The sequence below is a fragment of the Triturus cristatus genome, chromosome 4_2 (assembly GCF_964204655.1).
Source record: "Triturus cristatus chromosome 4_2, aTriCri1.1, whole genome shotgun sequence".
NCBI classification, from domain to species: Eukaryota; Metazoa; Chordata; class Amphibia; order Caudata; family Salamandridae; genus Triturus; species Triturus cristatus.
The window spans coordinates 191,591,727-191,735,905 of record NC_140586.1 but is presented as its reverse complement, the minus strand read 5'-3'; the positions used below and the strand labels follow the sequence as shown (position 1 = coordinate 191,735,905).

At 43.2% G+C, this 144,179-nt stretch overlaps 2 protein-coding genes across 4 annotated transcripts; one reads left to right on the top strand and one right to left on the bottom strand.

Moving 5' to 3' along the window:
• Nucleotides 1–44,045: 44,045 nt before the first annotated feature.
• Nucleotides 44,046–130,221, bottom strand: FOXRED2 (FAD dependent oxidoreductase domain containing 2). 2 transcript variants are annotated; one of them, XM_085601109.1, is made up of 10 exons: nucleotides 130,116–130,221; nucleotides 69,328–69,390; nucleotides 66,108–66,634; nucleotides 65,740–65,991; nucleotides 55,901–56,149; nucleotides 54,677–54,843; nucleotides 50,846–51,011; nucleotides 48,816–49,063; nucleotides 47,448–47,618; nucleotides 44,046–46,029 (listed from the first exon to the last, which is right to left on the bottom strand). In XM_085601109.1, the coding sequence occupies exons 3-10, from the start codon at nucleotides 66,611–66,613 to the stop codon at nucleotides 45,773–45,775; spliced, it is 2,016 nt and encodes a 671-aa protein (XP_085457235.1). In that variant the 5' UTR covers nucleotides 66,614–66,634; nucleotides 69,328–69,390; nucleotides 130,116–130,221; the 3' UTR covers nucleotides 44,046–45,772. The 2 variants fall into 2 exon arrangements, with proteins under 2 accessions (XP_085457235.1, XP_085457236.1); XM_085601110.1 differs by having other exon boundaries at nucleotides 66,108–66,631.
• Nucleotides 85,283–104,325, top strand: LOC146833353 (uncharacterized). Of its 2 annotated transcripts, XM_085601107.1 has the most exons (6): nucleotides 85,283–85,360; nucleotides 85,583–86,332; nucleotides 91,166–91,225; nucleotides 100,515–100,952; nucleotides 103,177–103,392; nucleotides 103,969–104,325. In XM_085601107.1, exons 4-6 carry the CDS (start codon nucleotides 100,515–100,517, stop codon nucleotides 104,224–104,226), a joined length of 912 nt encoding a protein of 303 aa, XP_085457233.1. In that variant the 5' UTR covers nucleotides 85,283–85,360; nucleotides 85,583–86,332; nucleotides 91,166–91,225; the 3' UTR covers nucleotides 104,227–104,325. The 2 variants fall into 2 exon arrangements, with proteins under 2 accessions (XP_085457233.1, XP_085457234.1); XM_085601108.1 differs by lacking the exons at nucleotides 85,283–85,360; nucleotides 85,583–86,332 and adding an exon at nucleotides 88,895–89,048.
• Nucleotides 130,222–144,179: the final 13,958 nt, after the last annotated feature.

The window sequence follows — 144,179 nt, the reverse complement described above, 5'->3', positions numbered from 1 at the left end:
CACCTAAATTTAAGGAGTGGAGTAACGATATGTTATTTTGTCAGGAGCAAACGTACACATATGCAGAACTCCTCCCTATCGCTTCACGCCCTCGGGATATCTGGGACCCCCTAAAGGTGTATCTTCTAGAACACCCTGCTGATGCCATACACACTACACACAAAGCTTGCAATTGAACACAATATTTGGCTATTGCATGCCTCTGTATGATATGTATATATTTTGCAACAAAAATATGTATTAAGCTTGCTCAGATATGTTTCCTGATGCCACCTGTAGAGTCGCTACATACGAAAAATGTTCAGCTGTACCTCTTGATGCTCATGTTGCTCCGGACAATGGAATGCATTTACTTGTTATCTAAGTCTTGATGCAGCGCAAGGGGCAACATTTACATATTCTCCCTATGTCACAGATTCGTAATCACAACAACTTATCCATACACTCATTCATTGGTGGGGCCCATAACACCAACACGCACTCGTCTCATTCGAATCCGTACATAGGAGAAAAAGCGCTGGACATGTGGGTACCTTATTACCTATCAGGATCAATTTTCTTTACATTATATACATTTTATACATATGCACCTACAGAATCCTAACCTTAACATCAAGGCACTCCACCACTTGGTCGATGGACCAATTAGTTGGACTGGTTGATAGTGAATTAGAAGCAGCTAAATCACAATTAAAGCCTAGGAAACATTTAATTATTTTCTGTAATCAATTAAAGAACCACCAACTCATTTCCTATTAATTCAATTTTGTTTATCTAATAATAATTTCTCTACATTAGCATTTATGCACTACAGTTCATAATATAAATTCAGTTTTATTTTCAAAGAGAAATCAGACATTTAGTAAAAAAGCATGAATTTAGAAAGCTCAGTTAATTAATTACCAATTAGCAAGTGTTGACGACTTTCTGAGCAAACAGAGAGTTAGCCGCATTCTCTGGTACAATCTCCAGGATAGGCTGTCCGACCCACAGCAAAGATCAAACCGTCAGACAAAATAACTTCCCGAAAAACCAAAGAAACCCAAGGCAAACCATGGAAATCGTCACCAGCTCAATGCAGACCCAACGCCATGAAAGATCAACCCGATGACCACCTCCCTTTGGTGGATGAGGGCTTTATATACCCTTTTTCCCTATTACTTCATTCTAACATACAACAATTTACGGGTAGAGAAATGTTCTGATTGGACAGTTCGGGGTTATCTGTAAGTTTTCTAAAGTTTCCCAGGGTAAACAGGTTCTCCATGAGACTTGGCATAGGAAGGCGCAAATTGTATAATATTCCTTTTGCTCCCAGGCGAAAGTTATGAATGTAACATTTAGAGGAAGAGAAGACATTTCTCCACAGGTTCTGTATTGTCCCTTCATCTATTCTCACACTGTCGTCAGTTGGCAGGCAAACACATTCATATCCTTGACAAGGAACACGGTGTCACAGATCTGGGGTCATTTGGAGAGCTCCATAGCCATCCGATTCTGCGCAGAAACCATTGCGCTCACATGGTGGTGTTTTCGGTAGAGACTCCATCTTGGGTACTGGGGCCTAGTAGGCCCGAATGCCAACTTAAGCAAAAACAGACATAACAGTAATTAAAATATAGAAATGGAGATTCTAATGTTTAAACCCACACTAATCCCAATATATATAAGTATTTCCCTAGCTGTAGCAACATTTAAAGCGATAATACTCTCCATTTTGTAGTCTTGGAAGCACAATCACAAAGCAACATAAATCATGCAATTTTCTATTTCACCACTATCTAAGGTTAGTTTGCGTACCATAATGAATTAATTAATTATTCTGCCATGCAATTAGCATTTTAGTCCCACGTGTATCTCGTGTTTCTCAAGGTGTAAAAGTTGATTAGTAAAATTTCACTGCAAACCAGTTGTGCAAGTTAGATTTAAGAATGATTACATAATTAATTTCATGCAATTTAGAGGAGGTATACAAAATTTTGTTTTACCTGCTCCATCAGTCTCTTTGACAAGCATGTTACTAACTGTGTTTTATACATTCTATGCTGGCTGTATGTTCCAGAAAACTTGAATAAATAATTTAACAAATAAAAATAAAGAATGTTACAAAGAATGGTACGAAAGGAAACATGGTACAAAATGTTTACCCTACAAATGTGGAGAGTTTGTCAAGGTATTGCTGGAAAGGAAAACAAGGAAGGGTGAGAGCAAATTCTCAAGTCCTTTACAAAAAAATTAAATCTACCAAAATTCTGTCAAACTCAGTGACGGTAAGGTCTGGCACATGAATAGGATAGCAAAATGTACAGACAGAACTAATCCCACAAGACTACATGAAAATTGTGAAATCAATAATGCTGTGTGGTTAGACTTTGGTTTCGGTGAGACAGAACCTGGCACCATGTTGAATGAGACTGAAAATGTAAATAATGACAACAATGCTGATGTACATGAAAACACTTCTCAAAATGACACAGCGTCAAATCTCAGGTTTGACCACGGATGTGACTCCTCTTTCAATATGTTGTTGAGTAATTCCGAAGGCCGACCTATTGTCACAGGCAGGTTTGGTAGGCCCTTTGTCAAACCCCAAAAATATAATGACTTTGTAACATATATATAGTTCTGTTTATACTCATCTCCTCTTCCTTGTTGCTCACTCGATTGTAAAGGAGGGAGATGTGTTGTATCTACGTCATACGGCATATGGCATCATTCTCTAATGTATTGTGATGTACCACATTCCATCTCTCCCCATTGGTATTCCCTTGTCACCCCATCCCCACATTCCACATCCTAGAGTTACCCCTGTCTGTTTGGTCAGTTACTACTTAGCCAGCATTTAAATAGGACGTGCCTGGGGCTTGAATAATAAACTTCTTGTTTACCACAAACTGCGTCTACGCTTAATTTCTACAAAGCGGCGATGAGCAGAGTCTCACCCCAGTCACCATACCTCAGATACGACCCACGGAAAATCAGCAGGTTCAGCTTATGATTTAGAGGAAACTGGAGAAAAGTCAAGCAGAGAAGCTAATGCCGAGTTACACAGCTGACCAGTGAAAGCACAGCTTTTCAATTCTTTGGCAGATTTAATACATCCAGGAAGCACCGACGAGTCAGCTTACCTAACGGAGTCATTAAAGATAATGGGGTAACCCAGGAACCCTCAGAACCTGGGTGTATTTGTGAAACAAAAACAATGGTTCTGTTGGGAGTCACGTAACCTTTGTTTTTAAAGTACTTAATACATTTAGTCAATGTTTCAATGGTCATTCAATGAAGGGGACGAAAACACACACATTCCAATACAAGAGATTCTGAAAATAAATTCCTTTTTACTCTTTGTGCAAATCAACGAAATATTTACAGGACTGTCTAAAAATAAAACACATGGACCGTGAAACAATTAGTGACTGATCGTGCTTGGTGACATGGTGCTAAACACAGATTCACACATATAACACATAGTTACAAAGATGGACGCGGTTTTACAAAGAAAGTCCAAAATCAAACACATAGACCACAACAGTATATAATATTCCTTATTCTAGTTGTGGGGTTGCGTGGACAAGTTGAGCAAGCAACGTCGATGTTTCGACCCTAGGAAGTAGTGCAGATTTGTAAGCATCTAAAACGGGTCTTCATCAGGACAAGAAGGGATATGACAGCCTGCAAGTTCAAAAAATTGAATCAGAGCTATGTGTGTGTTTTATAACTTGAAATAAAACTAGGAAATGCAATTAGCGGCAAACTGCTCATCTGGTATCAAGGAAATGTATTATTTGGCTTCTTTGTATCTCATTCAAGGAGGTGTCAGCCGACACCCCTCTGAGTCGTCTGTTCTGAAACAGATAAGGAAATTGAGATGCCACATAGGCTTCACTGTATGCCTAGCCAGTGTCGTATGGTACAAGGGAAATGCACGTACCTTGGGAGTTATTTAATCCAATGGAAATGATTTGGTGCCGTCGTAACGATCGCCATGAACTGTGATGGGAAGGGCATAATTTTAGCCACTAAGAAGAAGGCTGATGTGCATATATCTAAAAGACATGCGCAGGGCCAAGAAAACGGGAATGGGCAAGTGTTAGTTTGTCACCCGTGAGGGGAAGTGAACAATCAAGGGGTTATTCCGTGTGCACGCGTACGTTATAATTAACCCGGTAGGGAGCCAACAATCTGGTGAATTGGGACAGCATACTTAGTTATAAAAAGGGGTACGCTAGAACGCGGTATTTTAACTATACATAGTGGCACAAGGATCTTTAAGCAGCAATAGAGATGCGGTAAGATTATGCGATCGCAAAAAAGATCAACATCGTGACAGGTCTAATGTGAGCGGGAGAGGGAGCCGTGTTGGTATACGATTAACGGTCTTCCTAGTGAACTCAGTGTCTCGAAAGGGAGCAACCATTGTAAATGGGTCGGGAAGCTTACTTGGTATTATCAGGAGAAGACGTCCGCGTCCGTCAGTAACTCGTCAACTAATGACAGCGAGTGAACGTGAGAATTGCTAATTGACGTAATCTCACGGAGCATGTACGTGTTAGTAGACACATGTGAGTTAGCGGATACACCTCTTGTTTTTCAAAATGCGGTCTGGAATCCATGGAGAGGAATGGATGTAGCCTATGCATTGCTTCTACTAAAACTGTGACGAGAGAAAGGTGCTATATGAAGCACGGTATGTTTCTAAATACAGGGGGTACATGGACATATCTTTCCTAATTGATTCTTAACATATGTAAATACCCAATGAAATAGTTCATCAATACCACAAATTCAACATATTGTAATGGTGTGATGTTACCAAGTATAATATTATGCAGTAAAACACCTGAACGCATTTGTATCACATTAGTACATGCAAGGAAAATACCTAATGAGATGGTTCGTCAATACCACAAATTAAACATATTGTAATGGTGTGATGTTACCAAGTATAATATTATACAATAAAAATGAGCGCATATGTTTCACATTAGTTCATGCAAGGTTAAGGATTCACAGAACTCAGGAAATATGGCTGTTTTTACATATCTAGATTAGAAGAATCCACCCCTTGTGGATCTCATAATTTGCTCATTTGTATATGTGTCTCTTCATGCTCATTGAGACCATGGCTAACAGCCTCAAGAGTGTGTATCCAACGGCACTCTTTGTAATTGAGGGAGGTGGCAATATCCCCTCCCCCCCCTTGGATGTAGTATGATTTTTTGGCCCTGCGCATGTCTTTTAGATATATGCACGTCAGCCTTCTTCTTAGTGGCTAAAATTATGCCCTTCCCTTCACAGTCCGTGGCGATCGTTACGACGGCACAAAATCATTTCCATTGGATTAAATAACTCCCAAGGTACGTGCATTTCTCTTGTACCATACGACACTGGCTAGGCATACAGTGATGCCTATGTGGCATCTCAATTTCCCTTATCTGTTTCAGAACAGACGACTCAAAGGGGTGTCGGCTGACACCTCCTTGAATGAGATACAAGGAAGCCAAATAATAAATTTCCTTGATACCAGGTGAGCAGTTTCCCGCTAATTGCATTTCCTAGTTTTATTTCAAGTTATAAAACACACACATAGCTCTGATTCAATTTTTTGAACTTGCAGGCTGTCATATCCCTTCTTGTCCTGATGAAGACCCGTTTTAGATGCTTATAAATCTGCGCTACTTCCTAGGGTCAAAACGTCGACGTTGCTTGCTCAACTTGTCCACGCAACCCCACAACTAGAATAAGGAATATTATATCCTGTTGTGGTCGATGTATTTGATTTTGGACTTTCTTTGTAAAACCGCGTCCATCTTTGTAAATATGTGTTATATGTGTGAATCTGTGTTCAGCACCATGTCACCAAGCACGATCAGTCACTAATTGTTTCACGGTCCATGTGTTTTATTTTTGGCAGTCCTGTAAATATTTCGTTGATTTGCACAAAGAGTAAAAAGGAATTTATTTTCAGAATCTCTTGTATTGGAATGTGTGTGTTTTCGTCCCCTTCATTGAATGACCATTGAAACATTGAATACATGTATTAAGTACTTTATAAACAAAGGTTACATGACTCCCAACAGAACCATTGCTTTTGTTACCTAACGGAGTCCACGGCTTGTTTTGGTTTCGAGCGACATCGGGTGGAAGCAGACATGGACCGCAAGACTGGCAGGGAGCTCCGATGTTGAGCCTGAGCTGCTCCACCAGAAGGTATGGTAATGTCATAGCAAAGATGTGAGGAAGCACGTTCACCAAGCAGCCTGCACGCTCATGAGACAAGCTCCACCGGCAAAAGAAAGAAAGTGTATGCAAACGTTAGTCGGCTATTTTACAGCACAGTGAAATTAACGCACAGGATGGTGCGATCTCCCTTTCTGCTAACTCAGCTAGCTTGGCACCGATCATCGTGACGTGAAGGAGAATCATTCAGTCAACAACTGTGAAGAAAACCTATGCTGAGAAAACAGATCGAGTGAATAAGAAGGACTATGAAAATATTCACAAAGCTGGTATTTTTGAGAATTTACACAGTGACATTATTAATATTATTTGGAAAAAACTGTTTGTTATGCTACAGTTAAATATTCATTGCATGGCTATGTTATTTACCTGAGTTTCTTTTTCTTCATCACATCTTTCATTCTTCTTTAAATCACCGTCTATATAAAAAAAGTAAGAAAATGTTTTGTGTCACATAAGTTAGCTAACAATATATATAATCATGAGAGCATTGAATCTTATGAATCTAACTAACCCACAACCATTTTTGCCCGCATAGGGTGAACCATGCATGCCCTGGAAAGAATGGAGGGAATATTTTTGTAATTATTTAGAAACTTTTGATGAGGAAGATTTCACACCAGAGAAAAAGAAAAAAATATTGTGATATTGCTTAGGTCCCTGTGGTCTCAAAACTTATAATCAAATAGAGAAGAAACCCAGAGAAGGAGTGGATGTGTTTTTAAATGCGCTGGAAGACCTAGATGCACATTTTAATCCAATAGTATATTTCACCGTAGACAAATATAAGTTCTAAGAGGGTTAGCTTTAACATGCAGTTAAAGGAAATTTTTACGTGATCAGATAATTATGTGCACAAGCAATCCCAACATACAAGACAAATTGTGGGTTAACTGTGAATCACCGTTAAAGGAAGTGGTAGCTTTAGTCAAAAAAGCAGAGCTTACTGGGTGATGTGCAAAAGCTGTACTTGATGAACCAAATGAAGTAAAATTACTCAGTAAGTCGGACACAATCGAAATAAGAAAGCTGAAAGTAAAGATAAACATAACTCAGAATCCAACCAAGAAAAGAAAAAGGTATATGAAAAGAAACAATCTTAGGAAAATTCTGGAGGAAAACAGGGTTGAAGAAAATGTTACAGGTGTGGTCCATCTGATAACCATCCACATAGTATCATTATATGCGTCCATTAGTCATGACCTAGGGTTGAATGCTGTTGGCTATTTTTTAAGACAAAGAAACATTCAGGAACTGAATCATACAAAAATGCTTATGGAGATGATTGAACTCTGTCTGAAGAATAACATCTTTCTTTTCAACCATTAGACATATGTCCAAAAATGTGGGACTGCCATGGGGGTTTCTTTTTCTCCTAGTTATGCCAACCTTACTATGGGCTGGTGGGAGAAGTTCATAGCATGGAATGAGGAGAATGAGAGATACACCGCAAAGATCAAACTATGGCTAAGATATATAGACAATATTTTCCTCATATGGAATGGCAGCATAGATTAGTTTGAGGAATATTTTGAAATGCTCAACAACAACTCAGTGGGTCTAAAATTCACATACAACACAAGTAAAAAGCAGATCCAATTCCTGGATGTAAGCGTATATATAAACAAGAACCAAATCCACACAAAAGTGTATCGGAAACCAACATCGACAGCATACTACACGGGTCCAGCTTCCATCCTAATCAACTAAAGAGAAGCATTCCCTATGGGGAGTTCATCAGGGTGAGAAGGAACTGTTTAGAAGACACGGTGGTGGAAAAGACATTCAAAGAGACTGAACTAAGATTCATCAAAAGAAGTTATAAATATAGAGATGTAAAACAGGGGCAGGAAAGAGCAAGAAACATGTCTCGTGCCTCAACTTGACCAATGATAACCTACCGAAAAGTACCTTCATTGGAAGACAAACTTGTCAGAAGCCATTTTACCAATGAGAAACCAACTACTTGTCTTAACAAACAACAGATGGGCTTCTTACACTGCGACAAATGCAAAGCCTGCAAAATTGGCCAGAACATGAAGGAGGTTAAAGATTTCAGAGGGAAAACCTTTTACATCAATGAGAGAATAACTTGCGACACATCATATGTTGTTTATATGATCGAGTGTCAGTGTGGCTTACTTTACATAGGCAGCACAATCTGTCCTATGAAGAAAAGAATCCTGGAACATCTTAGGGCAATTCAGAATGAATATACAAACTATGCTATTTCAAAACACATACACAATCAGCACACAACGAGTTGGCATAATATCAGATACTTTGGCATTGCCACAGTCCCTAAGAATGAAAGAGGGAGGCAATCGAACACTCAAATTAAGAAGACTTGAATCACGATTGATCATAAGATTCAAAACAAAGACTCCGCATGGCCTGAATGGGGATGAAGAGCTACACATTCATTTATAACAAGGATCACCAGAGGTAAAATTAAAAAGGATACAAATTGCTTGAGCACTGAGCTCTGTAATAATCATGGAGGTGATTGGATGCGGAACAATTAATGGAGTACATACTCGTTTATAGACTACTATATAACAAGCTACAGCCAATAAAACAGACTGTGAAAAGTGATTACGGTAATATCTGTACGAATAATGAGGGTCATTACAATGAATTGAAGCAGTATTACTGGAATAACTAATGAGAAAGATACCGAAAAACTTGGGGTCCTGTTGGGAACTCACAGATCTAGCAGCATTATGCCCAGATAATGAATATAAAGTATACCCCAGATGACGTAAACCGTGACAATCGGCATCCACCTAAAAGGGTGATCAATTTAATTAAACCCACTAAGAGTAGAGACTAATTGCAATTCAAAATGACTTGAACTTGTAATATGTGTAGTATGATGTGTATCAATCCCCATTACATACCAGTTTACAGAGTAACCAGAATCGAATTGTGGTAACCAAGCACTATAAGTCCCATAATGCCTCATAGCGGGCTAATATTGCTGAACGATAAAAAGAGGAAACAGGTGAACAAGACCATTTCTTGGTTGAAATGCGTAGGTGGTGGTGGTAATTGTGCTTTAATAAATCCTTATTAAATCGTAATTAAGGAATGAAGACTCGAGGAGTGCTGTGTTTTCCTTGATGAAAAATTGGTTGTGCGGTTAAGTCCGACCTTGACGTCCGGCACCTGCTGTGCGATAGTGCGTGCTGAATTTGGACTGTTTGTTGGGGGTAAAACCTTTTGATGACATCCCTGTGCAAATATGCGTGCAGCCTCTGTGAAATAAAACTCTTGAAAATACTCTACCTGGTGCGGCTCTTCCATTTGGGGCAACCTTTGACGATTATATTTGAGCGGCCTGCTCCAGCCGTGGAAGAAGCCCCGCTGCAAGCGCAGCGTTCCTGAGATGAGGCCATCGGGCTTCATCGTTAAAGGAGGTAGTTTGAGCACGGAGGAGTGAGAATGCAGCTGGTTTTAACAGAGACTGTTGATCAGCCCACTGTGGTATCAAATTGGACTTTTATTTTACGCATTGCAGGACGGACTCACTGAAGTTTTATTGATGTGCACTACGATAACTACAAGGCCAGAGCAGTGGCCACGCCTACAGAGGCACTATAAGTGAAGATAATGAGTTGCACATGGGGTCCTGCTCTACGTATGTTTTGCCAATGATTAAGAGTCAGGAAGACTTGAAACGCGTCTGGCAGTTACCTTTAGATGACATCCCTGTGCAAATCTACGAGCAGCCTCCGTGAAATAAAGCTCTTGAAAATACTCTACCTGGTGCGGCTCTTCCATTTGGGGCAACCTTTGGCGTTTATATATATGTATATCTATCTATATATATATATATATATATATATATATATATATATCTCACACACACACATACATACATACATATATGTGTGTGTGTTAGGAAAGGCAAAATTCTCTTGAGTTTGTCATTTTCCTGTCTGACCCTTAAATAACCTCAGAGGGGAGGTTGCATTCCCTGTCTTCGTATGTGGTAATGGAAGTGTCATAAATAATCGGGTGTTCTTTTGTGTATGGGAGAGAACATCAGCTTCCATGCCTGCTGACTTTCACACCTGTACATGACACTTTTAGGAGTATAAGACAACATTATGCAAGTGAGGTGATTTACCAGAGTTTAGGGGTGCACAGCCATACTTGAAAAATAATTTAAAAAACAAATTGTCACTCTTTGCTTCAGAATAGACCTTGGGAGAGCCAGTGGCTCCCTCGGTTGGTCCTAGTTCACCTGGCCCTCCCTCTAGAACCGGGCCTGAGCCAAAAACTAAGTGCAATATAAAGACTATACTATATCAAGTACAATACCAAGGAATAATAGCGTCTTGTCATTCTTTCATGAATACCACTCTTTTTCCAGTATTAAAATCTTATAAATCAGGAAGAATAGTTTTAGATTATACAAATTTAAATGCACACACATGCACACTTGAGATAAGAAATGCTTACAGTAATGGACTAATGTTATACCTAGTTAGGAAAAAAATACAAAACATGATTAGATACTTCCAATAAATTCTTTTGCCAAAATATTGAGGTTGAATCTTAGCATCTAACTGCTTTTTCATTTGGCAGTTTTCAATATGCATGTGCAAGGTGGCCTCTGGGTTATAAGAATACCCCTGGGGTCTTTGCAGCAAGAATACTGGATATTTTAGAAGATGATCAAGCATCATGTTCATACATTGATAACAGATACATTACAGATGATAACTTGACTAAACACACCAATAGGGTGGACAAAGTAGTAACAATTCTGACCCAATATGGGTATAAAATACATTTTAAGGAATATAAAATCACACATCTTCATGTGATATTCAGAGGATATGAATTATCCACTGAGAGCAAAGGATTGGTACCTGACTTCCTACAAAAGTGTGTTACTTCACAACCTCCAAATAGTTTGAGAAAGTTACTAGCCCTGATGGGGGCTTTGATCTTTAGAAGGGCTTAAATGCTGCATTATGGTGAACAAGTTAAGCCTTTGTATGTGTTAATGCCTTATCTGAAAAGAATTTGGTGAAAACTCACACAGCTATTATACTTGGACTGAAAGCAGTGTTAGAGACTAAATACCTTCAAATGCAGGACAATAAGCCCAACCTTCCCAACCTAGTAGTTAGGGTTCCTAGCTTTTATATGATTCACATATGTAGTTTACCATAAGGGACAGACACCCCATAGCATAAAAATTACAATTATACTCCATTGCAGAGGAGTGACTGACTGCTGTTGAGAAAATCCTTATGGCAATTCAAACAGCCATATTGCAGGAGCGTCCTCTTACACAGGGGAAACAAATAATCATAGTTTACCCATTCCAACAATAGAAGCATATCCTAAAACTAGTATTCCCAATGCATGTGCTCTGCACCTTTTTTTGGGTGCAGTGAGCAGAGCCCTTAAATGGTACATGAATTCCTAGAGTACACACAATATTTTCCAGAAACCCCAAATACTTCATCATTACATGAAACCTCTACAGAGACAGCGCTGCCCAGACTGTGGTTGAAGCTAAGTAAAAATATTCCATAGCATGCGCTGCAGAGCAGGGAGTTTTTGAAGATGACAACTTCAAGGTGTTACACAAACACACTAAGATTTTAAGTGATTCCACTGCACAGTTGGCAGAAATTACAAGCCCTGTTACTTGCCCTTCAGAAAGCTGATCCGTCAGTTCCCCCACTCATCGTTTCGAATGGGGCTTTCTGTGTATAAACTTAAAATAAGCTTAAAATTTGGACTCACCCAATTGGTGCTCAAACAGATTCAGAGATTAAAAAGCTAAAGCAATAAAATGTAACAACTTTGGAGAAAGTTGGCTGTTCTACAGGATAAGTTTCCTTTGGTCCATGTGTAACACATGATTTTACTACAGAATAGCAAAGCTAGTAATATCTTAATACGCTTATATCATAGACAGAATATCGAGAGACAAAATATGGAAAGGTAAGTGCATGTAGAGCAAATATAGATTTTCTATACCCAGCTCCACAGATATGTACCTTGACGATATGTATATTGTCAAGGGCTGTGGAGTTAGGTATAGACAATCTATACTTACTTACCTTTCAATATTTTGTCCTACAGTCTCGCCAAAGGCAATGTTTCTATGGTTCTTATACCTGGGATTCAGGATAGCCATATACCTAATGAGCGAGATAGATTAGGTTTAATCAGGACCTCTCATGAGGCTTCGTTTCATGCTGGTAGCAGTGCTACAGTATCAATGTTACAGCAATGGCACTGGTGGCCCTATTTAGAATGCACAAAAATATACACAGGAATGTAAAAATAGTCAACAAAATAAACCATTTAACTTTTATAAAACTAGTACCTACTTCCCTTATGAAACTGTGCAGTGTAATTTTCCTTGACCATGCTGGTCCATTACTGAGCGTCATTCAGAACAAAAATAAATATTGGCTGCAGTAGTTTCATGTTCCAGATTCCTTTCGTTTTGGCTGCAAAAGACTGCCACTGCTCAAGCGGTCATTAAAGATATGCAGTGCCTATTAGAAATGGGATGGGTTCATACATTCCATTCAGACAACGGTTCTGTGTTTGTCACAAAGGCATTTATGGATCCTATGTCTGGTCTGGGAGTACGAGTGTCATCACTTCCTGGTGCCAATAAACATAGAAAAGTGTTCATCGGCCATATCAAAAAGCACTACATGGCCGATTCTGTTCAGCAGTCCTCCCCTGACACCATAGTCCCTCCAGATTAGATCATTATGTTCTCTCCCTGTTCTAGAGATACCCTAAGAAGAATATAGCAGTGTTGAAAACATTGGCTCCATTCCGGAGAATGAGGAGACTGCTATGTCTACAGTTTTACACCTGGTACCAAGCACATCAAGTAATGGATTAGGCGATGTGGTACAAACAGTTAACCTGGTGAATTTGCTACTGCTATACCAACAATATCAACTTCTGCAACCAAAATTATTTTTGACCCAACAAAAGAATTTGCATCAAATGAAATGATAGCACTCCAAGAAACTGCACTTTATGAAAATGAGTGTTCTATATTTTGAGTGAAATACAAGAAACTCGAAACATAGTTATACCTCTACTTAGCAGATACTACCTTGTATGTTGCTGATTCTGGGACAGATACATTCATACTCCATGGCCTTACATCTAGAATACCACTGCAATAATATTAATCTTTATCTGGACTATAATGCTGATCTGATTTTAAACTCGTTGTTTATTTCTGAGAAGCAGTCTCCTGTGATTCAGGAACTGCAACAGCATTCTACTTCACACAGAGCCAAAACAGATTATTATTTTGTTGACATCTCTGCATATCCTATGCTTGATGGAGTCATTTGGGAAAGGGTTCCATATCAAATTTAGGTCTTACTGAAATGATTCAAATTCTGAATGCCTTCAAAAAGGTTCATATGCTTTATTGGATAATGAATATCCCGATCTCAGCACAGAGAATAATCGAGAGCTGTTTTATTTTTCTAATCATGGACACTATTACATGCATTGGACTGACAGCCTGAAATAAAAATATAATTACACATAGTAGGAGCATTGTTAGACAGCTCTGATTAACAGTCCTAAAAGATTTCAGAAAAGCTTTTCTTTTAATCGAATAGTGATGCCATAAATGGTAAGTTCATATCCTTTATTGGATAATGAATATCCCTATCTCATTACAGACAACAATCAAGAGATGTTTTATTTTCCTCATAATTACACCATTACATTAATTGGACTGACAGCCTGAGAGAAATATACAATTACACATGTAATGGCATTGTCAGACAGCTCCGATTAATAGTCCTAAATGTTTTCAGGATTACTATTTTTTTTAATCAAACAGTGATGACGGATCAAATCCATCTGCATTTTATTATTCTCAGAAACCTGAAAAGCTGTAAATGATTTTGATTAATCGTGGATTCATTTATTCATCACAGTTCATTGATTAATTTGTAGCTCAAGGTCATGCATAGTGGAAGAAAAATATTAATAGGACTGTTTTTGGAACTAAAGTTTGGCAAATTCAGGGGACTGATACCTGTTCAGAGTATGCATGTTTACTAGTGGGTGGGCTGGTTATTGATGAGGTCAGTTATGCTAGGATTTGTAGCGGGGAGGTTTTTGATATCTCATAGAGAACAGCAGACCAAGGACCAAAGTGTTGGCCTATGTGGTCTTGCCTAGCCATTTTATCCAAAGGACCCAGGCAGGGGTGTGTTCTCTCACCCCACTTTTTTGCCATATCAGTTAAACTCATAGTAATAAGAATCAGAGAATCAGATCATTACCCTCCATTAGTGGAATCGATTTGGATTTCCAACCACAAGATTTCACTCTTTTCATCTGACATTATGCTGTTTTTCGGATATACTTTAGTTTTGAGCCTGTCAGTGATGGAAATTCAGTCTGAATTGGAGATGTCTTGATATAATTTGTACCAACATTCTGGTGCTGATGTCTATTAACATCCCAGAAAAATATAACTCTCATTTACCGAATCTGCCAAAATCTTGCATTCAGTAAAACTCAGCAAAATACTTGGGCATTCACTTGACTTCAACACATGCTAAACTATACACCGCTAATATACCAGCGCAGCTTAGTGACTTTAGACAAGACATCTCTAAATGTAGGAACATGCACGGTTTGTGGCTAGGAAGAGTAGCAGCAGGGAAAATTAATGTAGTTCCAAGACTGCTGTCCATTTTAAAAGTCCCCAGATCATAATAAGAAAAAAGCCTTTTTGAAACTGGAGAAAGGTATAATAAACTTTGTGTGGCAGGCAACCCCTCCTCTTCCTGCACTGTCATTTCTGCTAATGAAAACCAAGAGACGAAAGGTGATCTAGCTTCCCAGATGTGAGATATTATTACAGAGCAGCACCGTTTTTGCTACTAGGGAAGTGGGATCTGAAGGAATGACAAACACTGGCTGCACATGGACTGGACGGCAGGCAGTTCCTGATGGGATATAGTTTGTGTTGGACTTGGCCCTTTTTTGCCTTCACACTCCTGGTTTCTGAACCCTGGCTCAATGTCCACTCCACACCCATTCTTGACATTCTCACCCCTCCAGGGTACACCATCATCAGACAAGACAGACCGATCAAAACGGGGGGAGGACTAGCCATCATCCACAAGGCAGGAATACAGATTACCAAATTTAAACCTGCAGAATACCTATCGTTTGAATACCTGGGTGTCGAACTCAATGCCAAGGGCACCTCACCCATAAAATTCCACACCATCTACTATCCTCCTGGAGAGCGTGCCCTTTTCCCCGAAGAACTAACAGACCTAATATCACGGTTCTCCTTGACAGACACTAAAGACGTGTTCCTGGGTGACCTCAATATCCACTGGAACGACCCAGAAGACTCCACTGCCCAGAACCTATCCAACCTACTTGAAATATATAACCTCAAACAACTCTGCAATAAACCAACTCACATCAAAGGTGCAACACTGGATGCGATCATTACCAACAATGATCTGGTCTCTCAGAGCGATTTCTCCCATTGACTGGTCCGACCACCACCTCATTCTGTTCAAGATTGATGCACTTGTCTTCCACCAACCTATTTGTGATGTCAAACCTAAACACTGGAGCAGAAATATCAAAGCAATCCCTTTATCCGAACTCGAATCCAGGATTCATGCCCATCTTCAACTCCAACCCTCATCATCAACGGCCGATGACCTCACTACACACTTTAACTCAAAAATGACAGAGGTTCTAGACCAAGTAGCTCCTCTCAAACTCAAACAATTGAAGCAAACCAAGTCTAAACCCTGGTTTAACATGGATCTGAATGAGGAAAGGCGTCAACTCAGACAAACGGAAAGGTCTTGGAGACTAAACCCCTCGACCTTACACCTAGCGCAACTTAGATCTGCTCAGCAAGCATACAAAAAACACATTTTCAGTGAAAAGGCGTCTTTCTTCCGCAGCCAACTAGATCTGGCAAAAAACAGACCGAGAGAACTCTTCAACATTGTCAAAAGCCAAACTAACTGCACTCCCTCACAAGAAATCAAAGCCACCAATGAGCGTTGTGAAGAAACTGCCACCTTCTTCACTAATAAAGTCTTGAAAATTGATCAATCTTTCATCCAAACCTCTAACCCTCCTTCCCTCTTGCCCTGCCCCACTCTAACCACCCCTGATCATTCAGAAAGAGTTCGTACCAAGGACAATCAGGTCTGCCTCCAGCTAAAAAACAATGCGCATTGGTCCGACTTTGAGCTAATGTCGGAAAATGAGGTTTTCAGTATAATTTCTAACCTAAAACCTTCCTCCCACACTATGGACCCCATCCCATCCACAATCATAAAAGAACTTAACCACACCATTTCCCCTTTCTGGACAAAAATCATCAACGCCTCTCTCACCTCAGGCTGTGTCCCAGACTCCCTTCAACTTGGACAAATCACACCCATTCTCAAAAAACCAGGGGCCGACCCTAATGATCTCAACAACCTCAGACCTATCTCTAACCTCCCATTCCTTGCAAAAACATTGGAGAAATGCGTTCTCCACCAACTCAACAAACACAATTGATGAGTTCAACCTCCTCGACACCTTTCAATCAGGATTCAGGAAAAGCTATAGCACGGAAACAGCTATGCTCAACGTCTCTGACGATATTCACAAGGCTTTAGATGAAGGTGATGCCTGCCTACTCATCCTTATTGACCTAGCTGCGGCATTAGACACAGTAAATCATCCAGCGCTTCTGGAGACCATGTTGAAGCGCTCCGGCATTAATGGCACAGTACTAAAATGGTTCACCTCCTTCCTTCAACACCCCTCGCAACAAATTAAAATCAACTCCTGTCTCACGAAGCCAAAAAAGTCACACTTGGGGTCCCGCAAGGCTCGATCCTCTCCCCGGCCCTCTTCAATCTTTTCATGGAGCCCCTCACAATCATCTTGAAAAAAGCTGGAGTGAATTACCACCTTTACGCTGATGACACAAAAATCTATTTCAAAATCAAGTCTCCCAGCGACATCCAACACCTCAATGTCACTCTAACCGAGATACAAACTTGGTTCAACGCTAACCACTTAAAACTCAATCCAGATAAAACAGAACTAATTCTATTCTCTCCAAAAAGCAACCATCGTCCAATCCAAGAGTGGCTCAAGAATCTGGTCGCCCTAAACTGCCCCATCGTCCTATCCGACTCAGTTAAGTCTTTATGGAATCAATTCTTGACAAGAACCTATCTTTGGAGTCCCACATCCAAAAGTCTGCAAAAAGTGCTCTTTTCTCTCTAAAACACCTCAAGAAATTGAAACCTTTTCTTACCCATGATGACCTAAAGACAGTAATCCAATCCCTAGTTCTCTCTAAAATCGACTACGGGAACGCCATCCTAACAAGGACTCCAAAAGCTCACCTAGCCCCTCTAAGGGCAGTGTTGAACATGGCCGCTCGACTCGTACCTGGAGTAAATAGATTTGATCACATCACTCCAGCTCTCAACTCCCTCAACTGGCTTCCCATGGAAGGGAGGTGTATTTACAAACTGGCCTGCATCACACACAAAACCCTTCAATCTCCGGCCCCTAACTACCTGAACAACAAACTGATAAGAGCTGGTCAATCCAGATCGCTGAGAAGCTCCAACTCACTCCTTCTTATTCCTCCGAAACTGAAAAAGAAAACTACACAATACCGATTGTTCTCTGGCAACGCTCCCAGGATGTGGAATGCTCTCACTAGAGTCCTCAGATGCAACCCCTCCTTCTCCTGTTTCAAAAGGGACCTGAAAATCCATCTCCTTAACAAATACTTTCCTGACCAACGTCAACTAACCTAGACTTCAATATCTGAGTTTACTCCTCTCTCTTGACAATCAAGGATAGTTGGTGACCGGACTGTGTTAACCACCTTATCTTCCATGCCGTATGTTTTTTATCCCTGGTTTTTCTTCCTTACTGCCTGCCTACTATGTAATGCAATATCCGTCTGTTTTTCTTTACAGTATGTATGTAAAGCGCTCTGATACCTACGGGTCAAGCTAGCGCTATATAAAACTTTTAAAATAAATAAATATGCTGGCTTTTAAGACTCTGCGCATGTTACCACTGCTAACCAGTGCTAAAGTGCTTGTACTCTCCCCTTAAAACATGGCAGAATAAGCTTACACCAAATTGGCGTATTTAGTTTATTTGTAAGTCCACAGTAAAGTGGCACTACACATGCCCAGGGCCTGTAAATTAAATGCTACTAGTGGGTCTGCAGCACTGATTGTGCCACTGACTTCAGTAGTCCTTTAAACCTGCCTTAGGCCTGCCATTGCAGCCTGTGTGTGCAGTTTTAAACTGACATTTTGACCTGGCAAAATAAACCTTTTGCAGGCCCAAACCTTCTTTTTTTTAAACATATAAATCACCCATAGGGTAGGCTCTACACAGCCCAGAAGGCAGGGTGCAGTGTCTTTAAAACGTTGGACATGTACTTTCAAGGTTTTAGATGTCCTGTCAGTGAAAAACTCTTACATTAATTTTTCACTACATGTAAGGCCTACCTGTCCCATACAGGCGCGTAGCTAGGGGGGAGGCGGTGAGGGCGGACCGCCCCAGGCGGCACTATATTTAGGGCGGCTGCGGCGGCCTTTATAATTTATTTAGGGACACTGCACAAGTGCACAGTGTCACTAAATAAATTATAAAGTCCGCCGCGGCCGCAACGGAGCTCGCGGCCGGGCAGCCCAGTTTTGAGTGCAAGGCAAGCAGCGCGCTGCACACACTGACCTACTTGGTTGTAGTGTGCGCCAGTGCCTGCTGCTGCAATTGATGATTGATGCATTGACCGTTAATCTGCCCGCGCTGCGCCGCCCGCGTATACTGCTCCCATCCCAGCCTGCTCCAGGACCGTCAATCTTGGAGAGCGCGCGCCAGCGCTACCAATGACGGCCCTGGGCTACCTTTTTGCCCGGCCCTCGCATCTCGCGATGAGAACGTAGCGGTGACGCGTCACGCGCTTCACCACTACGCACTCACGTGAGGACCTTGTGGCCTGGGGTAGTCTGCTCTGCTGCGTCCGTACTCCGTGGATAATTTGTTTTAGTGCAGTACTAGTAGGTAAGAGAATGTGTTTCTTTTCTTTTGAAAAATATGCGCCGGCCCAGCAGGACACGTACTTCGTGTGTGCTTCATTTAAATAGTTTTTATCATTATGGCGGATGCAGGACAACAATAAGACAATAAAAGATGCCCCAATAACGCTGGTGATTAATGATCCGCTGGAGAGCAATTATTTGTCTGTTAGTAGTTTTTAAATGCAGATGAACTGTATTTTGTGTGGAAGCTCAGTGGGTTGCTGCCTTTGCCACAGAGATACTTGTGTTACTTGCAGTTCAGAAGTTACAATCCTAACATAGGACAGTGACCAATTAACTGTCACCCCGGCTCGTTTGATTTAAGCCCTTGATTCTGAGGCCTGCCGGAGCGTAGGACCACTCCTCTTTCTTGATGAACCCCACCCTCTCTGAATGATTGCACTTGGGCGCTTCAGGCTGCAACCTGGGCTTCCCAAAACTGTGTGTCAATCAGCAAGGGTTTCAGTTTGTAGGCAGTGCATGTGATAGGCGTCATCACGGATGCCGGGTCACATGCTGTAAAGAGATACAGCGCGTATGTTTCACTTTTATGAAAACATGCACGCTGTAGAGATGTTGTGTGGAGTTCTGCCTGTGAGATTTCCCCACTAATGTCAGCACAGAGCAGCATGGCGGGCCAGGTTGGCACCAGTTATGTGCCGTTTGGTAGCAGCAAGTGTAAGTCCTTTTGCTGTTGCGTTCGCTCCGTTTTTGTTGTGCGCTGCGTTGCCAGTAAAACATATAACTTCCTTGAGCATGACGCCGCCCGTGCGAGATCATGGCGCCTGCAGTAGCTACCTCATGAGACTGCTGCGTGAATTCGACCTTACCGGACCTCGGACCCTGCGGGAGCAGTCATGGTGGCTCAGCTCTGTCCCATAATGGTCCTCGCTCTGTGATGTAAATTAGTGTCAATATATTTACCTCCTTTGACAAACTTCTTAAATCTCAATTTCTAGTCCGCTCGGCCCCCAAACGTTATTTGCGCCCTGTGTCGAGTTTAATTATTACAGGAGGAGGCCGGTGTTTGGCCTGTCACCTCCAGACCTCGACACTTCCTGCCTGCTTAGCCCCTGTCCTGGAGGATCGCTGAAGGTTGTGTCTCGTCACAGCGTTTGTCTTTGAGCAGGTGCTGTGTCTTTAAAAGGCACAAGCACTGTTCTCAAGACAGCGGTGCCACAAAGCAGCTTTTCTCACGGTCATACCTGAAATATATCCCGATTGCCAGCAGCAAGAAGGGTGAGAAACTCCAAGAAACTACAGAGGCCCATGGCCAACAGTCTTTATATCTCCAGCTGCAGCACTGTGACTCAGAGTCTTGGTAAGTGTGAAAAATGAAAGCTGCTGACATTATAAATGTTCCTGCTATGGTCGGAGTTGTAGTTTTAATATCCTGGTTAGATATATATTTTACGGCATGATCAGGTTACAAGGGCACCGGGTTCATGCCCAAAGAGCTGCATACAAACATGAATGGTATAGATTTGTTTTGTGATATAGTTAGAACTTCCTCAGTCTTTCATCATTCTAATGTTGCTAAAATGAGTATGTTTGGGCAGAGATACATTTTTATCAGTAAAGCTGACCCCCATGGAATACTCTTTTAACTCCTAAGGTTGTGTTTCCCCAGACCAAACCCTCTCAAAATATACTGCCCACCAGTATGGATGACATGTGATTCCTACACCTTGTAATCCTCATTGGCTTATGTGACATTCCCTGTAGACTGATTTACTTACTTGTATGATTCATTGTCTCTGTATAATGTGTTCGTGGTGTAAAGTGCTGACACACTACACTGATATGAGTAGCGCTAAACAACAAATGCATATGAGAGAGGGGCTACGGAGCGATGAGGGGCACTGGTGGAGGGTGGCAGTGAGGGAATCTGAGGAGGAGGTAGTTGGTGGGGCTATGGAGCGATGAGGGGCACTGGTGGAGGGTGACTGCAGGGCTCGAGTCGGGGTACCAGGCAGGTGGATGGCGTCCCCTCACTTATTTTAACGGGAGCTCGATTACTGGAGCAAATGGAGCCACACATTTACTCTTTGGCCTCTCTGGGGCGAGATCGGAGCTCATTCAGAACGCTGCTCACGCGCTGGCTTCTCTGATGCAATGGCATTTAAGGGGTGAGCGAGGGGAGGCAATGAGTCTGATGGTGCAAGCCACCTTTCGTGACATCACTTGCTGTTGTGACGTCAGCGTCCCCCCACTTCTTTTTTTAGGACTTGTGCCCTGGGTGACAGTGAGGGAATCCGAGGAAGAGGTCATGGTGTGGAGGGGGAGATGAGGAGCACTGGTGGAGGGTGGTAGTGAGGGAGTCTGAGGAGGAGGTCATGAGGGGGAGAGGCTACAGAGAGATAAGGGGCACTGGTGGATGGTGGCAGTGAGGGAGTCCAAGGAGGAGGTCATGAGGGGGAGGGGCCATGGGGAGATGAGGGGCACTTGTGGCGTGGGGCAATCTGAGGAGGAGGTCACTAGGGGGGCCATGGAGGGATGAGGGGCACTGTTGGAAGGTGGTAGTAAAGGTATTTACGGAGAAAGAGGTTATTAGTGTGGCGCCAAAAAAGACTTTCGCATCAGCGCTAAAGCCGGCCCTGTCATGGCCTTTCTGTTTTTGTTTATTTAATTAGCAGTCGGGTCATAAGGGCTACTGTGGAACATACTTTAAAGTGCATGCTAATTATATTTACTGCTATATTCAATGTTTTAAGTTTGAAGGTGATTTTACTAATGTTTTTACCGGGAAAAAGCAAAGTGGAGCCCGATGGTGCCTGATAGGGGGCTGGGGCCCAAGGTCAGCTGTGAGATAAGGTGCACTGGAGAGAGGAGTAGTGGATAATCAAGCCTGTAAGGGAGAGCGTTGCAGAGTCCGGGGTCAGGCGGAGGTAGTAATGAAGAGAGATTCTCCCTGAAGATACGCACAGAGGGAGCCTGTAAGGGAGAGCGTTGCTGAGTCCGGGGTCAGGTGGAGGTAGTAATGAAGAGGGATTCTCCCTGAAGGCTCGCACAGAGGGAGCCTGTAAGGGAGTGCGTTGCAGAGTCCGGGGTCAGGTGGAGGTAGTAATGAAGAGGGATCCTCCATGAAGGCTCGCACAGAGGGAGCCTGTGAGGGAGTGCGTTGCAGAGTCCGGGGTCAGGTGGAGGTAGTAATGAAGAGGGATTCTCCCTGAAGGCTTGCACAGAAGGAGCCTGTAAGGGAGTGCGTTGCAGAGTCCGGGGTCAGGTGGAGGTAGTAATGAAGAGGGATTCTCCCTGAAGGCTCACACTGAGGGAGCGTGTAAGGGAGTGCGTTGCAGAGTCCGGGGTCAGGTGGAGGTAGTAATGAAGAGGGATTCTCCCTGAAGGCTCGCACAGAGGGAGCCTGTAAGGGAGTGCATTGCAGAGTCCGGGGTCAGGTGGAGGTAGTAATGAAGAGGCATTCTCCCTGAAGGGACGCACGGAGGGAGCCTGTAAGGGAGTGCAGGGCAGAGTGCGGGGTCAGGTGGAGGTAGTAATGAAGAGGGATCCTCCATGAAGGTTCGAACAGATGGAGCCTGAATAGTATCACTTGCCTGATACTCCCACCTCAGAAACCTCCTCTTCCCATCAAAGGAACATTACATGGAAAGTGATAATATTTTGAAAGAGATTTGGAAAAGAGTGAGTTTTACTGGTCCTTATAAGACTAAGAAGAGATGTATGGTCATTTAATGTCAGCTGTAGATGAAGGTTACATGAACAGTGTCATGTATGTGCATGTTTGCATTGTGTTGCGGGGATTACCAGGTAATTGTTCAATTGTTCACGCAGCTCTCTGATGGATGTCACATGCGGTTTTTCTGAGTCCCCAGATGGATCATGCAGTCTGTGTGTTCTCTTTTGTACTGCCAGTCACCGCTGTATTCAACTGTGTAGCCTTGGACCGTGTCATGTATGTGCATGTAAGTTGCATGATCAAGGTAACTATTAGCGGCGATACTACGTGTCTCTCGGACCTTTTTGAAGTGCATGCCCTTCCCCCCCGGGGGGGGGCTGCAATCTGAGGGATAGCCCCGGGCGCCACATGCTCTAGCTACGCCACTGGTCCCATAAGATAAGGTTTGGTTCCCTTATTACATTTAATAAATGATAATTTTCAATTGGGAGCAGGTAGAGAGGTAGAGCTTGCTGTCTAAAGAATTGTAATTAAAAGCTGTCTCTTATGGTAAAGTCGGATTTTTAATCACAGTTCTGAAAATGCCACTTTTAAAAAGTGGATATTTTCTTGTCCTAACCATTTAGTGTCTGCAGCCTGATCCTGGGTCACATGACTAGGTGTAGCTGGCAGTTGGTCTTTGTGTATTGCTCCCAGGCAGTGAGACAAAGGGAAGATAGGTGTTGGCAGGATGGGCCACTCTGAGTTAATGAGGGGCAGGTGGTGTCACCTACCACACTTGCACATCACAAAGGCTCTTCCTGAGCACTCTCACAAAAGGTTGTCACTAGTCTTCTGTGACCCCAGGAAAGCTTGTGCCAGGACAGGGAAGAAGGGGCTGCCTGACACCACAGGAGGGTGAATACCTCTAGAAACTTACCTTACTTCAAAGTGAGCACCAGGTATAAATATTGAACCCTAAGACCCAACTCTTCAGACACTTCTGGACCTGTGTATTCTGTCAGGAAGAGGGATTGCGGTACTGCTGAAAAACTGCCACTCTGCTGGACTGCTGCATAGAAGGGCTGCTGTCCTACTGTGCTGACCTCTTGCCTAGGTGAGAAGGACTTAACCTGCAACTGTAAACCCAGGTACTCAGAGTGACTCCAAGGGCTAGTTGGCTGGCCTCCTGATCAGAGGTCTCAGGGCCAGAACAGGCATCCAACAACCTTGAATCCAGCACCTGGGCTCTGTCATCTAGGAGTACTGCCCTCCCAAGTGGTGCCACCCCTGGACCCTTGGACGTGGGTCTAAGGTGCTCAGCCAGCCCATCTGTGGATTCAGCAGAACAGATGCATCTCATCCACGGTGCAGCACATCTCCCACAGAACCGGTGCATCGCTTTTGCTGCTCGACATATCACCCTCGAACTGAAGCATCAACTTCGCTGAGTGGACTACCTCAAAGCAGGGACTTAATCACCACCACCACTACACAATGCATCTCCATGCAAGGACATAGCTTCGCCAAATGCAATCGGAACTGCCGCTACGCATCTCCAAGCAAGGACATCGTATTGCACTTTGCAGATCCCCCGAACCGCCATTGCCCGATGCATCACCTCGCCCGGACCTCGCATTGCCCCTGCTGCGCAACGTTTCCTCAACATGGGACTCTAAATCTCTTCGCAATCAGAATTAAGGTACTAGGTTCAGAGGATCTAAGTGGGTCCCAGTAGCTGGACGCAATCCAGGGCAGTCGGCCTGAACTTGTGACTTTCTCCCAGTCCAGAGCAACCAGATAACCGCAGTTGTCGCTTTGTGCTTTTTGGTGCTATTTTTACTCCGATCTCTAAACTTGCATATCTCCTATGATACTAATTGGATTTTTTTTGTTTGGGCTTGATTTATTTAATTAAATGTACTCTGTTTTTCGAAACTGGGGTGGGATTTTTCTTGTTTTGTGCTTTCACTTTATTACTGTTTGAAATGTTGCATAAATACTTTTCATATTGCCTCTAAGTTAAATTCGACTGCTCTGTGCCAAGCTACCAGAGGGTTGAGCAAAGGTTAATTTGGTGTTTGCTTGTGACTTCACCCTAACAAGGATAGCGTTTGCTGCTTGAGTAGGGTGTCACTCCCCCTCAGCCAGTGACCCAATTTCTTACAGTGTGACTTCCAAAACTGTCCGGGTCTCAGAACCCCTCCATTATAGCCATATAACAAGCACTCTCATAGATGTTTAGGGCTCCCTGGTGCTTCTTAAACATAATAAATCTGATTTTACACCAGTCATGGCTCCAGGCAGGTTTATAAAAGCAGGAGGTGGTAATTGCTGAACTTTTAAAGATGTGCCTACTGGCACACAAGTGAAGTCCTTGGCAAACTGGAGGCAGACATTTAGCTTCCTTTGGGTGTTTGTTGAAATCTAAGGACAGGGTCTTTATAAAGAGTAACGAACCAGTCATGTTGGAGGTAGGTTATTTATGTCATGTAATACTCTTAAGTTATAGCAACAGCAGGTAGGTCCTGTGAGGGATACAGTCTCCCTCCAAATGCCACTCTCTCCTAGCTTCCACTCCAGACCACAAACCAAAATTCTAACTCATCATTCACTCTCAGCATTGTAGACACCAGCCCAGACTTATAGGGAATAGAGGCACACCTGATACTACACACCTCACTTTTATTTCAAGCAACAAAACATTGAATAGCCATTTCATTGCATATGAAGTACAAGGACAGTCATTCACAACCACTCAGTCTTCAACATGGCTAGCTTACACATTCCTACAACAACAGCCTGTTAAATTCTCCTATTACACAAGCAGCCACACATAGACGACAAATAGCAGTCACAGAAACTCTGCAACCGTTCAAGACATGAGGCTCCTCACCCTTCATTTAAAACAAAGAAGTGAGACAACTAGGTTATGACTACCAATGCACAATGGCCCTTCAACAAAGGGTTTTCCATCATCCGTAAGTCTGAACTTTCAAGGCACAAAACAAAATACAAACAAAAAAAAGTTTAACTGTACGGCACCTCAATTCCCTCAATCCCCTTAACCAAACTCCAACACAAATCCTTCCATCACAACTAGACTCACACACTTGGTCCCCAGACATCTTCTCACTTGACAAAACTGCACAGCACAGCACACTCTCACACCTTCTCCATCTTCTGCAAGCAATACACACATCCGCACAAGGACAACTCACTGATCCACAAACATGCACTCAGAAGTGCAGCCCAACACTCCAAAACACCCCACATCCAGTTACACTAGCTGTACAAGTCAACATGACCAAATTGCAGGTCAAAGAAAAACACTTAGGGGCTTAGTTATGAGAAACGTAGGCTTCCAGAGCGTTACTTTTTGGATGCTCCAGCGGCGCAAGCCTCTCAATCATTTTCATGAGGCGACGCAAAGCCACTCTGTGTAGCTTTGCAAGGCTTCATAGATATGGAGTAAGGGAAAGCAGCGTAAGTCGCTACCTTGCCCTACTCTGCATCTAGGAGGCGTTCCATGGACGTAGCAGTGGGTTTTCCCAAGCAGCACCCATGGATTTTGACGCTGCCTCAGTTTTACTTAATCACGTAAACCCGGGGCAGCGCCAAAACCTTATGCCTCCCCAGAGCAGACATAACAAGGAGAAATATTTTTATTTCTCCTAATGTTTCCCTCCTAATTTCTCCTATGTTTTCCTCTTTCCATGTGTGCTGCATTATGCAGCACACATAGGAAAAGGAAAGCACCTCTCTGGATTGTTTTTGTGTTGGAATCCTGCCTGCAACAGAGGCACACTTGCACCATGGTGCAAGGGTGTCTACATTGGCGCTAGGCAGCAAATTGTGCTCCAGCGCAGGGGGAAAGGACAGGAATGCAGGGTATTTCATAAATACGGTACATTCCTCCCCTTTTTCTTATATTGATGTAGGGCAGTGCAGCAAGAAGAGTTGCGGCGCTGACCTACGCCAATTCCTCATAAATGAAGCTCTTACTTTGCACCTAGTACAGCACCCTCTGGAAACTGCACTAGAAAAAGTCAGGACGTCATAGGAACAAAATAATAACAGCCTGCAAAAGGCGCACACTGAAAATTATTGCCACAACACAACAATCAAACTCTAGAACAGCCCAGCAATACAGCCATTGGCAGCTGTCCGCTACAGCAGGTAAAGAATCATTCAAACTAGAACTACATCAAGCACTGCCATGCAGACACAATACTACCAACTCCACTATATACAACTGAATAAAAGGCACCACAAAACAATCACAAACATACTCTGCCTCCTGTACAACACACCTCTAAAATCTTCCTATTTGTGCAGAATGATGACTGGTTCCGGAGCGCACTCAGGCAAAACTGTGGCTATCGGCCACATCCCCACAGGGTACTGTACTTAGCCACATTTTCACTCCACAGGTTACTTCTCCATGCAACTACTTATGAAAGTGCACTACTCTTCTCTAACTGCACATACCCCAGGGCCCTCCCCAAATACTACCTCTAGTGACCGGGAACTGCTCTTTCCCCAGATCGCACAACCAAGTGTGATACATTTATATATTTTAACCCACTTCAACGATCCTTGGACACACACAAACCCAGCAAGTATCTACACAAAAGCTCACAGACAAGGAGTACACCCTCTTCTCCACATTACTAACTAGCTCCATCATACCAAAACATATGGAGTTGAACGTAAATGCTCACGTAGAACTATCAAACCAACCTATGGGTAGTTAAATTAAACTTCCCAACCTGTCTTGCAGTCCTAAACATGCAGCACACCACTCCATTAACAAACTAATTCCAAATAACAGATCTCAACTTACATGGAAATATGCCAACTCAACCAATGCGTCATCAATAAGGTGTATATGGCATGTGTCAATATGCAAGAATCACCAATCAAAACAGATCCCCACCCTAATCAACCTCACAGTTAATGAGAAACAAGGAGCATTTATTAAAAGAGGCAAATACAATAATATAAACTCTACGAATGCTAAATAACTCCGCTGATTAACCAACTGAATGTCCTATTTCAACATTGCAATTGGACAAATGCCAGGCTGGCAATTTTTCGACTTCCCATGACTTTAGGGCACAAAATAACCAGGAGGCCTTTGGTAATCTTTCTTCGATGTCTCCAGACTTGTCCCAATAAAACATCAGCTTACTACCCTCTTTCACGATGTTCACGTCTACATAGCAAGCACCTCCACTCCAACATCCAGGTCTGGACAGTGCTGAAGCTTCCTCACAAGCAAGTTGAGCTGCTATGCCCCCAAACACCATGCCTTCTTGCTCCAGTGACGACAGACTCATGTGAGAGCGGAAAGTCCCAACTGAACCCTAGCAGGAGCTGCATCGCCTCCTCTGGTCACTCTGTGCTGGATGTGATAAAATAAGCGGAATGCCTCTAAGTGCTATTAGAGACAATGTGCTGATCTGGCCTCATGCGCCCACTAGGGTTCTTGACTGCCACACAGCACACACGCCTCTGGCGATGCAGGCAGAGATGTGCCTCTCGAGAGAGCAGTGACTGGGCTTGTGAGTGACATATGAGCCCAGCACTTGTGACTTTTGACATCAAATTCAGCAATGTGCAACTGTCACAGTACACTAACACCAACAGGGCACACAGGACTCTAAAAGCATAGACTAGTCTGGGCTACATTCACCTTAATTGGTAAATTATATTGGCTTTTAACAATGCTTCTTCTTATGTGACCACCACTGTTGAATATATAACTGCCTGATGCTCCATGGGTAATTTCTCTGTAAAGGAGATTTTGCACGGTCTCCACAGTGATGTGCTTATAACACTGTCTCCATAGCAATACCCTTATGCTTAGAACCACACCTGGTTTCTAACTCCCCTCAGCAGGCACCTTGTCTTTCCAGACTTTGCCCATCCTACTCACTGGTCTCCCTCTGCCCAGCAGCTTCAGCTCACAGCCCTTGCCAGTGGATTTGAGGGCGAGTGGTCCCAAACTAGTCCTCCATGGTTACAGGGCCACCTTCCTTTTTATGTCTCGCTGAGTCAGCGCGCATGCGCTGCTCGGAGAGACGTTAGTAAGTGAGGGCTTCAAAAAATGCAACCGCCGGCTACAGCTTGCAGTGCATGTGCGAGGGCGCGCGCAATCTGTGGCCGGCGGTAGCATTTTTCCTCCCAGCTTTTTAGCCAGCTTGCTAGAACGCGCAACAAGCACGCGCGCTTGCGCGCACATCCCTTGCGTGTTTTAGCGCGTTATCATGATCACTTTCGCTTTCACAGCGATCGTGACGGTGATGACTTTCGTGGCCAATGCTTGTTTTAGAGGGAAAGGGTATTGACTTTTTAGTGCACTTTAAAAGCTGAATTGTTTCCCGGAACTTTCACAATATGTGTTAGTGTTGTTTGATACAATGCTACGTGTTTCAGATAAAAGGCTACGCCGACATGGTCAATATTATAAACCGTTCCCTGCACCTTATATGTAGATTTCTGCAGTAGACACATTAACCCACTGAGATATGTTTTCCAGCATTGTGGGCCGGGATCACTATGTGGTGATCCACGGATGTAGATTTCTAATACATGGCAGGAAACAACCCGCTGGACATTCCAGTGCTGGGCACGTGGCTGTGCTTTGTGATATCTCGTTTCTTATCGACAGTTATGTGCATGTTAAGGGTATTTTAATCTGAGCTGGGGCGGTTTTATTTCATTTATTTACTGTTGTATTGCAATTCTTTATTAAAATGTTTTTCAAAAGTACATAAACAATTAATTAAAACAAATGTATTGCCAATAACACTGTTTAACTCAGTGACAATTGCATGAAATATCAAAATGAACATTTATATTCACAAGAAGTATATGCATTCAAAACCAAAACCTTTGAGTAAACAACATTAACAATAAATGTGTGAAATATAATCAAAGGGATCATGAATCTCTAAAAAGACCCCATACATAATTAAAATAAATCGAATTGTCATTCAGTTTATAAATCATTTTCACAAAATTAGCCATATAAAACATATCTATAAGCCAGGGCGCACATATAGAGTACCCCCTCAGTGATAAACCACTTGTGATGTAAGCTTCTTTCTGATTGGAACGCTACTTGTCAGTCTGTGTTGACTGATGAGATCAACAGACAAGCATTGGCATAGCCAATAGGTCTCGCCTTTGGGACCTTATAAGTGTTTAGCCATGCACCACTTGATGTTGTTGCACCAAGGATATTTTGCTGGATAACTAAACACTTATAAGGTCCCAAAGGCGAGACCTATTGGCTATGCCAATGCTTGTAAGAATAGGCCTCCTCCTCCCAAATGCCATTAGAGTCCTGCTGCATCTTCATGCAGACCCTTTTAACAACTTGTCACCTAAATATTGAAGTCAGACAGCAAGGTCTTCATATGGGAAGCCTGGAGCCACCCAGGTAGGAGGTAAGTACTTTCTTTCATGTTTGTCCCTCAAGTTACAGCAACAGCAGGTAGGTTCTACCAGGATTCCATTCTCCCGTCAGCTGTCACTCTCTTACCTTCCACTCTAGATCACACACCAACTGTCTATTACATCATTGACTCTCAGGCTGTATCGCAGATACCCACAGAATTGATACACTATGTCGAGCATGGGTTCCGCCCATGTAGTTCACCAGGATTTTTCGCTTATGACTGCCCCTTTTTTGGACCTTTTCTGAGGGTGTGTCTCATTAACTGAATGTCACTCATTATAAATTCATGGTAATTGGACTAAGCATTTTTGCCACCACTGTCCATCTTTTAAGATAAGGCTGTTGCGACGCAGCTAGGGTAAGGGGCACTGGGCTAGTTACACGTGAACACAAGTGCACACATGTGGGCTATGTGTTGTAAGACTACAGTCCTGTACAGCCGGGTGATTGCGTACAGGTGACCTGCTGCAGAAGGGACTCTGCAAAGATAGGTGATGACCGTTCGCAGGCCTTAAATATTAGTGGGCATTCATAGATATGTCAGTAGGGTTTGCTGGAAAATCTGTAGATCTTTCACGGTATTAAACATATAGGTGAAATCTGCCCCTAAGTGCAGTTTAGCTCCAATTAGGCCTACACAGCCCTGCAAAATGTAAAACGGGTAAAACATACATACAAGTTTGATTTTGCAGTTCCCAACCCACTAAATCAATTTCTTATGGGTCTTCAAAAATGTTCATATCTCTCTGGCTCGGTTCATAATCAGTTTCCAGGCCTTTGCCCCCTCCCATCCCCCTCCCTCCACTACCTGCCCTTACTGGGAAAATTGAATTACTCTGCTCCCCAGCAGAGGGAACAAAGGCCTTCCCACATAAAAGGAGCAATTTTCAGTGATTGGAGCTTCCTAGGAAAGGAAGGGTTGGGGGGGATCTGCATCTAACAATTAGCTTGTCACACTGCACCTGGGCTGGGACAAACCAGGCCCACTGAACAAAGGAGGAAGCCCAGAAATCTGGAGCCAGCACAAGAGGGGCTTACCTTTGAAGTTTTGGTGGGATGGGATCTGGCAATAATGTCAGCTAAAGATTGAGCTTTGGCCTTAAGAGAAGGTCTGTTCAAAGAAAACGTGACTTGTACCATATTGGATAGTTCCAGAATGCTGTGAAGGAGGGTTGGGACAGGGATGTGGCATCCTAAGATTGGCCAGTGGTGTGTGGTGTTTAGAACATTTAACCCCACCTAAAATCCCCTGTACAAGGGAGAGACAAGGAGAAGGCGCTGGGCCCGGAAGGTAACGACAGCAGAAGAATGACTAGCTGGAAAGAGAAGCCACCTTATGCCCTTCCAAGACTGACTAAGGACTTTGACTCTTGCTGACCCCAGGACTAGGATGGGTCTCTCAAGGGCCAATGGTGCTGGCCTCCGTCTGTCCTCAGAGGACCAGTTATGGGAAATCCTCAACTCCACCGCCACACCAGGTGCTCTGCAAGACAGCCAGGAGGCTCTGGGCCCTGGGAGTGCAAGCAAGAAGGTGTTCTTTTAACTGGTAACAGATGATATGCAGAATATACTCCCACCAGACGGAGAAGAGCACCAGAAGCGAGGCAGAGACAAAGTCTAGCAGTGGGGCACCTGCCACCCCGGAAGTTATTTTTGAAAAATCACTCTAAGTTTCTGGGATCTTGGAAATTAGGACTTCGAGACAAATTAATCAAGTTGTTAAGCACTTCTACAGCTTTTGTTTTCAGGCTCTAGAATGTAGGAAGCCCAAGTGTGGCGGTGTCTTTTCAGGCCATTTTTTCCTTCCCTGCACGAGTCAGTCTTGAGCACACGCATGGCATTGTGGTGCATATCCTGTTACCACATGGACCTAAAAGACTGCATGCGAGGGAAGTTTCTTGTCTACAGCATATATAATAGCACTTCTTCTATTTATTATCTATGTTTAACTGTTTCCAATCTAAAATGGCTGAACCCTTTTCTGGATTACATCCCATCTTGTTTGGGACTATATAAGGGGAGTCCAGGAGTGTCACAATTGTGCTTGCTAGATTGCTTACTCACTGGATTTGTCGACTGTCTGCCTTCTCCAGTTTTAGCTTGTTATTCCTTGCTCTTCGCCAAGGTGCTTGGCCTGGACATTTGGAGGTTTTACTGGTCTCCAGTTTTCTTTCCTTCCTGCTAGATATTATTTTCTGAAGCAATACTTGAATCAGAGTTACAATTTGGCGTTTCTGGAGATAGTAGGCCGTTCCTAAGCATGAAGAAAACACTCCACGCGTCACCAAGAAGACCTAATCTTGACATACTTGGCCTTAAGTTTCTGACTGAATTCAAATACTTTATAAACAATACTTTTTTTATAACAATTATTGATAAACATTGCAATACTTATATTTACATTGAATGTACTTGAAACATGGTTATTGATTTCATTGGTCTTGATAAAACTTGATGTGTTTATCATTATATTAACTTTGTAACCTCTTGACAAAGCCAATAAGCATGTCTTATATATACTGATGCTGTAAAAGCCTATAGGCTTCCTTATATATCGATGTGGTGATCCTTTGAAAAAGCCAAGAGGCTGCCTTATGCATAATGAAACACCCTTTAAGAGTAATGTTACATTTGATATAGGCGAGAGGATTGGGATTGTAAACCCACACCATTTCCCCTGAGTAGGAGTTATACTGCTTTGCTTTGCTACAGTGACAGAATCAAGTGCTACAATGGGATACTTGGTGACCAATAAAAAGACCATTGAGGATTTATTACTTATGCAGGACTCACCTACCCTGCAACTAATAACCCAGTTTTATCTAAAGTAATGGCTTTTTTAGCTTTTATCTTTTTTCTCTGCTAAATAATCATGATAACTTACTGTTTAATAATTTAAAAAAAAAAAAAAAAATTGATTGTATTTATGGTCTTACTCTTGTACGTGTATATATTTTATTGTACTTTTATGGTCTTATGACCGAAATAAAGTTATCACTGACTGACTGAATAACCCAATTTCTCACACATTAGCTCAGGCATATAGACATCAATATATATATATTAAAATAAAGTAGCAAAATAATACTGTTAAGAATGTGCTGCGTTATGACACATAATTTCCTTTTCTTGCCGCATAATGGTCCTCTAGTAGCACTAAATTCCAGTAGCCTGGTGTATACCCCTTCCACAGGCAGAGTCTGGCACTCAGCTAGTAAGCAGCACATCACAATCTAGTACATCTCTCTTCAGTAGACACTTGACACAAGTGTCTTGCACTAGATAACATGTTTGGTCTGACAGAACAGTAAAACGAGGATAGGTTGTAACACACATTTTGCACCAACGGCTTGTTGACCTTATAACTCTGGGGTTGGCAGACCAAAAAAATTCATTGGTGCACATTTTGATGCTTTTTTGATTGGATGCGCTGTACAATAATACCCAGCAGAAACAGATTTTTTAAAAATCAAAAATAAATATTTTATTTACATCTGTGCAAAAGGAAACAACAAGCATAGTTAAAATAAAAGAAGACAATAAAAAACACGGACACAGAACATCAGTAAAGTATCTTGGTTGAGTAGATGTCCGAAACAGTCACTTTAGCTTCAGTTGTTGGTCAGTCAGTGAGAGTCCAGCAGAACCAGAGTGTAGTAGAGTAAGGAACTAATGCGAGACAAAGGGTGTCAGAAGATAGCCCACGATGGAACAAATTCTTGCCAGATTTTCAGGATAATGCGGATTATGTGAATTAAGTTATTTTATATTATTTGACAATCTGTTTTTTACCACTCCTGCACCAGCTGGCATTAGAGTGTTTTACATATAACTTAATTAGCATAGTCACAATCAAATAAGCACAACTAGTAAACCTCAAAGTGGAGTTTCTCCTTCTGATCACATTTTGTCCACCACAATTAGGTAATAGCTCGGACTAAAAACGAGGATTGTTTTGGTGAATAGCTTTCTATGCAAGGTAGAAAGGTTTGAAAGTGATCCTTGTTATTCCTGTGATCCACTGGAGATCATGGAATATTTGGGGTAATATGAGCAAATGTTCTTAAAATGGAGATCAGTGTTGTAGCCGAGTTAAATTTTGATTTGAGTAACACAAGGACCGATTGGTATGAGCGAAGTCCAATCTAGAAATGAGGGGATGGACTGCTATTTTCCAGAAGTTTCCAGATAGATATTTAACGTTTTGAAGGAGTGAAGACAGAAATTAGCAGATTTATCCACATTTTGGTATGAAAGTTAGGTTGAGATCCGGTGTGAAGCTAAGGGAATTTACGGAGGGAAATTTACTATGGGAGAGTGAAGGAGAGAAAATTTAAGGTTTCACTGTATCCAGTAAGGTTTCACTGTATCCAGTACTGAGTGATGCAATACAAGCCTCTGGGAAAGTGTCAGGAGCATTCTCTTTATTTGTGTGCGTTTAATGTAAGGACGTTTTCAGACATTTCTTTCTGAAGATTGTTGAAACAGGCGGCTACTGCGAGGATGTCTGATTGTCGGTATTTATAAATTTCAATGCTTTGAATCTATGTGGACGAGGTTTATAAATAATTCCTGTTTTTATTTATTTTAGGTAAATTTACACTGTATAGATGGCATTGATCCATAGAACGTGAATCAAAGTTGCCCTCCCTTTCCTGGGATTCTGTGACTCTCTGGAGCCCCATGGGAAGGTGTGACTGCACCAGGACTAGCCCAAGAGCCCTGCCAATAACCGGATGCAGGAATCTTACTGCACCAGGGCTACAGGCGCAAAGCTTTATGGGAAGATGTATTTTATCCCCCAAAGCCCAGGCGTACAGCCTATATTTGACAGGCCCATATAAATAACACTAGTATTTATTAATGCTTACAGTTATTTATAGGAAATAAGTTAATTGTGGCAGGCAAAGAGTAGAACCTTCACAGAACTGCTCAAGTTATAATTCTTCTGCAATGTATCCCAACAAAGCTCCAACAAAGCTACAACAAAGGGCAGTGGGTTCTATCCAAGTATTTCCATGCAGTACGGTATTTCTGAAAAAGACGAGTGTTAAATCTTCAACAGAAGACTAGATTGTAGGTATTGTATTCTCAATAGCTGAAAGTATTTAAAACAAAAAAGACATTTTATTGTATGTCTGGTAATTTCAATAATGTGCGTGCATAAGTGTTTATTTTATCTGTTTTATATTGTTATCATAATTGTTAATTAGTACATGTATAGTGCAGAGCCTGCCATTAGTAAGTCATCACATCACCTTTTAATAGACCTGGGTATGACTTTCCAAATGTTTCAGTCACAGTTTGGAGTCTGATTCGGTTTTGTCAATGGGTGCGGTTAGTAAGGTGGTTATGTTAGTTTTAAGTGAGGTTTTTTGAGACCTAGGGACTGTATCAAACTACTTTCTTATTTCCTCTGAAATGGACGCACATTTGTAGATTATGGTAGCAAGTAGTACTGGATGCCTTAATAGCCCATTAACTGCATGATCGGACTCTGTTGAGTATATGTTCAGGGTTCTGTCTTAATGTGTTGTGCTGTTATATTTTCGGTAAGCATTGCTTTTGTAACACATCTACCATTCCTCTCCAACTGCCATACATATTTTTTTAAGCATTACTGCAGTGGTATTTGGCTTTGTTCTTTCTGATCAATCGTTTTTTTATATTAAAAAAAATAAAATAAGTCTAATTTTATATATATATTATATATATATATATACATACACACACATAATGGTTTGATAGATATGCAAGTCTCTACTTTTTATGCATTGAATAGTCTGCTACATACATCTTCTGTTCATGATTTGTGAGTTTGTAATTTAGAAATTGTATCCGCTGCTTATGTTGATTTATTTCTGTTCAAATCATATCACATAGTAGATCTGCTTATTTTAATTTTAGGGTTAGTAATTGCAGCTTTAGAAGGGGTCTATATTTTATGGTTAATAAAAATATTTTGTGGAAAAACAAATAGACTGATAAGAATTTATATCCAGTGAGCTTGAAAATGGGGTTGAGGCTCAGGCAGGTATTAAAGGTCAAGACATTTTCAAAGGAAGATATTCTTGTAAGAGAGGCTCATTACCATGTCAGGTGGAAAGCATCCGACCTACACCGACTCCGGACTGACCGACTCGTGGTCGGCGGTTCCGCCCGCCGCATTACGAAGCAACTCCACACTGTTCAGTTGAATTCCCGTTGTTTCCTATGGGAGCTCGTGTTTCGCCTGACAACCGGCTGTAACACAGGCTCCTATGGGGAAATGGTGTGTGTAAAACTCTGCACCCTGTCGCGTGCACCCCATGGTGCCTGCCACACAGTGCAGGGTTTTGCAGGGGGTACTTTAGGTACCCCCTTGGCCCCCAACCGGAGGCCGCAGGATAAAGGGGGCCCTGCTAGAGGTCCCCAAAGTCACTTTCCGACAGCCTTTTTGTCTCGGACAGGCCGACGGAGAAAGGCTGTATGAAATCGACATAGTAATCCCGATGACGGATATGCTCTCCGTAGGGATGTACGATGCGGTTCCGACCGACATGAGTAGTTTGAGAGCCAGTCGGAACCGATTCAGAATGACCAAGCGGTTTAGTTCCGACCGCGAACATCGTAATCGGCGGGCCGAATGTAAACCGATAGAGTCGGTCGGAAGGGCTCCGACACGGTTGAGGAGATTCCGACTGTTTGGAGGAGGCTTTCCACCCCACAATGTAATGAGTCCCATAGTTTGTAAATGCTTCCAAAACTAAGCCATTGGGCTTAAACAATGAAAATATTTACTAAAGCATTTGATAGATTTCAGAGACAGAACTGAAATGGTCTCAGACTTCTAAAATGTGCATTGATATTAAAGAAACGTGTGTTAATTTTCATTTGTTGCTGTTACAAAAACAGATGCATTTATGTAATTGGCTGTAGTAGTCTGTAAAAGATGCATTTGCACATGTGAGAAAACAATTTAAGTGATACATCTGTAACAGCAGACATTTTTTGATGTAAAAGATGTTCAAAGGCTGCTAAGACCCCAAAACAATCGGGCATTTTTGTGACATTTGTGATCCCATTCCAATAATACCATGCAGGGTCTGCAGTGCTTCACCCACTGACCCGGGAGCGATATTATTCGTCAATATTCTTTCCCAAGCGATAGTGATTATGGCATTTATCTGTTCAAAAGTCCACTTAGCATAATAAATGCAAGAGGTACCACAAGATGAGATTGTGACATGCACATGAAGAATGCGAAATCATCTGTTGCATGACACTTTAATGGTCAAAAATAAAACAGCAAAAATGCATGTGCACGAATTAGAAATGGTATCCAAACACCCCTGGCATAGATCACATTCTAAATTAAACTAGAGAGGAATGTACTGGACACGTGAGACATGTGTAAAATCTAAATTATTTATATAAGGATTTTGAACAGGCTAATTTTTTTTAAGGTAATGCAAGAATTTCAACGTAATGAAGCTTTGTATGTATTTCTACATTGTTGTTGTATTATAATCAAGGCCACTGGCATTATGGGGCAGGAGAGGGCCAAATTATGCAGCAAGAAAATCAAACCTTTTGAGGCATAATATGGCACATTTTGTGGCACTATTACGTCATTGTTTTGTCATTTGTACGCATGTTAACACTGTCTGGTATATATACAGCAATGGACTGCCACTGCACGGAAACACATGTGGCAGTGATTAAGTACATTTTGTTTCTATTTTAGTTAGAAACAAAATATTTTTGTTAAAATCTGCAATTTATGCAGAAGATAAATTATTGGCTCTGACTATAATATACAAGCATGAGCTGTTTTAAATCAAGGTCAATACATTGGTCAAATACCAGCCCAGTTTATCCAACTGGACAATTCGAATGGAGGGTGGTCTTAACACTGTTACAAATTGGTTAAAAGACGGGAGTCAAATTTGAAGGGACAATATTGAAAAACGTGTGTGCGTGTCTCTCTCTCTCTAAGACAATTTAGATGCATACACTTGAAGAAGCTCAAAGCCAATATTTCTGCTTTGGAGCACTTGTACTGTTTTGGTATTTGAATAGCACTTCCCTACCCCTTGCAAGGCCCACACTGCTATGCTGTCTATTGTTGTTTTCTAAGAAAATATCCATTATTCAGTGTTGCTAACAACGCCGTATTACTTACTCCTGGTCCCGTTTTCCTTTTCCCATTCTTAAGCAAAGTGATCCTATCTCACCAACAGGAAAAAAGAACAAAGCAATGCTGGCCCTACCCCACCCCTTCCCACTGGGAGTACATAAACATACCTATCCCCGCATTCTCTCTGAACTACTAAGCCCCATGATGAAGGCCAGCAAGTCCGGTATGGAGGGAGGGTAGTAATGAATGGGATGAGGACAACAGGACCAGGAGTAATAGGGCATTACCCCCAGGTCCCTCCTGTCCTCGTCCCATTCATAAACAAAGTGAGAATACCCAAGCAACAACCAGCATTCATCATAACAAACCACCAGGACACAAGGCAGCGATTTATTGACACAGAAAAACAAGAAGTCAGGCAGCACCCCCAAACAAAATTTAGCGTAACCCCCCAGCAAATTCTGGATCTGATAATGCCTCACAAAAGTATTAGAAGACACCCAAGTGGCTGCCCTACAGATTTCTGACAGGGAACCCCCCACCCCCCGAACCTCAGCCCAAGAGGCCGCCACTCCCCGGGTAGAACTCCCCTGCACACACTCTGGAGGAGGGGAACCCGAAAGGGAGTACGCCAACATAATGACTGCTTTAGCCAGTGCCCAATGGAAAAAGAAGCCTTTCCCCCACGACAGGAGACCCCAAAAGACACAAACAGGGAGTCTGACGCGTGCGATCAAGATAGATTTGCAAAGCCCAGCAGACATCAAGCAAGGACCAAGGAAGGTCATAGCCAGACATCGGAGCAGCGCTCAAAGCAGGCAACACCAATTCCTGAGAACGATGGAACTGAAACAGCAACTTGGGGTCAAAAGAGGAATCCAACCGAAGGACTACCCCACCATTTGAAAAAGACAAAAAGGGCCCCCATGTCATCAGAGCCCCCAACTCCCCAAGGTGCCTGGCCGAAGTAAAGGCCACCAAAAAAAACCCACCTTCAACGTCACAAATTTGATGTTCATCTCAGCCAAAGGCTCAAAGGGAGAAGCCACCAGTGCCCTCAACACCAGGGGAAGGCCCCAAAAGGGAAAGGACGGCCGCACGACAGGACAGGCCAAAGAAAAAATCTTCAACAACCGAGAGACCGAGTCCTCCACATCTGACAGATTCCCCCAAGGGGAACGGAACGCCTTAATAGCGGCCCACTGAGCCCGCAAAGTGGAAATACACAACCGCTTCTCCAACCTCTCTCAGAGAAACTGGAGCTACCCAGGCAGAGAGCAATCCAGAACCCAACACTAAGGAGGGGAGACAGAAAGCATGGGAGAAACTAGGGCCCAGCACCGCCAACAGGCTCAGAGTGGGGAACCAAGACCAATGAGGCCAACACGGCACCACAACCACCACTTCGTGGGACTCCAGCCCCAGGTGAACCAAAAACCAGGGGATCAACGCAACGGGTGGGAAGGCATACAGCAGGTGCGAAGGCCAAGGGATGGTCAGAGCTTCCACCCCCCACATCTCCTCCTAACGGACACAGGGGCAGAACTGAGGCAGTTGAGCAATGTGCCGGGAAGCAAACAGGTCGAGCAAAGAAAGACCAAACCTCCTGCAACTAGCTGAAATGCCTCAGGAGTCCGAGACAACTCCTGGAAGGTGGGGCAATAACGACGGAGGGTATCTGCCACCCCGTTGTCCACACCCCCTTATATGAACAGCCGTGAGAGACAACAAAACAAGGGAGTCACCACCGCATTCAGAGACTTGGACCTGCACCCTCCTTGATGATTCAGGTAGGCCACCGACACCATGTTGTCGGAACACACCACCACATTGCGCCCCAACAACCGACTGCAGAATCCCACGACATCCCGGGACACAGCTGTCAACTTCCGCCAATTCGAAGAACACTGGCCCTCCGGAAGGGACTAATGACCTTGAAGAAGCAAGCCAGACTCCAATGTCGCCCCCCACCCGAAAGCACTGGTGTCCGTCATCAGGAACGCCGGAGGAGAGCGCTGCAACGGCAGACCCCGGGAAAGATGGTCAGACACCGTCCACCAGCACAGGGCAGGGAGGATGGAAGGAGACACCAGAACCAGAAGGGCCAAATTGCGAGACAAAGGATTCCAATGGGCCTACAGATACACCCACAGAGGCCTGAGATGAAACCGCTCCCAAGCCACAGTGAACACCATCGCAGCCATGAGAACTAGAAGCCTCAACCAGAGACAGACTAGGAAAGAGAACCCCATCAAAAACTCTAGAGAAAGGGAGCCCAAGGTCACTGCCCAAGAGACAGACAGGAACACCCTGTTCAGATCGGTGCGAAAGTGTGCCCCGATGAAAGTCAAGTCCTGTGAGGGCTCCAGTTGATACTTGGAAGGTTCAGCAGAAACCCATGAGCCCGCAATGCAGAACATAACAATTTCTGATCCACGAACAACTGCTCCAGATGGAGCATGGATCAGCCAATCGTCCAAGTACGGGTAGACCCTGAAGAATTACCGAAGCCACCAACGGCGCCACCACCTTGGTGAACACTAGCGGGAGGACCTCAGGCCAAAAGGCAGGACCCGAAACTAAAAACAACGGCCCGAAGGCAAAACCTGCGAGAGCAGGCGTGAACCGGGACATGATAGTAAGCGTCCTGGAGATTGAGGGTGCACAAGAAATGGCCCAGGAGAACCAACGGAATCACCCTCTGTAGAGTCTCCATCCTAAAGGGCAGATGAATCCCAAACTTGTTCAGGGCTTTTAAGTCCAGGACCAGCCAAAACCCTCCTGTCACGTTGGGAACCAGAAAAATCAGGGAGTTAACCCCCCCCCTCCACCTCCAGAGGAGGAACTTCCTTAATCGCTCCCTTCTCCCAGAGAGACTTGATCCCAAGAGACAGCTCGGCCCGCTTGGTCTGACAGGACGGCCAAGGAGTCAGACGGACCTCTGAATCGGGAGGAGGCCCTAAAAACTGGATGCGTTAACCCAGAGGCACAATGTCAAGAAACCACACATCTGAACAGGACTGCAACCAGGCCGGGAGAAAGTATTGAAGCCGGCCTTTGACCAACAATCCGGAATCCACTGCCATATAGTCAGGAACGACGATTCGGAGAAGGGGACTTAGCTTTCCTATCCCGACCAGAAAAGAACCTTCCATGACCCCTTGAAAACTGTCTCCGAGAAGGGGGGACGAAAAAAGGACTTAGGCTTTGAAGAAACAGCCACAGTAGATGGCTGCTTAAAGCAAGAAGAGTGCTTTTTCTCTTTAAAAAGCCTATGCAATTTGCCCTCCAACTCCTCCTCAAACATCATAGTCCCCTGAAAAGGCAAGCGCAGGGCAGAAGCATTCTGAGCGGAATCAGTCTTCCAGCCCTTCAAAACCAGACTGCGGTAGGCCACCACACCAGCCCCCCAAAAAAGGGCCGAAGCCCTCATCATGTCGAAGGACACATCAGAGAGGAATTCCACCTGCCGCTCGATATGCTCCAACAGTCAAATGTATCATCCAATAACTGATACAGGGCCTTGACATCCGAAATCAGAGACTGGGCAAAGTATGTACCATAAATGCCAGCCCGCAGGTCCAGATGAGAACCTAAGTATACCTTCCGAAGGGAAGCATCCACCTTCTTATCCACAGGATCTTTAATCACTAGCCTCAAAAGAATCAATTGGAATGGAGTCGGGTAAGTCCTTTGACATGTCTTGAAGCGGGTAAAGTTTAGCCATGAACCTCGAAAGCATGATACGATTAGGATCCCTCCACTCCTGCTTCAGAACCTCATGGATGTAGGGATGGCCCGGCACATCCACAGCAGCTGAACTCTGAAACTAGCGCAGCAACGAGCCACCAGATGTGCTGGGCGCCTCATCAATAAGAAAACCCAAGTTGGACTTGACATGCTTCAGCAAATCCGTCAACATATCCTTGTCAATGTATTTCCCCTTATGCTCCTCACCCCCCATCCAATCCTCCTCAAAAATGGAACAAGCATTGGCATAGCCAATAGGTCTTGCCTTTGGGACCTTATAAGTGTTTAGCCATGCAACAGTTGCATAACTAAATGCTTATAAGGTCCCAAAAGCGAGACCTATTGGCTATGCCAAACGGCCGTGCGGCCGCGAAAGTGATCGCTATAGCGATCAAGCATCAAAGCGGCCGTGTGGCCGCGAAAGTGATCGCTATAGCGATCAAGCATCAAAGCGAAAGTGAAAGTAATCGCGGTAAAAGCGGCGCGCGCGCCCGCGCACATGCACTGTAGCCCTAGGCTGGCCTCGTAGCACTTTTTGGAGCCCTCTCAATAAGTCTCGCCAGACCAGCGCATGCGCTGGGTCAGGCGAGACCTAAAAATGAGAGGAAGGAAAAGGAAAAGAGCCCTTGCAATGCCCCTCCCGCCCCATCTCTTGCAAAGTTTCCTTAATCAACCGCTTGATCCTAGCGTCATCACCCTCCCTGCGGCATTTCGATCGTGCCAGAGAAGGAGAGGAAGAAGATTCAGAAGAGAAAGACAAGGAGCGCTCCACATGCTTGCGCTTCCTGGAATGCTTCCACATGTCTTGCTGAACACCAAGACGCCAACAGGCGCCAACAGCACTAGGAAGTCCCAGGCGGTCACCCAACTAGCTACTAACCAGGCCTGACCCTGCGCAAGTCGCAGAAAAAGTTCAGGAGCAAAAGGGAAGCATGGCCGTAGGAATCCAAGGCCACCTGAACAGGGGTACACCAGGCACTGTTCTCAGCCAGACGTGTTCAACACTGTAAGAAAATAAGCCGAAACTGGCCCCCAGCCGAGGACAGGCGAGAACCAGGCAGGCTCCAAGATCGGGGCCATGGATGCACAGATCCAGCCCGATCCACCAAAGAAGCGAAGGCAGAAGGAGCCAGAGCTCAAAACAACACCAATGCAGTACCACACGGATACCCACTAAAATCTCTATGTGGTACTCATCCAGGCCAGTCGTTTTCAAGGAAAAAGCAGCTCCGCAGCTGACCGGCAAATCAGCGCCTGATTTCCGGCTCGCATCCAAGGAGGGAATCCGCATGTCTGCCCCAAGCCAGGGAAGGAGACACAAAAACCAGCAACGTCCCCACCGCCCTGCAGCAGAAACGTAAGTATACCAGGAGCCTCCCGGCTCCTGACTTGTCACATTCTGTCGGTAGACAGAAAAAAATAACAGAGGGAATGCTGGGATAGGTAAGTTTATGTACTCCCAGTGGGAGGGGGTAGGGCAGGGCCAGCATTCCTGCAATCTTTTTTCTTAGGATTATCTCACTTTGTATATTAATGGGGCGAGGTCAGGAGGGACCTGGGGGTAATGAAATATGTATCATGGAAAAAGTATAGGGGGATTATGAAAATATCATATACGATTGTTCGCATGCTCAGAACACAGGAAGCATGAATGATTGAAAAATCAAGACAATTAAATACATTCATGCAAATTAAACACACAATGATCTTCTCAGCAAAAAGAGTGTTGTGTTGGTGTGATATATTATATTAGCACAATAATATTGTGCTACCTGTGCTGCCAGGCATGACCTGCTGCAGAATTTCTCTTTCGTAATTTAGAAATGTTATTTTTTTAAGGTATTTTTAGCCTTTGTCCGTTCTCAGTGCCAAGAAGCAGTGCACTTGTGGCTTAAACAAATAAATAATAACATAACATTAAATCATCCAGGGCTACAGAACATTCCCCCATGCCTGACCTCATAAGCTGATTTCTAACTATCAAACACAAACTTGCATCTGTAGCACCGTGTGCACTTGGGCAAGCTAGATATTGGAGTTAGGATATGCACATAACATAAACATCAAGGGTGCACCAGGAGTTGCAGCACCATGATACCGAGCGGTCTAAAGGACTCCTCACAACCCACAGATGTTAAGATATTACATTCTTCCTAGTGAGTGTCAGATCCAAGTATAGCAAACAATATTTTAAGTGGAAACCTGCTATCTTTCCAAATATTTATGACAGCCTGGTGTTGATGCCACCATGCTTTGACTCTCTCTTGCTTTATAGCACTTTGTGCACTTTGTGCTTTCCTCTGTGATTTGAAGCCCTGTTCTGTCTCTCCCATCACTCCCCTGCAACTCCTTCTCCCCATTTACATCCTTTGCTCTCAACACTTCCTGATCTCCCTCCTTTCCTCTCTTCTGACATTCCTCCACCCTCTGATTTACATGTAGTCTTATCATTCCTGTTCTCACTCAGGGCCTCTCTTACCACAGCAAGCCCGAGTCTAACCTCCTTTCCTGTATCTACCATCACTCTCCTCTCTACCCAGTCATTCACAGAACTCATGTTGGTGAGATTGAGAGGTCGACCAGCTTTATGGTTCTTTGCAGTTTTGATTGAGGCATAGAGTATGACAAGCTGTGTGGCCCATCAAAGCTCACATAGATGAGCAGAAGTAGAAAAGCTCTACAGATTGCTCTTAGGTTGATAATACGTGTGAACATTGGCATCTACGTGTGGTCATTGGCGTGCTTACGCTGGTGGCAGTTGTGAGACCTGAATGCTGACCAGATCTGTGGTCATTGTCATTGTTCATGCACTTTGTACCAATGGGACCCAGGTACCTACATGTCCTGTGTTCATTGCACACCTTTCACTGGTAGTTGCATTGAGATTCAGGTGCAGACATGATCTGTGGTCCTTTCCAGAGCTCACGTCTGTGTCAGAAGTGCGATCCCAAGGCTGTCATGCTTTGTGTTCACTGGAAAAACTCATGCTTGTATCTTTTGTGGAACCCATATACTAGAATGCTTTCAGCTTGCATGCTTGGTGGTCTGTCTCAGTTTACATTGGTGGCAGCGGAGGGATCTATGTGTTGGCCTCCTCTGGGATCTGCATGCTGATACTGGAATGGAACGTGAGGAAGGTTAGCTTGGGTGACAGGAGTTAGACTAGCAGTACTTGGCAAAATACAGTTTGTAAACAGCATTATAGTGGTAACCGCTGTGGGTGAATAAAACTTTGGAGAGGTCTTACTTGTGGACTAAATCAGACAGCAATGCCTGCACTTCCTGAAGGTCCAGAAGATGTTTTTACCATCAGTATGTGCGGATCTGTTTGATAAACCAGAGAAAGCTGTTGATTGCCTCCAACCTCTCTCTTCAGAGCCATCAATATGACACTCCTGTCTAGGAAAAAAATACATACATCCTTTGTTGCTTTCAAGCTGACAGCATTATAGTTCATCCTTTGCATCTTCTTGGTTCACATGGTTTTGTGTGTTGGATGCAGAGTGATCTGTGACCCAATCCCACAACTGTGCACCGTTCTGTGGAGTCTCTGGGCTTGGTGTTGTATAATTCTGCATGAGTCCAGCCTCCACAGCATGGCGCCAGAGCTGTTCATTTCCCAGCAGCCCTTGCATCTTCAAATAGCCCAGCTGGCAGAAAGGGGGCTGCTTTCTGCGGGTCAGTGCAAACAGAAAGCAGGATTCTGAGGGCAAAGGTTGAGAAAATACATTATGACCCCAATACTAATGTTCTCCAGTCCAATTTCAACTTTCCCATTAGCATGCACAGTATTTCGAAATAAATGGATCTTATGGAACTTTTCAAGTATTGGGTCCCCCCCCCCCCCCCCCTTTCCACAGGTACCTTGCCTTCTCAACTCTTTGGAAGGCAGCACAACAAGGCTTATGCAATCTTACAAGGATAGGAACGAAGTCCCATCACATACATTTACTATTACTGTCCTCACTGAACACTAAGTTCCTACAGTGATATCATAGTTTTCGCTATTTGATCCATGTATTCAAACAGTGACCTCATTCTCAGAAGTAATGTTGTGACATCACTCTGAGAAGCAGACCTCCAATAGTGATGTAACTCCAGAAACTTGGAGACTGACTGTTATATATTGAAACAAGAAACAAGCAGCTGGGTCGTAGAGGACTGCACCACCAAGACAAGTCAAAGAAAGTAGTTTAAATATTGACCGCCTCAGATGGCCAGCTGCCATATGACCATAAATCACACTAACATTCACAGGGGTATGAGGCAATATGTTTAAATGATCTACAGTATGTATATCAAGTATAAATGAAATGAGTCCACGTCGTTGCTTGTATTCCTTAGTTGTTTTTATTCGTGATTTGCTCAAAGTTCAATACAGCCAATGCGTTTCGCCCAGACATGGGCTTCTTCAGGGCAAGGTAAATAAAGGTTGCAGCATCTCCGGCAAATTGTGCGTCATAGATAGGTCTGGTCCGTGCCGTGATTTAGGAAAGTCTGAGTTAAAGAAACCTCTCAGTGGAATAACTGATCAGATTCTGGATATACGAGGAGAATGTAATCTGCCTCCTTTGTGTTGAACCGTGGTAGGGATATCGCAATTTGGTAAAGAGGCGATGTTCCGTGTTCGGGGAGCCAACAGCGTTGTTACATCCTCGTAGGTTGCTGGTAACCTACGAGGATGTAACAACGCTGTTGGCTCCCCGAACACGGACCATCACCTCTTAACCAAATTGTAGATCATTTAAACATATTGCCTCTCATACCACTGACTGTTATATCTTTGCAAGACCCTGGTGGTAACAGTGACAACTCTCCACATTCTGCACCATGACATCACACACCGCCACAGTAAACTGGCACCAAACTGGGACGTCATTCCAAGAAACAAACCTCACACTGTGAAATCACTCAAGGAACCTGATATGAAACAGTAACCTAACACCAGTAACCTCACATCAATCTGACATCACTCCCGGAATATGTTGCACTGTAACACCAGGCTGCCCTAAGAGCAATGAGATAGAGCACACCAAACTTTCTTTTTCTCACCCATCTTTCACTTATCATATCTCTAACCTATTCATACCTGTTCATTCCCCCACCCTGCTGGACTAGTACCTGCAAAGAAGGTGCGCAGGTCGGTGTCCAGGCAGTTTTCAAGGAAGCGGCGGAGGGGCAGGATGTGGGAAAGTGGTGCTGTCCAGTCTGTCAGAAAGTCCTCCACCATGTGGTGAATGGCATCCGGGCGGGGGAGAGGCCAGTTTTCTGGACGCAGCTTCATTTGTTTCTCTGTGCAGGAAGGGAAGATATCAGAATGGTATAAAGTGTTTGGGAAAAGAAAGAGGAATGTTGCTGCTCCCAACAGTCTCCCCAGGGATATCCCCTTTGTGGTGTCTTAAAACAACATCATTGTGATTGCTTCTGGGGGGGTTATTGTGGCAGAAACCACAGACCTTTGGCAGTGGTGGAGCAACTCACATTTATGGCAATTGTGGATAGAGCTCAGGATGGTGATGAAGGTTAGAAAGTAGTTCAGTTGATGCAGTGGTCATATTGAACTCAAAGTGATGGGTAGAGATATACCCCTGATTGTTAGCAGCAGTGGAACAGAGTTCACGTTGGTGGGAGCAGGAGGATACGTCTTGTGGTGGTGAGATAGACCGTAGGTTAGGGACAGCAGTTAGATACAGCTCAGATGGGTGGCAGCGGTTGAGAAGCCCTTAGGCTGGTAGCAGCAGAGGGATAAAGGTCAGGTTGGAGGCAAAAGTGGGGTAGACATTTCAGGGGGGTTGCGATAAAAGACAGGGCTGTGGGACGGAACCCATCGTGTTGGCCCAGAATGTGGGATGGTAACAGTGGTGGAATAGAGCTCAGACTGATAGTAGCTTTTGGGTAGCCCTCAAGTTGGTGACAGCAGTGCAACAGAGTTTTCAGGGTGGTGGGATAAAACTCCAGGCAGGGGCAGCTGTGGTCCAGAGCTCAGACTGGTGGCAGCCGAGATAAAGGACTCTCGTAGTTGAATAAAACTGAGGGTGTTGAATAGAGCTTACTTTGGTGGCCAAGGCTGGATAGAGGTCCAGTTGGTGACAGTAGTGGGACAGAACACAGGGTGGTGACATAAACCTCTAGTTAGCGATGGCAGTGGGACATAGCTCAGGTTGATGGCAACAGTAGAATAGAACTCGGGTGGTGGAACAGACTTCTAGCTGGTGACAGCAGTGGGCACAGCTCAGTTTGATGGCAACTGTGGGACAGAACTCAGGATGGTGGGACAAACATCCTGTTGGTGATAAGAGTGTGAAAGATTTCTGGTTGGTGGCAGCAGTGGAACAGAACTAGGTGTACTGAGACATACTTCCAGCTGGCAGACAGAGCTCAGGTTGGTAGGAGCAGTGGCAGATCGAACCGTGCTCAGCTTGACATCGCCCAGGGATAAACTATTTTTTCGTTTCTTCTCCGGTCAGAGACACTCTTCTTTCCACTCACCTGTTGGCAGGGCTCTATAGTAATACACCACTGGGTGCAGGAAGTTAGACTGCCATGCCTCCTGGGCGTCCCCCACGGCTCGATTGTAGTAAAAGACATCCTTCTCTGGGCCTGAAAAGTTCTTGCCGTACTCCATGGTGATGACGAAGAGCCCCAGGCCTTCCTCCACTTCTCTCCCGGTTATGGCCTCCAGCTCTGGCAGCACCCCCAATGGGTACTCTTCCAAGTATTCAAACTGCAAGGACTCCCTACATCAAGTTCATAAAAAGAATAAATGATTCAAGGTGCTAGTAGGAAGAAGGCAGATTGGTTGCAGAAATGGAAAATAAATCAACTTGGTTCCAGTGGGTCAGGAACATGGCCAGGTTCAGGGAGAAGCCACTATTACCAAAATTATTTCCTTGACACTTGTGTATCCATGGTGAGCTAGCAGCTGAATACAACCAGCAGAATACTGAGATAATGTTGCAGAATTAGAAACAGTGATGCAGCCCCTTTTATAGACCACTATTTTGAGGTACTTTGCTTGTGTTGTATTTGTGGTGCTTGCAGTGCACTTCTCTAAGCTCAGTGTGGCCAGGGAAGGGTTACTCTTGGGGTCAGATCCTGCCAGGGGTTGTGTTATTTGTTTCCACGATGGCGCTCAGTGCCGATTACACTCTAGCACAAGGGCTAAAGTGAACAACTACAACTTCCCTGGAATACCGTCTCCAAAGACTGTTACTGCCCTTGTAAAATTTAACAGGAAACGGGCAAGAAGCAGGTGTTAACCCAGACATGACTCTGCACTTTCCCTCGCCCCAGCTCCATAGTACTGACTAGCTCTACACTCACACCCAGACCCCAACTTGACTCAGTGAATGGCTTCAAAGCAGGATGGGGGTGATTGTTGGACACTGGCAACCACGCTGCTTCAGCCGGCAATAGTTTAAAATTCATTTAAAAGAAGGATCCCAGGCAGGTCAGAAGGAGGGTGGGGGGATTGTGAAGGCAAAGGGCAGATGTTATAGGGGCACTGCACAGGAAACAAACAGGTCAGAGAGAGGGGTTTGTTTTAAGCACACAGGTGTGAGGGTCAGTGTGCAGGTAAAAGATGTGAGAGACAGACTTCGCAGGTAACAGGTAGATGAGAAATGAGGCGGTCTAAACAGGAAACAATTGTGTGGGAAAGTGGAACTGTCCAGGTGACAAATAAATGGAGAAAAGGCTGCGCACATGACGGATATGTGATAGGGATGGAGAGACGGCGTCAGGCAACAAAGAAGCATGAAAAGAGACACAGTGCAGGTGACAGGTGAGAGATGCAGTGAGGGACTGAGCAATCAACAGAGAGATATCAAAGGAAACTATGCTAGTGAAAGCGAGATGGAGGGAGGGAGGTGGGCTGTGAATGCCACCGTTTGGGGTGAAAGGCCACTGTGCGGGTAAAAGGGACAAGATAGATGGACTCTGCAGGTCACATAAGGTAGGAAATTGGTCCAACTGAGGTAACAGGAGGAGGAGGGAGAGACACAGGCACCGGAAGAGACTGACAGGTAGGTGTGCGAGCGAGGGGCTGTGCAAGTAACACACTGTTGTTAGAGATGAACTGCATAGGTGACCAACAGCTGTAAAATGGTCTTCAAAGGTAACCGACTGGTGAGAGAGAAGATGATCATGTAGGAGTGAGCTAGAGAGAGGGATTTTGCAGATAAAAGGGGAGTGTGAAAAGGTTTGTACACAGCAACATGTGTGAGAGGTACTGTGTAGATAATGGTTAGGTGTGGGTGAGAGAAGCTCTTTGTGTAAGCAGCAGGTGAGCAATGGACTGTACAGGCAACAGACATGTGTGAAAGGGGCTGCGATGATGTACACTGGTGAAAGGGAGCGCTGCAGACAAGAGAGAGGTGTCACAGAGGAACAGCAGAATGTAGGTAGGTGTGAGATAGCTGGCTCTGCAGCTAACTCAAAGGTGGGAAAGGGTTCTTACAGGTAAGGGACAGGTGTCGAAGGGTGTACAACACTTGTGCATAGAGCAGGCAGCTACTCACTCCCTCAGAAGTACCACGTCCCCTAGGACCCCGAACATCTGGTACAGGCCGGACGCCTCGTTCACTCTCCTCAGGATGGCAGTGGTGAGCTGGGTGATCGGGTACTGTGTGGCGGGCCAGGAGACCCCATGATAGCGGTGCTCCAACAGACGGTGCAGGGCTCGCACTGTGAGAGATGGGGGGAAAGCAAGTCACAATGCAGCTTATTTCCAACAGGCTAATGTTACCAGCGGGAAATGGCCATCACCAAAGGAGCTCAACCTGAGGCCCAGTGAAGCCCCCAAGGGGCGCAGCAGTAGATTAATCACCCGAAAGGGTGGATTTAGAAAGTACCACACAGTCACAGTACACTAAAAGCACAACACAACGCCTCATCCATGTCAGTAAGTAAGGGGTATAAATAAATGTATATGTACCACTAACGTCAATTTCTGTGGCTTAATGTGCAGTTTTCATGCCACAAAAACTAGAATTGAGCCCTTTTTTTTTACCCTTTGTTAAACATTTTCTTCACTTTGGGTGAAAAAAAATCAGTCTTATAATGGACAATCTGCATATCTTCCAGTTCACACTGGTCATTGTATAATTATTTAAGGCAGGGTGCCTATTTTGAAGTCGAATGTAGCAGGCTATCTGTAACAAAACAATTTCAAAGAAAAAAAAATTCACATGTATTTCATGTCGCTGAGGTATAAAGATGCTTGAAGAACAAGTATTGACAAAACCAACAGAAATGGCCTTTGGGACTCATTGATTTTGCCACTGGTTTTTAACAATGATCTACAGCATCACAAAGGACGCGGTTGGGGGAAGGGGTTACAACATTGATGGCACGGGTGAGGGGGAGAATCACAAAGGATGCACATGGATGGAAGCATCACAAAGGGATTTGGGTAGGGTGATACAACATGTAGGGTGCAGGTGGATGGAATAATCGCAAAGGATGAGGGTGGGGTAACACCCAGGGTGCGGGAGGTGGAAAGCAACACGGAGGTCAGGTTCGGGGGAAGCAACAGGCGAGAGAGCATCATGGAGCGGGTGGGGAGGACTACATGGGCCAGAAAGTAACGCAGGGGGGAGACGTACAGGAGGGCAGCATAACATGGCAGGGGAGAAGCGCACAGGTGACAGAAAGCAACACTACCAGCAGTCATGAAACAAAAGTACAGGGGGAAGACTGCTGAAAAACACAAGCACTATTTTGGAGTGATTAACAATAAAGAAAAAAGTAGTACTAGAAAAACAAGCACTGGAAGGACACAAGTACTGCATCTATGCTCCAGGGGAGATATACACAAGAAGAGGAAGGAAAGCCCACACATGTTATTAACTAATATGCAAGCAAATAAGAGTGACAGTAAAGCCAACCAATGGTAAGCAATGGGCGGGCTCTAGACCCACTAAACGCTAACAATAGATATGTTCACCAACAGTCAGCTGTGCTCTCTGGAAGGCGAGACCTACAAAAATACTATGTTTGAATGCTCAAATAGTTGTGGTACATCAACATACATCCTACTTTTCAAATGGCATGTCCCGACAGGTTTTTCCCACCTAAGTCAATACTTTGCTAGTTCAATTTTGGTTTGGCTAAAATTGCCCATGAGGATTTTTGTGTAGTAAGTTATGGGCGTCCTGTGAATATCCCCATTCCAGAATTACTGTTCCCAGGGGGGTATGGTGGGGTCGGTCCAATTTTTTGTGGAAACCAGTACCACTCGTGGTGTGGTACTGGTGAAGGCATTGGTGTCAATATTGGTAGGTGACAGTGTTTGTGTTATCGGTGATAGCATGGTATTGAAGATGTGATTAGAAAGCAATTAGGTGGCTATGTTACAGTCAGGCTCACACCTAAACCCTGACAAAAGTAATTAAAAATGCCTGCTGCAGGACATGACTAACATTTGCAATGCAATAGGTCTTGCATTAGTGAAAGTTTGAGCTATTGGTATTGGATTATTATTTGGAATGCCAGTAGCTCAAACTTTCAGTAATGCGAGACCTATTGCACTGCAAATGATTGTATTTACAAAGGACCTTGAATGGCCTTTGGTAACCAGAGGCCTTTTTCCAGTCTGCCAAAGATAATTGTAAAGTTGTGTGGAATGGTGTGAGTCGGGACAGGATGCATACGTGTTCACCGTGAAGTTGAACTTAATCTCTTTGATGAAGTTATACACACATAATGCACTGAGGTGCAAAAGTTCATATTTTTAATGAATGAGCCCATGTAAAAAGGAAAGCTCACAATACAGAGCCTTCTGATGCCACGATTACAAGTTGCATCTAGCACAAATTCTGCCCTCTATTGTGTGATTACAACATTTCAGGCCTAGTGTGGGGATTAACATGCCGGGCATGAAATTACCAGGCTCCATAGTGCATATTGCGCTTTCCCTACTATTGGCTGCATCTTACTTGCTTCTTGCCGGACCAGACTTTTATTTTGCAGATGGAACAGCAACTGGTAACATTGCACCTGCACCGGGTGTGCAATGTGCAAGTGTAAATATGTATTTGGGGCTGGTTTGCCACGAGAAGGACGGCTGTTTTTAGTTTGCTGGACACAACAGGCTGGCAATGAATGGTGTTTTTCGAACGTTTTAGCAACAGTGGACGAGTATAGAAATACTATGCAGCGTGTGCAACCTGTCCAGGAGGCTGGTGTCCTCTTGCTGTGGTGAAGGACGCTGAATTTTTTTATTTTTTGGTGCTGTGCCTACATAAAGAGCTCACGCTGGATGCCATAGAGCCACAAGTTTTGAGTTGGGCGAGCCACGCGCATAAAAAGAAAAGATGCGCGGCCGCCATTATTAAAGATATAGCACGGTGTGCCACCATTGCTTAAAATGGTTAAAAAAAAAATTGTTGAGTTGGGCGAGCCGCGCTCAAGATGTGCTGCGGCCGCCATTGTTTAAGATGGAAAAAAAAAACATGTTGAGTTGGGGGAGCAGCATACAACAAAACGCGCGTCCGCCACTGTTTAAGTTCAAGCGCAGTGTGCCTTGCAGCAAAAAAATATATATATTGCTGCCAGGCACGCGCTTTTATGGTGCAGCGCATGCTAATGCAAATAAAACCATAACAAAACACACCCAAAATCACAAGAACAATTAGAAAAACAACATGTCCTGGTTAGTGGGGTTGGGGGAAGTACGTAACTGCAGCTACAACAAAGAAGTGATTAACAAAAGAGTGCTGTGAAACAGTAAATAAAACGTCCTGAGTAAGGTCACATGTAAAAGGGGTAGTACATATGAGAGGTTACAATAGTAGAAAAGGGGGGCTAAGGAAGGACTACAAAATAAATTAACCAATGAAAAAAAAACATTTACAAAAGACAGTCAAAGGAGCCTATTAACCCCTTCAGTGCCACGCCCTTTCCCCCTCCTGTGCCGGGCGTTGCACTAGTGGGTGGGGTTCATGACGAGATAGTCTCGTCATGGGCACAGCGCAACCGTGCTCCATGACGAGACTATCTCGTCATGGGCACTGAAGAGGTTAAAAACATAGTTGAAACAAGGGAGGAGCTTAAAGCCAATATCCTGAATACAGCATGTCTTGAAGAGACAGCACAAGCCCTACCTAGGCGAGACCTAAAAACAGAAAAGTGCTGTTTTCTGTATACACTGCGTAAAGGTGACAAAAACATGAATGAGACAAAAAATCTGATGGCTAAGTTTATTTTTTTTAAAGATGTAAAAACGTCTCTTATGCCTTGCAATGCAAGCTCTCCTTAGGAGGCAGTACAATAACTAGACAGCCAACAGCAGGACGTTAAGAGCTACTACGTACACATTTGCTATTTACTGGGTACCAGAAGGTACTCACCTGTATAGCGGAAGCCATGGATGAATCCGCCGGCCGATCGTCGGAAGTCGATAGAGTGGCTTGCTGTGCCCAGTACGTAGAGACCAGCTGTAGATCGGGCCTCATAGCTGGGCTTCACCAGGGGGTACTTCTTACGGCGCCCAGTGCCCGACGCCAGCCTTACGGTTCTGAAGAGAGGATAGACAAAAATGAATCTGGCTCACCTGGAAGAAGTATAGTGCTGAAAAGTGCTGGCGAGGCTTGTCTTGTTAACAAGCTCCTAAGTTTCTACTAAGCCAACATCTTGTCCCAAGCAGGCAGTGTTTAAAAAACAGAAAATAATTGATAAAAATGTGCACAACTATCCATTATTAATTTCTATTATGGGGTGTATCTTTGAGAGAGCAAAAAACAAACAGTTGGGGAGCTGGGCTGATATGTCTATGTGAAAGTAAGAATGCTATAACCTGAAAACCCTTCAACCAGTATGTTTTTCCCTTGTTAACATTAACTGGAATAGAAGATTAAAGTAAATCGTGGCCATTTTGCGATGTCATCTTGCATAGATATGTTGGGAACAGGAGATTTTCTCCGTGACCTTCTGAGGCACCCCCTGTGCAGACTAGATAATCAAGGATGTCACCTTATCTAAACTCTGCAGTTTCTCCATGGCTATAGTTGTCATCTTGCTAAGGTCATTGCCCATAATGTGTCATTTAAGGTGTCACCATAACAAGAATTGATGTGTCTGCCCATGGAGCAGTTACAATGTCAGTCCTGTGTTGTTTTGTCGAACTGCTGATGTATTGTGGGTAACCGATGATGTAACTTGGCTACAGATAAGAGCAAGGGTAAACAACATAGACCAGTTATCTGACCGATTCTCAGGCTATCCTTGTAAGATAAATCTAAGTAAAGTATATTGAATGGAAATTATTGACATAATGAGTGATTAGTCTAACAACCTTGCATGGATAGGCCCTCCAAGACCTACACTGGAAATGCCATGTCTCTCTTGAAAGTACTAAGACCCCAAGTACAAAGACCAATCTTGGGGAGCTATCTAGGAGCATTGTGGGTATCCTGAAATCACTTCAACTAGAGTTACCAGGGCCTTATAGAGATGGAAGCAGCCTGTGGCCAAAGATACAAAAACAATGTTTGATCATTCTTTGATAACCGAAATAGAATGGGTGTTGACTTTTGCCTGCATTCATTCTACTCTTGGCCAGCTGAGGCACATACTTGTCAAAAATGGAGAAGTCAAAGTCCCAGCCCAGGCAGCGGATGACGCGATCATAGGCCTCACGGGCAGCAAAGTTGTCCAGCTCGTCCTGCGGAAAGGCCTGTGGGTCCTGCTCAAGGTAGCGCTTATGGCTGACGTGCAGTCGACCTGTGGCGTCCCTGACAAGGGCTAGATTCTCAAGGTCACCTTCAAGGAGCCCATCGAGAGACTTCAGCTGGTAGGTGTCCAACAAGCCATTGTTGATCGCCCTATTGATGAGAAAATGAGATGCTCCTGAAGATACAATGATTAAAACCCACATCTACAGCTGGAAAGACGTCATTCTGTGGAGAAAACTGCTGCAGTCCTTATCTATTTTAGCCACATACATCAATGGGAGGAGGAAATGTATGGATCCCTCATCATGGAAAGGATCAAAAGCAGGGAGAGGGACAGGAATCGGGGGAAAGGGAGATAAGGAGAGAGGGGGAGAGAGAGGTGCAGGGGGAGGTAGATTGATCTAGGGAGAGGGGAGAACGGAGAGATGGACTTCCTGAGAACTAAACTCCCAATTGGGTAGGCTGATATGGGGGGGCCGAACAGTCCTAGAATAACTTTTAAGACACTGACGTTGCCAAGAGCGAAGGGCGGTCTGAAGGGTCACTGACCTGCAACTGTATGACCTGCCCTGGAGCTGTAGTACTTAGCTGTGTGGCATGTGGTTATTTAAGATACTGATGATTAAAGCAAAATATATTACAGCTGGTCCAATGAAGAGGGAAAGAATGTCTATACCACCCTGGCAATTAGTTCCCAAGGGCACACACACACTAGGTGGGTGAGAACAGTGGAGCATTGTTGGAAGCTCTATGCAACAAGCATTGGCATAGCCATTAGGTCTCACGTTTAGACCTTTTAAGTGTTTATCCATGCAGCACATTAACATGGGTGCTGTGCCGCCAGGGACGGAAGAACTATACAATTACTACACCCTGGGTCATACAGTCCGATTCAGGAATACATGCTTGCCTTAGGAAATATTTTTGGACACATTCCAAGGCTTTGTAGCACACAGACAGAAAGACAAATGCCTCAATGCAAGTCAAAAGCACTATAACATTCTGTGTGCGACTGCATCACTAGAGTATTAAACGGTCTGAAGAATTAGTATAAGGGGAAAGTTATGCTTAACACAATAAGATGACAGATTTAACACACCTCCTGCTGTACACTATGCACTGAATTCACAAAAGGCAAATTCCAGTTCAGAATGGCTCTGAAGAACCAGACCAGTAGTGATCTGTTCATGAATAACTATTCAGGAAGCAATTCAATCTTTGAACTTTGCTTCACAGGCCCAAAGCCGCCTGGAAGTTCAATTATGCCAACAGTCTTTAGCTCTGATACATTACATAACTGGCACGAAGCTAGAGCATCCTCGTGTGGTACCGTGAAGTTAACCTTGGGGCAGGAATTGCAAAGTACAGGTTCAAGTCATAATCTGTGGAAAAGAGTCTGAATGTTACTTCTGAGCTTAGAACAGAGGTGGGATTAAATGGTCTCCTAGTCTTTAAGGTAGTAATTAAAAATTAATGAAAATAAAATCGTCTGAGGACGAGTAGAAGCTTAACAATAGAAAGCACGTCTTATTGGACATCTGAGGTTGCATATAAAACAAGCCCCAAGCTCTGAAGGACAGCCTAATGCACGCTGGGAAATGTAGTGTGTTCGTTTCCAATGAGTCAATGAGAGAGCAGCAACAATCTCGCTGGTGTTTATTTTGCATTTTAAAAGGTTTTTCTCAACTAAACACAATTAATTACATGTAAAGTGGCTAAACCAAAAGCCCTGCTCATTTTGGTGTTTTTTAAATGATGGCGTCGGCTCAATATCCTGTGATTCTGGGCAAATCACTTACTTTCCCTGTGCCTACAAAAAAAGAATGTGTCCTTGTGTAATGCAACTAGTGCTCATGTATAGCCCTCCAGTACTATTGGGCCGTGTTCGGACTATATAAAACTGCAATAACAAAAAACAAAACAAAACAATTGGTACCTATGGTAAAAAATAAACAAATAGCACAAGTGCAGCCATAGAAGTATTTTAGACGTGATTCCTTCTGCAGGCCCTCTTCCAAACTATTCAAAAGATACGGTTGAATTCTTGGACATCTGGATTATGGCCAGAGAAGAACAGATAGCAGTAATTCTGTTTAGAAAACCTACAGCAAAAAACACAATTTTAGAGCATAGTAGCTATCATCCTGCATGTCAAAAGGATTCCATCCCCTTCGGGGAATTCCATAGAATCAGAAGGAATTGCACTACTATGAAAGACTTTCTTGAAAATGCTGAACAACTAAAAAGGCAACTCCTCCTGAGAGGATACCCCAGAAGGTTAGTGCGTCACTCATTAAAACGCGCCCAATATTACAACAGAGATGCACTATTGGAAGGACGTACAAACACAGCCTCTTGACACAACAGTATGTGTTATTGATCATTCCAGCATCAATAATAAAATCAAAACACATCTTGGACAGGAACTGGCGTATACTAACAGTGAACGAACTAGATCTTAAGAAACCTATAGTTGCTGTCAGAAGAAATCCCAATCTTCGTGACAAGCTGGTACAAAGCAGACCTAAGTTTAAAAGTACTCTGAGACAAACCACTTTGGGAGGACTTTCTGTTCTGGTTGGCAATTATAGGTGTGGTAACTGCCATGCTTGTCAATCTTCCATAACCACCCAGACTTGATCATATGGAGGAAAGACAGGAAAACTTAGGCAGATGACGAATTGCAGAAGCAAGAACATCATTTACCTTATCTTGTGCCCATGTGACCTCGGCTACATAGGGGAAACGGGACTTGAATTCCAAGTTAGATTCTCCGAACATAAATCGGCCATTAGAACCCAAAAGATAACAGCACCATTAGTGAAACATTGTGCTCAATATGGCCACTCGGAAGATCAACTTACTTGGTTGATACTAGAACAAATTCAAGCAGTACCAGGTATAGAGATGGAAAAAACCAGAAAGAGTAGAGAAACATTTTTGATTTTTTTCCTTGACACAGTCCATAAAGGACTTAATGAAGAAATCATCTGGTTGGTAACCTAATTTTAGCTATCTGTACTCGTTGTTTCATCTTTAGTCAATAGGCTCATAACTTCACTAAGCAATTGGATATCTAGCTATTGCAATTGGTAATGGCACACTAACATTTTACAATATAAAATAATCACCATAAAAATATTGTGCTGTACTTGTTCCTAATTAGCCAATATTCTCAATACATGTACACAAGACTGCACATGCCATCAATATTTGGATACTTTGTGCAATTACTGTCATGCGCATTTGTGAGAATAAGATAATTGATCTCGATATATATATAAAAAAAAGTTTCAATATATTCAATATCTTACATACACACACTATGTAGTAGTTACAATCATTAAAAACTTTAGAATTACGATTATTTGCACACTGCAATATGGCGCTCATGGTTCCCTTCGCCTTATCTGCATCAGGCCGACATCACGTGACTATACGCTACGTATGTCTCAGAGCGCGTATTTAAAACACGGGCGTCCAGGTCCGGTTTCCGTTGTTTGGTGAAGACAGCAGATTATACTCGACCGTCATGAATATAGTTTGGGTAAGTGTGCGCCCTGTCACCGTTCTAGATATTTGAGAGAGTAAACTTTTAAGGTCATTGTATCTGAGCAGCAGTTTCTTTGTTCCACCTCTTAAAACTATTAATACAGGTCATACCCAGTGATGCAGATAGTTTGTTTAAGGCTTTCTGTAAAAGAAACATCATGGTATTATAGCTAAAATAGGTGATGTTTTTACAGGTTCTGAAAAGATTTAGTGCGTGCCGTTTAACTATAGCGCAGAGGAAGTGCTTTCATAGATAACGCAGTCGAGAATGCGCCATAATTACGTAGTTAGTTATAGCAAACCTGTTCTTTTTTATTGTGCGATATAGAGCTAAGAATAAGTTTCATGGACTTTAAAGTAGCGCGCATTCGACCTCCCTAGTTATATCTTTTAAAAAACTAATCAGACTAGCTAAAACTGGGCATCTATGGGATCTTAATAGTGAGCAACAGCATTAGCGGCATTTGAGAGTTCGATGTAATCAGTAGCACGGCTAAAGCGTCTGTACCTGGAATGCATTAGAGACTGCGCCATGGCCACATAACTAGCCTCAGGGTTTCGGTCATTAAATACATTTTGTTTGATACACTTATCGAGAGTAAAAGCGACATCAAAATGTTGGTCTGCATATGAGTCAACCCTTTTTTTGTCACAAATCACTTAGACCAGCTATATTTAGATAGTAACAGATCTAGAAAGTTGAGCGACAGCACGAGTAATAACAGAGTGTCTCAAATTAATTTAAACTGCCATGGTATCAGCTTATTTGTGGCTAGTTTGAAGACAAGGAGCTTGTTCTCTTTCTCCTTTTTTAGATACTAATGAATACGCCCTTCAGTGGCCCGTCATCAATAGCAACACTATATTGATCTGGCAATCATTCTGCCCACTCAATTAAAGTCAGTAGTCTTTTTCACATGCATATTTTGTCACAGGACATAGGAGTTTAAAAAAAATAATTATTATATATTTTAGGTGAATTTACAGTGATGGACATTTACGAAGACCAGTGTTCAAAATATATTTTGAAGCCATGAGGATCAATATATCATATAATATATATTGCACAAATGATGAAAAGTCTTTCACCGTGGTAAGCATTAGACCATTCAGCATGTCCTGTAGAGATGTGCGATATTGAACTCTTTAGTTACAAATATGCATTCCCATTTCAATTTCAGAACCACTGGGTCCCTATACATACCTTCATTAGTTACGAATAGCTAAGAAGAAGACCATACCTTTTGGTATAGCAAACAACTGTGGGGAGTGACGTCTCTCTTCGGACATTTGCCCTGCAAGGTGCATCTCTAAAAATAAGTCTTATAATCTTACTTGTATCCTTCCTTTGTCGGAATACTTGGGAATTTCAGGTCTTTTGAATCATTTCACAAATTTCACTTTTTATGTATCACGGGTGTTTTCTTTTAAAGAATGCTTTGATTTATTCATCATTACTATAAATAACAGAAGTACTGGGTGACACAGGAAAACCTCTTAATTGCCTCGGGTCGTTTTATCTATATAAATGGTTTTGTTAATTAATTTAGTCGAGATATGCTTCGGCATGCATTTTTTCCCTAATCTCAGTTTCTATTATAAATTTTGGATGTTTCTTTTGCGTTCACAGATACTCCTGCTCCGCAAATATAAATTTTTTAACTACTATAACAGTACAAATTTAATTTTTGGTCCTGAGGAAGGCGGGAGAAAGGATTTTTTGGTCCCGCCGAAACGTACGTCGACCACTGCTTGGAAAACATGTCCAGTGACACATAATGAAAAAATACAGAGGCGGTGTCCACATTCAATTATGTTATAAACAAGTGTAAATCAGTGTTTGTGCAAAAAAAGTATATGATATTTGTACAACAAATGAAAGAAGAGATTGTTTCTGTACACTGGAGTTTTCCATGTTAGTTAATATTTGTACTTTACTTTTTTAACTTTTCATGTGGTGTGCTTAGACGAATGAACGGTATGATTTGGAGTGTGTCTGTTGGGGTAGGGTATCTTTCAAATGAATAGATTTGGGTTTTCTGATTAATTGTTTGTGATTATAATGAAATCTCACTTATGTTGAAATACTCAAATGATATGTGAAATTTTTCGAGATTCAATCATTCAGCTATTTCATAAATGAATTTTCACTTCTAAAAAAAGATGAAAATAGAAAAAATAATAAATGTCTTTTTAATAGATTTTGTCTTTGTTTATTGATTACTTGGCAAAATGTCATTGTTTTGAGATGGGGGAGATATAAGCCTCAGGCTATATATGAAAGCAATGTAGGTCAGCTAGAGGTTGTTTATTGTCTTTTGGTTAATTTTTTACCCCCTCCTCTTGGACCTAAAATCAAAATTGGGGGGTACCTTTTTCTTTATAATGCCTCTTCCAAACTTTCACAGGACTTGAACACTGTTCATGGATGAAAACGTGCAACCACAGTAATAACAAACAAGTGGCTCCTGTGCAGAACGGGAGTTAGCGGGACCTGTGCAGACGCAGTAATAATACAGAAGCAGTGCCGGTACAGTTGTGGTGCTAGAAAGCCATGCCCCAGTTTAAAGTGGCATTAGAGCAGGCAAGTAGTGAGCGGCACCTGAGTAGCCGCAGAATAAACAATGGGCACCCGAGCTACAGTAATAAGGACTTCAGCGTCGCCCGAGCAGTCTAATTGCAGAATCAGGACCAAGTGGCACCAAATCAGCCTCAGTTAGAAGACAACAAGCAGCGCCAATGCCGCCCCAGTTAGAAGAGAAGAAGCGGCACCTGTGCAGCCATGGATGAAAGCGGCACTAGAGCAGCCATGGCACACAACACCAGAAGCCATCACAGGGGAACAAAAGGAAGTATAACTCTTTTCAACAAAACACGCTCCTGACAAATAATAAATAGAACATTCCTACCTTGGAAGAAGGATTCAACAGGAGGGCCCTGCACCTCCTATAAACGAAGGAGTTGCCCTGCAAACTACCCACAGCCCTCAGGAAGCGATGAGGGCACACAAAACAAGCCACACATATAAAAAATACAGCCGATTATAGAATATAGAACATAGTTAACAAAATGGATGTTGCCACAGCAAAGGATGCAGAAAGGATGCTGCCATGGCAAATGTTATGGCATGTTTTGCGCTGTGCAACCGAAACTTCTTTACAAGCAACACATATATAAAATACAGCTGCAAACTTTACGGCGTGTTTTCGCGCTGTGCAGCCAAAACTTATTTAGAAGCAACACATATAAAAAATACAGCAGGAAACGTTACGGCGTGTTTTCGCGCTGTGCAGCCAAAACTTATTTAGAAGCAACACATATAAAAAATACAGCGGTAAACGTTACGGCGTGTTTTAGCATTGTGGAGCCGAAACCTATTTACAAGCCGCAAACGTAACGGCCTGTTTTATCACTGTGCAGCCGAAACATATTTACAAGCGCCAAAAATGACGGCGGGTTTTAGTGCTGTGCAGCTGAAACCTATTTACAAGCCTCACATATATAAAATACAGCCGGTTATAAAATATACAAAGAAAACAAAATTACTGTTGCCAACAAGATGGGAAGAAACCAACCAAAAATAGTAGCGCACATAAACCATCAGACATAGAGCAAACTGAAAGGGTAATAGGTTCGTGCTCCATAGAAGGGAGCAAGAGACCAAAAGGAGGGACAAAAAATACAAGTTATCCACGTAGAATTAAGGTTTTTGGAGGGACGCGTAAATACAGAATAAAAAGCGATGGGCGGGCTGTAAGCCCACAGAGCAGTTACAGCATGTCTCGTACAGACAGTGCATGTGCTGCTTAGGCAAGACCTGAAAAGGAGTGGATCTGGAGTCGCCTATGCTCTCAATATACAGCAGAGGAATATATAGAAAATCATTGATAAGGGCATAAAAGGCTGGGCACAGGTTTGAATAGAGACAATTAGAAATTTTTATTAAACAGGAAATTGCACCTACTCCGGAACTCACTTAGTCATACAGGATCCTACGTGCTCATTTCCTGTGGTACAGTAAGCTGCTGGGGGAAAACATGATATCTAGGGGACAAGCAGTATAATGAGGTCTCAGGCAAGACCAGTATTGCAAATTAGCCATATCTGTGGATGGGTAGAAAAGTAGTGAAGTTATTGTATGAAACCAAGGGGAACCATGACGAATTGAGTCAGAAGTGGTCAATCGATATTGGGACTGAAATTAGCCATAAGGCCAAGGATTAAATACTGAAGTACATAATGAAAGTATCTTGCAATGCATGGCTAAAGCGGCTATAACTTAACTTCCTGCATAGGCTATACCTTCGACCAGTGTTTACCAAACTGTTGGTCACAAGCTGATTTTTGGTAGGTCGGGAAAGACCTAGCAATAAATAAAGATGCCTTTAAATTCTGTGTTTATTTTATCACATTTGCAGATGCTTCAAACACAGAGGACAAATGTCAGGATATATCTTCTGACAAATTGCTGCTTGTTCATTTAACATGGGATTTGCATTTACTTTTCTTTCTCTGACTGCAAAGAGAGGAGTTTTTAAAGTGAATTATGATACAATCTTGCTGCAGTTCAGGACGTGTGAAATGAAAGGCTGCATGATGTCATTTGTTTGGAACACACAACAAAATGTAATTACCTGTAAATAAACTGTATGCATGCAGCAGTTAGGAAAGGAAAAATGAAGTTTTTTTTTAACTCTAAAGTGTGCTGGAAACATATTTTAATAGGCTCAAAACAAATCAAGACACTTTACTTGGCGATGCACAAATGATTCATATGAACAGAAAACCGATTTCCACATATTATCGTAAGTATTCTATATAGTTTCATCAGTAAAAAATGTATGTCTCTGCAACGCTAGTGGTCATTTCAATGCAAAATGTAGTCTGTAAATGACAACCACATGATGCTTTAGTTACATTTAAAAATCACCCCTCCTCATGCCCATTTTAGGGTGGCGAGGGTTTGTCGTTCTGAAAATAAGCTCATGGTTCTAAAAAGTTTGGGACTCACTGCCTTAGACAGAAAAGGTTACATAGGATCTACCTCACAGTCCTGTCATGCTGTCTGTGCTGTGCTGAACCAGAGGCGGGTTTTGTATATTAGGTCCTGAACTATAAAGTGGTACATAGCTACTGGGGAAAAATAGCCAAAATAATAGGACTAGAAGTTGACGACTCAGACGGTATAGCAACAATGCAATGCTTATTGGGAGCATTTACTAGGTTAAAGAACAAACTTAGTAACAAATAGTTCTACCTCTATATTTCACTGGCTGCTGCAATGATTGCATGTTTAATATCGATAAGGGTGTTAATAGTGTCCTGTGCTTTGCAAACCAGAATTTATTTTTTGAGTTTTATATAGCGCAAACTAGACCTGAAAATATCGGGTATCAGAGTGCTTTCCATTGCACCAGTTTGGTTACACAAGGACACATTCATTTTGTTTTTTAGGCACAGGGAGATTAAGTGATTTGCCCAGAATCACAGGATGTTGAGCGTCGGTTTCTTGCCGAGACTCGAACCGGGTTCCCCAGCTTCGAGGTCGACCGCTCTAGCCATACAGCTACATTCTCTTCCACCTCAAGATGCAACATCAGCCTCTTTCCTAGCAAAATGATTACCCTATTTTGACTTGAGACTGTAAGGTGTCACAGGGTGCAAATATCTGTATATGCTTAGCGATATCTATTGCTCAACTGTGTGTATTCTCTCAGTGTGTTAATGGGAGGTCTTCTGGGACAGACTAGTCTGAGGAATTATGGCCACTGAAAACCCACAAATTACAGGGAAAAGCGAGCAGAGCAAGCTGATAGGTTAATGAGTTACAGAGAGAAGGGATAGTTAGTTGGAACAGAACCACTGGGTTGATGCAGGGAGTGGGAGACAAAAGTAAAAAGCAGTTGGCACAAAATGTTAAAAAGAGAGGAGGTAGGTAAGTGAAGAAAGCAGGAACTACAGAAGAAAGAGTGCCGAGTGGAAAACGGAAGGATGTGCAAGAACTGGTGTGTAGAGGCTTGTTAGGAGAAAACAGTACACTGCTGAATGAAAAGGAGCAAAAAAGAGACAGATGCTCAGGGCGGAGAAGCGAGAACACCTAAAAGGAGAGTACAAGGAACCGCGGACAACAGAGAAAATGGATCTTCTGAGGAGAGAGCAAAAGGAACAAGGGATGAGGTTAGGCTTACCTCAAATCGCCCACATAGTGGGTGGCCCAGGACAGTCGCACCCTTGAGCGCCCCAACATGTGCAAGAAATTGGTGGCGCCCAAGATGTTGTCAGCCGTCTCGAAGGCTGCGTTCCCGCGTCCAAGGATAAGCACTGTCTGCCCAACAAAGTCTTTAGGGTCCACAGAGACGGACTCGTAACCTTCTGCATACTCCGAGCCTGGGAAAGGCACCTGGTGGGGAACTCCAAGACCGGTGGCCACTAACAGGACGCTGAGGAGAAAGGAATAAGAAGAAAGTCCTTCAAAGAGAGATAGTCAGTAGCACATTGAAATCTGGTCAGCCACTTAAAACTGGGAACCACAAAGCTGCCCCTGCAGCATGCTCACCTGCACCTGTAGGGCTGCTCATGTTGGTCTGTTAAGTCAAAATAATGGCCGTTCCAGGCTGCTGGGTCCTTGTGTAGACGCACTCGTGTAATACGAGTGTTGTGGCGCACCCGCAGCCCCGCGCTGAAGTCCTGCAGGTAGCGCACCATCTCATCAGCATGCGGGAAGTAGTCCTGGGAGTAGCGGGTGAAGAGTAGCCGTTCATCATGGCTCAACAAAGAGTTCCAATCATGGCGCAGGTTGAACTCGCTGTTGTGGCGGCCTGTGTGCCGTTTGTTGATGCTAATGAGTTTGCGGTGGCGTGGGTAGTGCAGGAAGAAGCTTCCAGAGACATTGGCACGCTCAAACACTATGTAGTCTCTTTGGGATTGCTGCAAGAAGTAAGCAGCCTGCAGACCAGATGGACCTGCCCCGATGATGCAATAATCGTGGTGAGAACTGTCCGCACGCACAGTGGCCAGCGCAAAAGACACCAATACCATCACAAGGCCTCGGCAGAAAGGCATGGCGAAGTTGTAAAGGATCTGCTGTGAAGAAAAAGGAGATTTAACTGACAAAGAGCCGATGCCCTCAAACTCATTGACTCCAACCTCAGCTCACTTCAGTACTACAGACTTATGGGCTCCACACTCTCTGATTCCAAGCTGCACCCATTACCCTTCTACAGTTTCACGCACCCTGGACACCAACCTGAGCTTTCTCCAGTACTACAGTCTCAGAGTCTTACACTCAAAGACATGTCTCAGAGTCTTTTACTCAAAGACATGAAGCCGAGCTCTCTCCAGTATTATAGCGTCATGAGTCCCACTCTAACTGACACCGAGCTGGGCTCCGACCACTAGTACATCCTTACGGGTGCTGCACTCACTGAGTTGAGTTCTTCCAGTATCATAGCCTCAGGTCCAGAACTCACTGAGCTCTGACCTTTACTACCAGGGCTTTAAGTGGGGCTCAGCACTGATAATAATTAAAACCAGACTTTGAAATTGGTGCCTACCGGGCCTTTTATTCATGTTCTTAACTTTACAAGCAAAACACAGATTTCTTTCTCAAGCATGTGCACAAGAGCCCTGCAAGTTATCCAAGTACCTGATGGAGAACCTGGTCCATTTCACATGTTTTACTTCACGATGTATGGCAGATGTGTCTATATGTCCTAGCAGCATTTCCATCTCACAGCTGTGTTTTTGTAGTTTTGTTTTTCATGCAAAGTTAGTCTTGTGTAGCACAGGCTGCAAACTGAGTCGTGTCTAGGTGAATTCAGGGTGTGGATGAGTGTTTAGGACAGGGCATCATTAAGAGTTCAGGAGTTGAGGCTAAATGCAATGAAGGTTTCTGATTAAAAAGTTACTTACCTTTGGTAAAAGCGTAGCTGGTAGAGATGCTTTTTTAGCCACAGATTCCTTACCTTAGAATTATCCCCAGGCGTCAGACTGAATCCAGAAATTTTTTGTAAGCTGTACCCCTGCATGCTGGTCGGCGGCGTAGGTCGGCTTCACGTGGTCACACCAGGAGGGGACGCGCACAGTGCCTATATAGGCGCCACCCAGCCCACTGACGTCAGTTTCGTGACTTTCCATGCCGGGAGCGAGAAGCCACAAAGAACACTGACCACTGATGTCAACAAGCATTTACAATGCAATAGGTCCTGCGATTACATTATTTTGAGCTATTGACATTGTAAATGACATTGTTTTTTAGTTTTGTTTTTCTTTTGTAAAACATAAATAAAATGCATTGTGATTAAAAATGGCAATAGCTAAAATGTTGTAATGTTGTAAATAAATAAAGACAAGCTGGAGTCCATAGCCGAATACCATGACTGCCTGTCTTGTTACCATCTCGTGTATTTTATTCTACCACCCTGCACTTCCGGTCTGTTTAACAAATCAAGCAGTAGGTAAACCTAAATAAGATCCCTAACTTTAATCATTTCCCAGAGCTCTACATTTTCTATGCTTTGGTACAGGAACATGTGGGGGGAATGTATTCCCTGTGGTTTACTATTTGTGAATTTCGGTGGAGTACGTGCTGTGTGCTTTAACTTGGATGTTTTAACGAATACCCAGTCTCGCATGACCCCAGAAGCCTCACATTTCATGCTTCACTAAGTACTACAAACTTCGTGTGCTCCTGAATTTCTCCACACTTCGCAGACCCTTCCTGTCCACGTCACGCGCTCCAGTCATTAGCGTGGCACCGTTTGAACTGCCTGTCGATACACGGTCTTTACCCAAGAATCCAGGGTCTTAGACTAGAGGCAGAGTCCGGGGACAGATGCTATAAAGTGAGAGAGTACAGATGTGAAAGGTGACATCAGAAGTATGACTCCTTCAGACACACCTCAGTTCCCGCCATCTTTTGTAAAGTAACCAGCAGGTGGGCAGGCAGCTGGAGGCTCACAGGCCCAAAATACTCAGAATATGCTAATAGGTTCACGATTCCATCCACCTGACAGCTCCATTTCCGCCTGTGTATTACACGCACGCAAGATGCATGCTGTGCACGTTTTTGCCCATCTGCTCAGTTAGTGCCCGGATGTCAAGTGCGTCACCTGCGTCCCCAGTAAGTCCTGGCCTTTCAACCAACTGTACGGGGCATACTGTGACCTATCACACGTAGTTGCCATGATATAAACGAGACAACGGGTCCCAGGAAGCCATGTGATGTCTCCTGGAAGCTAGCGCCGGCTGAAGCTGTCACATGTGACTTACCTGTGGGTCACCTGGCAAAAATGTTTTAGGGTGCATTTACAACCATGTTCACACGAATATGCTATGCGACTATTTAGGAATTAAAGATTAGTTGATGAATGAGCCTACATGGATTGAGACAGAGAGAACACTGATACAACTCCATCGTTTAACTTCAGCATGTTAGCGTTCAGGGCCACTAAAGCATGGAAGAGCAACCCTGCATGTTTTCACACTCTCTGGCTGCCTCTGCCTTCCTGGAGAAGGTCCGCTCTCACACGGAGGCAGCGGAGCAATTGCACTACGGCCAACTACACACCGAAGATTCCACCCAACACAGCCGGTATCCATTAAACTCGTCAATGAAATCCTTGGCGTGTCTACCAATAAACAGCAGTCAGCAAGGCATTCCCAGGTCAGTGAACATGACGTCTCTAAAGGCAATCTCATCACACAACACACAATCTGAATGGGCAGTTGCCGAAGAGCAGGCAGCTGGTCGGCGAGTACAAATGGCGCTCGCTTACCTGAGCTTTTCATGGTGTGCATCCTCTGCTGCGCCAAGAGCTGCTCGCGTCCTGAAACCCCATCTGAGGAAAAACACAATTCAGTCTCATAAATTGTCTACAGCATATTCCAGCCAGCCTGTAGCTCAGCTGCGCGAAAGATTCATCACTGCACACTGAATCGGTGCCGTGTAGATTTAGATTCCGTATATAGGTTTCCCGATTTATGCCCTTATATAGGTACAATTCATATTGCCCTTATTTAGGCATAGAAAATCCAGCCCTTATTTAGGCATTGTCCATGCTAACCAAATACAGGCATGGTCTCCTACATCCGACCATCCACGTCACAACAAGTTCTTGGAAAATCAGACTCTTAAGCCTTTAGGAATTTCCCTTCTTGGATATTGATTTCTCCAAGAACTCATTTATTATGCATGAACATCTATTCCTTAGGGGTTCATTCATGACGTTCCAATGCCCAACTTTTACGTCAATACAGGCATTCCTAAACACCTTCAAGGTATAAATATACCTGCACTTGCCCTGGCAAACCACAGTTCCGGTACGGTCCAGCTCGACTGCCTACTTGCGGTTCGCCACGGCAAGTTCGGAAGGAGAGCGAGTTCCAGACTGATGCACTGACCAGACGCTGTCATCCTCCTCGCAGAGAATCCAGCTCCAGTGTTTCTGACTCCCCTTGCGGGGTGTTAGATATCGAGTCCCGGAAAGATTCCAACCTCACACATTCTAAGGTATGGAGCATACTAGAACTTAGAGAAACTTTTGGCAACTCTTGGCAAAACTAAAACTATAGCTAGCTATACTTTAGAAAACAGCCCCTACTTCTTACCTCGTACTACACTTAGGTTAGGTACACTGGGGTAGAACTATTTAGAAGCATCAGATGAGTATTCACATTTTAGCCTGTGTTATTTATGTATATATTTTAATAAATATATGTCATAGCTACAAACCATGCTATTGCAGTATTATTGTATCTTACTGCTAACTCTGTACATATTGTACTTAGCAGCCTGTCTTATGATTGTAGCAGTTCTCTTGCATGAGAAATAAGACTGTTCAATAAACCCTTTTTATTGAAACGCCCGTCTCTCTATTTCTGTGCAACTCTGTAGAAACGAAGCATGCATGATTGACTGAGTGAAACTGTTAGCTATTGTTTCCACGGTTCTGAGATTGTTCCAACTCTAAGGGAAACAAAGTTGTCATGTTTATGCGGTTGTCAGAAACTAATCCCTTCTTGTATATTTGAGAGGTTTCTAGTGACCTCTGAGTTAGCTGGCACACACAGGTAATTAAGTTTAATGTACTCGATAGAGACATACTGACCTCAGTCCTATGTCAAATCTATAGTGTATATTATTCCAATGCGCAGAGCCTATCAGGGATATAGGAACTACACTACATGGCGCCCAACGGTTTGGTAAGGCACTAATTTACCGCTAGATACTGGAGTAACTCAGTCGTGCTTTTCTCAGAGACCCCTACTCATAATACTCCATACGATGTCTGGAGTGGGTAGGGATAATATCCGCCATAGCTGATGAGGACAAAATCCTATGTATTAGCTGTTTGGTTTGTTCAACGTTGAAGGATACAGTGTTCCAAAAATATTGTGCACCTTATCTTTGTTCCCTTGAAACCTGCTCTGAAACTTTCATTAAACAATGACCGAAAACGGCACAAACACTAATACTGGTGGAGCTGCGGCTGACCAAGTCGCAGCAGCTTTTAATCGTACAGGTTTTCAAGAAACCGACGAGAATGCTATAATCATCAATCCAAATTTAAGGAGAGCCATCACTCTAAAACTTATAAAACATGGCCTAACACCAAGAGGTGGTAGAGCAGTTTTTGTGATAGAGGCACATGAATCTCACCAGACAGAGGTATTCTATTCATGGATAGTATTCCCAGAATCAAATCCAGTAACACACATGTTTCACTTCTACAAAGAAGATGATACACCTGAGGAATATATTCCTTTCGAGGATATTGAAATTCCACTCACATACCAGGAGCATGAGCTCTGGTTTAAAGGCGCCCTAAAACATTACAATCACATTACCAGGCTCGGTCCACTAGGTAGACCAGGAGCAACCTGGCCGATTTAGCCGGCTACACACCTCATCCAGACATAAAAGAAATGTCAGATGTAGAATTACAAGCTCAACTCAAGGAGCTAATCAAAATTGATAGCCAATTGGTTCAATAGGTCATGCGGATTTTCACAGTCCAACCACCATTAACCATTCAAAATCCAGCCCCTCATCAGGGGAATACACAAATAAATCACTCCACAGACTTTACACGCAGTCATGGGTAAAATGCCCACAAAACGTGAACAAATTCCATTCTGGATAGCTCAAAAAATTACTCACATCGAAGCAGTATTTCCTAATACTAGCCCATATGAGAAACACAGAATTCTAACAATCTGTTTGCCGATGGGGATCACACCACATCTAGAAGACTGCACCACTTGGGGCACAGTCTTTGCTGAAATCTACACAAAAACACATGGTGTTCTGTCTACAGCGGTAATACCTGATGTCCTGAAACAGATTCAAAACGAATACGGGGCAGAGCCTGCTCTGAATTTAGGTATGAAGTTACTTAAAAATTTTAACCAGGTCTCAACAATAATATTATCTAATATTAAATGAGAAGCAGCATCAGTGGCAATTCGCCAGAAATTAAGGGAATTTGATGTAACAACAACCACAAGAACTAGCCAGAATAATTGAAAAATCCTATGAAGAATTAGGCAGAGACAGTTTGGGGGGAAACCAGTTAAACCACAACTGTCAAAGTCCTGATAAGGTCTTTCCTAAAAACACTCCTACCTCTTCTAAAAAGAAGTGGGAAAATAGCAAACAGCATTCCAAAGAGAAGCGTTCTCAATCCCAAGGTAGGTCTCCTCAAAAGGAGCCCTCTGAAAGGAGGTACAACCTCAGGAATATGGATAATTTAAGAAAACCTGACAGATATCAAGATACTGATACACGTTCCTCTCGTACCTTTCAGATATCATCACAGACATCCGAAAGAAGAGGACGGTCAGAGAACAAAGAAGAACGCGTGAAGTCCAAAGACGATCAACACGTTCAGAAAAACAAACAAAAACCTCAATTCTCCAAGAAGAAGGTAGCAGGTCTGACGATCAGACATGCCGAGGATTCTGAAAACACAACTCAAGAACGGAGAATGGGCTCAGACAATGTTGGACACTGCAGCAGAAGTTATAGTAGCTCGCCAGAACCTGAAGGGGCTTCTGGAGACAGTGGACTTGAATGAGGACATTCAAGTTGAAACTGCAGATATCAAGGTTAGTTCTCCGCATAGGGTATATGAAATAACACTCCGGATGGAGGGAGACATACCAAGAAATGTGAAAGCACTCTTTTGGGAGTGACTTTCAAAGGGTTATGATATACTTCTAGCAGAACGGGACTGGCCACCAGAATTTGTCAGAGTGTGCCCACATGGCGAAGACATCATTATACCAGCCTTCTCCAACGATGTTCCAATACATTTAAAATATACTTATGCCAGGAAATGGGCAGTGGCCCAATTCCCAGCATTATACAAGAATCATGTAGGATGGGATGAGAACTCACCTCACCACAAAATCCAGTTAAAAAAATCAACCAACTGCACAAAGGCAGTACCCAGTTAAGCAAGAAGCTAAAAAACAAGTCAGGGAGATCTTAGATCAACTTAAATACCAGGGGGTGATTGAAACATGCACCTCATCAAAGAACAATCCTTTGTTTCCTGTTTCCAAACCAGACAATACATATTGTCTAGTTTTGGATTACAGACACCTAAACTCATGTTGTAAAACCTTTGCAGTGCAAAATGCACACAGTACAGCATTAATGAATAACATTGTGCGTAATAAGTACAAAACAACATTAGACATTTCAAATGGTTTCTTTTGTTAAAATATTGCACCTGAAAGTAGATATTTGACCGCTTTCTCAATAATGGGGACACAGTGTCAATTTTGTTGACTCCCACAGGGGTTCAAAAACAGCCCGGGGTTATTCTCAGCAAGGGTAACAGAGTTACTACAAATTTATGATGACAAGGCATTGTCATATGTCGATGATATCTATCTGACAGACGATGACCTGGACAGACACTTGAACAGGGTGAACACCATTATATTGGGCTTCGCCTCTGATGGTTACAAATTCAACTTTAAAAAGTCCAGAATTGCCCATATCAACGTCCTTTTCCTAGGATATGAACTTTCAAGTGAAGGCAAAAGCCTGGCAGCCAACTTTTTAGAAAAGTGTGCGCTGCTCCAACCTCCAAAAACGCTGAAAAACTTACACTCGATTTTAGGTTTCCTGAATTTTGGAAGAACATACATTCTAAACTACGCAGAGAGGGTTAAACCTCTCTACGAATTAATCAAACCTGATTTCAAAGCCTCAACTTGGACACAAGAACCCACAGAAATTCTGCGTTCACTTCAAACAGACATGTTAGCAACTAAACACTTGCAAACATGCGTAAACGTACGCAACTTAGTGATCCGAATCATTCCGGGTCAATGCGGATTCACCTACTTAACTTTTAACGAAGGTGAAAAAGTACCAATTGCATACAAATCACACTTGTATACACAAGCAGAAATGAAATTCACTTCTACAGAAAAGATTCTGACAGCAGTTCAAACCGCTGTAGCAAAAGAAAGAGCCCTAGCACAGGGGAAACGCTTTATGGTCGTGACTCCTGTACCAGCCTTAGAGGCAGTTACTAAAGCTAGCATTCGGAATGCAAAAGCTTTACATCCGAGATGGATACAATGGGTTAATTCTCTTGCTGCAACTGATGCTGAATATGTTTTTGATCCTTATTTGAAAACACAAGCATTCCCGCAATACGAACACGAATGTCCTCTGCCCATTGGAATTCTCCCTCTTGATCAGTACGAATTTATAATTTATACTGACGGATCTGCACAACCCGCTACGGAGAGTAAACAAGCTTACAGTGCAGCATGCGCAATCGTTAAAGGTCGTATGCGTGATGGCAAATTTAGACCAATGGTCACAAAAACGCAATCTCTAGGAGACTGTACTGCTCATCGAGCTGAACTACAAGCATTCAAGATGGCACTTGAAAACACGGATCGTGAATTCCCCACACTCATAGTGTGTGATTCTTTTTACTGTGTTCAATCTTACAATGAATATTTACAGAATTGGCTTCAAAATGGTTTCAAGGATGCAAAAGGTGGCACAATCAAGTATAAAATGTTTTGGGAACAAGTAGTTCAGTTACGAAAAGGACTACAAAACACTCACGTGATACACACGCTGAGTCATCAACGTGATGGCATTCACGTTGAAGGGAATTCATTGACTGATGAAGCCGTGAAAGGGGCTGTGCAAACGGCTTCCGTAGCTGCAATCACTCGTTCAACAACGAAAATAGACAGTGAAATAATGCTGGCTGTCAATGCTTCAAGCAAAGGAAGCGGTGTAGCATTACCTAAAAAGTTTCCACTCAAATACTCATATATAATTGATGCGAACAATGTTCCGTTTGCTCGAATCCCTGGAGTGGAGGATAGGGTAATACCAAACATGGAACGAAGAGCAGCTTTGATTTACGAAGCACATCTGGGAGAGGGTCTGACACATCAGGGGATCTCTAAAACAATTTTAGAACTAAAGATATGTACTGGTGGCCAGGAATGAATACACTGATTCATATCTTCATCAATGACTGCAATAGAGATCGCAGTACAGAACACCACCAGATACCTGACTACAACATAGCCAGCCCAGTTCAGACACCATTATTAGACAGCATTAGACTATGTGCAGGCATCCTCTTGGACAAATGCAGTCCCCCAAACACTAAATCGAGGTTCCTAAAGATGTGGCCTCAGCGCTCGGCTGATGCTCGAACTGTTATAAAAGATTTACGAGTCTTTATCGGCACATACGCAATTGGCACACTACATTCTGACCAGGGTCCTGCGTTTAGCTCTCAAGCTTACAAAGAAGCCATGGCCAGTTAGGGCGTAGCATTGAGGTATTCTTCTCCATTCCATCCTGAGGGACATTCTGTTGTGGAAAGAAAAAACCGGGACATAAAGCAGTCTATAACAGCTAGGGTATTAGGTTCGGGTGATGGGTGGGTCAAACACCTTTATGGGATCCAGCGCGCACTTAACAACTTGCCAAGAAGTTCTCTAGGGGGTGTCACTCCATATGAAGTTCTATTTTGAACTAGAATGTTGGTACCGGACCTTGATATGCAAGGCACAGTGATGGAAGATAAAAAGTTTTATATCTAAGATCGTTTGGCTGTTTTACAGGACTTAAATGAACTAAGAACGAAACAAAGCAACGTGCTCCTGAAGCCAACCATCACTGGGGAAAAACGTCCGTCCCAGCAAGGCCTGTCTGGATCCCACAGCTTGGTGATCTAGTCAGAGAAAAGATCGCGGACAAGAAGGAATTTGGGCCTTCTTACAGACAACCAGTACCTGTCCTAGCAATCCACGGATCAAGAACAGTACTACTGCCGTCCCTTGCTGGTAAAAAGGAGAAAACATTTGTGTCCATCGACCTGATCAAACCACACTATGTGGCCGATACTAAGCAGTAGGCCAAGTGGACTCCGCCAATGTAGCAGACGCACTCCTCTAGCTACAATCCGAAAGGTTCAAGCTGAGAGACTCATCACCTTTGAAGATTCTGCAGGGAGAAATAAAGGACTAAGCAACAAAGCTATGGAACTTGTCCCTCTTGAAACCCAAATAACAGTTTGTCCTGATACACATGTCTACAACGAAGTAACAAGTGATCAACTGGTTCCAGCGAATTCAACAAATGCTGATGCAATTCCAACCATTGACAGGACTGCCTCTGGCTATTTCATGAACTTTGATACGTTTTCTGAGGATCTCAGCGAACCTGAAACGACGCCAGCACAAAGAACATTCAAAGAACAAGCAACAGACTTTTTTCATGTCCTGAAAAAGACTTATCTGGTTTCACCATGGATTGAACTATGGATTGTTTTGGGAATATTCTTCTTTCTACTTTGGTTAGCTCTGGTATTAACTCTGTGGATGCTGATAAATGGAAGATATATTCAAATGGACACAGCAAGTAAAAGAGTGAACTTACTTCTCCAGCCACACAAATCATCCCATCGTGAAGCAAGAGACTTGTTAGTAGTGAACATCACAGCCGTTCCTATACATGATGGTATAGTTTGTGACCAAACGGAATATGACATTTTTGGCCCGTCGGAGCTTTTGAAGTTCCACATTTATTTAAGATTTCATTAAGTGGCTTTATTACCTCTAGTACCTTTTCTGATGATTGGGACTTCGAGACTGTTAATAACATGATGTCTGATCTAGAGATGTCTACAGTATTCACAAATCATGAATATTTAGAGGGTTCATCAGACTATGAACACATGTATTGTTATAACCACTATGGTCATCATTTCTTGCATACATCTGCAACAACTAGAAATGTATTTATGTATAACCAATGGGAACATTGTCCTACACCTCCAAAGGGTCATTCGAAAACTTTTGCAATGAAATTTCCATATTTTTCAGGCTACCATCTGTCTAATCCAGAATCGTTTTACTTTAAAAATGTGAACAAGACAGGAATGAAAAATATGTTAATCAATACGAAACAGATTTATTTTGCAGCCTTTATTGCTCAACTGTCTAGACAAGGTTTCAACTTTTGGAAAGACAACATTGAGCCAAAAATTGTCTGGGGTACAAAAGATCGGCAAATACAGGGGGTAGAAGCTTTGTTTAGAGCCTCTATCATTCCGGAGCAAATTATGTTTTTGAATGACACTGTCCAGCAAACGTCTTGCCTTGGATTAGCCAGGATCAAAGACATGAACACACTGACCATTCCTATACCTGCAAGTAATAGCACTACACGGGGGGGGGTGGGGGGGGGGGGGGGGAGGTCGACGTACATAATATTTTGCATCACAACAGATCAGATCCAGAATGGAAAAAATGGTTGCTCTGGCCCACAGACACGAATAACTGTCAAGATCGATTCCTGAACAAAACACAGGGTTTCACTATCAATAGGCCAGACCCACGCTATGTTCAAAGACAGCATCCAGGGGTAGTAACAACATACAGAGTAGGGAAACTTTGCCTTGATTGGCTACAGAAAGCTACACTGAAGGATGTAAAACAACACTTAACTTTACTTCAAGAAGGCGCAGACCTTAGGGAATTCTTGCTAGGACCAAGAAAACGGTTTCAAAAACGTTTCAGATATGCCGGTATCTACACTGCTTATAATGAAGCATGGAAGGTTACCCAAGCAGAGACTACAGAACGAATACGAGAAATTGATCTTATTAATTTAGAGAAAACTCTCTCTGTAGTAGACAATGGGTTAACGACTCTGTCGCCCAGAATATATTCATTGGACAGGATTGTGTCTTCTGTCATAGACATCATGGAACAAGACTTGGTCATGTTGCAACATGGTCAGTCTCAGCTACGTTCTATCATGCTATTGGGCTGGACGCTACAAAACTTGCATGGAAGCTAAGTGCCTTGGCGTTTAATCAATACTACGTCACTGTTTTCAGAAATCGATCTCACTGATAAACAGATCAGACTGGCACAAAGGGGAGCAGACTACACTATGCTGAGCATTGAAAAACTGGAAAAATTACCATTCACTGTGGCACAAAAACCAGCTACTGAGTGGATCATACATGGTAAAATTACTCTGCTTGTTACAACTTTCTATTTTCAATATTGCCTAAAACATATACCAGTTGGCAAATATGAAAGGTTGGGTAAAGGATACATCAAGACATCCTGGGATTTACCTTACACAGATAGATGTTGGAGTGGGGAACGTGGCGTGTTTCTTAGCGGTGAAAACTGTGAACACACACTAAGCGGTTCTCTCCTTTGTCAGGGTATTAACTTACACTGGGCCTGTGATGGTTCCACTACAAACTTATCCTGTCACCTGCAAGGTTCACCGGCTGCAGTGATTAATCCAATTTTTGTCCAACTTTCTAATGGGAGTTACATTATGTTGAATGATCACGGCTGCTGTGGCATGTTGCCAGGTATTCCATATCTACTTACGGTTACATCCAGGGTCACTTGCTGTATGCAAGTCTTGTTTCCACAAATAGACACAGCCAGGGAGTCGCCTTTGTGGCCTTCACTGAACATCTCTTCTATACGAATTGATACTTTAAGCAGAATAAAAGCCATTCTTTTACAAAAAACAGTGCCACTCACCTCAGCCAGAGAAACCTATGATCTCCAAGTCGCAAGGACTTCTGCGGAGATACGTACCCTTTTGTATACAAACTGCCCTGTATATTTCTCAGAAATGTTAGGTTGTATCTTTAACATGTCTGATACGAGCGGTATTATACATGTATTTAAGAACGTTTGTGCAGGACTGTTAGCACCTTTTCAAGCAGTCCTCGGAATTTTTCCAAACTTCGTGCACTCTGTGTTTGGTGGACTGCCACTCCTTTTAGCACTCGTTGCAGGGATCCTATTTTTGCTCCTACTGCTACGATATGGCAAGCCAACTCACCATTGACACCCAATTCACCATGGAGAGAGCTCTTTTGGAGATGAAGTGTCGTGAGCGCATCGTCCAGATTTTGGGTTTACCTTGTCTACGAGAATTAAACACCACATGGTTTCTGTCATTCAGACCAATCTGGCAAGATTGCATCTTACCTGTTCTACGCTGCCTGCTCTGCGGTGAAGAATGCATGCTAGACATCTGTCTAACACTTCCATCAGTCATGCCTACAGATATCGATACTCTGCTGGACCTGGTAACGACCCATGTTCTGTGTTGTCCCCAGCGGCTACCAATCCTGATGACGGCATTCATTGAGATCTCACAGACGCAAATTGCTACTGCTGAGGTATGAGAGGAAACAACAGGCACGCAGGTAACATCCGATTCGAACATTGCTGATGCAACCAATGCTGAAGGCGATAGTTCACATCTATGTACAGTTAATCTTCTAAACGAGGTATTCCAACTTTCACCTACAACGGTAGACAACTTTTTGTCTACAGGATTAGAAGATTTCATGTTTTCTCCAGATCCACACACTGACTTTTGATTCAGGCACACAGTGTTCCAATGAGACTCTGAATTTGGCCTTCATTCTTTCATACAAGGGACTAACTTTGGAACTTTTTTCCTATGATTAATTTTTTTTATCCAAATTTGCATTTTTTCATTTGTTGGCACAGTAATCTGCTTATAGTAGAACTATTCATAGAGAACAGAATTCTTTGAAAAACTTCCAGGGACATTATGCCACCTTGTCACATCAACAATTGATTTGTGTTAACCTGATATGAAATGGTTTCGGCCCTTTTTAGGTCGAGGACTACCGGTCTGCCAAAGGCAGAACCGGAAGTCGAGATTTAATGTTTCCTAGAGTGGCTCCTTAGCCCGCCTCTCTTTTTGCCTCTCCTCCATTGGCTGGCTTCCTAAACGGAGGCCAGGCATTGGAGGAGAGAGCCGTCCCTCCAAATAGGCTCCGTCTTTTTCAGATTCGGGGGCGTGTTCCTTGCTGTTCTTTCCACTTTTTAGCCACGCCCTTTTAAAACAGCATGAACACGCCCCCGAATCCGAAAAAGATACGATTCTTCCAGCCGCCATTGTTTTGCTGTTCTCTAGCTGTGACGATTGTTCTCTGGCTGTGAGGATCTTGTTTTGCAGTTGTGCGTTATTTTTAAGGTATTTTCCTTGTTTGTTTGTCTCGTCTGCCACCGGTCATTGATTTGCTTTTCTCTTTCCATTCGATTTCAGCAAACTGAGCCGTCTGTATACTTTTGCATTGCGGTTTCACTTTTGCGCGATGCGTGTTGCTCTGACTTGTCATTGATAATGGTGTTGCGTTGCCCCGTGTGTTGACGAATTGATTTAGAGCTTGTACTTGGGTTTATTACTTTTCTGAGGCTTATACAATCGATTTAAAGGTTGCAAGACAAATATACGTAAAAGTCGGCCAATTCCTTTATAATTTTGTCGAATGTGCTTTTCGCTGCCTTTTAAACGTCAGGGAATTAAAGTACACGGCCGTTGGGGAGATCTTCCCAAAAGGTATAAAAGTAAGTGCTGCATTTCCTTATTTTATTTTCAATGCGTTTTGCAGTGTTTTACTAACTTGTGTTTGTTATTTTTGAAGCTGTGGCCCGTATCTTTCGGATTTCTTTACGGCATGGACACCTTGGCCAGGCGGCAATCGACAGCTGTGCGTTTCCAGGTAAGCCATTTTGCCTTTCATTTGTGTCCGTCATTTATTTGGTGTTCCCCTCTTGTGGCCCGTGTCTTAGCGTCTTCCTTTCTGCATGGCCAGCTTTCCCCGTCTTGGATGGATCGCTTTGCGATTACAGTTTGCCCATTTGTAATTTTATTGGTGACCACCATTTGTTTTGGGGTCGCCTTTGATGGTCAGCATGCTCTTGCTGTTGTGCGTGCGTAAAATTCTATTACTCTTGTTGGGATGTTCCATTTTTGAGTGCCATTTACAATGTTTACTGCGACATTCAGGTAAGTTCGTTTGTTTCGAAAAATACTACTAAATATAGTTTGGGGTTGGTTAGATTTTTCTATGTTTTTGATGCTCGTTGGAAATATTATGCAGTTACCGATAACAGAGCAGTGACACATATTATTGTAAGGATTGTCTGGCTCTTATGCGAAAGCGTTTTTAAATTCTTTTTTTTCCATGTTTGTGGTGTACTTGCGTTTATTACTTTTCTGAGGCTCATACAATCGATGTAAAGGTTGCAAGACAAATATACGTACAAGTCGGCCAATTCCTTTATAATTTTGTCGAATGTGCTTTTCGCTGCCTTTTAAACGTCAGAGCATGGACACCTTGGCCAGGCGGCAATCGACAGCTGTGCGTTTCAAGGTAAGCCATTTTGCCTTTCATTTGTGTCCGCCATTTATTTGGTGTTCCCCTCTTGTGGCCCGTGTCTTAGCGTCTTCCTTTCTGCATGGCCAGCTTTCCCCGTCTTGGATGGATCGCTTTGCGATTATAGTTTGCCCATTTGTAATTTTATTGGTGACCGCCATTTGTTTTGGGGTCGCGTTTGATGGCCAGCATTCTCTTGCTGTTGTGCGTGCGTAAAATTCTATTACCCTCGTTGGGATGTTCCATTTTTGAGTGCCATTTACAATGTTTACTGCGACATTCAGGTAAGTTCGTTTGTTTCGAAAAATACTACTAAATATAGTTTGGGGTTGGTTAGATTTTTCTATGTTTTTGATGCTCGTTGGAAATATTATGCAGTTACCGAAAACAGAGCAGTGACACATATTATTGTAAGGATTGTCTGGCTCTTATGCGAAAGCGTTTTTAAATTCTTATTTTTCGATGTTTGTGGTGTAATTGCGTTTATTATTTTTCTGAGGCTCATACAATCGATTTAAAGGTTGCAAGACAAATATACGTACAAGTCGGCCAATTCCTTTATAATTTTGTCGAATGTGCTTTTCGCTGCCTTTTAAACGTCAGGGAATTAAAGTACACGGCCGTTGGGGAGATCTTCACAAAAGGTATAGGAGTACGTGATGCATTTCCTTATTTTATTTGCAATGCGTTTTGGAGTGTTTTACTAACTTGTGTTTGTTATTTTTGTAGCTGTGGGCCGTATCTTTAGGATTTTTTTACGGCATGGACACCTTGGCCAGGCGGCAATGGACAGCTGTGCGTTTCCAGGTAAGCCATTTTGCCTTTCATTTGTGTCCGCCATTTATTTGGTGTTCCCCTCTAGTGGCCCGTGTCTTAGCGTCTTCCTTTCTGCATGGCCAGCTTTCCCCTTCTTGGATGGATCGCTTTGCGATTACAGTTTTGCAATGAGTTTTGTTTTGTTTTACTAAATTGTATTTTGTTTATCTTTGTAGCTGTGGCCCAGATTTTTGGGATTTAGTTCCGGCATGGACACCTTTGCCAGGCGTCAATGGACAGCTGTGCGTTTCCACGTAAGCCATTTTGCCTTGTATTTGTGTCCTGCGACATTCAGGTAAGTACATTTGTTTACAAAAAAACGACTAGATATAGTTTGCGGTTTGTTATCTTTTTCTATGTTTTTTATGCTACTAGGCAATCTTTAGCAGATACCGAAAACATAGCTGTTACATATATTATTGAGAGGATGGTATGGATCTTAGGTGTAAGCGATTTTCTATGAGTATTCTTTTCGTGTTTTTGGTTTGATTGCGTTTTAGAGGTTTTTGAGGCTGATACAATTAACTTGGAGGTTGCAAGACAATTAACATTTGCAAATAGACTATTTCTTTTGGGAATTGTAGAATGTGCTTTTCGCTGATTTTTTTTTCAAGCAGGGTGTGGCACGTACTTAAATTAAAGTATACGGCCGTTGGGGAGATCTTCACGGAAGGTATAAACGTAAGTCCTTCATTTCCATATTTTATTTTAAATGCGTTTTGGAGTGTTTTAGTAACTTGTGTTTGTTATCTTTGTAGCTGCGGCCCGTATTTTTCGGATTTCGTTACGGCATGGACACCTTGGCCAGGCGGCAATGGACAGCTGTGCGTTTCAAGGTAAGCCATTTTGCCTTTCAATTGTGTCCGCCATTTATTTGGTGTTCCCCTCTTGTGGCCCGTGTCTTAACGTCTTCCTTTCTGCATGGCCAGCTTTCCCCGTCTTGGATGGATCGCTTTGCGACACAGTTTGCCCATTTGTAATTTTATTGGTGACCGCCATTTGTTTTGGGGTCGCGTTTGATGGTCAGCATTCTCTTGCTGTTGTGCGTGCGTAAAATTCTATTACTCTCGTTGGGATGTTCCATTTTTGAGTGCCATTTACAATGTTTACTGCGACATTCAGGTAAGTTCGTTTGTTTCGAAAAATACTACTAAATATAGTTTGGGGTTGGTTAGATTTTTTCTATGTTTTTGATGCTCGTTGGAAATATTATGCAGTTACCGAAAACAGAGCAGTGACACATATTATTGTAAGGATTGTCTGGCTCTTATGCGAAAGCGTTTTTAAATTCTTTTTTTTCCATGTTTGTGGTGTAATTGCGTTTATTACTTTTCTGAGGCTCATACAATCGATTTAAAGGTTGCAAGACAAATATACGTACAAGTCGGCCAATTCCTTTATAATTTTGTCGAATGTGCTTTTCGCTGCCTTTTAAACGTCAGGGAATTAACCCCTTCGATGCTGCGCAGATTCCGCCGCTGTGCTGACGGAATCTTGCGCGGGCGTGGTCATGACGGAATGGTTCCGTCATGAGCACAGCTCAACCGTGGGTCATGACGGAACCATTCCGTCATGAGCACCGAAGGGGTTAAAGTACACGGCCGTTGGGGAGATCTTCACAAGAGGTATAGGAGTACGTGATGCATTTCCTTATTTTATTTTCAATGCGTTTTGGAGTGTTTTACTAACTTGTGTTTGTTATTTTTGTAGCTGTGGCCCGTATCTTTAGGATTTCTTTACGGCATGGACACCTTGGCCAGGCGGCAATGGACAGCTGTGCGTTTCCAGGTAAGCCATTTTGCCTTTCATTTGTGTCCGCCATTTATTTGGTGTTACCCTCTTGTGGCCCGTGTCTTAGCGTCTTCCTTTCTGCATGGCCAGCTTTCCCCGTCTTGGATGGATCGCTTTGCGATTACAGTTTTGCAGTTTTGCAAAGAGTTTTGTTTTGTTTTACTAAATTGTATTTTGTTTATCTTTGTAGCTGTGGCCCAGATTTGTGGGATTTAGTTCCGGCATGGACACCTTTGCCAGGCGTCAATGGACAGCTGTGCGTTTCCACGTAAGCCATTTTGCCTTGTATTTGTGTCCTGCGACATTCAGGTAAGTACATTTGAGGTTGCAAGACAATTAACATTTGAAAATAGACTATTTCTTTTGGGAATTGTAGAATGTGCTTTTCGCTGCTTTTTTTTTCAAGCAGGGTGTGGCACGTACTTAAATTAAAGTATACGGCCGTTGGGGAGATCTTCACGGAAGGTATAAACGTAAGTCCTTCATTTCCATATTTTATTTTAAATGCGTTTTGGAGTGTTTTAGTAACTTGTGTTTGTTATCTTTGTAGCTGCGGCCCGTATTTTTCGGATTTCGTTACGGCATGGACACCTTGGCCAGGCGGCAATGGACAGCTGTGCGTTTCAAGGTAAGCCATTTTGCCTTTCAATTGTGTCCGCCATTTATTTGGTGTTCCCCTCTTGTGGCCCGTGTCTTAACGTCTTCCTTTCTGCATGGCCAGCTTTCTTCGTCTTGGATGGATCGCTTTGCGATTACAGTTTGCCCATTTGTAATTTTATTGGTGACCGCCATTTGTTTTGGGGTCGCCTTTGATGGTCAGCATTCTCTTGCTGTTGTGCGTGCGTAAAAATCTATTACTATCGTTGGGATGTCCCATTTTTGAGTGCCATTTACAATGTTTACTGCGACCTTCAGGTAAGTTCGTTTGTTTCAAAATATATTACTAAATATAGTTTGGGGTTGGTTACATTTTTGTATGTTTTTTATGCTCGTTGGGAATATTACGCAGTTACCGAAAACAGAGCAGTGACACATATTATTGTAAGGATTGTCTGGCTCTTATGCGAAAACGATTTTAAATTCTTTTTTTAAACCAGGTTTGTGGTGTCATTGCGTTTCTTAGTTTTTTGAGGCTCATACAATTGATTTAGAGGTTGCAAGACAAATATCCGTTAAAGTTGGCAAATTTTTTTATAATTTTGTCGCATGTGCTTTTCGCTGCCTTTGATACCTCAGGGTGTGGCACGTATTTAAATTAAAGTATGCGGGCGTTGGGGGTTATCTTCACGGAAGGTATAGAAGTAAGTGCTGCATTTCTTTATTTTAATTGTTTTGCGTTTTTGAATGGTTTTACTAAATTGTCTGTTTTTTATATTTTTAGCTGTTGCCCGTAATTTCACGTTTTTGTTCCGGCATGCACACCTTTGCCAGGCGCTAATGGTCAACTATGCGTTTCAAGGTAACCCATTTTGGCTTTGATTTCTGTTGCCTATTTGTTTGCTGGTCCCGTCCTGTGCTCCGTGTCTTGGCGTCTTCTTTCTTGCATGGAGTGCTTTGCCAGCCGTGAATCGACAGCTTTGCCTTTGGAGTTAACTTATTTGCAATTTTTGAACTAATCTGTCTTTTTCTTTACTTTCAATGTGTGCCCCGTGCTTTGGCGTCTTCGTTCCTCAATGATCAGCTTTGGCCGTCGACGAGGGACGGGTTTGTGATTACAGGTAGCCCTAACTTATTATTTTTGGTTGTTTGACATTTGATTAGGGGTCGCGTCTTAGTCTTATTGTGAACATTGTCTATCTTTGGCCGCACTTCTCATGCTCGTGATCAGATAGTGTTGCGTTAGTCACCTCTTACAGCCTCGTGCCCATCTCGTGTTTCCTGTGTTCAACGGCTGCTGTTTGTTAAAGTCAGTTAAACATCTTGTGTATATTCATGCTGTAAATAAATGTTTTTTTTTATTTGTACAAATAGGCGAAAGTTTCAAGGTAAGTAAAATTGGGTATTATTTTTACGTTTCTAAGATTCTGTTTAACTAACCCTTTTTTCTTTTTTTTTTCTTTACAGCCAGACCACTTGGAGCCATCTCGCTCGCAGACGACGAACACCATGCTTTGTTATTCTAAATAGGCCCAACTCGCACATCAGCACTAACGATTATAACACGTCACAACCTCCACTATCCTTTCATTCGTAGGGACAGACTCCTATCTACAATTTACATACTGCCAGACATCAACATCCTTAACAACATCTCACCTACATGCTCTTTTAAACTACAAAGCGGTCTCTCTTTTGTGATTTAATTAAGTAACCAGCGTTTTTTTTCATTTACAGTATTTAAAGGAGTCAAGCAACAGTTAGAAACATTTCTTGAAGACAAACCAGCAGGTACACTTCGAGAGAGCGGACCGATACGATCGTTGGAAAACAAGTAAGTCACTTAATCCCGAGCGGAATTAAAGAGCCACTTGCAATATCAGGCTTTCCTCGATTTTGTGAATTTTATGTGCTTTCTGTACTTACATTGTTTTTGTAAACTTGGGTAATTATTTCGAAGTAAAAGACTGTAGTGGGAAAGTTTGCACATTTACTATCATTCCTTCTACACATTTATCGCTCATGCTTAACTTCCAGCCCATTGTGTATATATGTTGTACTTATATTTCCATTTGCAACGCTAAATTCGTTTTTTTTAGTAGCGCTTTTTTACGGGCCCTTTTTTCATCTATTTTATATGCATAGGTCTAACAGTATGGTGAAAACTTTTTTATAAGTGTTACATGCCAATTTTCACGGGTAAAAATATGCCTTCATAGTGCTCTTATGCCTTTTGTACGGTGATTCTTTGACGTTTAGTACCTTGCTACAACGCAACATAGTGAGTTGAAACATTTACAAAGCTTCATTTCAATACTTGGTTTATTAAGTTTAAAATACAGATCATTCTGTACATATTTGGTTTATTGCCATGCACTTTTCACAGGGAATTTTTGGGGGGGACACACAAACAGTACGTAGACGTTATATTTTGCAAATAATAATAATGCCTTCTGAAATTGCTTCTCTTACCTTACTGAAAATTGGTTGCCATTACTTTGGGGACACGCTGTACTGTTATTGCTAATTACTAGCAGCCTTGCATACTTTTAATTGGTAAAAATATTTGGGAGATATTGTATGTCAATTACAAGAATGAGCTAATGTATTAATCGCATACTGTAGTACTTTGCAGCCCATTGAGTATAAATGCTGTGACTATTTTTCTATTTACAACAGAGAATTGGTTATTGTTAGTAGCAATTCTTACGGGCCCATTTATCATCTTTTGAATAAGCACATATCAAACAGTATGATAAAAGATTGGAGATATCGTGTTGCATGTACGTTTTCGCAAGTTACAATGTGCCTTAGTGGTGTTTCGCTTCCATACAGTGAATAGGTTTGGTAAAGTACCTCAACAATTTACAGTCTTAAATTTCAACTTACTTGCCGCCATTAATCTTAGCGACATGTCTTTGTACAGAACACTTCCTTCTTTCACCCACTTCCATAATGCAGAGTAATGGCAGGCTAGGCGGGATTTGTGATATATCGATTAGTGTGTACTATTCTCAGAGTTTAATTTCATTTGAGAAGCTCTGTTAACGTGCACTGATTTATAGGTTAGTATACGCACATACCAGATAGAAACAGTACGAAGACTTTCACGTGGACTGTTTGCTGCTTAACATTTAGAGCACCTTACGTTGCGTTTATATTCTGATTGTGCTGCCGCCAAAAATGTTAGCACCAATTCATTTGAGAGCACACCTCCCCCCTCAACCCACTGCCATAATGCGGAGTAATGGCAGCCTAGCCTGTATTTTTAATCAGTTGTTTCGGAACGCTTCACACACATATTGAACATTGCAAACAGTGTAAATTTTAATTAGGCTGCATATGAACTTTAGCGGATAAATCAGTTTTTTTTTACGTTGCGCCGCAGCCCTGCTTATGTTCACGGCTTTCGAGGCATTTAAACGTAACTATTAAACAGGGCCACTACGTTCACATAACTTTTATTGTGCTGCATGTCAGAATTATCGATTCAAAGGGATGCCGCCTTAAAGTTTTTAGTGCTATTGTCTCCGTTGCTATTACCGCAAAAATACGTTCAACCATGATTCACAGGATTAGCATTCTAATTGAATGAAAAGCATGTATGCCTATTGTTTCCTGCGCAAATACAGCTATATCAGTCTACTTTTGCAATTTTTGGTCTGTTCACAACGCGTCATTTCACACCTTTTTTATAGGAGTTTAATTTACAGATTATTCAGTACACATTGGGTTTATTGGCGTGCACTACTCACAGAAAATGTGTTATCTTTATCAACAGACAGTACCTAGTCGTTCTATTCGGTAATTAATAATCAGGCCTTGGGGAATTGCTTCTTTTAACTTATTGTCACTTTGGAATTAGTTTGGGGACACGCTGTATAGTTTACAGTGAATCATAAGTATGATTTAAAAAAATTTCATTGCAGGTTTGTGCGACACACACCTCATACTGTCGCTGTAGTTTGTGAGGCTGGGATACAAACGTGTTGTCCTTAAACCATGAGTTGGAGGAGCTGTACATGACTTGAGTTTAGGACTTCACACCTATTTGTGAGGTTGACTTAAAGGCATTCGTGCTTTTTTGGTGTGGTTTGTGGGTTTGGGATGCGGTTGTTATACAATCTTATGCATCAGTTCTTCTGCCCGGGCGTGTCACAGCGTTCGAGGAGGCCAAAGACCCGATTCTGTGGGACTGGACGTGCTCTGACAGGCCTATGGATCCTATGGAATGTGGGACTGGCTACTGCTGCATCCCTTTACGTGGGTCTCGGTGCTGCAACGTGTTTTTGCATTATTTGGTATTCGGCTCTTCCTGTCTCTTGTGCCTTCAGGCTACAGTTTTAGATACTTCCACACTCGAGCTGATAATCCAGATCTGCTCACCAAAGAGCTTGTCCTGGAGAGGGGTTAATTCCTGCGATGGGCAGCTGGTGAGGGCCCGGCTGCCGTGAGGCTCCTACACTGCAGTCTTCGCTCTGCCTTTCTTGGCTGGGGAAGCTGGTCTCCTCTGCGTCCCTCCATGCTGCTGTCAGCAGAGCCAGTGGCAGGTAAGACCTCGCTGTGCTGGATTCCCTGCTGTAATGGGTTCCCTGCTAATCAGTCCAAAGACAGGTGGTGCAGGGCATCATCTTTCTTCTAGTCCTAGCACATGTAATGGCAGGCTCCCTACCGTGTTCGTGTCCCTGGGCAGATAAAATAGCAGAGGGCAGGCATTGCAGACCCCCTGCTTTGTGGCTCATGGCTGAATACTGCATAATATGCTGTGCTTCTGTCTATAGGCAGTCTTTCGTCCTGCCCCCTGGTCCACACGCGGTATTATACAGTGTTCGCGGTACTCTGTCCAGTGGCAGGCATCATGCGGCTTCCCTTGTCCTCCGTTTCATTGACAGGAATTGCATAGCCCCTAACATGCTTCGGTCCATGGGCTGTTATTAAAGGGTCTGATCTCACCGATCCACATGCATGCCTCTTACTGTCCCCTGCTTACCAATACATAGGTGGGTGTTAATGAGCCTTGAACACACACAGTATATACACACACACACTACACGCTGTCTTCACACAAACTCTCTTTACACATTACTGTGGAATTACTTCCCGCCAATAATGTTAGTGCCATGTCATTCGCACAGACAAAAACATGAACAGTACGAAGAATTTAAATTTAAAATGTACTGCATGGAAAATTTAGCGACTTACGTACATTTTAATTATCAATTGTGCAGCAGCCATTAATGTTAGTGCCATTTCATTGCACAGCACACCTCCCCCCTCAATCCACTGCAATAATGTCCGCTAGAAATTTTCACATAACTGACACATAATGCAGTTTAATGGCAGCCAATGCTGGGTTTTTTTGGGATTGAAATAACGTAATATTTTAAAGTGCTTTACCAAATCCATAGCCGAAGCAAAGTATATCTCAGTATATGGTGCAATCAGATAAAATCCGTTTAAAAATGCTTTGTTCACGTTCACTTTAAATGTAAGACTGATTTTCAATTTAATCTGGGGAAATTTGTGATACAATAGAGGGTTATAGCAAGCTGAGCAGTTCATAATTTCGCTTACACATATACAATGCATTTTAACAAAATTGACGCTAATACATAGCAAGGGAAAGACATTTTTACATTTTAGTACATTGCCATTGCTTTTTGTTACTCTTTTAATAACAGTAGAATTTTCTTGCACACAGGGACAAGAATTACCACCATGTGCTACAACCACAACATGGACTATACATCTTTACACGTTGTTAATAAAACACACTATGTTCAGACGTAACTATGTTTGATAGCCATCTACACCTAGCCATCTACACCTAGCCTTCTCAACCTAGCCCTCTCCACGTAGCCTTCTCCACGTAGCCTTCTCCACGTAGCCCTCTCCACGTAGCCCTCTCCACGTAGCCCTCTCCACGTAGCCCTTTACGCCTAGCCCTCTCCGCTTTGCCCTCTCTGTATTGCCCTCTCCGTATTGCCCTCTCCGTATTACCCTCTCTGTATTACCCTCTCTGTATTACCCTCTCTGTATTTCTCTAATAACCTCGCTGGATTATGCTCTCTATTAATCTCTCAATTACTCTCTATTCTGTATGGCGCTCTCTGTATGGCGCTCTCTGTATGACGCTCTCTGTATGACGCTCTCTTTATGACGCTCTCTGTATGACGCTCTCTGTATGACGCTCTCTGTATGACGCTCTCTGTATGACGCTCTCTGTATGACGCTCTCTGTATGACGCTCTCTGTATGACGCTCTCTGTATGACGCTCTCTGTATGACGCTCTCTGTACCACACTCTCTGTACCACACTCTCTCTACCACACTTATGAGCATGGTGCACAGAGCATAGTGCAGATAGCGTAGTGCAGAGAGCATGGTGCAGAGCGCATGGTGCAGAGAGCATGGTGCACTCTGTATTCACAAAAACTGTCCTTACACATTAATGCACACAACACTTTAATACTCCGTAATACACAATCTTTAATAGAAGCTTATCTACATTCTATATTAATACTGTAGTACAGTATTACTACTTGCTCAACAATACACCTTCTCTATTAAACACTTGAATTCAATACTTTTAATGTTTTGAATAAGACTAAATTTTAAATTGTGCAATTATTAACGCTATTATTAATGTTTGTTTTCTTTTTTCCTAGATTTTCTATTCTTGCCCTCAAACTCGCACGCTGCTAACTCCTTGACTTAACAACATCGAGGTAAAAGTACATAACTATTATGTTTAGCTAAGTACTTGTAATAACAGTGGTTGCAAAAGATCTGTATAGGATACATAGGAAATACACGTTTGAACTCACTTCCACTCTCTAGATATTGTTTTATATATCTATATATATATATATATATATATACACATATACATAGATAGATCTATATCAAGAAACATATAGCTATATATCTCAAAAACTATAGCAACAAACAAAAATTGTGAGGTAATAGGAAAAATACATCTTTTAACACTAAACCATATTTGTTTACAATTCATAAACAAGCCATCTGCTAAAACAGTTACTAAAAACCAAAAGACAATTTTACCAATAGCTTATCACTAACAATACTAAACATTTGTTTTCACCGTCTAGTATACATATAGGAAGTAGTTTCTCAATCAGTCTGACACAGAAAAAAACCCACATACATAATTATAGATAACGTTTATATATATATATATATATATATAATAATCTTATAAAGTGAAAACTTTTCATAATTACGCTAAAAACATACACAATCAAACACAATAGGAAAAGTGTTGTACTAGTTAAGTAAATATTATGTAGACTTTGTGTAAAAAAAGTTGATTTACGTAAGAATTGAATTTGGTTAAAACTTTATCTACAATATCTTAGTCGGTCTCAATCTATATCTATCCCTATCTATCTATCTATATATGTATATTAATATATATAGATATATATATATAGGTATAGAGATATATATTTATACAGATAGGTCGATATATCTATATATATATATATATATATATATATATATATAGAGATATATAAGATCGAAGTAGAGATAAACAAAGACAAAATACATACATGGAATATACATTTATTCGCTTTCAAAAACTGTAGCGTAACACAGGCACATATTTTAGCATAACAGCATAGATCGTTAATTCCTATTCAAGGTACCATATTAAAACCAGTTACTTAATATTTGGTTTCTCTACACACTGAGGGAATACATAGTGTACAATTCTAACCTGCACACTATCGTTTTTGTCCAACCATATTATAGGAAACTTACTGTAATAATAAATATGAAAAGGGTACTGCAGGCTGATTATCATCAGGGTAATGTTCGATTTTCTGGTAATTCAAGAGGCAAACAATGTTTGCCAAATAGCACAATTGCAATTATACACAACTATTGCAAAAATGCAAATACATGGACCATAGAAGATTTACATTACATTATGGACTTAGGTGATGCTTTATATAAAGATATGCATTCCATTAATAAACAACAGCTTATGCACCCTGACGATTTACCTAATTTTATACAACACAATACATTAATATATGCACTTAAACTTAAAGAACCTTCTTATGGAGACATATTGACCCATTTTGAGCCATCTTCCCCAAATATGCAAACAGTATTAAAAGCAGCGCTAGATTTGCATTCTGGTGTTTTACTTTGCATGGATATTTATGTTATATCCATTGTAAATAATAACAATACATATTATGTATTTGACTCACATAGCCGTGACAACACAGGGATGCCTCACCCAAATGGCACATGTATTACTTTACAAATGGCATTTTATGAACTTATAGACTACATTACAAAACTTGCACAAAGTCTTAAGTCCCCCAATTGTAATTGTGTAGCATATGAATGAACTCCTATACATATAAGTACAATTAAAAAAGAATCGCTACAAAAACACATACTCACTAATGAAAGAAATATGACTACAGTCCCAGTTAAAAATATTTATGTGCATTCGACTGAGGCATGTAGTAATTTTTTTACACACGCATTTCAAACACGTATACAAGCAGCCAAAAACAACATTAAAATACTTAATAGCCATTTGCAAAATATAGAACAGCCATCCACATCATTAAATAAGATTAGTACGACAACATATCCAAGTACTCTTACTGAAACACCTAAAACACTGTCTACAACTAATAGCAGTAACATAAGTATACCACAATGTAATAGTATACCACACAAGAGTACTACTGCAAACACATATGCAGATATCGTTAAGAAAACACTCACACATATAAACATACATCCCAAACAACATACATCAGATACAAATTTACATAGAAACACATATGAAGATAATAGCCATCGTACAGATATCTGTATTACTGAAAGTAATACATTATTAGTCTCAGAAAGTATACCCAATAGCATATTGCCAAAAACAGTACAAAACACTGGCAATATCAACATCAATGCTACTATTTTAACACAAGCAACACAACAAACACATACTTTCAATATAACAGAAAAAAAGCCAGAAGAGATCAATATTAATAAGATATCACCAAATTCGAAAAATCTAACAAATACTGTATTTGCTATTATCTATAACCAATGTAAACCAGCATCTACTTGGAATACTTTAGATTTGCGTAACATTATGGATCTTGCAGATGCTTTAAATACAGAAATGCACGCGCTAAATACAGAAGATTGTGAGCAACATAATTTACCAAATTACATATGCCACAATAGCATAATATATTCTATAAAGCTTAAAAAAGAATTTCAAAGCAAAATCCCGGAAAAAGAACTACTTAGGAATGACAAATTTTTAACAACAATAGCTTCAACTATTAATGATGACACTGGTGGATTAATAGGTATAGGAAACTATGCAATTTCTGTATTTAAAACTCTTGATGCATATTTTACATTTCATTCGCATAGCCAAGATAAAAATGCTATACCACATCCAAATGGAACATGTTTTGCTATACGAATTGAAACTATTGATGGACTGATAGATTACATTAGAAAGGTAGTTGATAAAGAAATACTAACCCATTCACAAACTGTTACTTTACAACTAACACCAGTGAAAATAAACACAATTATGCAAGCTTCACTTAAGGCAACGCAAAAAAAACACAGGAAAGGTAAAATGAAGTTTCAAAAAAAATTATATGTTCATAAAACAAAGATAGCTTCTAATGCATTAACCCATATGCCAACAACAAACATACAAGTAGAAGATGCAAATTTGAACACAGTTAACAACCCCCCCCCCAAAAATTGTACATTCTAATGTACAAAATCGCAATACTAATGTGGGAACAGACACATTTACACATAGTGATGCTGTACAAAGTAGTACAATAGAAGTTCAGCTAAATACAAGAAAAAGAAAACGTACGCCAAAAACAGATAATACACATAGCACAGATATTAATCAAAGGTTACAAAGAACAAACAGCATAATTAATGACTTTCATGCCCAAATAACCTATGGTCCAGAGTATGCTTGCACTATTTGCAATCAATTGTGGCATAAGCAAAACTTGCAAAAAACAAACAATATTAGAACTAACGAAAAATTCATAACATGTAACATTAGTGAACTACAAACAGATGAGATATGTAAAACATGTTATAGCTATATTACTAAAAAAAAAATACCGCCTTGTTCTATTTATAATAAAATGTCATTTCCGGATATCCCAGCAGCCTTACACTTGCATAATTTAGAAGAAAGATTAGTAGCACCCAGAATCCCTTTTGTACAAATTAGAACACTACCACGCGGATTCCAAAAATGTCTCTCAGGTGCAGTAGTTAATGTACCTGCAGATGTTATGAGAACTGTTACTGTTTTACCAAGGCAAATCAATGATAACATGACCATTCCCATTAAATTGAAAAGAAAATTAAGTTATAAATCTTTTACCCATTTTGAAAATGTTCGCCCAAATAAAGTAAAACATGCAGCTCTATATCTAGCAACTAATAGCAGTATGTTCAAAGAATATGGAGTTACCCTTAATCCTGATTGGGAATATACAGCGCCAAATATACCACCTTGTAATGACACTTCAGATACAAATAATACATCAGATTCTGAAGACAACATTGGCACAGGAAATTTAGATACTATGCTAACTAATGAAACAATAACTACAGAAAACATAAATATTTTAAATTTAGCACCTGCAGAACATAACACACCAAGAGGTCTATATGAAGATATAGATTCAGAATATTTAGCTTTCCCTACAATATTTTGCGGAAAGCGAAGACCAACTAATAAAGAAAGGCATGTACCAATACATTATAGCACTATATGTCAATGGGAATTAAGAAGTCATGATCAAAGAGTAGCAAAGTGTATAACAAATGTTTTCTTTAAATTGGCTAAATTACGTATAAAACAAATACATAGCAAAATATACATCTCACTTAGGAAATACTTTAATAATGGTAAAGTGATAACTGCAAAAGACATAAAAGAAAAATTAAACTGTATTCTCCAATATAATGAGGGGTACAAAATACTAAAGACTATACGTAGTTCACCACCATATTGGGAGCAATGCAAAAAAGACCTATTTGCTATGATAAGACAATTGGGAATACCAACTTTTTTTTTAACTTTGTCAGCTGCAGAAACAAAATGGTATCATTTAATCAATATCTTATTACGCACAGAGAAAAAAAAAGAATGTACACAAGAAGAATTTGCAAGTATGTCATGGGAAACAAAATGCACATTAATCCAACAAAATCCCATTACATGTGCAAGGCATTTTGATTTTCAGGTTAGAAAGCTATTTAATTGTATTTTATTACATGAAAGTAACCCAATTGGCAACATTTTAGATTTCTTTTATAGAGTAGAATTCCAACAACGGGGATCACCACATATACATGCTATAATATGGATAGAAAATGCACCACAATATGAAAATTCTGAGCTCAATGAAGTTATTACTTTTATAAATAAGTATATAACATGTGCAAAGACACAAGATCCAAACATAGAGCCTTTAATACCCCTCCAAAGGCATGGGCATACAAAAAATTGCAGGATCAAGCATAAAAGAACATGCAAATATCAATACCCAAAATATCCCATGCCTGAAACTTATATATTAGAGCAATTAGAACTAGACAAAACTAATCAAGAACTCCTTCAACAAATTGATCTAATACATCTAACTATGAACACACAAGACTTCCAAAGTTATACTTTTGATGAGTTCTTAAATACAATGCAACTAAATTTAAAACAGTATCTATTGTGTATACAGTCAATAATAGGGAAAAAAACAATTTTTCTAAAAAGAGCACCATCTGAATGCTTTATAAATAACTACAATACTACCATTTTACAAGCATGGCAAGCAAATATTGATATCCAATACATCTTAGATGCATATGCATGTGCTGTATATATTGTTTCATATATTAGTAAATCTCAACGTGGGATGAGCAGAATAATTGCACAAGCTGCAAAAGAAGTATATCACAATCCTAGCATAAAAGATCAACTTAAGCATATAGGTAACAAATTCTTAAACTGTACTGAAATAAGTGCACAAGAGGCAGCTTATCTTATACTTCAAATTCCATTACGGAAAAGTTCGCGCTCTTTTGTATTCATTAATACAAGCCCACCAGAAAAGCGTACATACTTATTAAAAGATATGGAGACTATTAATTTATTGCCAGATACTTCTCATAAAATACAATTTGAAAATATTATAGTAAAGTACAGCAAACGGCCAGAAAATTTAGAAACCTGTACATTAGCTGACTATGCATCTAGGTATGATGAGAAGAAAAAAAAAAAAAGGGCAACAAGAAACAGACCATGACAATTTTCTAGCAGAAAATAACTTTTATAGCTCAGATGAGGAAGAACTTACAATTAATATACAAGAAGAAATAATAGAAAATGAATATATAAAACGGAAAAACCCTAAAATAATTCGCTATTGTAGATTTAACGAAAAAAATGACTCTGAAAATTACTATCGCGAATTGATAATGCTTTATTATCCATGGAGAGTAGAACATCTAATAATTGGCCACAAAAAAACATATTATGAACGCTATTTAGAAATTAAAAGCACTGTTGACTTTCACCATAATAGATATAATAAAACACTAAAAAACATTGAGACTGAAAACATTACAGTAGAACCATTGATTGTACCCCAAACAGATATGAATACAGATGACACCATATATCCTCAAATTCCAGTTAATGAACAATTACTATATGACTTATCATTCGATTTAGGCATTAGAAGTACAAGTATTGAAGAAGCAATAACCAATAATTTAATGCCAAATGAACAGTATAACAACATAATGCAAAATCTGACAAATGAGCAACTTAACTTTATATACCATCACTTAAATTGGATAAAAACAAAAGAAGAACCCTGCTACACATTTTGTATAGGTGGTGCAGGAGTAGGTAAAAGTTTCCTTATTACAGCGCTTTACCAAACATTACTACGATACTACAATACTAGAGCAGGGGAAAATCCAGACAACATATATGTACTGCTTACAGCTCCTACAGGCAAAGCAGCACATAATATTCATGGAAAAACACTACATAGTACGTTTAAAATACCAGTTTCACAAACACTAACTCATAAACCACTAACTCATGAGAGCAGGAGTACACTACAAAACGAGTTAATGCATCTTAAATTGCTAATAATTGATGAGATATCAATGGTAGGGGCTAATTTATTTAATTTCATACATAATAGATTACAAGAAATAAAAATGTCCAATCTCCCTTTTGGTGGGATATCTATATTAGCAATTGGAGATTTTTATCAATTGAAACCAGTTTTTGACACGTACATTTTTGAAAACCCCAGGCATTCATACAGACCAGTAAGTACTAATCTATGGCAAGAACATTTTAAGTTATTTGAATTAACAAAAATTATGCGGCAGCTAAATGACTTGCCATTTGCAGAACTACTAAACAGATTAAGAGAAGGGAAACACAATGATGCAGATATAATACAGATACAAACACGAGAATTAGAACCACCAATAACCATTAGCAAAACTATTCCTTATATTATGCCAACAAACAAAGAGGTTGATAACATTAATAGTGAAGTTTTATTACAACACATATTAAACTATCCTGTCTACACGGCAACAGCCATAGATACAGTAGCAGCAGACTTAAGTGAAATTGTGAAAAAGAAAATATTAGCTCAGTTACCTACAAATGCAACTAAAACCATGGGACTGCCATTTATAGTACACATTGCCTTAAAATTACGATATGATATAACTTCCAATATTAATGTAAATGATGGTTTGACAAATGGTGCGACAGGTATAGTTGAATTTGTAGAAGCAATAAATAACAGCCCTACTGTAGTATGGATTAATTTTGATAAAGAAAATGTTGGTAAAAGTACAAGGCTAGAAAATAAACACATGTATACAACTAACATTGCGCCTCATTGGACACCAATACATGCTATAACACGGCACTTTCAATTCACACACAAATTTATCACAATTATACGCAAACAATTTCCCCTACGCCAATCCTCTGCACGTACTATACACAGAACACAAGGAGAAACAATCGAACCACTTTACATACATTTTAACAATAGCAAAATCCATCATATGCATTATGTAGCTTTAAGCAGAGCCAGATCCTTAGGTAACATCTATATTAAAAACTTTCAGCAGGAGAAAATTGTTGTCCATTCTAAAGTACATGAAGAAATGGGCAGATTAAGGACAAATATGCAATTGCAAATGTCTGTTCCTCAATTATTTACCTATAACGAAATGTGTAATATCATTGTACATAATATACGATCACTGCAAAAAAATTACACAGCACTAAAATCAGACACCAATATAATGAATGCTGATATTCTATGCTTTACTGAAATAAACACAACTAGAACATCGGATAGCAATACTTTCTTGATAGAACAGTACCATCTTTTAATATTTGATAAATTCCACCATCACCAAACTAAGCATGGAATAGCAATTTACTACCGAAAAAATATTAACTTACTGCCAATATATGAAACACAACACGAAATTGATATTCTACATTTTACTCAACATCTTAACAATTGCAACTACTTATTTGTAATGCTATACAAGCCTCCACATGTACATATACAAACACTTTTAAAAGTTTTAAGTAGCATATTAAACTTTTACCCTGAATATAACTACATAATAATGGGTGACTTCAACATAGATGTAACACAAGAAACACAAAACACAGCACTACTATTACAATATATGCTAGACGAATTTCAATGTCAGCAAATAATCACACAATATACAACTGACTACAAATCAACATTAGATCATATCTATACTAATGTACACATAAGAAACTATGGCATATTAGAGTCATATTATAGTGATCACAAAGCCTTATGGGTAGCAATTTAAAAAGCATGTTGTGTATATATGTGTGTTTTATCGGCTCAGTATCTTTATGTGGCTGGCTTACTATGTGTGTTACGTGAGTTTGTATGTGTGTACGTCTGTGGCTCTGTATATGTATGTCTGTAGCTCTGTATATGTATTGGTAGCTCTCTGTGTATATAGCTGTGTCATTATGCCCTGCTCTGTATGTGTGTCTGAATGATAGACTTTGTGTCTGTGTGTGGCTCTGTCTCTATGGGTCTATATATATATGTGTAATTGGCTCTCTCTCTATCACTACTTCCCTCTCTCGCCAAAAAATTCTCACTACCTGACTCCCTCACCACCTCACTCTCTCTCTCACACTACTTCACTCTCTTTCACGAGCTAAATCACTCTCTCTACCTCCACTCTCTACCTCACTGCTCAACTCTCTATATAGCACAGCATCACAATAACTCTACATACACTAACTATATCACTCAATACCTCAATATATCACAAAACATCACTCTCTCACTACGACACTCTCTAACATAATATCTCACAACTTAACTTTCTCACTCAATAAGTCACTATCTCACAACATCACTATAGCCATTTATATTTCACAATTTCCCTCTCACTACCTCACTATATCAAAAGTCACTCTCGCAAACATACACTACATCACTTACTCTCGAATACACTATCTATCTCGCTACCTTACAACTTCACTCTCTCTAACACACTACATCACTCTCTCAATATCTCAGTATCTCACTATCTCAATATTTCTAGCGCATTGAAAAAATTACAATCGCACTTTCAATAACTCACTCTCTTACTACCTCACAACATCACTCTCTGTTTCTATTTCACAACCTCACAACATTACTCACCCTCACGACATCAGGCTTTCAATACATCAATCTCGATTTCTATTACTACCTCACTCTCGTATCTACTTCACTCTTTCTTATTAAATAACTCTCTCTATTTAGTAAGCAGGCTTTAAAATTGAATTACTTAGTTTGTAATACCGTAACAATTTAAACAGTTAATTCGGAAATATATACTCACAATTTATTCTCCTTTCAGATGATTTCGATCCAAGAAATTAAGATGGGGAAACAACAAGAGAGCAAACCTTTTCAAAAGGCTATAAGAGCAAATATTGTAACATGTTCGCAGAAAACACACTACCGCAATGCAAAGCAAGAAAACAAAATCTTGTACCACCTAGCACTAGCAGATGAAAGTGGTTCTATTAAAGCCACATGCTATAACGACAATTTTTTCAATCAAACAAAAAAAGGGAATGGAATTATTATAAGGAATTTCCTAGCCAAAAACAATGTTATTCTATTAACGAAACATACCAAAATATCGAGGATGCTGCCTTTAACGCTTCCAAGTGAAATCCTACACGAAGCGCAAAACATACTAGAGCCACCAGCTCCACCAATATCACCTATTAAAACAATCCGAGAAGCAAAGTTACGGACATTAATGACCATATCGGGGACTATATCAGAGGTAAGTTTATAAGTAAAATATAAATTTAGAAAAACAGTAAACTTGTTGTTACAATATTCTAGACTCGCACAGTCAACAGAACACACACTCAGCCAAAAAAAAAAAAAACCTCTCTATGCACAACACTCTCTTCCAAAACTATACCCCACACCCACTCTTCCCCAAAAATGCTCGCTTCCCCAGTCCTGCTCTCTTCCACACACCTGCTCTCTTCCCCATACCCGCTCTCTTCCACGTACCCGCTCGCTTCCCCATACCCGCTCTCTTCCCCACACCCGCTCTCTTCCCTCACACCCGCTCTCTTCCCTCACACCCGCTCTCTTCCCTCACACCCGCTCTCTTCCCTCACACCCGCTCTCTTCCCTCACACCCGCTCTCTTCCCTCACACCCGCTCTCTTCCCTCACACCCGCTCTCTTCCCCACACACGCTCTCTTCCCCACACACGCTCTCTTCCCCACACACGCTCTCTTCCCCACACATGCTCTCTTCCCCACACATGCTCTCTTCCCCACACACGCTCTCTTCCCCACATACGATCTCTTCCCCACACCCCCTCTCTTCCCCACACCCGCTCTCCAAAACAATCTTACAAACAGACTCGATTAACCACACTCGCATCACAAATCTCTCATGCACAACACTCTCTTCCAAAACTATACCCCACACCCACTCTTCCCCAAAAAGGTGCTGTTCCCCATACCTGCTCTCTTCCCCATACCCGCTCTCTTCCCCATACCCGCTCTCTTCCCCATACCTGCTCTCTTCCCCATACCTGCTCTCTTCACCACACACGCTCTCTTCTCCACAAACGCTCTCTTCCCCACACCAGCTCTCTTCCCCACACCTGCACTCTTCCCCACACCTGCACTCTTCCCCACACCTGCACTCTTCCCCACACCCCCTCTATTCCCTACACCCCCTCTATTCCCCACACCCCCTCTATTCCCCACACCCGCTCTCTTCCCCACACACGCTCTCTTCCCCACACACGCTCTCTTCCCTACATACGCTCTCTTCCCCACACCCCCTCTCTTCCCCACACCCGCTCTCCAAAACAATCTTACAAACAGACTCTATTAACCACACTCTCATCACAAAACTTTCTCATGCACAACACTCTCTTCCAAAACTATACCCCACACCCACTCTTCCCCAAAGAGGCGCTCTTCCCCACACCTGCTCTCTTCCCCAGACCTGCTCTCTTCCCCAGACCTGCTCTCTTTCCCAGACCCGCTCTCTTCCCCACACCCGCTCTCTTCCCCACACCCGCTCTCTTCCCCACACCCGCTCTCTTCCCCACACCCGCTCTCTTCCCCACACCCGCTCTCTTCCCCACACCCGCTCTCTTCCCCACACCCGCTCTCTTCCCCACAACCGCTCTCTTCCCCACAACCGCTCTCTTCCCCACAACCGCTCTCTTCCCCACAACCGCTCTCTTCCCCACAACCGCTTTCTTCCCCACACCCGCTCGCTTCCCCACACCCGCTCGCTTCCCCACACCCGCTCGCTTCCCCACACCCGCTCGCTTCCCCACACCCGCTCGCTTCCCCACACCCGCTCGCTTCCCCACACCCGCTCTCTTCCCCACACCCGCTCTCTTCCCCACACCCGCTCGCTTCCCCACACCCGCTCGCTTCCCCACACCCGCTCTCTTCCCCACACCCGCTCTCTTCCCCACACCCGCTCTCTTCCCCACACCCGCTCTCTTCCCCACACCCGCTCTCTTCCCCACACACGCTCTCTTCCCCACACACGCTCTCTTCCCCACACACGCTCTCTTCCCCACACACGCTCTCTTCCCCACACACGCTCTCTTCCCCACACACGCTCTCTTCCCCACACCCGCTCTCTTCCCCACACCCGCTCTCCAAAACAATCTTACAAACACACTCTATTAACCACACTCGCATCACAAAACTCTCGTAAACACACTCTCTTCATACACTATCTGCACCACCCTCTTTCGGCACAAATCTCTATTCCACACACTCTCTATACACCACACTGTCTTCAACACATTCTCTTTACACCGCACTCTGTCTGCACCGCACTCTGTCTGCACCGCACTCTGTCTGCACCGCACTCTGTCTGCACCGCACTCTGTCTGCACCGCACTCTGTCTGCACCGCACTCTGTCTGCACCGCACTCTGTCTGCACCGCACTCTGTTATACTAAAACTACATATACAAAAAGTAATAATTAAATTTGCTTTATTTCACAGGAAGAAGAAACTAAAAACATTTTTATCGCAGGACAAGAAACAAAATTAAAATCCATTACACTTATTGACACGACAGACTCTGTTAAAATAACATTGTGGAGAAATGCAACGGAATTCCCAATTACACTTGGAAATTATGTGAGAATGACACACTTGACCGTCCACGAATTTAATAATGAAAAAATGTTAAATACTACTCACAATACACATATAGAAGTAAGTGCAAAATCTTTTTTACATTGTATACCTGTGTGGGTCATTATGTGTGTAGCTCAGTGTATGTGCATCAGTGTATGTTTTTAGGTGTCTGTCTATATGTATGGATAACTATCTATGTATATATCAATGCCTCCAGGTCACTACATCATAACTTCACTCTCACTCTATATCACTACATCGCTCCATTACTTTCTATCTCACTCCTTCACACTCTCACTTTCAATGCCTCACTCAAAATATACACTACTCACTCTCTATAACTCAATCTCTCACTCAATATCTAGTGCTATCTCAATACTGCACTCTAACTCACTACCTCACTATCTTACAAGATTTCTCTCTCCAAACATCACTACATCACTCTATTACTAACTCACTCTCTATCTCAATTCATCACAAATTCTATATATCCATCCAAAAAATTAACTCACTCACTCTCAAACTCACTACCTCACTCTCTCTCTTTATATCTATCGCTTTCTATATCACTTAACATCTATACTACTCCAAAAAATAAATATAAACTTAATGCACACTATATGCCTCTATTAATAATTCTGTTTTACTTTGCAGATAATAGAACCACCTTTGGAAAAAATTACCATTACTATATATGGAATTGAAAATACTACACAAGAAAAAAGTACCATAACGGTACAAATACAAGACAATGAACTTTTCAAATCCATGGACATCGAAAATACTATTTTAATGGACTACCTCAATATTCCAACAGATGTAGAAGATTTTTCAGAAACTCTCATGCATCATTTACCAACAACTTTAAATGTTATATTTAGAAATGGATGCATTCTAGAAATTGTCGAATAATCTTGCTAACGAATCTTTTAAACATAACACTAATGTAAAATTTGAATAATTTGTTAACAATGTATATACAAAAATTTCTATAATAAAAGCAGATAAACAGGCTTCGTTACTCATGGATTACAAGAAACAAATAAATTTGGGGTAAACTATACATGCATATATACATAAATAGGCATACATTGAAGATGTAGACGTACATATTACCAAATATGTATGTATTACGTGCAATAAACTGCCCTTCGCAACACTCAAATAAATATTACACACACTACTGCTAAGTATCTACTTCTAAGCTATGGATGTATGAATACATCAGTATGTGAGTCGATAGCTCTGTGTGTGTGTACAATTTTAGCTATAGATTTGTCACTATATTGCGCTATGTTAATGTATATACATCTTTGTGTACAAGTATATTGCTTAATTGGGAAACACTACTTAAACAAATCACTCTCTGTAGCTCACTAACTCACTCTGTCACTACATCACTATCTATTTATATCTCACTACCTCACTATATAATAACACACTCTCAAATTCATTACATCACTCTCTCACTACCTCACATACTTCTCTCTATAATTTAATAATTCACTCTCTATCTCACTACCTCACTCTCTCTCTCTCAAATACACCAACTACATTACACTGACTCTTTTAATACATCACTATCTCACTGCTTCACTACATCACACTCAGTTTCTATATTAATACGTCACAACATTCATCACTACCTCTAAATCTTTCACTACCTCAAACTTTCTCAAGCTCACAACAACACTCACTGTTTCTATCTCACTACGTCAGAAAATAGCTCTCACTATTACTAAATCACTCTATCACAACCTCACTCTCTCACACTACATAACTCTATACTTCACTACTCCCCTCGATTTAACTACATCACTATCTTAGTACTTTGCTCTCCCAAAAAAAAACATCACTCTCTCAATCTCTATATCACAAGTTCAATCTCTCTCACTCACTACATCACTCTTTCTATCTCACTAAGTCACTTTACCTATTTATATCACTACCTCAATCACTATCTCACTACATCACAACATCACTGCATGCTTATATATCACTACCACACAACGTCTCTCTCCCTCTACCTCACTCTTTCACTAACTCACTCTCTCACTACCTCACTCTACTACCTCACTATCTATCTCACTCCCTCAGTCTATCTACCTCGCTCTCTATCACTACCTCACTCTATCTACCTCGCTCTCTCTCACTACCTCAATCACTTTCAATACCTCACTCTCTCTCTGCTAATGCAATATATATCACATATACAAAAAATCATGGGAAGAAAAAGGAGAATGCCATTTACTTAGGGATACAATAATGATTCCAAATTAATGAGCAATACCAAAAGCTCTACCTATAATATTGCCGAGACCATTGCATTGTAAATGCTTGTTCTTCTGTATTAACAAGCCATTTCATCATATGTATAGATCTCATTCGTTCATTCTTGTTGGCATTTTCAATGCATGCATATACTTAGAATAAACAGTGCTTTTAATATGTACAGCACCTTATGCATAGCAATGGGTTTGTAATGCATTTTTAGGACATATGTTTTTAGATCTGTTTTAGCATGTTTTCGATTATCATGCGATATTCTCTTTTAGACATGTTTAGTATGTTTAGGATTTAGTAAAGTCGTTTATACGAAACTGGAGTGGGTGTTGTGTGTAGATTTAGATTCCGTATATAGGTTTCCCGATTTATGCCCTTATATAGGTACAATTCATATTGCCCTTATTTAGGCATAGAAAATCCAGCCCTTATTTAGGCATTGTCCATGCTAACCAAATACAGCCATGGTCTCCTACATCCGACCATCCACGTCACAACGAGTTCTTGGAAAACCAGACTCTTAAGCCTTTATGAATTTCCCTTGCTTGGATATTGATTTCTCCCAAGAACTCATTTATTATGCATGAACATCTATTCCTTAGGGGTTCATTCATGACGTTCCGATGCCCGACTTGTATGTCAATACAGGCATTCCTAAACACCTTCAAGGTATAAATATACCTGCACTTGCCCTGGCAAACCACGGTTCCGGTATGGTCCAGCTCGACCGCCTACTTGCGGTTCGCCACGGCAAGTTCGGAAGGAGATCGAGTTCCAGCCTGATGCACTGACTAGACGCGGTCATCCTCCTCGCAGAAAATCCAGCTCCAGTGTTTCTGACTCCCCTTGCGGGGTGTTAGATATCGAGTCCCGGAAAGAGATTCCAACCTCACACATTCTAAGGTATGGAGCAGACTAGAACTTAGAGAAACTTTTGGCAACTCTTGGCAAAACTAAAACTATAGCTATAGCTAGCTATACTTTAGAAAACAGCACCTACTTATTACCTCATACTACACTTAAGTTAGGTATACTGGGGTAGAACTATTTAGAAGCATCAGATGAGTATTCACATTTTAGCCTGTGTTATTTATGTATGTATTTTAATTAATATATGTCATAGCTACAAACCATGCTATTGCAGTATTATTTTATCTTACTGCTAACTCTGCACATATTGTACTTCGCAGCCTGTCTTACGATTGTAGCAGTTCATATCTCTTGCATGAGAAATAAGCCTGTTCAATAAACCCTTTTTATTGAAAAGCCCGTCTCTCTATTTCTGTGCAACTCTGTAGAAACGAAGCATGCATGATTGACTGAGTGAAACTGTTATCTATTTTTTCCACGGTTCTGAGATTGTTTCGACTGTAAGGGAAACAAAGTTGTCATGTTTATGCGGTTGTCAGAAACGAATCCCTTCTTATATATTCGAGAAGTTTCTAGTGACCTCTGAGTTAGCTGGCACACACAAGTAATTAAGTTTAATGTACTCGATAGAGACATATTGACCTCAGTCCTATGTCAAATCTATAGTGTATATTATTCCAATGCGCAGAGCCTATCAGGGACATAGGAACTACACTACAGTTCCATGCTGACACGTTATAGCACACCACAGGTACGGTGCGCAGGCACTCCCCGGTGACTGCCGCTGCTGTGTGAGAACCTTTGTGAAGCAGGAAGTGCCTGTGTGTGCAAGTGAGAAGGACACCAAGGGAGACCCACTTGCGCCCCAGTCTCGGGAAATCAGCCAGAGTGCTTTAAAAACACAAGCGTGGCCGAAGCGGACCGTGGTGAAAATAAAAACAAGCGCAGTCTGAAAAAACAACACTTCGGAAACATGATCCCTCACTACACGCCTCCATGAGATAAGAAATTGCTTCACGACAGCCGTGAAGCAGGCAATCCAGTCCGGATGGGCCAGACGAAAAGGGGAAAGGGCGGAAAACAAAAAACCTCAGTTTCAATGGGAGGTCACCGTTTTACATAAACGATGGCGCCAGCCAATGAAAATGAGGGGCGGGGCTTCAAGTCCCCTTCTGAAATCTCCTCATCCACAATATGTCTCGCCGAGCGAGCAGCGCATGCGCGTTGCAACGCTAGGCGAGACCTAAAAACTAGGACCATGAAAAAGGGAACAGCAGTGTCGCTAGAAATTTGTTCGCAGAGCTGGAAAGCTAGATGGAATCTCTACCAGATAAGGCATTACCAAAGGTAAGTAACTTTTTCATCTGATAGACTTCAAGCTGCAGATACCTTATCTTAGAAGAGATACTGAAGCAATGCTTCCCTGGTGCTGGGTCTGTGATACCATTTTGCACTAAAAAGTCCAGCAGGCCTGAACGAGCAAAATGCTAGTCTGGACAGACCTGATTGTCCAGGCAGTAATGCTTGGTGAACATATGCAGAGAAGCCCACGTTGTTGCCTGGCAGATGTCCAGGACTGGAACTCCATGTGCTAACGCAGTGGTCACAACCTTGACTCTGGTAAAATGAGCATGCAAGCCCTCAGAGAGTTGCTCCTTGGCCAATTTGTAGCAGATTTGAATGCAGACCATGAATCCATCAGGAGATGCTCTGTTTCTCATTGCCTCTCCCTTCTTCGCTCCGAAACACCCCACGAAAAGTTGGTTGTCCACACGGAACTCTTCTGTCTGGTCAAGGTAGAACAACAACACGCTTTTTTGGTCCAGTCAGTGGAGTCGCTCCTCTTCCTTAAAGGGATGTGGCAGAGCATCAAAGGTAGGCAGGGTGATAGACTGACCTATTCACTAATGGAGTGACAACATTCTTCAGGAAGGAAGCTCTAGTGTGAAGAGCCAGCTTGTCTGGCAAGATATTCAGGTGTGGAGCCTTGTATGACAAAGTCTGAAGCTCCCTCACATTCCAGGCAGATTTCTTCACCACTAGAAAGGCTGTCTTGATGGTACGTAGCCTGAGAGCATAGTTGTGCAGTGGCTCAAAGGGAATGCACATCAGAAAGGTGAGTACTAGATTAAGGTCCCGATGAGGTATGATGAAGGGTAAAGGCAGAAACATGAGTTACAGACCTTTCAAAAACCTATTTACAAAAGAGATTTGGACAGGGAAGGCGGATCTGGCAACCGTAGAAAGGATGTGATGGCAAAAAACTGCTGGGCAAGAGAAGGGATAAATAGAAGGACCTGGCAAAGGGATGCAGTATTATTATTTTTATTTATATGGTGCATAAATCATCCCCAAGGGGGATCTCTCGGCGCCTGGGCGGCAGGCTTCTACGGTGACATGTATCAGTTGAATAGCCAGGTTTTTAAAAGTTTCTTAAAACTGGTTAGCGAGGGCCAGGAGTGCAGTTCTAGAGGTAATGCATTCCAATGTTTCGGAGCCATATAGGAAAAGGCACGGCCCCCTATCTTTGCTTTTTTGATTTTGGGCACTAGGAGAAGCTTTTGGCTGCTGGACCTTAAGAGTCGCGATGGAGTGTACCATTCCAGCTTTTCCAAGAGGTATTTAGGTCCCTGTCCATGGAGTGCCTTAAATACTAGGCACACAAGTTTGAAGAATGCCCTTTTTCTGATGGGCAGCCAATGAAGCTCTTTTGATAGTGGCATGGATGCCGTCCGCGGAGTTTTGTTTAAGGCTAAACGGGCGGCCGTGTTTTGCACTACTTGTAGCCTGGAAAGTAGGTCTTCCCTAGACCCCACCAGGAGAGCATTCCCATAATCCAGTCTGCTTACTAGAAGTGCCTGGATCAGGGCCCTTCTAGCGGAGATGGGAATCCATGGGAAGACCTTCCTTAACATACGCATCAGTCCAAAACATTTACCCGAAAGGGTTTTAATCTGTTCTTCCATGGATAGAATGTTGTCCATTAAGATACCTAGGTTTTTTACCCTGTTTTTGGGAAGGGGGCTGATCCTAATTCCTCTGGCAGTAGAGGGTCAACCTATTTCTCTGCACACCATGCCACAAACTTGGCCCAACGGAAAACGTATACTGTCTTGTTAGAGGGATGTCTGGCTGGCAAGATAGCATTGCAGATTTTGGGTGGAAATGTTAAAAGCTGTCACCTTTCACCACTCAATCTCCACGCATTCAGGCAGAGCATTGACAAGTTCAGGTGGAGAACTCTCCCCTGCTGTTGTGACAGGATATACTCCCAAAGGGGCGGCCAGATCGGAGGACCAATGGTCATGCTCAACAGCTTGGGATACCTCACTCTCCAAGCCCAGTCAGGAGCCACCAGGATGACTTTGGCCCCGTCATTACTGATCTTCTTGAGAACTCTGGGCAGGAGTGGTATGGGCAGAAAGACATACAGCAGGCCAGAGCTCCACTTGAGATGAAAAGCATCTCCAGCAAGAGCTGCCGTTTAAACTTCAGCGTGCAAAACTGCTGACATTGCGCGCTCTCAGCAGTGGCGAACAGATCTAACCAAGGTTCTCTCCACTCTTGAAAGAGACCTTGTGCCACCTCCGGATGGAGAAGCCATTCATGATCCACTAGGCACCTGCGGCTGAGTTTGTCCATTCTGGCATATGGAGAGCCCTCCAGGTGTTGAACCACCATGGATAGTCTCTGGTGTTCCAGCCTTGTTCAGAGGCACAGGGCCTCATTAAAACAGTCTACGACCCCACCCCGCCCTGCTTGTTGCAGTATGACATGGTGGTGGTTTTGTCCCTGAACACCTGCACTAGCATTTCCTTGATGGAGGGTAGACAGGTTTTCAGATCTGGTTGAGGAAGGGAGAGGGGTCTGACGCTGACCCAATCGCAGTTCATGAACCACCACTGCAGATCGTTTGGAATGCCGTCTCAAATCTGGACCATGTCTGACAGATTCCCCAGATGCCACGCCCACTAGAACTTCAGGTCCCAAAGCAGAGACTGCATCTACCAGTAGGCGTGTGTCACAAGCAATATGCAGGAGGCCACGAGACACAGCAACCTCAGAGTCAGTTTCACCGAAACCCAGTATAGAGGCTGAAACATATGGTATCATAGCCTGAATATCCTGGACTCGTCCTTTGGGAGGATAAGATTGAAACTGCACGGTTTCTAGAACAGGTTAGATGAAAGGGAGCCTCTGAGAGGGAGTCAGGTGTGACTTCGTCACGTTGATAGTGAACCACAGCGAGTTCAGGAGGTTCACCGTAGTTTAGAGGTGAGAGACAAATACCAGGTGTGAGCACGCCTTCAACAGCCAGTCGTCGAGATAGGAGAAAACTGACACCCCTGATTTTCGCAGTGGAGCTGCAACCACTGCCATCATCTTGGTGAACGGCTGAGAGACGCTGGTAAGGCCAAAAGGGAGCACGGCAAACTGGTAGTGCTGATGGTCCACTGTAAACCGCAGGTAACGCCTGTGGGCAGGCAGAATGGGAATGTAGATATGTGCCTCTGGCAAGTCCAGTGCTACCATCCAGTCTCCCAGGTCGAGGGCAGACCAGACTTAAACAAGTGTGAGCATTTCGAAATTCTCAATTTTCAGGAAGAAATTGAGATAGCGCAGGTCTAGAATAGGATGATGCCCACTGTTCGTTTTGGGTTTCAGAAAGTAGCAGGAATAACAACCACAACCAACTTCTGGCCTCTGTACCCTCTCTATGGCTCCCTTGGCAGAAGCTGCTATTTCTTGGTAGAGTAAGGAAAGATTGTCTTCCATTAACTTGCCGCAAGTGGATGGCATGGGTGGAGGGGTATTCACGAAGGTGAGGGAGTAGCCCCTTTGGACAATCTGAAGAGCCCAGCAGTCTGATGTTTTCAACCTCCAGTGAGACAGGTAATGTGTATCCTGACTCCCACTGAATGGGGGGGGGGGGGGGGGGGGGGTTTGGACTGGCCCGATCCCTGGCTGCCCAAACCACAGGGTTTGTGAGTATTGTGTCCTTGGTCACGCAGAGGCTGGGGAGCTGGTGTGCTGCGGTGGCTGGGAGGGTAAGAACACGTCTGGAAGTCCCTTCCACTGCCGCGAAAGGTGGACTGGGATTGGCAGGGAGACATGAAAAGGCAGAAGAACCTGGTTGTAGCTCTGTTATCCTTGAAGAGCTCGAGCGCTGAGTCTGCCTTGTCTTCGAAGAGAGGGGAGCCATAAAAGGGCATGTCCATACACAAAGCTTGGACATCCCCTTAAAAGCCAGTTGTGCTCAGTCAGGTGTGACGCCATAAGGCCACAAAGAAACTGCTCTGCCTAGCGACTGTCGAGTCCAGCTCACTTCTGACCATGAACTTGGCTTCATCTCTCCTGTCTGCTGTAGCTTGGGGGAGTATGACTTGGGCCTCCTCCAGGACCATGGGCAGCAGCTGTGCAACCGAATCTCACAGTGTGTGGGAGCAATGGTCAAAAAGTCACACTGTGTTCACAGACTGCCATGACAGGCTGGTGAAAGAAAACATTGTCTTGTCTAAGGTGTCCAGCCTCTTGGATTCCCGATCTGGTGGGGTGGTAGGGAATGTGCCAGAATTTACTCAGGAGGTGGAGGCTTGGACCACCAAGCTCTCTGGGGTAGGGTGTTGTGTGAAGGAACTAGGCTCACCTGGGGCAGGGTGATGGCGATGGGCAAGTGTCCTGTTCACAGAAGCCCCTGTGCACAGCCTGGACCAAGTCCCAAGCAGGACACCTGCAAGGGCTTCATTAAATGGGAAAAGCGGTTCTGAGGGGGTCATTCCCAGCTGAAGCACCTCTGTCAAGACGTTAGTCTTAACTGCCACCAACGGCAGACTAAGGTCCAGGACCTCGGTCGCCCTTCTCACCACCATAGCAAAAGAAGTTCCGTCCCCTGTAGCCACGATAGGAGGAGATTGCATGCCAGTATCTGGGCAAGTGTCCAGTCCACTGGGGTCCGCCAATTTCTCTTACCAGTCTATGTTGGGGTTTAGGGGCTGGTATTCCTCAGGGTCCAGGGTCCCCTCCCAATCTTCCCAAAGTCCTAGCCCAAAAGAATAGTGTTCAGGCCCCCTTCTGAAGGGAAAGACTCCAGTCGGTGCCAGTGTCCGGCGATGCCCCTTCGGCTCCATGTTGGAGTTGGGGATGAGAATGGGATGGCGCTGGCAGCATCGGGACGAGTGGTAAGGTAGAGGTTATACAACCAGCGCCTGATCTGATCCTTATATGGATCCAAGGGAACTGACTGGTGCCGCTGGCAGAACAGCTGATGGCCAACCAGTAGGAGCCCCTCTCAAACCCGCGGGCTTGAAGGCACGCCAGCAGGGATGGGCCAATTAAATATGAGGTGCATGAACTCATACAATTTGCGGAGTTGGGCGGGGGTCATTCCAAATCCCAGAAACTCGGGGAGCTGCAGAGCTGGCAGGTGTAGGCTCAAATGTGGAACCAAGCATCAAATGACGATGCTCCCTTGTCTCGTCCGATGACTTCGATGGACGAGGTGATGTTAAAGACCTCTTTGATTTCTTACTTTTCTTCTTGTGGGGCTTACCTTAACACCCGAATAACTTTACCGAAGATCGATGGCTCTCTGACTGATCCTGGAATCTTCCTCCCAACCGTGCTAGAGACCGTCATACATTGAGAGGCAAGGAGCTTGTGGGACCGCTCTCTCAAGGCCTTGGGGTGCATGGGGTGGCCGTCAATGCAGGTCTTCGGGTCGTGGTTGCGCTTGAGGCACCAGAGGCAAACAAGATGCAGGTCCATCACTGACATCCGTCAGTGACAGGCGCCACAGGGCTTGTAGCTAGCTTTCCTAGTGGACATCCCTGCCACAACAGGAGAAAGCTTCTCAAAAAACAGTTTTAAAAGTTCAAAAAAAAGAGTCAGTCAAAATATGACTGTGGATAGCTCTCTTCAGATCTGCACTGACTGGCACGGAAAGAAATTTTCAAATCCAGTCTGATGCCTGGGGATAATTCAAAGGTAAAATATTTGCTGCTAAACAGGGCCTTATGCTTTGTCATGAAGGTATCCTCACTACATGCTAATCAATTCATAACCACTTTGCCGAGCGCACGTAGGGATGGTCCCATGTTAGCCAATTGTAATTACGATTATACGGAAAAGATTGTGCATAAGGTGCCCAGCTGTCACAATATAAACTGCCCCAAAGAAAATGCAGCATGTGTGTTTGCAGTTCCGCCAAGTGCCACGCATCATGCGTTAGTCTAACGCATTTTAAAGCAAGTCCCCGCATTAAAAATAATGATCATGCATTGTAGTGCCTCCTGCCCTCAGCTGTCAAGGCTGGAGGACTGCAATATAATAAATAGCCCTCTGAAGAAAGTTGTCGGCGACCGCCTCCAGCACTCTCGCCGCTTGGGGGCTGGCTCAGTGGCGCAGATAACATTCACTCGCAGCATTCTGAATCTCGTGCTTACGTCAGGAGAGTGGTCGTAGTGATTTGCCAAGGGCTACCCAGGCGAGACAGTGCACTTAAAGGTGGCTGGTTTGGCTCCAGGTATGTGCAGTTTGGTAGCAACAAGTAAGTCCTGCTGCTGTAGCGCTTGCACTTTTTATGTTGTGCGCCGTGGTGCCAGTAAAATATAGAACTTAATTGTTCAAGCTGCCGCCAGTGCGAGAGAGTACCTGCACCTATACCACTTGAGAATGCAGCGCGAATCTATCCTTCCCCGTCTACTGTCGCACTCGGCGAGAGTAGTCATCTTGGTTCAGCTCTAGCCCTTGCTTTCTGATGTAAAGTAGTGTCAAGGTATTTACCTTCTTTGGCACACTTAAGTTTTAAATCTGAATTTCCTGCCCGCCCGGCCACAAAGAGGTATTTGCCGCCCCTGTGCTGAATTAAATAATTACAGTTGAGCTCAGCCTGGAGTTTGGCCTGTCACCTTCTGACCTCGAAACTTCATGCCTGCTTAGTCCCTGTCTTGGGGATCCCTGAGGGTTACGTCTCATCACAGCGTGAGTTTGAGAGCAGGTGCTGCATGTCTTTTAAAGCAAAACACACACAATTGATGGACGGAACGCAGAACAAATCAAAACATTCACCCCCAGTCAAAAGATCTGGGTTAAATCCATCATTCTTTTGCTCACCATGCCACTCCAGTTTAGACCTGGCCATATGCAAATCAGTCTTGACCCTGTGCCTCATGGGAACAGTGCAGCCCAAACTGCCAAGCCAGGTCCTCCCTAGACCGGAAACAAGCATCCTAGGACCGGTTTGGGGGTTTCACCCCTCTTCAGCCAGAATAGCTTGATCCCAGTGGCACTGTGAGCCCGGTACCCACGTGACACACAATTGATGGGCGGAATGCAGAACAAATCTAAACATTCACCCCCAGTCAAAAGATCTGGGTTAAATCCATCATTCTTCACCATGCCACCCCAGTTTAGACCTGGCCATATGCAAATCAGTCTTGACCCTGTGCCTCATGGGAACAGTCCAGCCCGAACTGCCAAGCCAGGTCCTCCCTGGACCAGAAACAAGCATCCTAGGACCGGTTTCGGGGTTTCTTCCCTCTTCAGCGATGATAGCTTGATTCCAGAGACACAGTGACCCCAGGATCCAAGTCTGGGCATACCTGGCACACTTAGGGCGAGAAAGCAAATGACACACAATTGATAGATGGAATGCAGAACAAATCAAAACATACACCCCCAGTCAAAAGATCTGGGTTAAATCCATCATTCTTTTGTTCACCATTCCAGCCCAGTTTAGACCTAGCCATATGCAAATCAGTCTTGACCCTGTGCCTCATGGGAACAGTCCAGCTCGAACTGCCGAGCCAGGTCCTCCCTGGACCGGAAACAAGCATCCTAGGACCGGTTTCGGGGTTTCACCCCTCTTCAGCCAGGATAGCTTGATTCCAGTGGCACAGTGAGCCCAGGACCCACATCTGGGCATACCTGGCGCACTTAGGGCGAGAAAGCAAAAGACACACAATTGATGGACGGAATGCAGAACAAATCAAAACATTCACCCCCAGTCAAAAGATCTGGGTTAAATCCATCATTCTTTTGCTCACCATGCCACCCCAGTTTAGACCTGGCCATATGCAAATCAGTCTTGACCTTGTTCCTCATGGGAATAGTCCAGCCCGAACTGCCAAGCCAGGTCCTCCCTGGACCAGAAACAAGCATCCTAGGACCGGTTTTGGGGTTTCACCCCTCTTCAGCCAGGATAGCTTGATTCCAGTGGCACAGTGAGCCCAGGACCCATGTCTGGGCATACCTGACGCACTTAGGGCAAGAAAGCAAAAGACACACAATTGATGGACAGACTTCTGAAGGGTGAGTGGAGAAAAAGGGTGTACATTTTATAGCAAAGAGGGATCATTTATTTCATACTTAATATAAATGAATGCTAAAAAGCGCATTTGTACCACCAATGCATATGACTTGTTTTAGGTGCTTGTGCTCTTTGTTATGTATGGCTCCCATAGAGAGCCACTATTGTTTATTCCAGTTTCCAATGTCATAACTCACTGTTATGATGTAGCAACTGTTGATAACAAAACTTGCTACCCACTGTTGTTATGTCACAAAGGCCAACCAGGCCACGCTGACAGGGCACTCTGAGAGCCTGCCAGTGATTGTGATGTAGCGCCTAAAGGGTTTGAAATTTGTAGGGGTGCATCATATTCACCGTTAGTTGGCACCCGCATATAATCAATGTATATTTAGATGTGTCGTGCGAAATGTATTAAGAAATGTATCAGCTATATCGCAACATAGACGTGTTAGAGATGTGAAAACATATTGTGAATGTATTCAGTATAATGCATGACGATTAGTTTCCGTTCAATGCAATATATTAGGCTAAACGTGTAACCTGATTAAATTTACTCATGTATGTCGTTTATTCATGTATATGAAAGTAAAAGCACGAATGCTTAGAATGTGATTTAATAGCGTGTTTGACCTAGTAGAGGCCCGAATGCACATATATCGTTGAGAAGAAAGGCCTGTTATTTCTTATGTTAGCTGAATGCGGTAGGCCGCAATGATTTATTCTGGTAGAGGTTTGGACTGCAGTAAATTGTAAAGTTAAGATGCAAAGTATTTCTCCATCCCATGATCTCACCGCAGGTGCAAGGACAGTTGGTTCGTTAGTAGAAAAGGTCTTTGTCTAAGAGTTGAATTATGGGGGAAGCCAGACATGGGAGTACTTTGGAATGTGCCAATCGCAACTCCTAGTGCGGACGGTGTCTGGGACCCAAGGCCAAGCTGATGGACGATGGAGGATGGACAGCTCGGGATGGAAAACTACTGGAAGAAGACCTGGTCGAGGAGGTGTGCCGGAGGGCGTGTTCTGTGATTTGGGGTTTTGTATTAGGGATAGCGCCCTGTGGGTTGAGCAGAGAAGAGGTAGGCGAGGAGCTAGAAGGAGCATTTTAGATCAAGCTCTCTCTAAGTGAAAACTTCTTAGGAAGTTCACTTCTGACACCTTTTCACGATTTCTTGGGTCTTAAGGGAATGGTAAGCAGGGATGTCATCTAGCATAGAGTAGGGACAGGGATGATTTGGTTTAATGATTCCTAATATCGACATTAGCTTGGTAGTTATCTACCTCATGCTTTTAGAAGCTGTACTTTTGTTTATATTTAGTCGAATGCGGATTCTTCGTAGAGTGGCATTTGTGTTAGTGCCCATTTACCTGTTGTGCCTTGTGCTAAGGTGCTTATATCTGCAGATGTTTATGTTGATAATAAAATCCCGAGAGCAATAGAGATTGAGTTTCGAGTCCTTAATTATGTCAAATTGCGGAAAGTATTCTCTGATAATTGTGTTTGCTCCCTCCACGCTATTGGGCAAGTAAAAAGGTTCAATCGACCAGAGCGGGTTCTTGGAGATAAATGGAAAACAAGAAAATTGGGCCCCAGCAGTTGGTAGCAGAGTCGGATGGTTACTTCCGATAGCGAGGGATGATTAGAATAGGATAAGTGATCCTTGAGACCCATAGACGATAAGTGATGGTGAATCATCAGATGGTGAGCAGCAGACGACGGTGGATGATGAACATTGACGGCGAGTAGCAGTGCGGCAGGAAGCAGCAGTTTGTGGAGTGAGTATGAATAGGATGAGATGTTGTAGATTGCGGTGTTGATTTGTTGTGTGATGTCTTGCGGAGTTGGAGTGAATGTTGAGTGATTGTGAGATCAGGCTGTGAGTGCGCGCAGCCCGGGAATTGTGGTGTAGAAGACACCCGTGGTAGATTTTGTTGACCACCCAAAGGAGATCGTGAGGTACCAGCGATCACCTGGACCGAGATAGGGGGAGCGAATGTGTGAGTGCGTGACAACTCGACGCTGGTCGTGGGTTGTTGTATGTGGATTTGAGTATTTGTAACCTATCAGAGGCGATCTGTCTGGCCGGAAGGGGACAGACAGTTGCCAACCGAGGTCAACAATTTCGAGAGACTGTGGACGAACAGTCAGAGGCTGTGGACGGACAGCCAGAGAAGTAACTTGTTTGGGACAAACGGTTATTTCAGTGTATGAATGGGACGAGTGCAGGCGTGAGACGTAAAGGGTAAGGAAAGGGAACTGCTGCGAACGAAGGAAGGTGACGTCAGAGAGTGTCACGCTGTGATAGGCTGGTTGGTGTTAGTCGCGCTGTTATTGGAGGGTTCGACATCAAGAGGTAAACAGTGTATGAGATCGAATTTTGTCAATCATGAAGTGTTTTAAGGTTTTTCGAGAACTGTGTAGAGGTGACAAACATGTGGTTACTCGAGAGGGAGAAGAAGCCCCTCCTGAGGATACTCCAGCACATTACATGGCAAAGAATGTGGGATTGCATACGATAATTTGGCTTGAGAATTGGCATAAAATGACTCAAAGTGAAGGAGAATTAGCATTCCCGAGGTATGGCTCATTCAGGTTAGCAGTGTTGTACCAGTTGAAGACTGTGATGGCGGCTTTACGACCTTTGCCAAGGCCAACACAATTTGAAGCACTACATGCGTGGATTAGAGCAGCGCATGATAGAGAAAGGGGAAGACATCAGGAAAGGGTGAAAAAGTCGATCAGGGCTTTTCAGGATGCCAGATGGGATGCAGCAGAGAAAAGATGGAGGGTACAGGCAATAGAGGGAGATAGACTGTATCCCTTATTGATCACTTCGGAGGGGGTAAAGAAAGTAAAATCAGATGATGAGGATGATAGTGATACTGATGATAGCCTATTGGAGAAGTTGTTATCAGAGAGACCACCTCCGTATAACCCAGAGGTCCCAGAAGAGACGTTGGTTTGGATAGAAGACACTAGAGGAGTAACGATCCACCCAGAGACGAGAGTAGAAGGAAGGATCTCGATAGGAACAGAGAGCACAAGGAGCCAGTCTGTGGCTAGCGTAAAGGTTGAGAGAGATGTGAGGTTACCGGATGCTTTTAAGGTACCGGTCACTATTGGACCTATTGTTTCGATTTACCACCCAGATTCAGAGGACGTTGCGAACCCAGAGCAGACAGCCGAGGGGGTAAGGAGAGAGGTCGCAGGAAGTGGCCTAGTGGGTACAAGGGCTCGGACTCCGGACCCTATAGAATGGAGTACACCATTGCCAGCCATGTCAGACTCATCTAGGGGACAAGGAGAAGAGAGACCAGAGAGGCCGAGGTCTCTGATGGAGTCGAGATCAGATTTACGATCATGGGTACCACCAGTGAGAAACCAAAGCCCAAGAGTGATGACAGCAGAGAGAGAGCGGGTCATTTTCATGGATCGGTCCGCTCCAATGGGTATACCAGAAGAGAGTAGGTCGCAGGACCAAGAATGTGAGGACAACGGTAGAGAAGGGGTAATCTGCCGAGAAGTGCTGAGAGGAGCCCTGAAAGGGGGGGATGATAGATGTAGTAAGGCTAAAGGCGGAAGTGGATGAGATAATAGGTGGAAACTTACCCCTTGAGAGAATATTAATATATGGACCAGATGAATTACTCTTCGTAGCGAAGGATGTGACTCGGAAGGCACGAGTTGCACATGAGAAATTGTCAGAATTGGCTAGGCAATATGAGGTGGAACTGTCCAAGACTAAAACATTGCAAGGAGGTCATAGGTTGCAGTACAGTGACCAGGAACTGGAGGAGAAAAGGGTTACTGGACTGAGGTCCCACAGCAGAGATCTGATCACAGCCATGCGTGCATGGATGATGCTTGATAAATGGGAAGAAAGGTGGTCCAAGAAGAAAAGCTCTAGAAGAACGATAGGAGAGACCCCACCTCCGGGTGGAGGGGTGTTGGAGATAAGGAATTTCCCTTTAAGGGAAGTGCAGAATGGAGGATACGTGCATGTGCCCTGGAGCAGGGGTGATTTGGCGGCGTTTACCAATGATTTTCCCCGGCTTAGGGAGAAGCCCGCAGAGTGGTATAAGCAGGTTGACCGCTTTGTAATGATTTCGAAGGTATTGTGAATTGATCTGAATACCTTATTTGATATTGTAGTTCGGGGAGATTTGTGGGCAGCATGCAAGATTGCCGTTGATTGGCCGACTTACGAGCCTGATAGGAACGCGATCACGAATGGTCCGGCACTGATAGTGATGAGAAAGTACAAGCAAGTGATTGCTTGGTTGAAGTCAAAGGTTTCACCACAAGACATCGATTGGGTGAAGATAGACAGGACAGTGCAGGAACCTAAGGAGACGGTACATGAATTCTATGAGAGACTCTTGCAGGCCTTTAAGCAGTACAGTGGCCTAGATGCGTTGGACACGAAAGATATGGGACAGTTTGTTTCAAAGTTTGTGTTGGGATTGAGGCCAGAGGTTAGTCTCATGATACAGCAGCATTTGATTTGTTGGCAGAACAAGCCTGTTGATGAGATGTTACGGTATGCCCGATATTGCGCAGATGAGATTGAATCCAAACACAGGAAGTTGAAAGATAACTTGATGCTTGTTCAGATGCAAACCGCTCAGGGGCAGCCTAATGGGGGAGCGTTGGTAAGGAGACAGGGAAATTATCAGGCGGGAAATCGGAATGTTCAGGGGCAGGGAAGGCAAAGACCAATAGACCCTAGAACAGGTATGGATGTGGCGACATTGAAAAAGACTACAGCCTGTCATCAGTGTCACCAGGTTGGACACTGGAGACGCGAGTGTCCCCTGAACCCCTGGAACCAGATACAGCAGGAAGGAGAAGTAGTTCAGGTCCCTGGGGCGGAGGCGGTACCGACAGTGACTAGACCTAGAACGATAAAAGGGGGGACTGGTGTTCCGCAGGTGCAGGTTCCCCAGCCACCTAGAATACAGAATGTACAGCAGGGAGCTTGAACTTATTTGCAAATGCCAATGTTTGAAGTGAGTGAGGAAAACGATACAAGCCTGTTGGCACGATCATGTTCAAGGAGAAATAAGGATTGCATGCTTAGAGCCATCCTAGAGGTAGATCAGAAAGGACCCTTTGTGGAAGCAGACCTTGATGGTCACCCTACAACCTTTTTGGTTGATACGGGGGCTACCAGATCGACTACAAGATCGGCTGTGGTTCCAGGTCTAGCGCTTTCTGGACAAAGTATCCAGGTTGTTGGTGTGGCAAATAAGAAACTGATTAGTCCACTGACAGAGCCAATTCCAATCAGGATAGGAAACTTCAGTGATCGACACCAGTTAGTGGTGTGCGATTCTAGTCCAGTTTGCTTGTTAGGGAGAGATCTATTGTGCAAGCTCAACTGCACGATCTACTGTACCCCGAAAAGAGTGGAGGTACAGATGAGAGACGATGATGCGACCTTTAAGGTTGCAAATCAGCGTGTGTGTGTGGAAATGTACCCAGCATTGACGGTGGAGGAGCTTCCACTTGATCTGAGGGACTCAGTGTCTATCGACGTATGGGACCTTAGTGGTGAGGAGATTGGTTTAGTCAAGGGAGTAGACCCAGTGAAAATCCAGATTAAACCAAACGTAGAGTTCCCGAGGACACCCCAGTACAAGTTATCTCCTGAAACTATTGCAGGGATTAAACCTGTGATTGAGTCTATGATCAAGCAGGGAATACTAATGGAGATTATGGGAAGCCCATGTAATTCGCCTATCATGGGACTACAGAAACCAAGTGGGAAATTTAGGATTGTGCAAGATTTGCGGAAAAATTTACGAAATAGTTGTTCCATGTTGTCCAGTGGTACCGAATCCATCTGTGATCCTATTTCAGATCCCATGTGAAGCTGAATGGTTCACAGTGATTGACTTGTGTCAAGCTTTTTTCTCGATTCCTCTACATAAGGAAAGCCGATTTCTTTTTGCATTTCGGCTGGAAAATTGTGTGTTAACGTGGTGTCGTATCCCACAGGGGTATACAGAGAGCCCATCTATCTTTAATCAGATCGTGAAGAAAAATCTTGAAGGTCTTGTGTTGCCACAAAACTCTGTTTTAGTGCAATACATTGAAGATCTGCTTGTTGCGTCGGAAACGGAAGACGCCTGCAAAATTGATACCGTTGCTCTGTTGAATTACCTGGGAGAGAATGGTCACAAGGTGTCTCCCAACAAGCTGCAATACTGTTTGAGCGAGGTACAGTATTTGGGGCACCGAATTGAGAAAGGCAAGAGAAAGGTGTCTCCAGATCGCATTGATGCGATTTTGAGAATGCCGGTTCCCTCGACTCAGAGGGAAGTCAGAAGGTTTCTGGGAATGGTGGGCTATTGCTGCCAGTGGATCCCAAACTTTTCCTTTGAAGCGAAGCCTTTACAGCGGCTGACGCATAAGGATGTGAGTGATCCGGTACCATGGGATGACGACTGCTTAAGGTCATTTTTGAGGCTGAGAGAAGCTTTATGCAGCGCTCCAGCTTTGGGAATGCCAGATTATAACAAGGCATTCACCTTATTCTGTTGCGAAAAAGGAAGGTTGCGCATTAGCAGTGTTGACTCAGAGTCACGGAGGTGTCCGTAGACCAGTTGCCTATTTCTCCGCTACTTTAGATCCAGTAGCTTCTGCGTTGCCCGGATGTCTCAGATCCGTTGCTGCAACAGGTGTCAGTATCGAAAGATGTGAGAGCATTGTGATGGGTCATCCGCTTACTGTTCATGTGCCACATTCTGTTGAGTTGTTGATGACTATGACTAAAACACAGCACCTCACAAATAATAGGTTGACTCGTTATGAGCAAGTCATCCTTGCTGCAGACAATGTGACGCTGAAGAGGTGTTCTGTTTTAAATCCTGCTACACTGTTGCCTATTCCAAATGTAGATGATGATGAAGATTGTGAGGACCATGATTGTCTCGATGTGACGGAACTATGCACCAAACCGAGACCTGACATTGTCGATGAACCGCTCCCAGTTTCAGATGAGATTTTCTTTGTGGATGGTTCATGTTTAAGAGACAGTGTTGGTCGACTGAGAGCAGCGTTTGCTGTGTGTACCATCACAGGGGTGGTTGAAGCCGCTTGTCTAGAAGGAGTACACTCCGCACAGGTGGCTGAGTTTATTGCCTTGACCCGTGCCTGTTTGGCCACTGATAAGATCCGTGTAACGATTTACACGGATAGTCAATATGGGTTTGGTGTAGTTCATGATTTCGGACAGCTATGGTCCCAGAGAGGGTTTATAACATCTTCTGGTTCACCCATCAGAAATGGGGATTATGTACGACAATTGTTGGAAGCATTGCAAAGCCCAGATGAAATTGCTGTTAAATGTTCCGCACACACTAAAGGAAACGCTTTTGTGTCATTGGGTAATAATTACACAGATGAAGTTGCTCGATTTTGTGCAGAACAGGGATGTAATTATACTGAGAAACATGTTGTGGAAAGTGAAGAAAAAACAGATTACACTGTGATGTTAGCTATGGGAGGAACTGAAGCAGTTGCAAGATGGAGTCTCTGATCAGGAGCGGGACAGCTGGATACGAGCGGGATGTAAGAAGGGAGATGTGGATATATGGGTTTCGAATGATGGACGAGCTGTGTTACCGGAATGCTTGCTGAATCCCATGGCGAGATTGATACATGGTGCTGTGCATCTTGGCAGAGATGCAATGATGCGAGTGTTTCGCCAGACATGGTACAATCCGAAGTTTCGGATGGTAGCCAAAGCTGTGTGCCAGAGGTGTGTCACATGTCAACAGATGAATGTAGGAAAGAGGACCGCTGTGACGTTGAGTCACATAGGTAGGTCAGGTGGACCTTTTAATAGAATGCAGCTGGATTTTATTGAAATGCCGAAGTGTAATGGGTTGAGGTACATATTAGTCATAGTATGTGTCTTTTCCAGGTGGGTGGAGGCTTACCCGACACGTAGGTGTGACACACTCACTGTAGCTAAGTTGCTATTGAGAGAACTAATCCCGAGGTACGGTTTTCCGACCTCTTTTGAATCAGAGAGAAGAACGCATTTCCACAGTGAAATCATGAAGCTGCTTTGTGCTGCCTTGAATGTAGACCAAAGATTGCACTGCAGTTACCGACCAGAGGCTTCTGGGATTGTGGAGCAAGTTAATGGAACTTTGAAAGCCCGAATGGCGAAAGTGTGTTCTTCGACATCTTTGAAGTGGCCAGATGCATTACCTTTAGTTCTCATTAGTCTCCGTAGTGTCCCGGATAGGAGGACTGGATTGTCACCCCACGAAATCCTTATGGGAAGGGCGATGCGCTTGCCAGCAATACCTGCCACTGCTTTGATTAACATCACTGATGATATGATTTTGGACTATTGTAAAGGCCTGGCTGACGTGGTCCGTTCTGTGTCTCAGCAGGTGCAGACAGCAACGGTTCCAGCCGCAAGTGACCTGTGCCACGACTTGTGCCCAGGGGACTGGGTATTGGTGCGCAAACACGCCTGGATGCTCGGTGGCGTGGGCCATATCAAATCATTCTAGTTACGAACACACCAGTAAAGTGTGGAGGATTGCCGAACTGGGTACATGCCTCCCATACCAGTAGAGTTCCAGCACTCTTGGTAGAAACAGCCCCTCTCGAGAACGAAAACCCAGTTGAGGTGGCAGAGCCATCTGAGAGGGCAAGTCAAGCTGTAGGGGTTGCTGACGCAGCTGGTTGTGCACTAAACCAAGTCGAAAGGGAACGTGAAGGTAACATTGAAACGGACTCGGAAGAAGAAGAAAGAGCTGCAGTGGGCAGTACCGAGTCGAATTCTGCTGAGGAAGAAAGCAGTGCACAGGGTATCTGTAGGGAGCATGGAGGTGCCACAGAAGCAGAAAGGGTTTGGCCCGTGAGTCAGAGACGGGTAAACTCGAGAGCGGCACCAAGAACAGATCTCGCCCCAGTTTCCGAAGAATCAGAAGCAGAGCAAAGTGACGAAGATCGACCCCAAGGTGCTCTGAGAAGATCGAAGAGAACAAGAGTGCCGTGCCAAAAGTACGCCTCACCAGAGTGAGCATACTCAGTGACTGATGCCAAGTTTACTGAACACGGGAAGGTTGAGATCGATCACACTGGTCAACAGTTTCCCGTTTCCGAGAGTGGAAGTGTTGTTGAGGATTCCAGGATTGGAGATCGAAGGAATATTGACCATCAATATTCTGAATCCGCCACTTTTGAGCATCATTCGTGGTCTGATTTTGGAAACGCTGGACTTCCCAACCTTTGCAGTTATACCAGCTCCCCAGGAACTGACAACCCTTAAACTTGAAATTTTGCAGGCGGTCCTAGAGCTGTTGGGACCGGCAGTTATTCTGGACTGACTGTAAATTTGCTGTATATAAAGTTTGAAAAGAAGATAATCTAGGTCCGAGAGGAAGAAGAATACATTTAGGGATTTTCCATTGGAAGGCGAAGAAGAATTAGGGAAGTCTTCCTGATCCAAAGAGATGAGAAATTGAACTTTGTTAAAGGTTTCCCCGGTTTAAGAGAGTAGCTGAACTGAATTGCTGGATGAGAAAGAGACTTGTGTCAGCAGAGACTGTACTGAACATTGAGAACATTTCAAAGATGGCTGAACCTGGAAATACACATCGTAGAGCCAAAATAGTGATAGGCACACTGTTAGGGGTAGTGATAGCGGTTATATTTGCAGTAGTAGTAACTTCGTACATGGTGGCCCATAGACAAGAGGGGGAGGTTCAGGGAACACCCACACCTACCACTCTAGGTCAGGGAGGGGTTACTATTAGAGATCAGAGAGCTCATATGCTTGAGGAGAGTCGCATGTTTCATATAGATTTGTCTAGAGCTGATTTTAAACTTAATGCTTATGCAAAGCTGTTGTATGAGTATGTTAATGCGATGGATGCGAAAGATTGTTATGTGTGCATGCAGTTGCCTGCTTCAGTAGACGAAGGTATTAGATACCATCACCTCCCATTGACATATGGGATTTCTTGTAGCCTATTGCTTAGTTTGTTCTATGAAAGGAGACAGTTTGAGTATTTCTTTTCAAATTATGATACAGTACTTCCTGAAGTTCCGGCATATAAGCATTTGAATAAGTATGATTATTACAAGTCAGAGGATAGAATTGGAAGTATTTCATACCGACTGTGAAGCTAGATACAGCTTATGCTCATAGACATAATTTGACATGTTGGTTGTCCGAAATGGAAAAGAAGTTCATAGGTCAGATAGAGGATAGGTATAGAAAACTGACCCAGACACGAGATACAGGAGATAGTCCAGTGGATTGGACGGATGAGGAGAGATTGCACAAATCCAAAGGAAGTTATGGACCGATTGCATTAGATGAAGTACAGAAAGGGAAATTGTGTGTTGCCCGTCCTCAAACTCCTAAGGAGAAGGTTCTAGTGGGACATAGTACGTGTGAACATACTTTTACCATGGAGGACTCTGCTAAGAACTTCTTGCAAGGTCCGGTACAGGTGATTCCGACTGTGTATTATGTATGTGGGAGGAATGCATATGTGAGATTGCCTGCAAATTGGTATGGTACGTGTTATTTGGCTATCATTTTCCCGCAGATTTACCATGCTGAAGATTTGAATCACCTAGAGACGGGACGTCATTCTAAAGTGCGTAGAGCTGCAAACGCAGGAGTGGTGATTGGTGATATATTCGGAGTGACTATACCTAGTTTGGGTGTGGTCCTGAATGATGTGAAAATAAGGAGATTGGCGACTGTGGTGGATGAATTGTCAATGAATTCGGCGAGGTCATTGCTGTTGGTGAATGGAGAAATGTTATCGATACGGAATATGGTTTTGCAGAATCGGCTTGCGTTAGATGTATTATTGGCAAAAGAGGGCGGAGTCTGTAAATTGCTGAAGGTCCAGGAATGTTGCACGTATATTCCAGACAATAGTAAGGACCTGGAGAAATACATAGACAACATTACCACAATCCATAAGGAAATAGTCGATTTGACAGAAGAGAATGTGTGGGAAAAGATTGGTCAAGGATTTGGTCGAGTGGGGACTTGGTTTGCGAACTTGGGAATGGGATTTCTTGGATCTGTGTTGAAGCCAATAATAATTGCTGTGGCTTGTGTGATCTGTCTGTGGGGACTCTTAAGAGCCTGGAAATGGTACAGAGGGAATAGGGTCGAAAGAGCCCTCAGAGCGAATGAGCAGAGAATGGCGAGATTGCAGGACCGTCAATATCAGAATCTTAAAAGAATGGAAGGGATCCGACAGAGTAGAATGGTAGCAACTGCCGTTTAGATCAGCTTCTTATTCCAGGAGAAATGAGAATATGATGGTGTGATGACATTTGTCATCAAAGGGGGCAACTGATGTAGCGCCTAAAGGGTTTGAAATTTGTAGGGGTGCATCATATTCACCGTTAGTTGGCACCCGCATATAATCAATGTATATTTAGATGTGTCGTGCGAAATGTATTAAGAAATGTATCAGCTATATCGCAACATAGAAGTGTTAGAGATGTGAAAACATATTGTGAATGTATTCAGTATAATGCATGACGATTAGTTTCCGTTCAATGCAAAATATTAGGCTAAACGTGTAACCTGATTAAAATTACTCATGTATGTCGTTTATTCATGTATATGAAAGTAAAAGCACTAATGCTTAGAATGTGATTTAATAGCGTGTTTAACCTAGTAGAGGCCCGAATGCACATATATTATTGAGAAGAAAGGCCTGTTATTTCTTATGTTAGCTGAATGCGGTAGGCCGCAATGATTTATTCTGGTAGAGGTTTGGACTGCAGTAAATTGTAAAGTTAAAAGATGCAAAGTATTTCTCCATCCCATGATCTCACCGCAGGTGCAAGGACAGTTGGTTCGTTAGTAGAAAAGGTCTTTGTCTAAGAGTTGAATTATGGGGGAAGCCAGACATGGGAGTACTTTGGAATGTGCCAATCGCAACTCCTAGTGCGGACGGTGTCTGGGACCCAAGGCCAAGCTGATGGACGATGGAGGATGGACAGCTCGGGATGGAAAACTACTGGAAGAAGACCTGGTCGAGGAATTGTGCCGGAGGGCGTGTTCTGTGATTTGGGGTTTTGTATTAGGGACAGCGCCCCGTGGGTTGAGCAGAGAAGAGGTAGGCGAGGAGCTAGAAGGAGCATTTTAGATCAAGCTCTCTCTAAGTGAAAACTTCTTAGGAAGTTCACTTCTGACACCTTTTCACGATTTCTTGGGTCTTAAGGGAATGGTAAGCAGGGATGTCATCTAGCATAGAGTAGGGACAGGGATGATTTGGTTTAATGATTCCTAATATCGACATTAGCTTGGTAGTTATCTACCTCATGCTTTTAGAAGCTGTACTTTTGTTTATATTTAGTCGAATGCGGATTCTTCGTAGAGTGGCATTTGTGTTAGTGCCCATTTACCTGTTGTGCCTTGTGCTAAGGTGCTTATATCTGCAGATGTTTATGTTGATAATAAAATCCCGAGAGCAATAGAGATTGAGTTTCGAGTCCTTAATTATGTCAAATTGCGGAAAGTATTCTCTGATAATTGTGTTTGCTCCCTCCACGCTATTGGGCAAGTAAAAAGGTTCAATCGACCAGAGTGGGTTCTTGGAGATAAATAAAAAACAAGAAAATTGGGCCCCAGCAATTGTCTGCTTTGAATGAAAGCAGAAAGCACAGCTGCAGCAGCAGGAAGGAAGTGAAGGTGGTGGGGTTGGTCAAGGATAGCAGGTAGGTTTTCATATTTTTTACCTTTTGGACAGGGATACAAAACAGAGACCAAGTTATATATGGCCCACCCATAACTTCTCTGCCCCTGCATAGTAGTTGAAAGCAGGGGCAGATGATTTTGGGGGGATTAAATAACATAAAATTATAGATTGGTAAGAAGTGAACTATGAGGATGTTTTTCACCTAGGGGTTCCAAGTGACATTATACACAACTCGAGCTTCGCTCTCGCTGTCTATTTGATATCACTCAGAACCTCTCTGTGAAAAACAACCCTGTAATTCACTGTCACACTTCTTTAGAGTTAGGCACCCTCCAACTTATTTATTCCACTTAAAACACAGACAACTCCAGTTTATGAGTCGTACACTAACTGAGCTCAGTTCTCCCAGTATTACAGCCTCATGATTCCACACTAACCGACACCAAACTAAGCTATCCATTACTAAAGGCTCATGGGTGCAAACTCGTGTACACCAAGCTGAGTTCTCCAAAAACTAGGGCTATCACTCATGAACACTCAACTAGGCTCTATCTGCGGTCTCATGGTTCTTGCACTCACTGGCACCATGCTCCGCTCTAACACAACAAAGGCTTCAAACATCTGCGCCCACTGACTACAAATGAAGCTCTCCTGGCAATACAGTCTCAAGGTCCCACATTCTCTGACACCAAGCGTTGCTTTTTAACTACTACACCTGATGGGACTTCACACTCAGTGACACAAGGCAGTACACTCCCACTACTATAGCCTCAGAGCCCCATGCTCACTGACACCATGCTAAGCTCTCACACTAAGCTCTCACACTACAGCTTTAGTGGCCCCAAACTGATTGCAAGCCAGACTCTCCCATAGGTGCCCGCAGTCTGGGGGGGGGGGGGCGTGGGGGGCAATTGCTCTGTCACCAAGATGCGCTCTAGCGGAAGCACAGTCTCCGGGCCCCTTCTAAGCGACTATCCCTGGCATGGGTATGAAGCGCACAGAGCTAGGTCACCAATTGTACAATGATGAAGCTATGGTATTAAAAGAGGAGGGCCCAGGGTAACATTTTATTGTTCAACAGTTACTAAGAGAGGCAGGTTAGTTTAGTACTGGTACTTGACTGCTATAAACTTTGTGCCAAGAGCTTCAAGTCACTAGAGGCAGTCTGGTCTAGCCCTGCTACCTCATATTAAAGGCAGGGGTGCACAGAGCACGAGATAGCGCCTTATCGATTCCTAGCTTTGCAGGTGAAGGCATCACAAACGTTAGCGTACTGGGACAGGCAGGTTCAGTCCTGGTAACATGGCTAAAGGGAGCACAGAGGGCCGGGTCACTCAGACAAGCTGTGTCAGGCATGGTATTAATAAAGGTAGGGGAGAACGGCGCTCCAGGTCAGTATGGACATGCTGGCCCAGTCCTGATAATGAAGGTAAGAAGCAAAGAGCTCCGAACCGGCGCTGTGCACAGAAGCTTAGTGCCCCCATCTCTCGTGTGACACCTTCACCCAGTAACAGCGTTTTAACTAACATACTTCGCATGGTCATTTAAATAAAGGATTGGCTCGAAAGGTTTCAGACATTTTATGGGGAGCTCCTTGAGCCTGAACAAAGCTCAGTAACTGATCCCTTACCTCTCTTAATGCCTTCTACATTCCTGTCAGCCGAAAGCACAGCAGAGGGACTGAGAACCCCCTCTTCACTTTCCCAACCACAGCAAGCAGACAGCACATAATCACAACATTGATCAGAATGCCATGATAAAAAAAACTGTAGTATGTCGTTTATTCATGTATATGAAAGTAAAAGCACTAATGCTTAGAATGTGATTTAATAGCGTGTTTAACCTAGTAGAGGCCCGAATGCACATATATCATTGAGAAGAAAGGCCTGTTATTTCTTATGTTAGCTGAATGCGGTAGGCCGCAATGATTTATTCTGGTAGAGGTTTGGACTGCAGTAAATTGTAAAGTTAAAAGATGCAAAGTATTTCTCCATCCCATGATCTCACCGCAGGTGCAAGGACAGTTGGTTCGTTAGTAGAAAAGGTCTTTGTCTAAGAGTTGAATTATGGGGGAAGCCAGACATGGGAGTACTTTGGAATGTGCCAATCGCAACTCCTAGTGCGGACGGTGTCTGGGACCCAAGGCCAAGCTGATGGACGATGGAGGATGGACAGCTCGGGATGGAAAACTACTGGAAGAAGACCTGGTCGAGGAATTGTGCCGGAGGGCGTGTTCTGTGATTTGGGGTTTTGTATTAGGGAGAGCGCCCCGTGGGTTGAGCAGAGAAGAGGTAGGCGAGGAGCTAGAAGGAGCATTTTAGATCAAGCTCTCTCTAAGTGAAAACTTCTTAGGAAGTTCACTTCTGACACCTTTTCACGATTTCTTGGGTCTTAAGGGAATGGTAAGCAGGGATGTCATCTAGCATAGAGTAGGGACAGGGATGATTTGGTTTAATGATTCCTAATATCGACATTAGCTTGGTAGTTATCTACCTCATGCTTTTAGAAGCTGTACTTTTGTTTATATTTAGTCGAATGCGGATTCTTCGTAGAGTGGCATTTGTGTTAGTGCCCATTTACCTGTTGTGCCTTGTGCTAAGGTGCTTATATCTGCAGATGTTTATGTTGATAATAAAATCCCGAGAGCAATAGAGATTGAGTTTCGAGTCCTTAATTATGTCAAATTGCGGAAAGTATTCTCTGATAATTGTGTTTGCTCCCTCCACGCTATTGGGCAAGTAAAAAGGTTCAATCGACCAGAGTGGGTTCTTGGAGATAAATAAAAAACAAGAAAATTGGGCCCCAGCAATTGTCTGCTTTGAATGAAAGCAGAAAGCACAGCTGCAGCAGCAGGAAGGAAGTGAAGGTGGTGGGGGTTGGTCAAGGATAGCAGGTAGGTTTTCATATTTTTTACCTTTTGGACAGGGATACAAAACAGAGACCAAGTTATATATGGCCCACCCATAACTTCTCTGCCCCTGCATAGTAGTTGAAAGCAGGGGCAGATGATTTTGGGGGGATTAAATAACATAAAATTATAGATTGGTAAGAAGTGAACTATGAGGATGTTTTTCACCTAGGGGTTCCAAGTGACATTATACACAACTCGAGCTTCGCTCTCGCTGTCTATTTGATATCACTCAGAACCTCTCTGTGAAAAACAACCCTGTAATTCACTGTCACACTTCTTTAGAGTTAGGCACCCTCCAACTTATTTATTCCACTTAAAACACAGACAACTCCAGTTTATGAGTCGTACACTAACTGAGCTCAGTTCTCCCAGTATTACAGCCTCATGATTCCACACTAACCGACACCAAACTAAGCTATCCATTACTAAAGGCTCATGGGTGCAAACTCGTGTACACCAAGCTGAGTTCTCCAAAAACTAGGGCTATCACTCATGAACACTCAACTAGGCTCTATCTGCGGTCTCATGGTTCTTGCACTCACTGGCACCATGCTCCGCTCTAACACAACAAAGGCTTCAAACATCTGCGCCCACTGACTACAAATGAAGCTCTCCTGGCAATACAGTCTCAAGGTCCCACATTCTCTGACACCAAGCGTTGCTTTTTAACTACTACACCTGATGGGACTTCACACTCAGTGACACAAGGCAGTACACTCCCACTACTATAGCCTCAGAGCCCCATGCTCACTGACACCATGCTAAGCTCTCACACTAAGCTCTCACACTACAGCTTTAGTGGCCCAAAACTGATTGCAAGCCAGACTCTCCCATAGGTGCCCGCAGTCGGGGGGGGGAGGGGGGGGGCAATTGCTCTGTCACCAAGATGCGCTCTAGCGGAAGCACAGTCTCCGGGCCCCTTCTAAGCGACTATCCCTGGCATGGGTATGAAGCGCACAGAGCTAGGTCACCAATTGTACAATGATGAAGCTATGGTATTAAAAGAGGAGGGCCCAGGGTAACATTTTATTGTTCAACAGTTACTAAGAGAGGCAGGTTAGTTTAGTACTGGTACTTGACTGCTATAAACTTTGTGCCAAGAGCTTCAAGTCACTAGAGGCAGTCTGGTCTAGCCCTGCTACCTCATATTAAAGGCAGGGGTGCACAGAGCACGAGATAGCGCCTTATCGATTCCTAGCTTTGCAGGTGAAGGCATCACAAACGTTAGCGTACTGGGACTGGCAGGTTCAGTCCTGGTAACATGGCTAAAGGGAGCACAGAGGGCCGGGTCACTCAGACAAGCTGTGTCAGGCATGGTATTAATAAAGGTAGGGGAGAACGGCGCTCCAGGTCAGTATGGACATGCTGGCCCAGTACTGATAATGAAGGTAAGAAGCAAAGAGCTCCGAACCGGCGCTGTGCACAGAAGCTTAGTGCCCCCATCTCTCGTGTGACACCTTCACCCAGTAACAGCGTTTTAACCAACATACTTCGCATGGTCATTTAAATAAAGGATTGGCTCGAAAGGTTTCAGACATTTTATGGGGAGCTCCTTGAGCCTGAACAAAGCTCAGTAACTTATCCCTTACCTCTCTTAATGCCTTCTACATTCCTGTCAGCCGAAAGCACAGCAGAGGGACTGAGAACCCCCTCTTCACTTTCCCAACCACAGCAAGCAGACAGCACAGAATCACAACATTGATCAGAATGCCATGATAAAAAAACTGTAGGGAAACATGTAAACATGTCGGACATTTTTAGCTGTGGTGCTGGGCTCTCATTCCGACGAGGATCGCACACATATAAAGTAACTAGTGTATTCAGCATCACTTTTTCGTAAAAAGATTGCATTAACTGTGTTAGTGAAATATTCATATCCGCATTTTTTTGACCGAACTCAAATAAATATATTTTCTTTTTAATGATCTAAGCCAGTTTACTAAATGCTTATTTTTATTAGCACATATTTATTCTTTGGACCTAATGTTGGGCGAACATTTGAGTTTAATCGATGTTCTCGCAGTCATCAATAACCACAACCGAGTTCTTTTTCGGTATTCCTAAATGTTTGTCATCAGAAGCGCCTTCGATATAGCGCAGACTCTGATTGGTCCACTTTAAATTATTCTTCTATTGGCTTAACCTCGAACAGGCTTCCGCTTGAGAGTCACGCTGTGATTGGCTGGAATTGTCTCAGCCGTAATAGCTGCACTGCCGCCTGAAGCTCTCTACAAGTCTGGCGACTTTTTAAAAATGTACATAAAGGCATTTCTGCAGCTCTGAACGGTAAAACTTTCAAGCACCCCTTAAAGAGGCTGACAAGTGCTTGAAAGTTTTACCATTCAGGTCGAAGCCAAAGGTGGAAGGGAGAGGATGTGCAGGGGCGTAGGAGACACTAAAATTCTGGGGGGGGACAGGGACAACCTTGTGCACTTTCCAGTGACCCTATACAAATCACCGCCCGTTAAACAAATACAATTGCATACTTTCGAAGTGAAATATTGAGAAAAGCAGGCATGTAGTCACAGTTTGCATGTATGCTTTATTGTTATTTACATTCATATAGTAATGAGACCAAATGTTAAAAAAAACCATATATATGAATCTTGCATCTTAATGCACAAAGCAAACAAAGGCCGCTGACTTAGGGTGGGGGCGTCGTGTTTGCAAGTGCATTATGGTTTGAAAAGTACCTGCTGCTGCATTCCTGGTCTCCAGCAATGTTCAGGCAACAATAAAAATGTGAAGATAACTTTGGTGATTAATGTTATTTTTTTGAGAGAGATCGAAGGCTTGTCTAGTGAAAGTTTTAATTCAAAAGGTCAGTGAGTGACTGCTTTTGTCTGAGATATTCTTTTGGTATTTGAAGTTTATAAGTTAAAATCCAAACATTGAACAGTGAGCTATTAACCGTCATCAAAGAGCTGCATAAAAACTTCAATGTATAGATTAGAACGTTATGATTTTCCCCAGTCTTTCCCTATCCTAATGTTGGAAAATGGGTTCATTAGGATAGAAATCAATTCTGATTATTGAAGAGAACCCCCCAACCATGGTGTTATGTTTTACATTCTGAGTTTGTGTTTCTCTAGTGTTGCAAAGCCGCCCTGGGCACTCCCCAACTTTTTGCTGACTGGTACTGGTGGTACCTGACTGACTGATCCTGGCCTCTGCCTAAACAGCCAGTGCTATTCTGAAAGAGGCACTTAAAAATACAGTGAAAACACCTACATACACTTGAGTGCACTATGGGTTAGGGTACCCTTATGATTGGCATGACCTCTCCTATAAGGCCCTAGTACATAATAGGGCAGGGGGATTAGAACTACTTTTAAGTCCCTAGAATATAATAAGGCATGGCAGTTTAGAGGCCAGCAGCCCTTTCTGCGCTTGCATGTGTGCACTGCTGAAGCCTGAGGTCAGTTTAAAAGTAGCCCTGTGTTATAGGGCTACTTTTAAAATGCAAATTGTGCCCAAACTCGACTTTTGGGTTTGGGGAACTTACAAATTGATCAACTACAATGTTGGGGCAAAATTAAGTGGAAAAATGTTTTCCACTTAAATATGGCTGTATCATATTTGCCACATAATACATCATCTGCTGCATAATCTAACGATTTCCTCCAAAACAATTTTGTAGCTCAAACGGATCCCAAATTACTAAAAGAAATGTGACTTGTGTTGCTGTGAAGTTTAGGGCCCTTTGCAAAGGTTAGTAAAGAAAACAATTCCTAAGAAAACAATTGGTCCCAGACACTCCTAATGACACTCAAATTAATACCTGTAGGAGAGTGTAGTATGCAATCAATTCATACAACCGAAAATATATAATGTAAAGGCACATTCAACAGGGAAATCTCATAGATAAGAGGCCAACCAAAGTCAATTAAATTGCAAACATCAATTTATTTCCCGCTGAATCATATTCATAAAATGCAAACTTAGGGGCTGACTACGATGGCAGGCGGACTTCAGTACCACCGCCATCGAATCGGGGAATGGGACCGCTGGCCTTCAAGGTGGAGGCCCCACGATAGGCATTACAATGCGACTGCCACTACGGTGTTCGCAGTGCCTATCTTTTAAATTGCAGCAGGTGCTGCTGGCTGCATCATCCGCCGCAAAGTAAAAAAAAAGGAACATGTTAAATATATCGGTGCCTGCCACATGGTGCAGTGATATGTTGTGGGGCATCATAGATGCCCCCCAGGACCCATGTCTGGGGGCCAGGGGTAAAGGGGCCTGCTACGGGCCCTCAATGTCCCTTTCGCCAGCATTTCCATGGCAGGTGAACCGCCATTGATAAGCTGGCGGGTAAGGGACATCGTAATCCCTGCTGCGGTGCATGGTAGGCACCACCAGCATTGTAGGAACCACGAGCCCCTCCACCACACCGGCGGGCTCAAGAAGCCCGTCGGGTGCGTGGTGGTTGGTCTTTCCGACCGCCAGGTAACCACCCGCCATTGTAATATGGCGGGCTGTGATGCAGTCACCAATGGCGGTGGGACCGCCACCGACGGGGTGACGTGGCGGTCCCACTGCCATTATAATCACCCCCTAAGTTTGGTGTGCATGCAAATCCTACATTGCCAACCCCTGGCAAGTTGCACTGCTAGTGCTGGAAAAAGGCCAATGGAGGTACCAATGGGTGAGGTGGACTGGCCTCAAGGGTCTTGTGACCTCAGTGACAGATTCACTGTCGATCTAGGATGTGCTTCTTCATATGCCTGCCCGTAAGACTGGAAGTGAACTGCAGTATGGATTGTGGTGGACAGGTCCACCTGCGGGTGCTAAGACACCTGGGCTTCTAAGGTCTATCGGGCCTTCTAAGGTGTAGCATCCGAATAAGCTCTGTCAGGAGTGTGGTATGGTGAACTGGTCATGAAGGTCTGAACATGGTTCTCCAGTTCCAAATTCAGCAGCTCTGGCCAGAGTGCCACATTCTCTCCCACACTGAACACCATACTGCCCCACTGAGAGAAACTCGCACTGCCTTCAGCACAACTCAATTGTGCTGCGACTAAATTCAAATTATGCACTAGACAACAGTAAAATGCTGCCTGAAAAAAATGAATAACACCCTGGAAAAAGCAAACACTCATAGGGAATGCAAGAATAAGCAAAGCATGTGAACTGTAATCAGAAAAAAACATGGTTACCTTAACGGTTTTAAACTCATTATTCAGAAATCAGTAAGTGATTTTGCCTGAAAAGTTCAAGACATGGCTACAGGACCAGGAAGGGACCCCTTTCAATGTCCATTGCTTATATCCTTTCAAAATGTATGCAGTTTGGTTTAAAAAAGACCACATCCCCAAACACAGAGCCGCATTTTATAAGCTAAAATAATTAAAAAGTTGTAAACGATCATATTAAACGTTTCCACTCTACCCATCAACCAGGTATTGCAGTCCCTTTAGGAATGGCGCACTTACCCACCCTGGGAAAACAATGTTGTTCAAAGAAAGAAGTTTAAAAAGAAAGTAGCGCTTTCACTGGCAAACTCTGTAAAGTGGCACTAATGTGTGTGGGTGTAAATAACAGTCTGGCCTGTCTGCTGTCCACTCTGTATTGCTTTATTTAGGTATTTAACTATTTTTTCTCTCCATTCCGAGGTTTTTCTTTTCAATAGAAAACGGTCAGAAAATGAGGACATTTACAGCCAAAGTGTTCAGCCTTTTTTGGATCAATTTCACAGGGGAACAAATAAAGAAAAGGAGAGGCAAGAGAGAGTACCTTATGAGCTGCCTCTTGAAATCAGCACGTAAGCAGGAGCGAGACAGAGACAGAAAGAGATGGAGGAATAAAGAGAGGAGGGCAGCCGCCAGAGGCACATCAGGAGTAGTGGACACGGTCCTTGCCATGAAGGAAAAGAGACAGCGTTTATTTTTTCTCCGTTCTCTGCCCTTCCCAGAACGGCTGAGCCTTCCTGCAGCATAACAAAAGGCAGAGGGCGGGTGGCCTCTGACTCCAGGCAGGTCAAGTGCAGGGCCATTAGGTAGCGCTTTCGCGTGCTAATGGCCCTGCGATAACAGAAGGGGGAGGGGAAATTCCTTTGTCCCCCTCGTCCCCCCACCCTTGTCCCCCGTGTCCCCCCCCTCCAAAATCTGGGGGGGATATATCCCCCGCGTCCCCCACACTTCCTACGCCCATGAGGATGTGGTCCGTCGGCTAGACTGCTGACTTTGGTGCTGGAAACCTGGGTTCCAGCCTCGGGGTCGCGTCCACATTCTGAGCGAATCACTTAATCTCCCCGTCCCTGAATGTGTAAAGTAACCGGTGCTCAATTAAAGCGCTCCAATACCGAGTCGAGTTCGCGTTATATAAAATCTGCACAAAAAAAACAAGCATTAAAAATGCAATAGGTCTCCCCTTTGATTAAGTTAAAGCCAGTGGTCGAAGTGGGCGGGATCGGCAGGGCACGGCGTGCCCCTACTTCTTTCATTTAGTGGAATCCGTTCCCCTACTTATTTGTAAGAATGCATCCCAGGACTGCAAGCTCGGCACCCGTGGACGTTCAAGGACAGGCGGGTTGGCAGAGAAGGAAATGGACAAGGACAGTGTCCACTTCTCCTGCTCTGCTGCTGGCAGCTGCCCCGTCTCTTTCTTCCTCTTATTCCCTCTCTTTCTGTCTTGCAGAAAAACGGGACTTCAAGAAACTCTTCTTACCCTCTTTTTCCTCTCCTATCGTTTATTTGTTCCCCTGTGAAATGGATTCAAAAACAGAAAAACACTTTTAATTGAAATGTCATTTTATTTTAAAGTGAAGTGAAAAAAAACGTTCAATATATGAAAAATAACTAAATAAAGCAAGACAGAGTGGTCACAAAGTGGTCAGAACAAAATTGTTTTCCCCAGGTGGGTAAGTGCACCATTCTTGGAGGTACTGAAATACCTGGTTGGTGGGTGGATTGGAAAACAAAATGTGTACTGCGCCTCTGTGTTCATGGGAGTGGTCTTTTTAAACCATACTGCTTACATTTTGTAAGGATATAAGCAATGGACATTGAAATGGTCACTCCTGGGCCCTAAACTTTTCAGGCAAAAACATTAATTGACTTCTGAATAATGAGTGTAAAAGCGTTAAGGTAACCATGTTGTTCCTGCTTACATTTCACATGCCTTACTTAGTCTTGCATTACCTATGAGTGTTTGCTTTTTCCAGGATGTTATTACTTTATTATTTTTTCCTGGCAGCATATTACTCTTTTCTAGTACATCATTTGAATTGAGTCGCATCCAGGTTTTTATAGCGGGCACAATTGGGTTGCAGCTGAAGGCAGTGCGAGTTTCTCTCAGTGGAGCAGTAACATGTTCAGTGTGGGAGAGGATGTTGCACTATGACCAGAGCTGCCGAATTTGGAACTGGGAACCAGGTTCAGCTGTCATGACCAATCCCCAAAACCACTCTCCTGAGGGAGCACATTCCCATGTTAGACCTGAGAAGGCCTTGTTAGACCTTAGCACTCCTGGTGTCTTAGCACCAACAGGTGGACCCTAGCGGGGGCAAGTGTGGGTTAACATTGAAGGCCTGTCCACCACAATCCATACTGTTACTAACTCAAGTCATGAGGCAGGCCTAGGAAGCAGCACACCCCAGAGCGGCAGTGACTCTGTCACTGAGGTCACACACCATTTAGGCCATTCCGCCTCATCCATTGGTACCTCCATTAGCCTTTTTCAGCAGTAGTAGCTGCAGCTCACCAGGGATCGGCAATGCAGGATTTGCAAGTACACCAAACTAGGTTTGCAAAATTCAAGGTCTCCCTGCTTCATGCACAAGCACTTTTAACATGTGCTGCCTGCTTTAGGGCCAGTGGACTTATGCAGCAATGGAGGACACAATTATGCTGCAGTGTTGACTAAATTATGCAGCATAAAAAAGGCTGCAGCGTAATGCAGTATATTTTCTGATACTTTAATATTTTGACATTTTTACACGTTAACAGTCTGTGCAAAGATCTTGCCTTATTAGAACCAGTGCAACATAGAAATGCAGCAGTGAGAAAAGTGTCCAGTCAACGTTTGCAAAGGGCTTGCCACTTCGCAGCAATACAAATCACATTTTTTAGTGACTTTTGATCCGTTTGAGCTGCAAACAATTTATTAGTTAAAATCGTCAGATTATGCAGCGGATGATGTTTTATGTGGCAAATATGGCAGAGCCATGCTTATGTGAAAAAACATTTGCAAACTAGGATATTTTGCCATTCATGTTTGAACTGCTCTTGTGGAAAAAAGGAGAAGTGCTGATGATAGAAACTCCATGGCTCCGTGACAAATGGCTTGTGATTCCACTTTTAAGCGCATTTGAGACATTCTGTGATTGGGAACGTATCCCACTTTGTGAATGTATTTTAATGTCAATAACTCATATTAAATCTTAAATAAACATGTGTATCCATTGGTTGAATTAAATGACGCAATAAGCTATAAGTAAAATGCCAAACAAATACTAAAAATTGGGATGTTTTGCTCTTTCAGGCCACACCTCTGACTCCGCCCACTGACCCAATCTTCGGATTATTCCCGCCCTCTGATTCTCCGCCCACAGTTCCCCTACATTTTTTCCCCCACTTCGACCACTGGTTAAAGCCATTTGATTTGCTATACAATACCATTAGCAAAGCAAATGGCTTTAACTTAATCAAAGGCGAGACCTATTGCATTTTCAATGCTTGTTTACAAATGAAGCACTGACATATTATGTTATATGTATTTGTAAAGTGCACTATCACTCGCGAGGCGCACTCACACATAAGTCCCTGTGACCTCACTGGCCTCCACCCTTTGACCTGGCGGATTTGGGACTTCCGGTGATGATGACATCTCTCCCAGAGAATGTTGGAACTCCTGCTCGGTCTCTGCACTGAGGGCTCCACATTGAGAGGTAGAGGCGGACCCGACAACCTCTTGGGGAGGTGTACGGGGCCAGTGACGGATCACTGATGCTGGTGCTGGTGCTGGCTTCCGGTGTTCTAGTTTGGGGTACTCAGTAGTTCACCACACGGGAAGCAGATGGTTACGTGGTTGCATCTAGACATTCCGAGTGCCAGCCTCCAGAGCTTGTATTCAGAAATGCCTTGATACTGTGCTCCCGAAGGAATGACCTTTAAGCAAGCCTTAAGCAATCCTCTGACAGCCCAAGGGGGGGGGGGGGGGGCAAAGGAACCAGCTTGGGTTGTGATGTACAGATTTGTTTCTCGTTACTTGTGCACCTCTCCCTTTTTAGGTCTCGCCTGACCCAGCGCATGCGCTGGTCTGGCGAGACTTATTGAGAGAGCTCCAAAAAGTGCTACCAGGCCAGCCTAGAGCTACAGTGCATGTGCGCGGGCGCGCGCACTGCTTTTACCGCGATTACTTTCACTTTCACGGCCGCTTTGATGTTTGATCGCGATTGTGATCATTTTCACTTTCGCGGCCGCACGGCCGCTTGGCATAGCCAATAGGTCTCGCTTTTGGGACCTTATAAGTGTTTAGTTATGCAACTGTTGCATGGCTAAACACTTATAAGGTCCCAAAGGCGAGACCTATTGGCTATGCCAATGCTTGTTAAAGTTATGTTGCATTAAACCAGCTTTTTGTAGATGTTCCAATTTCCCACTGACACTGTAATCAATCCTTTTAAGAGAGTCATTTTCACTCTGGATTTCCCTTCTCTTTTTGAAACTCAGGAGCAGCAACATTGCTGTGCTGTCACTAGGGCTTTAAGAGGAAGCTTTTTCAATATTATCTACAAGCCATATTCGCTGCTTATTTATCTTATGTAACTAACAACCAACGACAAAGCCAATAGTCCTGACTTGTAGGTATGATGTTACTTGTTGTATCATATATCTGGATGCAATGACAGAAACAGCAAAATACAAGTCAGGCGGAAACCTATGCTAAGCAAAGATTTTTAGCTTATGTGTTTTTAAGCCACGCCCTTAAGTACATTGGCCATGTCCCTTTAAGAGATGCCCCCCACCCCCTCGGTTTTTTCATAACACTTAAAGCCCTGGAGTAACAACACAGAGGCAGCAGGTACACGTGCTGCTGCCCTGGCCAGAGGCTCACTATCAGCCAGACCATCGCCCAGAGGAATCCTCCGCAGACTCTGCCGGAATGAGAAGGGCTCATTCATCCTGGTGCTCGGGCAGGGGCTAGGGATTTGTTTTACTGTTTAGGACAACAGCGACACCCAGTGCCCGGTGAGGGAGGGGTCTTTGGCTACCGATGCCGTGTACCAATGCAGCAGTGACTTAGGCAGTCTTGAATGGGAGTCAGACCTGTTTTCAACAGTTCTTTTTTTCCCACCGCTCGAGTGATTCGGGGACGGGTGTACTATTACCACACAACTTAAGCCATAACTCATGGAAATAGCGGGGTGAAATAACAGTAGATCGCCCAACGCAACAGACGAGTCATTAGGCGACCGGGACTCAACTCTCACTGTAGGCTGTCCTAATACATCCAAATGTCTGCTCGGGAGGAACGACAGGTTACTTATCGCATTGGCTGGTCTCATAACAAGGACCACTTAGTCGACTGCGGCATCATGACAGCATACATGCCAACATTTTAGGACAGGGACGTGGGAGACTTAAAATAAAAAATCGGGAGAGTGAAAATGACCCCTTGACTTCTATTGTAGAAAATGCAATTTCAGGCGGGAGACAGCTCGAATAAAGCCATTTTTGGCTTGAAAAATCGGTAGTCTCCCGCCTGATTCGGGCCTACTGGCATGTATGTGACAGGCAATCGCTAGGAAGCATCATCACTGTAATGTTGTGGTCTTCCACTCTCATGTTAATGACTCAGGCACTCATGCGTGACTATTATATTGTATTTATTACCAAGTTACAATAATCTTAGGAGAGCGCCGGGAGACGTCCGATCCGCTCCGCGGTAGCGCGCTACTAACTGCAATCTAAGATGGCTGTCGCGTCCTACGTCATCGCGCACCCGCGAAGACTAGAACGCTACACTACATATCTCCCCCTTTTACAGTTACAACAATTTACAAATAAGAATAATCTTTAGGCTACTTGCTGTTCGCTGTGTTCCCTTCTCCCATCTCGAAGTCTTTGTACTTCAACGGCCTTACAACAGCTCGCCCCATGCGGGTTCGCCTCACCGGAGTCATTGAAGTGTGCTCAGTTAGTTCTTGGGTGTTCCTGGTTCCGCTTCCTTCTCCACTCCATGGAACTCCTCCGCACGGCGAGCTGAGAGTGCTTCCCGAATGTTCCTCCACTCTCGGATCACTCCTTTCCTCTACTTCTTCTTCTCCTTCTCTTTCCCGGGTTACCCCCAGTCCTACACTCTCCGGATTGTTCTCCCTTACTGGTATCCGGGGGGTTCCTGTTAGTCCGCTTTCTTTCTAACTCCATCCCAGGATCTTGTTGCATTTGGACATCCTGTCCTGGGACCAGACTTTCCCATCGCTTAATAAAGCTGCTCGGTTGTAGACCTCCTCAACTTGCATGGGCGCGCTGAACTTGCTGTCGCCCTTTCTCCTTAACTGGGCTAGTTTGACTCACACCCATTTTCCTCTCTCCAGTTCGGCCTCTTTAACATTCCTCCTTCTGTTATAATGTTCGGTATATATTCTCTGGGCCTTTTCCAGATTATGTTGTACTACTGCCGGAGACCACTTGCTCGTAATCGTGCGCTCCTTGCAGACCACATTGTCTCTTGTGAATGGGTCTCGGCCTCTGAGAATTTGGAAGGGGCTGTATCCTGTGCTAGTCGGGCTGATCCTGTACGCCCACAACATGCACATGAGTTCTTTCTCCCAATCTTTCCCTGATCCTATAGCTGATTGTATAGAGCCCATGACAACTCTGTTAAATCTTTCGGCTAGTCCGTCTGCCGCAGGGTGGTATATGGAGGTATGTTTGACTCTTATCCCATTCCTCCTCATGTATGCATTCCATTTGTCTGACGTGAACTGAGGTCCATTGTCACTCAACAGCGAGCGTGGAATGCCTTCCCTGAGGAAAACAGTTATTAGGAATTTCAATATTTTGTCTGTGTCCATATCCTCCTGTATGTCCACTTCCGGCCACTTTGAGTATCGGTCCACCATTACAGCTACGTATTTCTGGACTCCTTGGTTGTCCAATATCGGCCCTAAGATGTCGATCGCCAAATCTTCCCAAGGGTTAGTGGTATTGTCAATTTTCCCTAAGGGAGGGCGCATCATGCTTTGAGACTTTTCCGCTCTTTGGCATTGTTCACACTCCCGCACATGCCTTTCTATCTGGTTGTCCATCGCTGGCCACCAATACATCTGTTTCGACCTGAGCTTCGTTTTCACGATGCCTAGGTGTCCTTCATGTATAATGGCTAGCAGACGTGGCACCAACGCGTGGGGCGGAACTACTTTTTCGCCTCTCCACAGGAAGATCCCTCTGTCACATACTGATAACTCCTCTCTCACTTCAAAGAACTTTCTGAGAGATGTCTTCAGGTGCCTCTTTTCTGGCCATCCCTCGAGAGTGTACTTCTTGACCTCTTCAATGTCCCTGTCAGCCATGTATGCTTCCTTCCATTCCTGTTCACTTATCACCCGTTCGTGATCTTCCGTGAATGCTACTCTAAGGTCTTCTTCCTCGGAGTCTCTCGGAGCTTCCTTCATGGCTGCGGCTCGACTGAGGTAGTCTGCTACCTTGTTCCTGGTTCCTGGAATGTGTTCTACGTCGTATCTGTAATCCAGCAGTTTCAAAGTCATTTTTGCTATACGTGGGGTTGCGTTGGCATGAGCCGATGATGTGAGGACTTTGACCAGAGGTTTGTGGT

Bases quoted from the DNA above. Each gene is read 5' to 3' on its own strand.
- FOXRED2 (XM_085601109.1), bottom strand. From the start codon at position 66,613: ATGCCTTTCTGCCGAGGCCTTGTGATGGTATTGGTGTCTTTTGCGCTG. The intron at 65,992-66,107 runs GTGAGCATGCTG...CTTTCTCCTCAG, and splicing joins GAGCAGCCCTACAGGTGCAG to CGTCCTGTTAGTGGCCACCG. The intron at 56,150-65,739 runs GTAAGCCTAACC...TCTCATCAATAG, and splicing joins CACTATGTGGGCGATTTGAG to GGCGATCAACAATGGCTTGT.
- LOC146833353 (XM_085601107.1), top strand. From the start codon at position 100,515: ATGATTTCGATCCAAGAAATTAAGATGGGGAAACAACAAGAGAGCAAA. The intron at 100,953-103,176 runs GTAAGTTTATAA...TTTATTTCACAG, and splicing joins TATCGGGGACTATATCAGAG to GAAGAAGAAACTAAAAACAT. The intron at 103,393-103,968 runs GTAAGTGCAAAA...TTTACTTTGCAG, and splicing joins CTCACAATACACATATAGAA to ATAATAGAACCACCTTTGGA.